Source organism: Aptenodytes patagonicus, chromosome 5, assembly GCF_965638725.1.
Source record: "Aptenodytes patagonicus chromosome 5, bAptPat1.pri.cur, whole genome shotgun sequence".
NCBI lineage: Eukaryota > Metazoa > Chordata > Aves > Sphenisciformes > Spheniscidae > Aptenodytes > Aptenodytes patagonicus.
This window is the reverse complement of record NC_134953.1, coordinates 49,178,205-49,280,450: the sequence shown is the minus strand read 5'-3', so window position 1 is coordinate 49,280,450 and position 102,246 is coordinate 49,178,205. Positions and strand designations below refer to the sequence as shown.

Sequence of the window (102,246 nt, the reverse complement as noted above, 5' to 3'; positions counted from 1 at the left end):
AGGAAACCAGACTTCATTACGTCTCATGGAACAACTTGATTTTTTTTTTTTTCTCTTCCCACTGCTAAATTGCAGGAAAATAAGCTAAAAATACACCCGATTCTTTCCTTCTGCTATTTTCCATGCAGTTAAGTGCTGTGGCTGCCACCGGCTCATTGCACAATAACCTGTGGCTGTGGAACAAGACGTGAGGAGGAGGAGGAGGAAGAGAATGAGGAGGAGGAGAGGGGCCGCGTGGCAGCAAGGCACACAGTCGCAAACCTGAGCTGCTGTGTAAGAAGGTCTCAGCACGGCTAGCTCATCACACCTTTGCCAGAGCAAAATCTCCTTGGGGGGGTCATCTGGCTTGCAAGCAACGGGGTTTTGGAGAAAGCCACCCCAAAAAGGAAGTGGACTCTAAAGGATGCATCACCAGCTGACACAAAATGTCAGCTTTTTAGGAAGGATTTGGTAACGTGTGTGCATGTTGGAAGGGTTGCTGTTGGCCAGCGGTCCCTATTCATCCTCAGAAAGCAGGTACCAGCAGGTATTTCTGCATTTCAGTGCATGCATGAATGACAAGGCACCGCTGGGGCCCTCACACAAGGCACCATGTCCCCCTCAGTCCTGGTGGCTGCCCCGTTTCTTAATGACTGACTGCGTGATCTCCTCCATTGTAACAGCTGACAAAGCTTTTCAGATCCAGTTTGTGTTGCTGAAAGAGCCATCACCCTGCTCAACTGCATGTCCCCCTCATCTTGGGGACACAGGGGTTGATGCCTCTTGCCTTGAGGCTGGGTGTTTGGCAGAAAGGAGGGGACGGGATGGGAAAACAGCTCGTCACTTGGCTACTGCCATAGGCAGCTGCCCTTTTTCATTTAAATGCAAGACTTACAACTGGGGTCCTGGTTGCTTGGGGCTGTGGAGCCTCTTAATGTGCTGTCCTCTGTAGGAGCAAATCTAGCCCCAGTGGAAGTGTATGATTTGGGGAGCTTTGCCCCAGAGAGGACATCTGATGTCACCAGGAGGTGCTGTTCCTCCTCCAGGGAGCGATGAGAGAGTCTGTGCAAAGACCAGAAGTGAAGGAGAGGCCAGGGCGGAGCAAAGGGAGGCACGTGGCCATCAGAGATGGCTGGAAGAAGAGAGAGCGGGGTTTAAAGACATGAGGGAGTGGGGTTTAAAAACACAACAAGGGAAATCAAAGATAACGAGGAGGAAGGCTCAGGATGAGCTGACTGTCCCCAGGAGGAGTACACCCCCTTCAGCTTTTGGGCATCTCCATCCCAGCCCTGACCCCCTGGACACGGTGCAAAGGTCAGCACTGGAGGCAGCCCTGCCCAGAGCCCTGCCTGCATACCCTTGCACATCCCCAGCCACTCCGGCACAGGCAGCCAGAAGGACCGAGGGCTTGCCAGGGCCTTGCTTGCTTCCAGCAGCAACACAAAACCAAAGCACCTCAGCTTATTTCAATCAGGGCTTGGTACATATGGCTCCGATTGCCTGTGACAGGAAGGGCACCCCAGCCATAGTGAGGAGGGAGGGCTGTGCAATGCACCCAGCCACCCCTGGGCTGGCGGGGGCAGGTTGCTGTCGCTAGGTTCTCCCTGCTCACCCAGTTGCCAGGGCAGCACCAGGCACCCCATGTTAGGGGCTTTTCCTTCCATTTTCTCAGCCCATCGGTCCTCTCCAGGGCCCTCGACGTGCTCAGGTCAGCCCTGCAGGAGGAAATTTGGGATTTCGTTGCTTTCTGTAGCCTTGGCATTGCCCCCTGGGGTCCAGCAGCACCCTGGCCCCCGACCCACTGCAAGCACTTGTGTTTTTCAGTCCTTTCCAATCTTTCCGCTTGCTCAGTCATGACTCACCTTCTCCACCACTTGCAAGTGAGCCGCATGGTGAAGGAAAGAGAAATAGCTACTAGCGCAGCTTTGGCCTTTTCAAACCCTGTGCTGAGCTGTGAAACAGCCAAGGGGCTCCTTGAGGGACCATCTTGCCCCTGTCTGATGGGGGGAGAGGCTTGAAATGTCCCCAGAACTGGTCCATCGGAAATGCAGCCTGGATTTTGTTAGCTGCCATTTGTGTTTGCTTGTACTGCTCTTGGAAACCACCTGACTTTTTCAGGGCCATTATATTTGGTCAGTTGAAACTGTCTTAAAAAAGGGGGAAAAAATACCCATAAAGTATATACCAAAAAAACCTGAATAGTGGAAAAGGTAGCAGTGGGAAGAAGAAAAACCCTGTAATCCTCTTTCCCCAAAGACTATAAAAAGCAGTATTTCCTCCCAGTAAACCACGCTGCAGGCCCTGAGAAAGTGACCACAGGGCAGGCTGGTCCTGTTGCAGATGTGGCCACCAGCTGTGGCCACTGCAGACCTTCGTGGCTCAGTGGTTCCATACCTAGCACCACAGGAGACCTGGCCGGCTGGAGACCACTGGGAATTGGGAATTGCAACAGGGAAAGACTCCTAGGGGGAGAAGTCTCACGCTGTCCCTCCTCATGCCACTGGCATGATAGCCTTCCAGCATGGGGGATGGTGGGACTTTCAAACCTAGCCCAGATGCTCCAGGTGCTCCTGGTCCAGAGGGGATGCCCAGGTATGGCTGGTGACACACAGGGCTGTGGCTGCAGCAGGCTCCACAGGACAGGCTGCTTCATCGAATGCTGCAAATCTCATTTTCCAGAGCACCAGAAACACTCATTTGGCCAACTGGGCAGAGTAGAGCAGCTGTGGGCGTCTTTCCTAACCCACGAGGGCCCTGTGGATGTCTCCTGCCTTGGTGACACGGGATGTTTGTGGGATTTGGGGCTGTCCACAGGAGGGGATTCAGCTGGTACTATGGCATCAGCTTGCCCTGGTCCCTGTCATGCTTCATGCCGGTGGTGCACTGAAGCGGAGATGGGTGCCTTGGACTCACCACCATCTGATGGGGAGGCTGGAGCTGGCTGCGTGGGCACCGTGGGCTACCACCCACCTTGTGCAGGGCTTTTTGGTGTTTCCCAGTCCATATGTACAAAGCTTATCTGGTTGCTTAAAAAAACCAATTCCTCAAATCTTTAAGCAAATTTTTTAATTGTCTTTGGTTTTAACTCTCTTGCCAGGATGCCACTTGGCATGTCTCTCTGGCTCTGGCATGAGCCACCCTCTGCTCCCTGTCCCCAGGGAGGTGGTGTGTGAACACTCTCTCTCTCTCTCTCTCTCTCTCTCTCTCTCTCTCACACACTTTCCCTACCTTTAAGGTGGGTTAACTACAAAGTGATTGGCAATGGACCAGTTTGTGGCATAAGCAGTGGAAGACCATCTGCAAAAGTGTCCTCACAGCTGGTGGCACAGCAAAAGCTGCCTGGGTGGCAGCCTTGAACAGGGAGAGCATTGGAGGGCTGTGTGTGTGTGTCCCTAACCCAAAACCCAAAGCAGGTCTCCCACTGGGCTGGGACAGTGCTGGGAGGGGGCTGGGAGAACCTATAGTTTGGATCAGAGGAGGGTATGTGGGACCAAGGGTGCTGGGAGCAGCCGAACCACCTCCCTCCCCCAGTCTAGCCCCCCCCTTGGGTGAAGCAAGGAGGCAAAAGAGGTGGAGGATGAGAAGATTATTTATTTTTCATAGATTTTTATAAAAAATAATTATCAAATACAAAAAAATAAAAATAGCAGCAGCCTCCGTTGTGAATAAAACCCTAAAGGGGACAAAAACCGCTCAGTGTCGCTGTAGAAGAACAATATTTTGGTACATAGAAGCTATCTGTTCATGAGAAGTACAAATCTCTATCAGCCAAGCCAGCACCTCTGGCCTCCCCTGGTTCCCCTATCCATAGGGCATGGCCCCTTCCCTGCGTACACTGGTGAGCAGGGACGAGCCATTGCTAAGACCAGGATTTTCATGCCAAAAAGGTAAAAATTTGGCATCTAAACACATAGGCATCTAGATAACGCTGACACCAGGCAGGGAATGGTTTTGCATCGCAAGATGCCGGGACTTGAAATTCTCCCATCTCCCTCTGCATGTCACCCTCATCCCACATCCCCACCACCCCCACTGGCTGGGGGCTGCCATACCCCCCCCGCTCCTGCTGTGCCAAGACCCCTGAATTTCCCCTTTCCTGCACTGGTGGAGCAGGACAGGCGGCCCAAGTTGCACCTTCTGGGGGTCATCGGGGCCAGAAGAGTCTCAAAGTGCTTTTTTAAAAATTTCCTTGTTTTGGGTTTTTTTTTTTTTTATTGAAAAATGGATTGCTCTCAAAAAATTGCAGCTCTCTGCCAAACTGACAGTGCATTTGGGTGAAAACCCTGGGTGTTGTCACCTGTGCATGATGGGAACGGAAATGTCAGTGTGTCCCTGCTGCAAGAGGAGAAGGGGCCCATCGTCCCATCCCTGCCTAGGCCAGGGCAGGCAGGAGGTGACCCACCATGGGGCGATGGGCACACTTGGGATTGGGAAAGGGCTTGGAGAAGGACAAGGCATCTCCTGCATGGACGCTGGTGGGATGTCCAGGTGCCTCTGCCCCTACTCCTGTCCTCCGGCCAAACATAACTTTAGGAGATGCCTGACAAAAAGGGTGGGAGGGGAGCTAGCGAAAGCCAAAGGATGCCTTGAAAATCCCCGGTCTCTCCACACTGTGTCACCCTCTCTCCATCACTCTTGTGCTGAAGAAACCCGGCTTGGAGTCTGGCTCTGCCGGCACAGACCATGCGGCGAGGACACAGCCGGGCAGCCTTGGGTTTCTTGGTCCCAGCCTGGGGCTGCACCAGGGCACACCGGGGTGTCCATGCTCCTACTCTGTGGTCCCTCTCTGCTCTCCTCTTTCTATCCCTTTTCTCTACCTCTTTGCAGCACAAAACCATCAGCGATAACCCCAGCTGAAGCCAGGCACCTTCCCTACTCGCTGCCTGGGGGTAGGTCCAGGCTGCCAAGTTGAACTTCTGGGAATCAATTATGGGGGGCAAAGTTTCTAGCTGGCCTTCTTTGGGGCTAGAAGTGAATCTGAAGATTTTCACTTAGCACCTACAGGAGCAAGAGACTCATGAAAGTCAGCAACTGTATGTCCACTGTGATGGGCTCGGCCACAGAGATAGTAATAAGGAAAATCTCAATGGGAAAAGATGATGCTCAAAGTCTCCTGACAGGTTGTTCGGGTCCTGTCTCTCTTTGCATTACAGGGTGTGGTTTCCTCCAAGAACTGCTGACAACACTGCCGAAGCTCATGTTTGGAAAGGAGACGTGGGGAAAGAAAAGAAGGACCACCTCATCATCCTTCATTCAGAGCATCACACAGCTACTCTGGGTTGCCCACTACATCTCTCGTCTAGTTGGGTGCACAGTGGCCAGGGGGAGCGAGGCAGAGAGGGACCATTGCATGTCTTTGCTCCTACTGACCATGCAGCAGTATCCATGGACACGTAACCCTTCCCAGAGGGCTCTGAAATAACGGGTGACATACAGGCATCTGTAGTGCCCTTCGGGGCAGCAGTGCTCACCGAATCTGCCATGCTTGCCGGGGTGATGCAAGGGCACAGCAGCATTTCTTCTCAACCCCAAAATCCTGACCCAGGACCCTAAGCAAAGCAAGGCAAAGCACTGGCAAATCCCAAGGGCAAAACTTGGTGCCTGCAAGATGCCAAGAGCACCTTGAGGTCGCAGCCTCCATGCCGCCTGCCTGGGGAGCTCTCTCCTGGCATGGCCTGGGTGTTTGGCTTCTCTCTCTGTCCTCCTTCCAGCTCCCCCTCAGCAAGGAAGAGGAAATTACCTGCTCCTCCCGCCCCAACCTGTGCTTTTCCCAATGGTTTGTACTTCACAGCAGCTTGGGTATGTGACAAAGGATATCCTTTCTCAGCTTCATCAAGAGCAAAGAAAATATAATATATATTTATATATATTATATATATGTATATATATATAATTAAGTTTAAATATTTGCAGAGAGATCACAACTACCTCAACCTTGCTAAAAGAAGCCTGTACAGCAGAGGGGGGTGAATAGTGACAAAATCCAGAGCAAAGACAGACACCTAGACACCAGACCAGGACAAACGTCCGTGGCAGCACCTGGGCTCTTGGTGTGGAGCCCAGCCCAGCGCATGGCCGAGGCGGTGCCGGACCCCTGGCTCAGACCCTCGAGCGTGCACTGGGCCCCCATGTCCCGGCTGGGTTTGGGAGGGAGCAGCGATGGGGAGGGGACTGCCACGTGCCTGCCCTCCTGCGCTGCAGCCCTCTGGCTGCTCCGTGGCCTCGACCCATCCCCTCCATGCGCAGTCACCATACCTCTGCCTGGCTCTTCCTTACGCCTCCTGCCCACTTGCACCCCGCCGCTCCCCAGCGGCCCCTGTTGCTGCCCCTTCACTCCTCCGGTGCTCGCCTGACCAAGAGAGGCCCTTCATGGTGCCACTACTGGTTCTCCTCAGCCGCCGGGTCACGGCATGTGCATTCGTCCTGGTCACAGTCAGCAGCAAACGGGATCACCTCGGGGGACCAAAGGGAGATGTAAGCCTCTGCTTTGAGATCCCTGGCTCCTGGCACCCCTATGCCCCTGCAAGCCCTCTCCACCACAGTACAGACAGACACTTTGGGCTGTGCTCTGATGTTGTTGGCACTGTGGAGACTGCCAGGCTCCACGCTCACTGAGAAATGGGCTCTGATACAACTGTCCCCAGCTGAGTTTTATTCTTAGCATTTTCCTTTTGTTAACATGTGTTTCAAATTTTGCAGCCAAGGGTCAGCTTGAGTCTTGTGCCCCAAATGTCAAACCTTGGGGAGAAGTCTCCCCTGGTGGGTGTGAGACATTTGGACTAGGGTTGGCAGTGGTGAGGCACCTCTAGATTTCAGTTTTACTTTGGCCCCTGTTAGAAAGCCCTCCTTGTCCATGTCTGAGTCTATGGACCTGTCCTTCAAGTTACTCCTGGCTCTTTCAGGCTCAGCAAAGCATGAAGGTAGCATAGCCTCATCTTCTGCACCTCTTGGAGAAACTCAGCCAACCTCCCAGCTGCAAAGGCTGGCCTCCACACTACCTGACATAGGAGCCAGGGTAGATGCATACAGTTCTTGTGCACTATGGAGTAAGAAAACCCAGGCAGGCTGGAGGCTATGTGAGCAGTAACAGCCTTCAGTGGAGCAGGCAGTGGGTCTGTCTAGGGCCACCCACAAGCTGTGCTGCTTTGAGACATCCCATGAAGGTAGAGAGGCTCATTGCACATTGCTTTCTCTACAACAACTGTATATGGCCAAGCAAGCTTATGTCACCTCACCTTTATTAGGCAGCAGAGCAAGGTGGGAGGGCACCAGCAGAGCATCTGGCTCCTGGTTGACAGCTGCCCAGTCGCGGGCCATAGGAGCTGAGAAAACAGTTTCCTCCAGAGGTTTTATACACACCAGGCTCAGAGCCAGGAGTTTTTCTTACTGTGGAAGCACATTTGATTCTTCACAGCCTGGGCCAGTGAGAGGCCAGAGTGTTTTTTTGGTGTTTAAACCCCATATTCCTGCCTCTGCCTTAACAGAGACCTGCTGGAGGCTTGTGCCGCAGGAGATCTGGGACCTGTGGGGGATGCGAGTTGGGGCTGGGTCTCCTGAGGGCCATGGGACTGAATCACCCCACCTTCCACTGCGAACCCATCCTTTATTTTGGCCAGAGATCCAGATGTCTCAGACCTCCTGAGAGCCATGCCTTGCTCCGAGATGTCATGATATCGCTGTGGAGGTTTCAATCATCACTTGGGTGTAAAGCCTTTTCTCTCCTATCTCAACTGGATCTTCCCAGGATTTTATTTTTCCTTTTCTCTGTGTGTGTATGCGTGATGAAAGGAAAAATGATTCAAGCTCCACAACAAAGATGAGAAGATCCAAATTCACATATTTTTGCAGTGAGAAATTATCTCATGCCCTATGATTTGTTTTGCTGTTGGATATGCTTAGGAAGGATGGGCTGTGAGTGCTGGATAGCAAGTTAGGTGGGAGGGGAGGTTGTGATGGGAGACAAAAAAGGGTCTATGCAACGCCAGTGCCAAGTTGCTCCCTCTACACTATTGGGAAGGAAAGACAGCCCATAGCAGATGCCAATGGACCATACCAAAAATCCCCTGAGATTGCTCAATTATATGACAAGGTGACTTTTGACTCACCATGTCTAGCACTACATCCTATGGAAGTAATTTCCCAAAACGAGAGGGAATCCCGTGAATCTCAGTGGGAGCTGGGCTGAGCTTTCAGTCCTGCTGGCCCGAGTCCAAACCCCGCTGTTAATCAGTGGGATGATGTCTATGACTTCAGCTGGCTTTGGTTTAAAATCATGGGTTTGTTCTCCGTTCGTGGGAGAATTGCATTGCAGGCTCGGTTCCATGGCCAGCAAAGCCGAAGAGCATGGCTAGCAGTAACCACTTAATCCTAAATCCTGGCCAGTGCCACAGAAGATGCTCACTTACCTTCCTGGAGGACAGTGTGGAGGAGCAGCAGTCACCCCCGTCATACTGGCAGTATGCCCGGTTGTTGATGGTGTCGCACCAGCCGTCTGCTTGGAAAGGCTAGGCAGAGAAACAAGTCTTTGCTGAAAGGTTTATTCAAAAGCAGAGATCCCAGGTCCTCAGCAAGGCCCCTGTGCACCTCCAGTAAGGGCCAAGGCCCAGTTCCACCATACACAATCCCCTCTTCAAAGCCAAAGGGCACCAGAAGACTGGTTTCCTGGCTGGTGTGTATGGAGTAGTGGGTGCTTGGAGGGCAGCAGATGTAGCTCGAGGATCAGGGAATTGTGTCAGGGAGCGAGAAAACAAATCCACATCGCTAGAGAGGGCCCCAACCTGAATGCCACAAATTGCCATTCCCACCTCACTCAGTGCTTCTCCACGGTGTCCATTGCCACCCAACTAGGATTCAGTTCACCACCTCATCTGCTCGTCCACCTTCTCACACCACTCTCACATGTCTCCATTGTAATCCAGCTCTCCGCATGTTCACAGCTGGGGCAGGGCTCTGTAAGAAGTTGACCCAACTCTTCTCTTCAACACCCCTCCTCCCAAAGAGCTTGGCTCTGAAGTTGAGCTTGGTTACCTGGCTTGGGCAGCTAAGTACAGAGGCTGTTACAAGGATCAATAGACCATCCTGCTAGAGGATCAATCTCAGAACGGCAGGTGCTTTATCTCCCTTGAACTACGAGAAAGGTTCAGCAAGGTCAGGAGTCTCCCAGAAGTACTTGCACTCAAGCCAAGCCAAGCATTGGCAAGCACTGGTTGCAAGGACTATGCCTTTTCAAGAATGTTCTTGCTCTGGCTCTGACCCTGAGGAACATGTCCCCAAATTCCACTAGACTTTCCAATGGAGGCTCTAGCCCTGTCCACAGCACATGGCTCCACCAAACATTGCCAGGTTGGACTACAAGGCTACTTATCTGATGGCCAGCTGGGACAAACAGAAGGGATCTTCATTAAGCACTAGCTCCCTGCAGGCAAAACCCAATTCTGGATTGAGCAGAGAGGGCAGCAGCCTACTGATGACCAGAAATATTGGCAACATGGCCACCTTCCAGCTTCAGTCTTGGCCATCTTCCTCCTCATTTCTCTTCTTCGTGGCCCAAATCTCACACTCTGTAAGGAAATTGTATGGTTGAATGGTGGGGGATTTTGCATTGCCAAAATAATGGTGGCTCATCTCTGCAAGGCACAGCCCAGTACCCTTTGCTGCGCAGTTGGGTCTGTCTGGACAATTGCGGATTTGCAGAGCCCAGATTGCCTTGCTGCAGCTCAGATAAATGCTCCGTCATTAACAAGCCTTCTTTACTTTCAGCTCGAACATGGAAACAGAAAGCTATCGCAGCAGAATAGCTTTCTGTCCAGAAATGTCAAATGGCACAAGCAGCCATTCAGAAATCCATTTTATTGTTATTTAGTTACATGAGTCATCTGATCAGAGAAGAGAAACAAGCAACTGGGGCTGAGAAGAAGCCAACTAGGGCTGAGAAACAATGCTGTGTGACTGGTGCAACCAAACAACGTGCATGTGAAGCACTTGCAATGAACTGTCAGGAACGATCTGCAGCCGAGGTTCATTTATCACAGATATACATCAGCACTGCCAAGCAACGACTGAATGTGCTAACAGAACGGAGAGGCCATTCATTAACCAAGTGATTAGTAATGAAATGATTCTCCCACTCCAGGCTCTGTGATGGTAGCTACTGGCCCAGCTACCATGGCCAACCTCCAGGAGGACTGCTGTCATCAGAAAGGGCTCTTGGTGGAAACCTGGCCACCCTTGGCTCACGGAAGGAGCCAACCTGTTTCACTAGATCTGGTGGCCCCAAACGGCAACTGGGCTTCAGAAAATACCCGGACCCAGCCTTTGACAGACACTTGCCCATAGCACCCTTAAACCGAACGACAGCCAGCTGAAAAACGTCACCACATCGCAATAGCCCTGCATCCACTGCGCCAAAGCCAACACGCGGGACTGGTGATAATGCCAAAAATTCACACAAAAAAGCCGTGCCAAAACCAGGGAACTGATGTGGCTTTTTGTCATCATGACTCATAAGGAACAGAAATGGGCTCAACGCAGGCTAATGTCACTTAAGAAAGTAGCAGCAGGGATTATGGCAAACCAACGAGTCTGTCTGTGCTATCAGTACCACAGTCCCCAGGCCAAATCCAGGCAGCCACAGAGAGATTGCATCTGCCTGGAGGATCTCGCAAGAGAAGAAGAAAGAGTGCACCTTCCTACAGCTGGGAAATTGAGGCACAGACTAGTTAGGTAGCTCACTCAAAAACAAGAAGGGATTTGGCTCCCATCATTGCTGTCGCAAACCACGTCCAGAGGAGACCAGGATGCAATTTCACCAAGACGATAGGGTTAACACTCCTCTTCCATTGAAAAGCATCAGTGGCTCTTAAATGATGGTAATCAAAGAAGGTCTCTGAGCCACGAAGCAGCTTTGAGCACCAGGAGGGCCAGGGCAGGGATGCTGGGGCTGGCCAGTGCAGGGATGCAGGCAGGGGACCGGCCAGGGCCGCTGGCAGGGAAGAGCTCTTCTGAGTGTGATTTGCTTTTGCAGCCTTCCACACAGTGGAGTTTTGCTTTGAGCTTTGCTCCATATGTCATGACTCACTGGCAAAACAACACCCGCCGCTTCGGTAGTTTCCATAGAATTATGGGGGGGTTTGCCCATCCGACTGCACAGGTCTGAAACGGTTTCAAGATCTTGTGTGCAAGGTGGTGGGAGGACAGAGACAGGGACAAGACAGGGAAGGAGACGCTCTCAGTTTCTCTCTACACCTGTTAGGGCCAATTGCCCCCTCCCCTCAACCCGCCGGAGCCTGTACCCCACCCTAAACAAATACAGGCTTCTATGGCAACACTTGTTGGGGAAACTTAACAACTCATGCTCCAAATTACATTGGAAAAACATATGAGGGGAAAGTAAAAAATGACTAATGGGATTTGAGGCTCAAGAGAGCCAGGTGCAGGGTTCGGGGACTGCTGTCCCTGCTCCTCGCCCAGCGCCTAGAGAACACAGTGAATCCTGTTGCTTTGCCTTGTCAAGGATTCCCAGCTGGTTTCATCTTTGCAAGCAGAAAGAGCAAAGGAAGGTGCTGGTGGGTCACCCTTGAGGGCACAGGCGCCCTCATACTTGCATTGGTCTCATTTTGGTCTTGCAAGAGTCACGGCAAGGAAGGACACAGGCAACGCAATGTATTAAGAGCAGTTGATGTGGGAGAGGAAAACCCATACAGACTCTGTTCAGCCTGTGCTTGAGCCATGTGGCTCTACAGAAAGGAATGCCAATGGTGGGAGAAGGGAGGTTTGTCCATGTTGGTGACTTGTAGAAACACCCAATGATGTTTTAAGATGCTGGCAGGAAAAAAAACCCAGACCAATGGCCAACCGTGCCATGTGAAGGCAATGGGTGTGATCCAGCAAAATGGCGAGCTCGGTTTCATTCACCAGAATATGCATTCTCCAGCATGGGGGCAAAAAGGGCCAGTTCAATTGGCTCAGATAAACTGGGAAAAAATGAATAAGGTAATTGCTGCAACCATTCCGTGCCGCATTAAGTGATAGGGAGCTGCTCGGCTAGGCAGCATGCCACCAAGGCAGCTAGCGAGCTGGGCTGTGTCAGCGAATCTCCCCACTCGAGCCATCCGTCTTCCTTGTTTATTCAGACAGGAGCTTCAGCGGGGCATGTGTTAGCACGTGGAGGTGCAGCATCTGGCACCGCTGGGCCAGAGGCCTGTGCTGCTGGCATAAAAATAGTAACTGCGAATCAAGTGCTTGGCAATTTAAATAGGCTAAAAAAACACATGCTCTCAAAGCTGGGAATAGGCACGAATGAAAAGAGAAAAAATTAAGTTAAAAAAAAAAAAGAGGGAAGAACATTGCAGGCAAAGGAGGGTTGTGAGAGAGGACTAGTTAGATCCCACCCCATCCTGGGCAGAAGCACCTCAGAGGGCTCAGCAGTGCTGTTTCTCTTAAGGCTGCCAGGAGATGCCGTGCAAGGAGCAGCACCTGTGCATAGCGTTTTTCCACCGTCCCTGCAGAGTCCCTGGGGCCAGGGCCAAGCTGGCTGACTCCCTCCTGGGAGCGGGTGTCCTGCCCGGCGGCGAAACCCCAGTGCCATCCAGGAGGCGGGCAGGGTCCAGACACTTTTTTTGAAATCCACCTTATATATGTAGGTTGCTTCACTGTGAAAGACCATGAAAGGGTGCAAAAGAGTGAGGGAAAGACAGAGCACGAAGAATAAATCACAAATGCCATCAGTATTGTACATATTTTGCTGCTGTGTTATGGGTGCTTGATGAACATTATTTTCCAGGAATGCAGGTTTTGCTCTGGTCGAGCAGACCTGAAGGCCCAGTACCTTGCTTTTGGCAATGACCCATTCCAGGTGCTTTGGAGGAAGGTGGAAAAAATGAAAAAAAATACTCAGTGTGCACCTGGCCAATTGTGTAACCGAAGAGCTGAAAGGCCCTCCTGTGCTGCCACTGGGATGGAAAGTGCTTGTGATTTCAATCTGCCCATAGCTAAAGAAAGCCCAGATCCTAGTTTCAGGGGATTAAGTCCAGCCTTAATAAGCAAAACATTTCCCCCTAGCCTTCGGGAGGCTGCACAGGTCCTGGGCTTTGCAACTGTGCTGACGCCATCCGAAGGGGGTTTGCTTTCATGCCGCTTCTAAGTCAGCACAGATTTTGCTATCCTTTTGTCTTTCCCTTTGGGCATTGACCTCGGACCCTTTGCATGCTGAGATGACCTCGTGTGACCCTGCAGCTGAGGAAGTGCAGGTGTCTTCGTCCTTCTCAGCTGTCACTCTCAAAGCAGCCCCAGGGGAACAGGGGAACCATCATTTCAGCAGGGGAGACAGGCAGGGACCAGCCCTGGAAAAGCTGCCGTGCTGTCAGACCCATGCGTCGTGCATTAGCTTCACCACTGTTAACTCTGCTCTTGCGATGGATGAGTCATTAGCGATGAAAAGATCAGTCGGAGGAGACAGAAGGGAGATGGCATGGCAGGGAGACAGGGACAGGACTGGGTGATAAATTTCTGCTGGAAAAACGTATCCCCTCGCTGTGCATATGGTCTTCCAGGAGCCACCACCTTGCAGGGTCTTCAAGAGCAAGCCCCCAAAGGCATCAGCATGAGCTCAGCACCAGAAACGAGAAAGCAGCAGTAGCCAGGGCCTCACCTAGCACAGCCGGAAACCCCTGCCCATTTTGTGGCAGAGGGATGTCAGCCCAAACCAGGGCTCACAGAACCACGGGTCATGTATCTTAAGCTGCCCCAGGACTGGAGACCACTGCAGCTTCAGGGGTCTAAGACGTGCAAGAGAAGCCGTGTCCCAGGCAAAAGCCACTGCATGTGGCAGTAGGGAGCAGGCAGGGGTGCATGGGGAAAGGAAAGCACGAAGAGACTGCAGCAGCCCTTGGCCAGGGACAGGCAGAGGGCAGCTTCTCCCCGCCAGCTGCCTTTCCTTCCTTCCCTTCCTTCCTTTCCACCTCAGCCACTAGCCAAGATGTTTTAGAAAGCTCTGGGAGGTCCACAGGAAGACTTGAAGAGTACTCAAAGCCTTGTTAAAAGTCTGGTTCACTTAAAGCTTCTATGCATCCACCACCCCAGCTTGGGTCCCTGGAAATTCCCTCTCCCATCCCTGTCCGCATCCCTCCAACATTGCTCCAAACCACTGTTTCCCTACAGAAAACTGGGGCTGGTGTCAGTCCCTTCTGCCACAGACATGGCACGAGCTAGTTAAAGCAATGCTATAGCACAGTGTACTCAGGACACATCCCTTTCCTTGTACACTCACACACTCATGCTGGTGAGGCAGAGAGCCCGGCCATTCTTGGCTCCCCCTGCTTGCCCAGGGAAGTTGACTGGGAATGCAGACTGTGGGAGGAAACGACAATGTTCATTGTTTGGATTAAATATTTTTCTTGGCCCTCTCTCTGTTGCAGTGTGTCTTTTTTTTTTTTTTTTTTTTTTCTTCTCCCCCCCCTCAACATCCCAAGCACATTCACTTTCCCTCTCTCCTTCCTGAGGCTCTCCGGCACGCAAGGAAGAAATCAGCTCTAAAAGCACACAGAGAGGGGCAGGGAGGGAACAGGGCTAGCTTCTGCATAAAAACCTTTTTGGGATGCTTCGCTGCCCTGAGCCATTCTAAGCAGCAAGCGAGCACTACCTGGCCCATCTCAGCGAGGGAGGCAGGGCGAGCACTGCTCAGAGGAAGAGAGCTCTAGAAATTTGGCAAGAGGCACCTGGGACAAAGCAGCCTGAAGAAAAGAGAAACAAATTCCTACAAACCCAACACTTCATCCACCATTTTAATGTCTCCTAGTTTGTGTCCCCGGAGCTGTTCCTGTGCTCCTTTTGAACCATGGCGGCTGTCCCCTCGAGACACATGCCTGCAGGATGGCTTGCTAGGAGACATTGTGGACCTGCCCCATCATCTCAGACACGCTAGAAAACAAAATGGAGAAATGCCAGTTGTTTCCGAGCTTGCTGGTGTTCCTGAACCACTCAGTCATCAGCTCAGCATGCAGACTGCTTTCATCACATCTCAGGTGTTCAGGAACATCTGCTCCAGCTCCAACATCCTTCTCCCCAGGCCTCACTAAGAAAACAGAGGCTTGTTGCTTGAGAAAGTACTCCGCAAACAAGGAATGTTTCAAGGAAGGGGTGACAGGCTGGAAAGCGGCATCCTGCTGTCTAGTTTCAGCCTATGTGCCATCACTTGTACTGCCATGCCCAAGGCAAGCAACAGCGCAGCTCCCAGCAGCCTTGGTATGCAGCTCTAGGTGTTCTTCAGGACAAAGGGGGTCCTTTGGACATGGGTTTCCTGCAAACATCTGGGCCCTGTTTGAATCAGTCAGGATGGAGTTTGGACAGGATCAGAGTCTGAAGGAGGATGAAAAACAGAGGTTAGATTGCTGCTTGGTCTTCAGCCTGAATGCTGCTATAGATGGCCATACTAGGAGAGCAGGTCCTTGCATTCATGGTGTCTGAAAGTGCTTCTGTGTCCCAGGTCAGGATTTGGTTTGGACACACTTCTGCTGCAGAAGTGAGCATGTGGCACTTTGGGCTACTGAATGGGGTTGTGTTTCTTCTCCCCTGTCCTGCTCTGTGCCTTGTTCCTCAGGGACCCCATGTCTCAGCAGACAGCAATCTGGAAAGGGCTTTGCACAGTCCATGGGGACAAGGGTAAAGAAAGGGGTCCCCAGCAATGACCATTCCCAGGGCTGCTGCTGCACACACGAGAGAAGCCAGGACTTCCTATGCCATGAGCATGGGCCTGCAATCCTGCCCTCAGCAGCTCGCCTGCTGCCATGGATTAGATCTCCTGCCAAGCCGTTTGTGCAAAATATGTTGCAGGATAGAACGGGTTATGGAAAACAAGCCCTGAAAACCACAAGGGCCTCCTGACCCACTTGTATCTGGTTTCTGCCAAGTTCTTGTTACAGATCTTAAACAGAAAGGAAAACAATGTGCAAGGGATGAAGGGGAATGAATATTCGTGTTGGAAGAGCAGTCGGCTGGGCTACGCTTGGGGATGTTTGTTTATTATCAGAAGCAACTCATTGATTTTTATTTCAGTGGGTGCTTTCAGTGGCTTTCCACTCCCTCTCTCTGTGTCACCAGCTGTATGACTGTGACCGCCGGGAGAGGGGAAAGTGGGATGTGGACAGGGATGGAGGGATGGCACCTGAGCTAGAGAGGGCAGAGAAGTAGCCATAGGTTGGGGCATCCCAAGTGCAGGCCAGCCTGCAGAGCCATGGGTTGGGGGAGCTGAGGCTGCTTCCACCTCTTTGGGTCTCCACGACCACTGACGTAGTGCCTGGATGCTATAGTCCTACCCATGCCAAAAGGCTCCCATCTTTTGGGGCTGTGTAAGCCTGTCCCTGCAGGCAGGAGAGCTGCACCTGTCCTTGCACCGTGCTGGTGTGTGATAATTTTGTTTCCCTCTGTTTGCTTTGTCTCTTAAGAAAGTGAGGTTTCTACAAGTGAGGTTCCATGTGTGCATGGAACAGAGATCTTCTCACAGTTTAGGAAAAGTACGCCTCAACTGAGATTTTTGGAAGAGGAATAAATTTCTTTGGACTCATCCCCTGAAAGGCTATATCTCATGCTAAGCAGCCCATGCTGCTCATGCCAAAAGCAGCATGAAAATGTACCCCGCAGGTATGTAGAGAGCTCCCCATCTTGCCTTCCACCACCCCAGCATGAAGGGCTTTTCCCTCACAGGTCAGGGGCCAGGTCTAATCCAGAAGTGACCACTACCTGCAGTCCATGCTCCTTATACTCCCCCACTATTGACACTTGCTGTGTGGTCCTTTCAGTATTTGTTTGTGGGCCTGATGTCCACTAATTTGTTTAATCCCTTTTTGAACTTAAAGCTACTACTCACCCCTGCAGCCTCACATGGCAGCCAGTTTCAGAGTTCAGTGCTTACTGTGTCCAAAGTACTTTCCTTCACCTGTTTGAAACAACCCCCTTGCCAGTCTCAGTGAGTGCTCCCCAGTTCTGCATTCATCTTATCCAGCACCTCTGTGACTTGGCAAACCTTCAGCAGCCTTCTGCTCTCCAAACTGAAGTCCCAGCTGTTTTAGGGTCTCCTTGAAGGGTAGCTGTGGCATCCCCTTAATCATTTTGATTGCTTTTACCCAATTCTGTTGCATCCTCTCAAGATATGGAGGCCAACGTGCCTCTTGCCTGCTTACAAGAACAGCAGTCACATCCAGTAGGATCCTCTCCACATTTTCAAAGCCAGACGGCAGATAGAGGAAGAGTGCAGACCAGATAAAGGTGTCATGAAATGCTCCCATGGGGACAGGAAATGAGATAAAGATGTGAGCATCACAAGAGGGTGACTTTAAATTCTGTCCATGCTGAGATACTTAGTTGCTCTAGAGAGTCTCCTTGGAGAAGTTGGGGTGCCTGTAGTCCTCATTGCCTTAAGCCCCAGGAGAGCAGAAGAAGATCTCTTTCCCGGAGCGGAGCATGCCACCAGCATCACGTTTCTGCCTGGTGTCCTGCACTGAGCTTTGCCATGGTACAAAATCAGAGCTCCCAGCTCTGGGAGGAGGGACAATCAAGGGGCCCCAGCCCCATCAATGGTGAGGAGCTGAGGCAGCTGCCTGCAGCTGGACCCCAGCTGCAGCGCTTTACCCAGGGAACAAGTCGCACCCGGTCTCTTGTCTCATTAAAGCACAGCGGGACCCCGATTTTAGATGAGACTTCCCACTGTCCCTATTGCATATGCCTTCAGAGGGGTTAATTCTGGCTGACAAATGCTGGACACAAGCCACAGGCGTGCCGAGCGAGGGTTTTGTGCATGCTGGTGGGAAGAGCCAAGGATCGGGGTCCTTGACTACCTGTTGGATCGAGAGACTGGAGATCAACTTGCAACCACAAACACACTTCAATCCCTATCTCATCATTTCCATTGTAATACCTCAGGAAAACCACAGAACAGGGAATGGATTAGTGTTTTATGATCATGATAACATGACCAACAGCACACGCAAGGGCAGTGAGACCTCATCCTCATGCAGGGAAGACCTGAGAAATTCCCAGCAGCTCATGCTCACAACAGCTTTCTGGTATGGCCCATCTTCACCCAGGGCGTGAAGCAGAGAACTCAAGCCAAAGTCTCTGTATGTTCCCCCAGCATGCAGGCAGGGCTGCTCAGAGCAAAGCACAGCAAAGCCAGCCTCAACCAGAGAAGGCACCAAGTCACATCAGGAAGGAACTGCTACACTACAAGGCAGACCACAGCTGTAGTAGCTCTTGTCCAACTCCTACCATACCAGTATGAAGCTCTGCCTACCGGTGGTCTGTCCAAAGTATGCTGCCTTAAATCCCTTGCAATTAACCCTTTGCTACCTGCACACAATGATGAAACACAGCTAGAGGTGGGGGCAAGATCAGCACGTTGCACAACGTTGGGAGATAGAGGGGTGCAGAGCTGGCGAGTTGCATGGACTAGGAGATGCTCTATAGCAGCCAATGTTGGACACACTCATGCATGGACTGTTTTGGACCGTGGCAGGAACAGTCCAAGGGAGCAGCCTGGATCACTGTACATGCTGTCTCCTCCTCAGAAGTCAATAAAACTTGTTCTTGGGCACAGGAGAAGGATAGCTGAGAGCTGGTCACCTCGGGGTGGCTTGGGAGAACCTACCCCAGATGCTACAAACACCTCCTTCCCAGCAGCTGAGCACCAGGACCACAACCGCCTCGTCCCAAACCACGGCGTGGAGGAAGGGTTTCTCTCCTCCTCCACTCCCATTTCCACCCAGCCCAAAGCCCCCTCCTCTCCCTCCCCCCACCAGTGCTGCCATCTGTTTTTCTACTGATGGCAGGGGATGAGATGTTCCGCTGGCCCTCAAGAGGCAAAGCACGCTCAGCACTAACTTGTATTCCTGACTGGCTCCTGGAGGGGTTTGCATCCCTCCCTCCCTCACTGAGCTACGTGCCTCAGCACTCTGGGGATGGGGAACTTGGCAAGGCGAGAGACCGGGAGGCAGATGGATGACCAGATTAATGGAAAGAGAAGGGAGGTGGGGAGAGGAGTGAGAGGTATGAGCAGGCAGGCTGATCCGCCGCCAGTAGATAAAGATGAGTGAGAATCCGTCTAATGCTATTGCGTGGTGTCCTGAACTTTTCAATGCGAGGCAGAGCTCCAGCTGAGTCTGGGGAGGTTGAGGCTTGGCTACTGCTGCCATGCCCTGGCCCAAAGTGACTCCACCAGGAAGAGACAATATGAGCAGCCAGGTGGCCTGGATTTCTCTTACATAGGGTTGTTCCCCTCACTGAGGCATCCAGATGAGAAAGCTTCCTCATTCAACACACGCTCAGCAGTCAATGGAGAGACAACAGCATCTCCGAGGGGTGACTCGGACCTGAGGTCACCTGGACAGTCCACTGGAACAGCATTTCACTGCACAGTGGAGAGCAAAGGCTGGGATCCAAAAGGAGGTGCCTCCAGTAAGGGGTTACTGAGAAATGAGGTGGAACCTGGGACTAAGGCTCACATGGACATGGGAAGTCAAGCTGAACCATGTCAGACCCAGCAGGGGCAGAACATTTCTCATGCACGAAGGGGAGAACAAGAAAAGGAGATGTGGTGGTGGGGCACCATGCAGCAAGGATGGATCACAGGTTATGTTCCACCTCTACCCAACTCTTGCTGTCTAATGTCTCCACATCCCACAAGAGATTGTGTCCCAAGTGAAACAGCCTTCAAGAACTGCAATGCTTTTGGATGGAGGCAGGAGAGGAATAGGAATGAGGGTGGAAGCCAGCACAGATAAGGTCAAAACAATACTCAGGGCATTTTCTGTGGTCAAACGAGTGGACTGGTAACACCTCCCTTCTTCCCAGTGCCAAGCAGCAGCTCCCAAGCAATACTTTGAATGAGACGCTTTCGGTAAGAGTTACTCTTTATGGCAAGACAATGACTACTACAAAACACATGTGAAAAAATGTTATCTAGGAAGACTTGGCTTATCAGTCCAACCTTAACAACCTACAGAATCGTAGAAGAAAACCCAATGAAAAGAATAATCAAAGACACATATGTGAGGAGAAGAACAGGGAGGAGGCAGCTGTGAGCTGTATCAAAAAGGAGACCATAAGGGTGAGAGAAACTATCTGAGGATGAATCTTCATTAGTATTACAGTGAGTGACTGTGACCTTAAAAATAGGCCTACACTGACGAAATTGCTAACGAGGAAGAAGGCATTGTTCCACAGAGGAGGATCAGGATATCTCACAAATAGTTAGATGACCCGAAGGACTAGAGAGAAACAGGATGACATTCACTCATATGAAATTGAAGGGCAAGCTCTTGTACTGATGGTAAAACATCTGCTATTAGCTTGGAACTCATCAGTTGGAAACAAAGGAGGTAGAGAAAGATCTGGGTGTACTTGCTGACCTCAGGATATCTCTGAGCTGCCAGACAGATGCAACTGCAGAAATAACAGATATAGTCCTGGGTCCTATCAAAAGAGACATTTCCAGCACAAGGAAGCTTTGTGCAGGGCTTTGGTGAGACCTCAGCTGGAAGAGCATGTACTGCTTGGTTATTCCTGATGAAAGATTAATTGAAAGCAGAAAAGGCATTAAAAAGTCTACAAGGGTGATGAAGAGCATGGACTCTCCATCTTCTAGTAGGACACTGCAAGATTTTGGCTTGCTTAACCTCCTGTATGCTAAGACTGCTATCTAGGATTGCTTTCTAAGAGTAAAAGGGGATGACAACCATCCAGGAACAGAAAGAGGTGATGTTGGCTGTGAGCACGTTTGGGTGGCTGACGAGAAGACAGTGACTGTTACTGTGAGATGCGGGGACTTCAGGTAGTTAGTCCCTATCTCACACACGCACAAAAATAAACCGGCATTTTTCATCATCCCCTACGGGACCTGTTGCTGAAGACACAGACCCAAGGTGAGGTACAGGAACCATAGAGGAGGAAGGGATGGGGTTGGTCTGGTGTACCTGAGCCTAAGGGAGCATCCTCACACCTGTGTTGGCTTTCTCTCACCTGGGCTGCACAGGAAGGGAAGAAGGAGCACCTCACACCTCATCTGTTTCTTTTTTGGAAGGACCAACTCCCAGAGAGCACAAGGAGTAGTTCTCCCTTGCTAGCAGCAGAACCACAGACAGGATCACCACAACAATCTGGACTGCTCTTCCACATAAGCCCACCCACTTCAAATACATTGCGTCAAAGCTGAGCTGAAAGATGTGGTTTAGAAAGACCTGGAGCTCCCAAAATGCCAGAGGATCCATCACTAAGCTCTGGTATTCAACCATCAAACACCTCTCTAGCACACAGCACCTCACTGCCCTATACTTGCAGCCCGTGCCTTGCAGTAGAGACACACAACACAGCCACTGAGTTTGGGAAATAACTGCTGCACCTCCCGTTGACCATAACGTTTTCTTCCTGGGGATGTGCCCCCTGCAACATCGCCCTTTCTCCCACACTTCAGTCGACAAAGAGCTGAGCTAGGCAGAATCAGTGAGCAAAAGCAATCATTTGCATTGAAATGAGTACATAAAAAAAAAAAAAAAAAAAAATCAGCAAAACCCAAAGCTATTTTTGGTGTGCAAACTTCATTTACATTTTCCTTTTTGGTAAAAATCCCAAATTTTCAGCATACAACATTCCAAAATACCCCCCCTTTTTCCTTTTATCCTCAGTCGTATTAACAACTAGTGCTTGACAAAGACTGCCTATTTTTAATTTCCTTTGCCAACTGACTCCAGGCTGCCTATGATTTTCTCCTACCTGGTCATTATTCAAAGCGAAATGAGCAGCTAACCTATTTCTGCAAGGAATTCTTTGTCTGCAGATTCTTCAGGAGCTGTTTGTTTTGCATGTACGAGGCTGGAAATCCTAGTTGTTTTGGTTGGATGTGTGAGTCACGCAGGGCTTTTCTGGATCCACATTACTCTAGAACTGCGGTTCTGGTTAAGGAAATATTCAGGCTTGGAGTCAGCATAGGCTTTTTGGGGATACCCCTTGCCAGTGAAATCCTTTTGCTAGAACATTCTTCCAGGGCTGGCCAAGAAGCAGCAGGCAAGGAAGGAAATGGGTTATTCTTCAGCTCTTGTTCCCCAGCATCGCCCTGGCTGCGGGAGACCATAACAAGGATGCTTGCTCTGGTCTCTCTACTCAGCCAGCAAGCCCTGGCCCAGCTTAGAGCAAACATAAAGTCAAAGCCATCTGGTTTTGTGCTGGAGGGAGTCTTCATTGCCAGGAGCTCTCCTGCAAGGAGTAAGTGGCTCGTGCTGGGGGCAGGGGTGGCTTACCTCGCATGACTGGATGCAGTGAATGACGGAGGGGTCTGGATACCACCGCAGCCTGCCCGTGCACACAATATGCTGAGGAGGGAAGGAGAAAAGAGCTGTTAGGCAAGGCAACAGAGGGAGGGCAACAACCACCAATGCTCTCTGGAGGTAGAGCATTGCTTATTGTGGTGTGGAACAGCAGTAGCACCCCCAGGACCCTCCCTACACCTCTGCCCAGCAAGAAACCCTTTGAAACCCATCAAACTCAAGGCAGCTGCACCTGGTTCACCAACAAACCAGGGTACACTGTTCAAGGCAGAGGCTAGACAGACACACACACACACGTGTCTACATAGGTGTACATAGATACACAACTGAGAGGACAAAAGGGAGATGGCAGGGACCACCAGAGAAGGGGGTTTGGCTGGCAGTGCCACCTCATGGGGGCTGAATTGGCCACAAGCTGCTGCTGGGAGGAAGCCACCCAGGGCCACGACAGGCTGAGTCTGCCATCACCTCTCTGCGTGATACTGGATTCACCAGCTTCTCACTTATATAGGATGGGGGGCTCAGCCAGTCATCACTTGGTGCCTGCATCAATTTGTTCATTCACCCCTGCTCAGGCTCCGAGAACCGGGTCCCAGGAGGACTCACATCCTCGGACCTGGCCTGAAGCAGATACATCAGACTCACGTTCACTCACAGGGCTGACGTTATCACTGATATTTATGAGGCACAAACTCAGCTGTTGCAGCCAACTGGACACAGGAGCAAGATGTGAAGGGCTCGGTTTCATTGTGCTGGAACGCATTGTCCCGCTCATTCAGCAGGGGTTTGTGGGGAGCACTCATGATTACACAAGGGGAAGAAAAGCTCCACCACACATGTAATTTCCTCCTTGTAAAGCTCAGGCAGACTTTGAAATCTGAGGCCCCATAAAATGACGGCTGGCCTGTGAAAGTGTCCTAGGATGCCCTTCACAGCGTGGGAGTTGCACAGAGGGGCACATACATTTTCTCCTAGCCTCCCATTTGAAATGAGCAGTAGCGGGCAGACCGGCCCCAGCATTCCCGGGTGGCACAGCAGCTGGGGATGGGGCAGCTCTGCCCATGCAGACCTGCTGCAGGTCCTTCTGCTGCATGTTTGGTCAAGACTGTGATGGGGCTGGGGCAGGATGAGGTCCTGGCCATCCTCAGCCAGTGCATGGAAGGCAGATGTGGAGGGAGCCACCATCAGATGGGGCAGAGGCTGGGGAGGGTGGCTGAGCTAGCCAATTCCTGCTCAGCCCGGAGGATGTTTGCATCCTAACCCTACTGGTGTGTTTCATATGTGGTTGTTGTGCAACTTGAATGGCATTTTAGCATATTCATAGTGGTATACTCGTATTCCAGGCTGGGAAATAAGGGCAGAGGGACAAACCTGCTCAGCTGTGGGATGCAATGAATCAGAGCTGAAAGCAAAACAGGACCATGGCCTCTCCAAGTGGCTTCTGCAGCTGCCTGTGTGGTTCGCCCCATCCTCTCCATCACCTTGGGAACACGACAGCTCCCAGGAATGGCAAGCTGTTGGAGGCTTGGAGGAGCAAAGAGGGGAGCAGAGGCAGGAGCCAGGGCAGAGAGGAAAACAAGACGGTCCAGGGAGAGAGTTCCTGGCAAGGGGGAGCGCCGCTTCTTAAAATAACGCCTCCCCTCCCTTCTCCTCCTCCTCTCTGCAAAATGCCTCCCCTTGCATGAGAGCCCGTAGCGGCAGTGAAAGGGAAGCTGAATGCCACTGACTCGACGGGCCAAACCATCAGATCCCTCAAAGGCGAGGACTCCTTCCAAGGCTCGTGCTTAACCATCCCACACGCCCCGGGCATCCTCAGCCCCCGGCAGCGATCCGTCGTGGGTCTGATTCAAGGCGACATACAGTAGTATCCACAGGCATGACGCTGGGCCTCCTGCGGGTTCCCAGGAGGAGGAAAAAGCATTTGGATGGAAGTGCTGGCTCCTAGGAAGATTGTTTGCTTTTCTTTGTTCCACCTCCTTCCTTATGTATCTCATTTTTATTTTAAGAAATATTACCCCGGCAGAGCTGCTTTTTGGGAAAGTTGTGCCGTGAGGTTCCAAACTATTTGAGCTGTTTTGCCTACAAAATGAGTAAGAGATGGAGAGGGAAAAACTCCCCCGTTCCAGCAGCAGAGGCAACCGGCCGGCCAGTGGGTCATGGCAGCCGGAGACACCTTTCAGCTGACAGTGCCCTGCCTCCTCCCTGGCAGGGAGATGCCTGCCTGCGGTTGCATCTCTGCAACCAGGTAACCAGGGACCCAGGCTCATGCCGTGCCAGGGGCAGCTTTTGCTCTCCCAGCACACTGGCTGACAATAACAGCAGCTTAACAGGTTTAGGCACGCGGCACATCCTGAAAAATCAGCGGGATTCCTGCATTTAGCTTCATTCGTTGTGGTATCCTGCAAGTCCTTGAAAGCTGGCTTGGGAGCTGATAACTTATGGTGAACTTTGGTACAGGAGAGCGGCAGGCTGTGCAGTAGCGTCTGCAGGGGAGGGAAGAGGAGGAAGAAGTGGTAGGAGGGAGGACCACCTCGGCACTGCAACCTTGTTATGGGGGGCAGCAGGTACCTCCAGAGCATGTGGTCTGGGCAGCTCCTTGGAGAGGACCAGCCAGCCCCGAGCTCACTTATGCTGCTTGTCTTTCCAAGTCTTACCCTTCTTCACCCAAGGCAAAGGGATTTTGGTTAAAAAACACCAGATAGAGGAGGGGGGCTCCTCTCTATGCTGCCAGCAAACCCCCTGCTAGAAGAATCCACCTCCCTGTTTACCTGGACTCTGGTGGGCTGCAGATGGTGATCCATAGTCTCAGCAGTTACGTTTTCGGGCAGTATGACGGGGTCACTGGGAGGTATGATACAGGAAGGTATACACACAGCACCTGCAGGAGGAGAGAGAGCCTTGAAGACTTCATCAGGAACCAGGCAATGATGTTTTAGAAGAGGGCACCAGACCCAAATGTGTAGGCTCCTCACTGAGGGTAGAGGTGGATATAGGGAAGACCCTTTTCGTCCCAAACTGGGATGACAATTCCTTCCCCAAATCCTGAATTATGCAACAGCCTACAAGAGTTGTGGCCAATTCCCTTCTCCCAGATAAGAAGAAAATCGAACATGCCCTAAGAGACAGATTCAAGCCCTGATGGCAGGACATGGGATCCAGCATGAAAATAAGTCTGGCCTAGATGCTATGGGATGTTTGTTGACATGTTAGTAAGCATCTTTCACAGTTTTTCTACCACGCTAAATTCCCACTGCCTTCCTATGACATAGGAAGAAAAAAAAGCTGCAAAAACCATCTTGGAAAACCAGGTGGATCCCAGCCCTAACCCCAGCCACACATCAGGTCTGTCCAAACCTTAATCTTAGCAGGCCCTGCCCTTAGACTCGCCTCAGCCTGTTTTGATCAGACCCAGATGACTGGTATGTTTGCTTCAGCGTGATACGGGCTTTGCTCAAGCACGTCCTGTCCAGCAGGATGCCAGATAAGATGCAACAACTGTCACTGAGCATTGCAGCTTTTCCTGAAAGCACAAAGTGACCAAGTCCTGGCGAAAGAAATGGATGATGTGGTCCCTCATCTGGTGAAAGTGCCCTGTTACACATGATTGTCACTGCGGTTTTTAATCTAGGATTTGCCACGTTAACCCTGCAAACATCAGAAGCAGTAACAAGTAGACAGACCTTGCATGGATGGAGGATTAGAGATTAGGAAAATTACTGCAAAGGGCTGGGTTTGCCCTAGAGACGAGTCCCTGCTCCTTCTGAAGAGAGAGATGCTTACACTGGAGCCAGCTTTAGCTTTGAGTCTTGCCCATGAGTACAACCAGGGCATGCACAAGGCTAAAGCCACCCCTGGCTCTGTGTTTAGAAAGAGGATGGAAGAAAAAACAGGGTTGTTTTTTTTCATAGATTTAGTGGGGATTGGTACAAGAAGAAGAGTCATCATGACCTTTAGCTCTCTGGGAGGGCTGAGTCAACATAAGATTCAGTTTTCTGTTGGGCTTTCGTCTGCCCTCACCTATACCATGCCCCTGCTCGCACTTGTACTCCACGAAATTCAGCTCCGGGGGCGGCGGGCAGGTGCCCTGTAAGTTCTCACACAGTTTGAACTCCTCTGTCCATAAGCCCTCCTTGGTGCAGACGATGGGAACCTGCAAAGCAGAGGGAGAGCAGCCAGCATTACTACTGGCAGAGGCAGGGCTCACCCTGCCTGGCCACTGCCCAGCTCTGGGGGGAGCAAAATGCAAGGAACCCCCTCCTGCCAGTGAAGTCCAGAGAGAAGTTCTCCGGGGCAGCTGGGTTGCAGCCATCTGGTCCAGCCTATGCGTGCTTTGCACTACTGACCAGAAAGCAAATTGTTTTCCAGCTGCTGCTGGATCCCACCAGAGGGAAATCGGCTGCACTTCTTTTGACAAGACCCCTCCAGCAGGTTAGATGCAAAACCTAGGTGGAAGAGCCTGGCAGGCAGCAGCCTCCATCCCCCGGCAAACCCCTTAGTTAGCAAGCCTGCTGCAGCAAGGTTGCCCATCATCCCAGGTGAATACATTCACAGCAGCTCCCCAAACCCACTGGAAACCCTCTACTTTTGCTTTCAGACCCTTTTCACTCAAGACAAGCAGGCTTGCTTAGGACCACTGCTTTTTGGAAGGGTCACCAGGGAGCAGGAGAGCATCCCCAGGCAGTGGTGCACCCTGTGCCATGGCTGGTATCCAGCAAGAAAAGCTTTAGGTTTGCAGGGCAACTGCTGTTTAGTGGTACAAGGGCATTTGGCCCTGGAGATGGCCAAGCTGCCACGGGGCTCCTCTACACAGTGGGGCACAGGGAGCCCTGCTGTTTTCAGGTGCTCTGAAGCACAACGCTTGGCCAATCTCTGCCTCCCCCCCACGTCACTCACCTGTTGTCCCTGTGGCTCGCAGTTGAGGATGCACTGGCTGTCCAGCTCAAAGCCCTGGGTGCAGTTGTACATGCCCTCGAAGACAGGAGGGGGTGGCTCACACACCACAGGGACACAGTGCCCCTCTTCCCACTGCCCGCTCTCCAGGCACTGGACCTTCAGGAACTTCCTGGGGAAACATAGATGATAGACTGGGCTGCAGTGCCCCAAACAAACCCCACCTTGGCTGTACCATGCATCCCACAAAGACCGGAACAGCCTAGAGGCATCTCTCCTGGAACACAACCGAGCTCCCTGCGTGGGGCTTTCCTATGCCATCCCACTCCTCATCACGGGCAGGTCCTCCTGAAGGGACAGCCCGCACTCAACCAGGAACTTTTCTTCCCATTGCTGGGGTGATCGCACTGATTTAGGAGCGCTAGATGCTTTTTCCTTGCGCTCATCACCCCATTGGTCTCCCCCTCCTGTGGTGCTACTAAACCGTTCTTCTCTACCCCGCAACTCCTGCGGGGTCCTGGGCTGCTTTGTCCCATCGCCAGTAGCTACATACTTTGCTGGATGGAGTGAGCCTCCACCAGTAAATCCTGCTGGCCTGCACCCAGCTACTCCTGAGGCTCTTCTTTGTACTCCAGCCAGGTCTGTCAATCCCACTCTTGCTGAGGGGCTGTCATACTGCAGCAGACCAATACCATCCTGTGCTGCTAAAACAGCCCAGGTGCAAACCACTTGCCAAAAAAATGATGAAAAAGAAAGGAAGAAAAAGTCCAGGAGCAGAGCCCACCCACTTTTCAGTCTCCTGTCCTTGGCAGCGATAGAGACACCACATCTTTTACATAGATGCATCAAAACCCCATGAGGCATCAGGCTGGCTGGGGACTGCTCTCCCAGAAGAGGACATGTCACTGTGACCCTAGACTTTGACACACAGGTTTTGACAGCCTTGATGGGCTTTACCTGAGCTAGTGCCAATTGCTCCGTCCTTAATAAGACTTTTCCCTCACCCCCATCCTTCTTTACTAGACACCCTGCTCCAGCTGCTTGCCCCTGCCCTCTCCCACCACCAGTGCCAGCAGGCAGGGCTCCAGGTGCTGCATTATGGAGTTTACAGCATCCCACAGGTACACAGAGGGGTGGTTAACTGGGTTAGAGAAACCCCTGGGGGGAGGCACTAAATTGCCCTTTGTTCTGAGTGGCAGCAGACATTGCGTGGGGCCAGCGGGGTGGCCCCAACACACAGTGCAGGGTCATGCAGCCCAGGGCAGCCAGGGGACCCCATCTGCACCCCACTGCCAGACCTGGGGCAGGAGTTGGTGGCCATCCCCATCACATTTCTGCTGGGAACTCCTGGACAGGAAATTTGAGAGCTTTTTGAAACATTTTCCTCTTTTTAAATATTTGCAGCTCTTAGAGATTCCCATTCTCCCTTCAGAAATCAGGGATCTGTTTTTCCTAAAGGCTGTATAAGGGCGACAGTGTGTTCCTGCTGTGGTGAATTCAGGCTCCAGCAGGTAACGTGGAGGCAGGTAGGGGAGGGGATGGGACATGGCAGGTCCCCTGGCACAGAGCTCTGCACAAATCTTCCCACCAGTCCACGCCGGGAGCATGGGTGGCTGCAGTGTGAGCACCTGAGCAGCAAGTGGTGCTGCAAAGTCACCCCGAGAGCAGTAGCCTTGAATTGACTGAAGGGACCTGAAACTATGTACTATTTTGGAAGGGTGATGAAGAACAGCAACTCTGGATCTCATTGTGGGCATCTGTGGTTTCAGCCTACCCCTAATTTAACTTTCTTGGCTGCTCACCCTTTCTACAGGGATGACAGTCACTGCCTTTTGAAGATGTCCCCATCAGACCTTGCCTCCTCCCATGTCTGTTTGAATGCTTTGCCCACTTTAAAGGTGAACGAAGGTGCATGCCGGGAGGTACTGATCCATGTTGGATGTCCAGGTCCTCAAGCAGCATTTTCCCCTTCTTGAATTGCCTGGCACGCAGGGTGCGATCCAGCTGTACGACTTGCAAGGGGTAAATCTCTGGGGGTTAAGCTGATGGCATTACAGCGATAGAAGCAAACTGGTAATGCAAAGCCTCACTGCAACAGCAATGCCTCAGGCACTGAGCAAACTCCTTTACAAACCAGGAGCATCCCAGCCACACACTACTTCTAACTTCCCCATCAGTTATAACTGATGCAGCCACTGCACCTCCCTGTTGCTCCTCCAAACCATGGCAGATGCCCTTTGTCCAGGAGCCACAGGAAGACCTGGGGAGAGGGGCTGAGCATGGGGAGGACACGCCATGGGAGCTGCAGTTTGCACAGGTGCACGCTGTGGTTTAGAGCCCCATCGTCTTCCTAGAGCTCCTCATCTTGATGTGGTGCTGGAGTGACCCTAGCGGGGGTCGGCACCATGCACCATGCACAGCCTCTCCCACCTCTTCCCAGACCTGCACCCTCCTTAGACCTGGGGAGAGAAACCACCTTGCTCTGGAGGCTCACCCCACCGCCAGCACCCGTGCTGAGGAACTTCAAACAGGGCTAGCCTGGGCTGACCCCAGGGTAGAAGGTGGCATGTGGACCACTGCCGCACATATGAAGTGAGCAGTTTATGTTAAGGCACGGAGAAAGGAAGGGAAGGGAGAGGCTTTTAAAAAAAAAAAAAAAAAACACAACACAAAAAAAACCCCACAACCTCATAGCAGCTTGAAATTTCCAGACCCCCCAACTTCTTCTGATCTGGGTTAGCGGCATTTCTTGAGGATTAACAAGGAAGCCAGGAAAATCAGAGTCAAAGCTTCCCCCTCCAACTGGGCAAGCAGATGCCTAATGGGTAGAGGAGGCAGGGGAAACATCTGAGGGCAGTGAGGGCTGCATCTGACATGAAGGCATGAGTGCTCGCCCGGCTCTGGGAGCTGAGCATGCAGGAGCCTGGCTGGGATCCAGCCGCGTACTGGGGCAGCCAGCTTGGGGGAAACTGGGCCTGCTGTACAGAAATGGTGATAAATGAGCCTAAAGCCTCATCTCCCATGGCAGGAGACTGACGGCTTCAAAAAGAATAGGAGGGCAGCAGGGAGATTTGCTGGTAAATTGAAAGAGAGCAACATCAGCTTTGCAGGACCTCTGCTGCTGTGCTCCAAACAGCCTGGGCAACCTGGGCTGTAAATCTTCATCAGAGACCTTGGAGGTGGAAGTGACACAGGATTCCTGTTGACAGCCTGTGTTTTCTTTACCTGGATGCTTGGCTCCCTCAGCTGCGCTTTTTATCTGGAAGGGGCCAGATGTGGGCAGAAGCAGAGAGTGCCCCATGCCTTTGCACCCACCACAAATGTACAGTGGCCCAGTGCCCCGCTAAACTCCAGTGCTGCTGGGTTAGGCTGCCCTGCTTTGCCTGCTGCAATCTTTCTGATATGTTTCCAGCCCCAAGTCTGCTAACTCCTTCCAGTCCATTTTCTCTTCCACATTATCCCGCCTCCTCTCCCTCTTTCATGGTCTCCATAGTCTTTGAACAGGCAGAGGAGCCAACATCTCCATGGAAGCTCATCAGGGAGCTAGGCTGTCTTGTGGCTCCCTTGATCTCTGGTCAAAATGCAGGCTGAGAATTTCAAAGCTGCCTGAAAAGACCCGGGTGCCCGGTTCTTCTTTGCTTCATTCCCTCAAGCTAGCAGAAGGGGCTCAACCCCTCACAAAAGTAGCTTTGGAGATCCAAAAAAACCCTCTTCTCTCCAAGGAATCATCCTGCATTGGGCAAGCGAAACAACTGTTCTGCAGGGTCTGACCTTTTTGGTCCCCAGACTGACAGCATCCCCCCAGCATTCGAGTGCTCTTCTAAAGGATGTCCTGGATATTCCTGTTGGAGAGCTGCTTCAGATGGCACTTTGTAGTGGAAGCAACAGCAGGGACCACTGATGGGGGTGATGCCCATTTTCCCCAAAGTATCTGACCTCTGACTTTCAGGCCAGGTCTTTTCAATGCTGCAGCCCTGGATGATACCAAACATTGCTCCTTGGCAGTTCATTGCTCTACGCGATCCAGGTGGGTGGGTTGGTGCTGCCATTGGACAGATGCTGCCCAAAACTAGAGACCTCCCATCACAAAGCACGAATGCATGTGTTAAGTTCCCCCTGTTACTGTTATTTTGGGGTTAGATGTGAAATAGCTTGGCAGCTGAAAACCAGGCTGTTATGTGGGCTCTTCAGGCTGAAAACAGATTTCCTTTAGGAAGAGTCAAAGAAGATTTACCCTTCATGTCAGCATTGTCAGTCAGATGATCCTGCCAGCAGAAAGGCAGCAAATCTCTGTCAGGATCTTGATTACACAATCAACACTTCCTCGAGGATCTCTTGTTGACAAGTAGTGATTTCTGAAGGACCTTTCCTCACTCAGGTTAATAGATAAAAGCATCTTCTCTGAGACAACAGATTTCTTTATCCCCTTTCTCTTCCACTTATGCTATGGGAAATGAATTTCAACTAAGATTGTGGGAGCCTTCTAAGTAACCTTACTGCCTCTGCAGCAAAATTCAACTAAGGAAACAGAAGTGAGGGAATCATATGAGCATCTCTGTCCAAGAGCATCTCATCTTGGATAGACAGCTGGATCCCAGCCACAGCTCAGGCCTGCATAAGGTGGGCACTGTAGCCCTACCACATGAGGAGCAAAGCCCCAGGGGTTGGGTCCCCAGTCCAGCTGTAGCAGCCATGGTGTTTTATGAGGTGCATGAGAGAGGAATGCACTGCAGAAGGCAGATCAAAAAAGCAGCTAGTCAGGAGGTGATGCTGAACCCTGGCTGGGTTGGGTTCCTGCTCACTCACATTACAGCTTAACTGTCCCTGTCCATGGGGGATCCAGAGCCATCCCTGAAGGAAGGTGCCTACAAGCAGCCCTTGAAGGAAATGACCAAGCTTCTTATAACAGCACTGCGAAAAGATGAGCATGTCTTTCACATAGTAGCAGAGTGGGCTGATCCCTTGGGAACCCACAGACACCCAAAGATGCCTCTACACCTTCCCTCGAGAACAGTCTGAGCCCCATAGTGGTTGGCGAGGCCAGCTGGGGGTAACACCCCTTCCATCGTTCCCCTCTAAAAAGGCACAATCGCTAGAGCTAGAAGAATAATTCGAAGGGAGCCTGACTATATTTCCAAGGTTGGGCTAGTTAGCTGGCATGGGGAGTCTTCAGTGTCATCTGTGGATCATGCCTGACTTTTGTCCAATATCTAGTACACAGAGTCTTGCTTTCTTATGCCCATCAACACCTGTATGACACTAAATCTTTTAGCAAGGCTGTTGCTTGTTGGGTTGATGGACAACAGGGAGACAATAGATCAAGAACTCAGTTTGCTGAACCCAGAAAGAACCCAGAAAGACTTCAGAAGACCCCAAAACTTGATGTCCAAGTCATCAGCTGAGACCCTGCTCCCTCACCAGCACATCAGCATCCTGCATCCCACTAGTCCTGGCCCCTTCCAGAGCTCTCTATCACCTTCTCCAACAACTTGCTTTCTCTGAAACTGGCCTGAACAAAGAAAGCAACCTCTCACTCTGGCAGCTCCCATCCTCTGCCTGCCAGGGCTGAAACACCAGAAGGATTTCCAGCAATCCAGCAATTGACTAGCCTGCTTATGGCTAGTAGCTGCTACTCACTACACATGCCAAGGGGTTTGTGCTCATGCTGAGTATATATACAGAGCTCCAGATGAGATGGTACACCAGCATTTACTCTTCCAAGGAAAGGCTTTTGCTTTGAATCAGGTGACTCACATAGCAGTTAATCTGCATGATAAGGAAACAATGAAGTTTCTGCTTCTGTTAATGTGTTGTGTTTTTTTTGCTTACCATAATAGGATTGTACTCTACCATCAAACATGTTAGACGAATTAGTAGTAATGATAATAGCAGATGTGACAATGCTATGTCAATGTGCATTGCTATGAAAATGTAAACCACTTTGCATGATTTTCCTTGACTTGTCTCACAGGCTGTTCAGACCCATAGAGAAGTTACACACACATCAGAGGAGCCTCAGGAACTCCCAGAGGGCAACCTTCTCACCAGCAGTTGCTGCAGCATGACTGAGATGGTCTAACTTTGCAAGCTGCATTGATCTGATTGCACGTCCTGTGCCTGAAATGCCACAGGCACGCAAGCTGCTCCACAGTTTGCAAAGCAGTCCATGTGATTGTAGCCATAATCATAATTTGCTTAGCTCCCCTTGGCCCAAGAAATGCTCCTAACACTGCAAAAAGCTGTTTACAGAAACCACTTCCTTCATTACAAGGCAAGAAATTTGGCAACTGCTTCCCAGTGCACAACAACCCTACCCCAGAGCAAAGTAGAGATGAAGTCTGCATCCAATTAAAACTGGAAGGGGGCATTAAAAAATTAGCACATAATTACCTGATTTGGGCTAGCATCAAGACTCTGGGGAGGACCCGGCCAGTGCCAAGGAATCTTTAGTGACCGTACCCAACAGGGACTGCAGCTGGAGGCATCACAGACAAAATGCTGCTTTACGCCCCAGCATCACAATATTGGCTGAGCACAGGGCTAGTGAATCACCAGGAATTTTTCCCCGAAGCATCGGGAAAAATCTTCTCCAATTGAAACGCCAATGCTTGAGATTAAATTTAGCCAAGACGTGCAGGGGGTAAAATGTTAACCCTGACAAAAGGCAGTCATTCATTCTTACAACCCCCAGGTGCCTTTATCTATTTTTTATCACTCTTAGGAAAGACAGCAGCTCCAGGAATCTTCCAGCATCTTATTACATCTAACTACCTGAGAGCCCACAAACACTTCTGTACATGCTTAATTTTCAGCAACCAACAAGTACGTTGAGGTGCACGGGAAAATTCGCATGCTTTAGGTTAAGGCATTTAATGTACACATGCATGCAACAGCAGCTTGCATCTTGTTCCCACCTCCTTTCACCTAAGCCAGGGGAATGCCTCTCGTATCTCAAGAAATCTGCATGACCAGAGCAAGCTGCTCTGCCTTGTACCTATCAAATCAGCTCTTCGAGACTGCCAACATACCATCACCTCTCTTTGCTCACATTGGGAGAAGAGGAGGAAGGAAATGATGATAACAGATCTGCCACAGACTTACTTCTTGAGCTTGCCCGCGGTGTTCTCAGCCACATGGTATCCAGGCTTGCACTTGTAGTGACAGACTGAGCCCACGTCGTGGTTCCCCTGCAGGCACCGCAGGACCAGGAGCTTGGCATTGGCCACCACGGGAGGCATGTCACACTCCAGCTTGCAGTAGGCTTCAGGGAGCGACCAGAGACCATCCTCCAGGCAGGTCAGCCACTGGTTTGTTCCTGACCCCAAAAGAGAAGCAGTGTGTTTGGGTTACAGCTGACCCGGGAATGGGGTCCTGCTGAGCGAAGCTCAGAGCAACCAGCAAAAGTCCTCTTGTTAGAGTGGCTACTGATGCCAATGGAGGCAACAAATACGAAGACCATGGACTCTGTTGCATGGTTGTTCAGGCTGGGGCAGAAACCAAACTCCTTGAATGCAGACAGAAACGGGGAAGGGACAACTTTAGGGAATGGAGAAAGGATCTCGGTTCTGCAAATCTCCCCCAGACTTTCCCTTCAATTTCCCCTCTCTGGTGATGCCTCAGAATAGCCTTCAGTGGGCTGGGGGCTTTTGTGTATGACAGCTATCTGTCATGTTTAGCTCAGCCCATCTCCATTCTCCTCAGGTGCTTTTTGCAGCTTGTCCTTACCTTCCCTTACAAGCTGTCATACCCTGTGCTACACGTGCACTGCAAGTTGGAAAGTGCCAGCAGGACAGATGTGGGAGACTTAACTGGTGTGACTGGGAATTCAAACCACCCGTTACAAAAGGCTTGTGTTGAGTATTACAGCCCAACTTTCTGTTGTCCCTCTAGAGCAAAGGAGGTTTGGTAGACCCAGCTAATGGGTGGCTGAAACTGCACAGCTCTGGGTGCCTGCAGTAAGTGTCCAGGACTGCATCACCCACATGGCATGGATGATGGATGGTTCACTGGGAACTGCTGAGCAAGAAAAAAAAGCTGGACTGGAGAGAATGGGACTCTTCCTACCGAGAGGTTTGGATCAGCAGGTTCCTGGTGCAGCCAGACTGCTCCATGCTCCCTTCAAGCATTGCTTTCTTTTTACAGGACCGCTGCTCTGCCTACAGCTGCTCTTGGACCAGGGACAAGACCATGCCTCCGTGCAGTGCCTGCATTCCCAGTGGCCCAGCACTGCCGAGGGTCACCCCCTGCCTCCGAGTGCCGTGCAGCCGTATCATCCTTTCCTTGCCTATTCTTAGCATTTATTAGCCTCGAGAGTCTGCCCGTAAGGATGCAAGCCTTCAGGGAGAAAAAGCATCAGGCACGTCCCTGCATCGACAGCTCAGCCGAGTCAGCTGGACCTCTGCGGGTTTACCCACGTGGCTCAACAGCCTTGGCTGAGCACCACCAGCCGTCATGTCAGCTGCTGGAAGTCACCCAGGGTGCTCCATCAAGGGGACGCCTTCCCACCAAGGGAGCTCATGGCAAACCTCCCGTTGACTTCAGCAGGAACAAGAGGCAGCTGTGAGTGAAAGATCAGATTAAAGCCCTGCCCTCAGCTGACCCACCCAAGGCAACAGGCATCGGTTTGTGCAGAATTTGGGCTGTCGAGTTGTCATTCGCACGCTACCCTTTGATCAGCTCACACTGGGGATCTGCCGGCATCCCCCCCTCGTGAAATGAGACCTTAATTCCCTGCAGTTTTTGCTCCTTAGATTTAACTTAAAAAAAAAATTTTCATACGTTTCAGCTATAAATGTCTCCATAAAATAGGGCACCCATTAAAATGATTTGTTGTATGTGATTGTTCAGAGCAAAGGCACTGGTGGAAACTCACATAAAGTCCCAATGCTTGAAGCTGTCAAGGCAATTACCCCCGAAATCCCATCCAGCTCAGCCTGGTATAGACAGGAACAGTAGCTCTCTTTCTCCAACTTGGCTTAAAAACATTCCTGTGGCTATTGACGGAGTCGGCAGAATGAAAGCCAGGCCATGGCATGTCTGGGGGACTGCTGTGTGTCTGGGTGGTGAACATCTCCCAGACTGCTCTGCAGCTGTGGGCATCAGTCTCTACGGCTTTATACAGCCCCAGGACTCCTGAACCACACACTTTCCCACAGCCACCAGGCACCGAGCCACTTTTGGCTCTCTAAAGTCCTCTCTGTCTGTCTGCCTGCACACTTCTTGCCTCCCTTGTCCCCATAATGCTGGAGGCTGCCAGCCCTCACCAGTTAGCAGGAGAAGACATCCCTACACCCTGAGGTGGATGGATAAGGGCTGCCAGCCAGGGGATGGGAGTCAGAGGAAATTACCCCCATACTATGGTGTCCTCGCTCAAGAGGAATGGATGACACCATTTTGGGAGGTCTCTCAAGAGCCCACCTGGCTGGAAGAAGCAAGGATAACCGGGAAATTTGAAGTTGCAATGCTCTGTTTGAACAGCTTGGGACAGGCATGAAAAGGTGGCACCAAACAGGGAGAGTTAAATCCCTCAGCACTCCAGACTGTACCTTGAAGCTTGGCTGGGTCGATGCAGGAGAAGGAGCATCTCTGCAGATAGGTGGTCCCCTTGGGGCAGGAGAACTCGGCATAGTACACATGGGACTGGTCAGGGACACCGCAGTCGACAGGGTCACAAGTCACAGATCTGTCCCACCGCCCCGAGCTGCATGTCAGCACCACCTCCTGCTGTGGAGAAAGCAAGGCTCCATCAGACCCCTGCAAGTGAGCTTTAATCTATGGGTTTGCCACCACAGCAGAAAGGGCTGACCCAGGTTTCAGGACAAGGAGATCACTCCTCCACTTTTCCTCCCCCAATGTGCCCTTTCTCCCCACTCTGGACACAAAGTCACAAAGCCCCTACCTGTTCATGGGGTGGTGTTTGGGGTGTGAAAGCAGTAAATGGCCCTTGGGGTAACACACAAGCCACCTGCACAAAAGACCTTCTAATGCTTGGTCTGTAACTGCTTGCCTCCAGAAAACGCTAACTGCATGCACACTGTCTGGCAGTGCCAGAGCACATTAAGGGAAAAAGGAAAATCCCTTCAAGATACACTACAACTTCCTGAACTACAAGTTATTCCCAGCTCTGTGCACTGCAATTTTCTCCCCTACAAGATCAAGTCTTACTTCAGCCATTGACAGGCAGCTCTCCTGTTGATTGTTTTTCCCTAAATGGGGAAAAACAGATTCTTTCATGCCTCACCCCACAGACCCCACTGAAATCAGAAGTTCATATAACCTCATTTACAAATCTTAATTACACAGCCCCTCTTACACAGCTGGGGGACTGCATGAGAACCTAACCCCCAGTGGTCCCACCACTAAACATGATCAACACGTGCCACAGACTTCATCAAAACAGAGTGGTGGATGACAGTGTGCCACGAGCAACCTGATCTAGTGAAAGATGTCCCAAGCCATGGCAGGGGGGTTGCACTAGATGATCTTTTAAAGGTCACTTCCAACCCAAACTGTTCTATGATTTCCGCTCCCAGACTGCTAACCCCAGCCCAGCAGTCCTCAGGCAGGGACTGCAAACCGAAGAGGTGTCTTTCAACTGTTCCTGATGTCCCTTCACTGGCTGAGTACAACTATGCTGCTTGTACAGTCAAATGTGTAACCTGTCCTCCCAGCCAACACATTTGATTGAACATGGACACGGTGGCTCTGAAAGACGTCACTAAATTTGAGTCTGGTACTCTTGGGTGTACAGTAGGATCATGGTGTAGCTGAACCAGGTGGAGAGGATGCTCGGGGGAGAGCTGTGTGCATTTTCACCAAAATACCTCAAGATGTGTACAGTCACACAGCCAAACCAGTAACATCACTTGGGGGCTCAAGGCAGGGCACCTGCAAGCTGCCATCTGCTGTGACAGTCATATAGCAAAGCTCTGTCCAGAAGTTTCCCATCTCGCTGCTAAATGCATGAAAACCATCACCTGAGGCAGATTTATTTTGTATGGTTTCATTTCAGAGGAGAACAGGAACATTTTGGTTTCCCTGGGCATGCCTTGGCCCACAGAGCCATGCGGCCATGTAATTAATAAACCCCCTGGTGATGAGGGGCTGAGCAGTGCACCCCCAGCTGCCCCACTGCACTTTCCAGTACCCACCTCTCCTTCAGCAAATACCAATGGCTGCAGCACAGGAAACCTGCCTGCCAGACATCACGAGGACTTGCAACTCTCCAAGGGAATGAGAGGTCCATCCTGCTGAGATGGCCTGACTTACCTCCATCTGTCTCCACCCCTTGCAAGTTCATGCTCTTGCTCAGGTTGGCATGGGGACCAGCTCAGCCCCAAAGACTCCTGTTCCCCCTCCAGGAACAGCCTAAGGACGGGACACACTGTGCCCACAACCCTGCCAAGGGGACTGCCCAGACCCAAGGCAGCTCAGCTCCCAAGGACACATCAGTTCCAGGTCTCCTCAGTCAACAGCTAAGAGCCATGCTGGCTTGTGGCTTTTACGAGGCATCCACCAGCCCTCTGGAAAGCAGGACAAACTCTTTCATGGTGACCTCTGTGCTGCCCCGCTGGCGTGGGCAGCGTTATGGCAACACAACACAAAGGAAGAAAAGTTCTCGGCGCTGTCGGCTGCCTCTAAATATAGTCACTCTGCAATGACTTCATTTTTTCCTGAGCCACTAACTTCAGCTTTAAGAGAGAAAATGTCCCAGGGGTGTTTAACCCTGCCAGCAATGCCCATCTGGAGAACAGAAATGTCTACCTCTTCCTCTGCGGGAGTGCATCACCCTGACTTAAGACAACCCCTGCAGCAGCTTTTTGCCCAGCAGAGCCGTGGTCTGCAGGCAGCTAGGAGGACTGCAGCAAGGGAAGGAGAGTAGTCCCCAGAGCAGGACCACCAACACTGAGGTCCAGCACCAGAGCCTCCACTGGGCTGAGGTTCATTGGAAGAGCAGTGAGGAGGTTGGGGCTGGAGGAATGAGGTGTCCTGGGGTCACTCCAACCACCTCAGGGTGGTTAAACCTTTCTTAACTAGCACTTGGTCCAACGGGCCGTGAGGTCACCCCCACCCTGAGGTCCACTCACCTGCATGGAGCCCAGGCTCTTCCCATTGCTGGAGCGGAGGACGAAGCCTTTTTCGCAGGCAATGGTGCACACCATGTGCCTTGGGCTGTTGGAGGTGCAGTTCAGGGTGGCAGTGTGAGCAAGCAGTGGCCGCATGCAGCTTCCTGATACTGCACAGGCACCGTGGACACAGCTATGGAGGAGAAGAGGGAAGGGATCAGCAAGCGGGTCCCAGGGCTTCTGCAGCAAGGAGGGGCTCTCCCTGGGTGGCACCTGCAGAGATGCACACCTATCCTTCAGTCCCAGCTTCTTCCAGGCTTGAAGTCTCCTGATGATGTTGCCAGGAGGGTACTTTTTCCCAGCTCTGCCTTGGCTGGACCTTGGCCCAACCCTAGCCCACACCTTCCCACAGACCATCATGTCCTTCCAAGCTGATGAAATGAGGCACGGCCCAACAACACTCCTTCCAAAACCCATGCTCTCTAGCAGGGCTACTCCAGCTCCTCTGCCCCGGGGTGCACAGGCTGCATTGCACAGAGCCTGCACACAGCCTGGCACCGAGAGGCTGGTGGTGCTCAGTGTAGGTGGACCAAGGGAGCAAGAGGAAGGAGATCATGGGAAGAGGGCAGGCAGGTGACATATCCAGCATGGCCACAACTCTCACGGCCAAAGTGGGAAAGTTTATATCAAATGGTCCTATCAAGCAGCACTCCTGAATGCACAAGGAATAAACAACGGTCATTGTAGCACCTTCCTGAGAGCGCTGCAGCTTCTCCAGCAGCAGAGCAGTCTCTACCACATGAGAATGTCTCATCTCCAACATGCTTAAATCATACTGGACACCAGGGAACTTGTGGCAAGAGACCTCCTGAAACTGTGCTCTGCGGTGCCATAGGGAGTACACTTTTAGACTCACATGTGATCGCAGCCATTCACATGTGTCCTCCTGTACATACTCTGCTCACACATTGTCTCAGACACAAGTGTGTGGGGACAGGCAGTGGACAGCAAGAGATTTGCACTTTCCAAAGGCAACAAAGCCCAGACAGTAACATTGGGTGTTTCTCCTTCCTGGTCTTTTGAATCCACACCTCAATTTCAGTCGGCCTTAGTGCAGAATAAGACAAGATTTGCAGCAATAGATAGTCAGGAAAAAAAAAGATGAAGAGGCCTTTCTAAAGCCTGTGCTGTTAGAAGAGCGACAGGTATGTCAAACTCTGTATTAGACATCAGAGAATCCACAGAGGATTCTCCAACTGCAAGGAAATGTTTAGCTAGAGAAGGAACCTCTGCAGATACTAGGGAACCATCCATGAGATGTTCTTCAAACTACACACGGTGCCCCCCAGACCTGGCAGCAGAGTTGCCCAAGCTTCCTGTCCACACAGCCTGTGGTGGAAGGGAGAAGCTGAACATGCTGCAGCTGTCTCCTCTACCCCACTCTGGTCACCTTCCCGCTCTGCTTTGATAGTCTTCAGCAGCTCTGCTCTTCCCACAGGCTCAGGCAGCATTTCAAGCCCGTGCGTGTTGACATCGGGCTCTTTGGGATCAAGATCATCTCAACACACACCTGTCCAGCTCTAAAGACTCAGCTGAGGCCACCAAGGTGAGAAGCAGCTAGAAGGAGGAATTACCCTCCCCTGTGCACCACCTTAAGTTACAAGAGGTCCCAGTACAGCTCGCAATGTGTCACCCATCCCTGGGAAATAAACAGCCCCCTCCTCACTGCAGCAGCTTCCTGCCAAGGACCAGCCATTTGGTACTGATTAATTAAGCATCACAAATAGTCACACAGTGAAGAGGAGTGCCGACCAGGGGGTTATGGTCTCCATCAGTGAAATGCAGCCAGTAGATTAATTACCTGGGACAGAATGGGGCCGAGACACAGGGTTGACACAAGAGCTCCCACAAGAAAATGCCCTGGTTATCTGGCGGTCAGGCTTTATCTTTTATCAAGTGGTACCAGTGCAAAAAAATGACAGCAGCCCTCCTGAAGCAGGGGCAGAGGTACTGCAGCTTCAGGTGATAACTGGGGAGAGAAGGGAGGGAGGTATATCCAAACGCCTGCCCTCTGCTCCCTGCTTTGCACAGGGCTGCTGAGAGTTTTTGTGCACTGCATTTCACCCTTTGCCCCTTGCATTTGCTCAGCCTCTCCAGTCAAGGATGCATAGCTAGAAATCCCACAAGTGACAACCAAAAAAAAACCAAAAAAACCCACCCCTAGTGCTGACATGGATGTTAAGGGAACGCAATGTGCTGTTGACTCTGGACAAGTCCACCAAGCCAAAGACACAGTGGAAACCTGCAGGCCACAGCCTTGAAAGAGCCGGTGGGCACAGGAGGGGACCACAAAGGAGAACAAGAAGAAAGGGGCTGTTTTTTCAATGCAGACCTGTTTATGAAGTGAGAAACGGTTTCAGGGCAGCTGCTGCAAATTCTTTCACTAGCTTATATTTCCATTTGCTTCCTTTTTAAAGAATTTGTTTTATGAGCACAGCGTTTGTCAGGTCATTAGCTTCTGAGGGCATCTGGTACCAATTGTAGCCCTCTCTCCTCCCCTCCCGTAGTCACCTTCTCCAGGCAGTTGCTTTGTTCCCTGCCTGTGCCCCCAGCACACGCACATACACATGCTCCCATCTCCAGCTCCACCTCCCTATGACAGAGCTGCTGTCCTAAACCTCCTTGCGTGCGTGTCTCTGCACACACATATGTGAAAGCAGATGAGCTTCTCCTTCCAGCCTTGCTCTTGCCTCCCAGCCCCTTTCCTCACCAGTCATGGACATGTAGGGAGCTGCAGCTGGTGCTGCAGCATCCCTCCTACCATGATGCTACATCAACACACCACAGCAAGAAAGTCCTTACCCCTGGGCACATGGGGATTATCCAGCCAAGCAACAGCCCACACGTTGGAAAGCAGGGCTAGGAGATGAGTGGTGGGTTCACCAAGCAGCTGTAGGCTACAGGGCAGCTGGGTGGCCACGGCAGGACCCCAAGACACCTAACTTCATCTGCTCATGAAGTTCTGTTGAATTAGAGAGCGCGCGCTCATCGCAGCGCTCGTTCGGAGGGTGGTGGCACCTCTGGAGACATCCAGCTGGGCCAAGTGCTTGGCTGGAGCAGCTCTGCTGGTGCTGGTGGAGCAATGGCACATTGTCTGGGGCAGCCTCGGCAATCGGGACAATGCTGCTATTAAATAACAAGTAACAAAGCACTAATCCTTTTCAGCACTTCTGGACACATTTTGGTTTTCCACCAGTTCAGAAACATGACCGCAATGCTGGTATAAAGTAGATCAAGAGATCAGCAAGTTTCTTACTGTATTATTATATATGCAAAATATTATATAGATTAGTTATACATAAGGGATTGATAATTATAGGTCATAACATCAAAATCTTTCTTTTTATATACACCACACATATACACTCATGCACACATTCTATATGTGCATACAGATATATTTTAGAAATAATTAGCTTTCTCTTTGCCCCAAAAGATTACTAACTTATCACCATTTTCTCTATGACTAACAACACCCCTATCCCACAAATGCCCACTAGGTTTTATTTTGGAAATGATCTGAGACCTATCGACTCAAGTTCTGAGAAGTTGTTCTCATCCTACATGTAGCTTTGAAGTCTGGTGCTGCTATTCCAGACCTGAAGAGGGGCTCGTGTCACTGAAAGCCATCTGATTTTCTCAAATATATCAGTAAGCTAAAAAAATATATATCGTCTCTACCTACAAACTTTGCCTTGATTGCTTCCTTTATCATTATCAGCATCATCATGACTACCACTGCAATACTCTGGGCCTTGAGCCTGATGCTGTACAAGTGCAGGACAAAAAGAAAAAAAAAAGCCATGTGGCCTGGCCCCATCGTGATCTACATGCCTTACCAGGGTTTGGGTAACATGATGGAATAAATCATTGCTCCCAGCCGCTGGAACACCCTAACGAAGGCTGGACGAGGAAATGGTATAGTTAGCCCAGTTCTGATCTCAGCATGAAGGAGCTCTTTCTCCTTTTGATGATAAATGAAATTCCTGTATTGCAGCTGCAAACTCCTGACATTCAGCCATTTCTGATTCAGGCCGTATAAGATGTGGGACAAGCCAATATTCCCCCCCCCCCCCCATATGAAACATCAAAAAAAATTTCCATTTTTATTCCAGCATCTTTTGAAGCTCAAACTAACGATTTGTCAACAACATCTTCACAAAATACCAAGGTTTTTCTCCTAACTTATTCCACATCAGCACCAGCCTGCATGATTTTCTGGGCTCTCCTATAACTCATACATCAAAGAAAGTTTCAGATCTAGAAATTTGTGAATTCTGCCTAACAATGGCCCTAACTGATAAGAGCTTTGTTCTGAAATGGCACCAATTCTATAAACCACAGCAAAACTTTTCCTTTGGGATCCTTCATCTTTCTATAATAAAAGCAGGAGGCAACTGACAGCAATGGAACACATTGAGCCAGTGGTGACAACGCTGGTAGAGAGACATAATTTTGTTGTGACAAAACCCAAATTCTGAAAAGCTGAAATTTTCCATTTTACAGCAATTATTTCACGGAACCCAGAAAATACTGATGGATTTACCCAAACCAAACACAGTGCAGCTGCCTAAAGTATAATAAATCATCCATAAATTGCTGTAGTATCTACCCAAGCTTTCAACACAAAGATTGCTGCTAAAACAGGCCTTATCACCAAGCTCCAACTCTAACAGAGGAAAATTATTATAAAGAAGTTCATCTCATGGTGCAAATTTTTTGGGGAGGGGGGTTATAGGGGATGTTGATGTAAAGGTAAAGGCTTCAGCCAAATCTCCTGAAGTTAAAAGTAGTCACTGCATGTACTCTGGTGGAGTCTGGATTGTAGCACTGAACATCAGTGAGATAAAAGATGTTTACCCCAATGTGGTCTAGCAAAAGAAAATAGCTAGGAAATGAGAAAAGGTGTTTTGGAAATACTTGGGAATTTCTCCCTTCAGGCATGTTTCTTGTGAAGGGGAAAGGTCTCACTTTTCCAGTAAATCTGATGGCAACCATCCTTGTGGGAGCAGGCTACATGTACAGACCCAACGGTGGTGATGCTTCTTGATTACGATCTTCATTGAGGTTGCCACCTCAAGAAAAGATATTTGCTTCTGTGCATGACTCCCAAAGAAACTTGGCAAAAAAATAACATCCCTGTGAGTCATCCACTGTCATCTACCTCACAGATAGAGAAAAGGCACCAGTAAGATGTCAAATGACCTGTTGGCCCCTCTGTAGCCATAGTAGCAAAGACAGAAAAAGAAGCAAGAGCAGATCAATCTTAATATTTTTCCAGATGGTTCCTTTCCATGTTTTTTTGTTGCTTGCTACACCAAAATAGATTTATAGAAGCGCAGAAAGTGAGGCTGAAGGGGATGTCAAATTTGGCCTAGTCAGCTTCCCAACCTGAGGCAGGACAGACTGTACCTTCATCACTCCTGAGAGGAGTTGGCCTGACTCCTTCCTGAAGGCAGATGGCTCACCTGCCCATCGTGACAGCAGCATGCAGGTAGGATTTATCTGCCAGTATTCCTCAAGGGTGCATATTCAGCTATCCCAAAGATCACCTTTATCCCCATCCGATCCCCACAGCAACATGCTGCACCTTATTTCTGCCACTTCCTCTCTCGTCCAGAGGAATTAACTTCTGATCCACATCCACCACCAAGAAGGACGTAGAAACAGTGGAGGGATTTCAAAAGGGAGCTGCAAGCAGAAGCCACAGCTAGACTGCAAGACTTATGCTATGAGATTTAAGACGGGAAAAATATTTATCATGACAGAGAGGAGACAGCGAGAGGATCTGATCACTGTACAGACACATACACACAGAAGAGAAGTCTGCTGGCAGGAGGCATTTAGACCTTTCTGACAAGGATAGAGTGAAAGCAACAACTTTCATCCTGAAACCAGAGGCAAATTCTCAGCAGAGAGGGTTACTGGATATAAGAATAACTCAGCAGGGGATATGGTGGACTCATCACCTCCTGCAGCCTGTAACATGAGATAAGAGAGCCTGCTGAAGGACACGTTTAATCCAGTTTCTGTGAAAAATGCTAGTACCCGTATGTGACATTAGGGAAGGCAGGGCAGAATGGGGTCAGGCGGGCTGCAGCAGTACACCGAGGGCTCTGCAGGCAAACCTCGGGGTCTCCCAGTGCTTGTTCCCTTCTTCACTGGACACGGGAAAGACACAATGTCCATACTGGTAAGAGAATAGAGGAATTGAGATCAAGCTCCAGGGTTTCACCGGGAGCTGTGCTGTGGTCAGGAAGGAAACGTGCCTTGCACCACACAACTACTCTGTGTTGTAATTCACCTTCCCTCGATGTATTAGGGGTTAGCCATGCTTGGAGCAAGACTGGGTGGCCCTTTCCATGAGGTAACACCAAGCATCCTGTTTCTAAGCTTTTCATCTGCTATGTTTGACTCAAAATCAAATTGGTGTTGGGAGATTTTTTTTTCTAGGTGAGACTGGCTAGTCTCAGGAAAAGGCAGAAGATGCTTTGAGCAACCTAAAAAAAAAAAGCCCATATAAAGCATTAAATTGAAGAAGCTGGCTAGGCTGCAGAGAGCAAATGGAATGGGGCAGCCCATGAAAATGGTCCTTGCACCTCCAAGGGTTTTCCTTGCCACCTTGCAGCTGGACAGTGAAGCCACCGGTTGAAGTGAATGATCAAGTCTTACAGTAGAGCCTTGGCCACCACTGCCCACCAGCCTGTCAGGGACCCATAAGAGAAACACCACAGGTCAACAGGCTTTGCTGCCGGAGGAGAGGCACCTTGAGAGGTCTCAAGGGCAGAGCCAAAGGTGGAGGTGAGCCCATGCCCCAGGAAAAGTGGTGATCAGGACCCTGGGCTTGGTTCTTGAGAGGTTTTTTCCTCCAGGCCAAGGAGAGAGGGTGCGCATGGTGCAGTATAGACACAACCTGCTCTGATGGGCCTCATGCTGCACCCAGGAGGCTGCGTTTGCCTGGGAGAGGCAGGAAACAGATGTCCAGGCAATATGTGCTGTCCTCATGGCTGACAACTCAATGCCAGCTGTGCTGTGCATGCAAGAAGAGCCTAAGCAGACACCAGCTGGGAGGACAGAGTGGGGATGGAGATACATCTTGACCTGAACATGTCTCAGCCCATCAGGGGTGACCTTGAGAATCCCAACATAAGCGTCCATCCACTTTGTCCATGGTCCCTGACCATGGGGCACACCAGGACAGAGGGAAGGAAAGGAAACACCAGCATCTCTAGCCAGGGTCCCCACAAATTTTCACACCAGCACAGATGCAGTTCATAAATTGACCCTGCATAAATTTGGCGATAGGAAGAGAGAAAACAAATCAAATAAAACCTGCTTGGGAAATGGCCCTCTTCTCTTTGCTGAATAAAGTTTAGCAATTGAAAATACATAAACAACCCCCTCCTCCATCTGATTTTCTCTCCCTGACACCTGCTTTCCATATAAAAGGAATCCAAACCAGACACCCCTTGATGCATTAAACCCACTTTTGGGGGAGCAGAGGAGGGCACTCACACAGGAAATAAAAACACAATGCAGACTGCATTTTGTAGTACCTTTCCTGTTAACTTGCCAAGGCATTTCCCAGCATATGCTAACATAAAACACACTAAAAATAAAACCAAGCTAAAAATAAACATAATGGAGGAAATAAACAATGTTCCTCTGGTTCAGTATATAGCCTGTACCAAGGAAAACAGGAGGGACTGTGGCTCAGTTTTAAAATACAAAGAAAAGGATGAAAGCTGGAAAGTTTGAGTTTCCTCAGTGGAAACTTGCTAGAAGTCTGATTTCTGCTTGACCTCATAAGGTTGTGATTGGGTACAGAAAGCAAATAAAAACCCTGAGCTGCTGGCAGAGACAGTAGAGAGGGGTTCCTGGTGCTGGTAGCGAGGTACGAGGGGAGGAATACCACACTGCTTTGGTCTACAAGTGCTCTTCCAACCTTCAGTGCCTCAAGCAGGTCCAAAAGCAGAAGGCAACTCTTTTTTCAAAACAAGGATGTACTTTTCTACTGTCAAACACCTGCTGCATCCTGACCTGGAGATGGCTGCATTTCATCAGCAAAAACATGATCTCTTTGTTTTCCCCAGCCTGCAAAGCACTTTGAGATCCTTCAAGATGAAAGATGCTACAGAAATACCAAGCCATCATATATTTATTATTTTGGCAACGAGCATTTCTAGACTGAAGTCAGGAAACGTAATTTCTTTGTTGCTTTTTTTACTGTCCCTTTCCTGAGTTATTTTAGGAAAGCACTCACATGCACATACTAGGTATATGAGGCTGGGTGCGTGCGAATGGTCAATTCAATTCTTTACAGGAATAACACAGATCTTCTGTGATCTTTTACAGTCGAATATCTCTAAACCTCCTAGGATTTTATATTCCTGGATATTTATAGGGGATTTTTTCCCCAGACTCCACCTGCCTTACACAAAATGGATTATTAGCCCTTAAAAACAAAAAAACCTGCTGTTTTGGAGATGAAATAGATTTTAAAAATATAATAAGGGGGGGATACTTGGACGTTTTCTGACTTAACAGAGGCAGATCATTTACTATTAGTGAGACTACTGGAGACTGTAAGCCTAACCCTGCTCTAAATATTCAAGCCTTTTGTCCAGAAAAGCAATACTATAACTAGCATTTCCTACTCTGAAAACTCTGGGGATCTGATTTACTCTGAGTGTCTGCTAAGGGCACGTGTGTAACCTGCAATTCAGCACACTGCAGCTAAGCCAAGGCCACGGGAAGCCTGCAGGACTACAGCGAGAGGAGGAAGAGAAGATGCAAGGATCCTGCTGGGTCCTGCCATGCCCACGTGAAGGGGACAGCACACAGCTCTGTGTGCTTTGGTGATATGGGAATTGGCTTGTGCTTCAGCTATAATGACACTTTTAAGAGAAAAACCATCTACTTTCCTCTCTATTTGTCCCTACATGAGCTTCTCCCCATCTATAGGTGATGCTCAGCTGCATCCAGTCAGTCTATTCCTCCTTCCAGTCACTTCTGAGGGGGAAGGGGAAGCTCTCAAGCAATGAGAGTGCGAAATTATTTTAAAGGATGAGAAAATGTAATTGAAAAACCACATCAGTTGGCTGGGGTCTTAGAAGCATGTGTGTACATAGCTATAACTGCTACCAGGAGGAAAAGGACTGCATTTCAGGTGGACACTGATCCTTTAATGTAAGGCTGAGAATAATATTTGTATGCTGACTCACTAAGATTTATGTTTCTGTATAAATCACACATGCACTTAAAAAAAAAAGAAAGTAAAAAGCAACTGCAGGATATTCATGGCTTCCAGAACTCTACATAAATCAATTGTATCATGATCCCACAAGCTTTTAGACAAACACATGCACTCTCGTTCATTATTGGGGATGTTTGTCCATCCAGGGCCATCAACAGAAGAAAAACGACAGTAGCAGCGATGCAATGACCCTAGCCAAGGCCCTTCACTCTTAACACCCCCACAGCCCCAGCAAAGCTTGGACCCAAAAATCAGTATTCCCAGTGGTGCAGTTTGAGTAACTGGCTGAACCAGAGCCCTGGATCTGCACGCTTGTAACTTCAGGGAGCCCGAGATCTGAAAGCAAAGCCAGACTTGGCAGGTCTGGCTGTTGTCAGCCCCACTACCCCTCTAGGACAGAGCTGAGCATCATCCTTTTGTTCCTCCGTGGGCCTGCACCTCTGCTCGGCACGCTCTTTCTGCCTTGTTTATTTAGTCTATCTTGGACAACGGTCCTTCCCCATCCCTTTGCCAGCATGACCCTCTCAGAGAACAGTGCCTGTTCCGCAAACGCCGCCTCTCATTTGCTGCTTTATGAAGACAGGCAGACGCCTGCGAGTGCCAGACATCAATAAATTAAAGTGCCATTGCTACTATTATTATCATCGACATGTTACAACGGGGGCGGAGTGAGACTTGGTGAGGAGCCTGGGATGGACAGGGAGCCAGCGCGTAGAGGAGGAGGAGATGGAGAGCTGCTACTGGGGAAGCTTCATCCCCACCTCCTGCAATGTGGGGAAGACTGGGATGGATGGAGACTGAGCTTATAAAGCACATGTGGAAGAAGCCTACATTTCAGCTTCAGCAGCAACCCTCAGCAATAACTCCTTAGCAGAGGGAGCTTGGTTTTCCCACCAGGGAACAGTCCTTTAATGCAGTTTTGTGCAGATGCACAGGTCACATACAAAATCTATTTTCCTGCTTTCCCCCCCCACAGTGAGGTAAGCAAATCAAGTCTCATTACACTGGATTTTCCAACAGCACCTCAAAAGCCACCTGAAAATAGTCACAAAACACTCAGTGAGTAGATAAAAACTCCAGAACTGAAACACAAAGCCCCAGAGGAGAGAGGTACTCTGGGTGCCCGTCAGGAAGTGCCCCGAGGAGACCATACCTGTAGCGCTGGTGGCCATGTCCCTCCTCATGTTGTAGAAGGCAGGTGGTGGGGTCAGAGCCAAGCTGAGCTGATGTCCGCAAGGCCACGGCTGCGATACCCACAAGTGGGGAGGAGAAGTTGAGCAGCACTGAAGCAGCCCAGTGGGATGGGTCCTCCTGGCCATGGGTCACGTTGATGACAAGCGGGTTGTGCTGGCATGACAGCTCATACATCCCTGCAAGATGGGGCAAAGAAAGAAGCTGCTAGCTTAGCTCCAGAGATATTTTCTCTGCTTTTGATTTACCTCTTCTGCTCCCCCACACATCCCAACAGACCAATTTGGGAAGCAGAAGATGCTGCAAGGGGGGACAGGGGACACCAGCACCCAACTCAGTGAGAGATTGCAGCAATGGCAGGGGGTCCTGATGTCCCTGCCAGGACAGCATGGAGTGGTGCCACAGCCCATAGGATGCTCACCCAAAGAGTGGTTCAGCCCATCTACATCACTCAGCTGGACGGTCACCCTTGGCTTGCGCTGGTTGCTTGGGACAGTGCCGTCAGAGGCCAGGAAGACCAGAAGGGAAGTGGGCACCACAGGTCTCTCAAAGCACACCTGGGCAGGAGGGCAAGAGAGACCCTGAGAGCATGCATACCAAATACAGCCTTTCTGATCCCATATATGCAAGAGGGAGAGAAAGAGGGAGCACAGGGAAAGAGTGGGAGCAGAGTTAGGGGGTCAAAGACTGCAGGTATGCAGGGCAGCAAATGGGTGGGGGGAGAGAGAGGAGGGAAGGAAGTGTGCAGGAACACAGTCATTTCCCTCCTAATTCCCCTTCTCCCTTTCACTAGTCTTCCCCACGCATATCAGTCCTGCCTTGCCATAAATTTATGGCATCTTCCCAGCTTCCACATTCGCTGCTCTTAAAATTGAGCAACACCTGATGGAGACCTGGATAACCCCTTTTCTGCCCTCTCTTCCCCAGGCTCCAACTTCCACCCCGCATGGTGCCAGTGGGGTAAGTGAGGCACCCAGAGAGCACAGCTACCAGCCCTGCCACCAAAATATTTCCATTAAAAAAAACCCCAAAGAACAGCCCCGGTACCCGGAATGAATACAAACTGTCCATCAGCCAACACGCAGAAAGATTTGTGGGAAGAAGTCCTGCCTGCTAGGAGAGCCGACAGCTCCCCACTTGTCTACAGCCCCGAAGGCTACAGGAGGCAGCCGGGAAACTCACGGCATCAATCATGGCAGGGCAGATGTTCTTTGGAAGTAAGAGGATAGAAATGTTTTTCTCCCCCACCCTGGTGCCCCCCACCCAGTGCTGAGATGTGTTTTGATCAAGACCCACCCTATGGGGTTTTTGTTGAATGCCGGCATGGAGGGAGCCCAGAAACACGAGGCAAAGGTGTATTTTGGAGGAGGACAAGTCCTGGCTGGCCAGGCACAGCCCAAGGAGCAGACTGTGGGATCAGAGGGGACAGCAACCACCAGATTCGCGACGGCAGCCCAGCCTCGGGGTGGTTTGTGCCACGCCAGGCATTGCTCATGCACCAGAGCGGGAGAAAACCTTGGGCTTCATCCCAGAGCTCCCATCCTGCAGGGAGGTGCTCAGCAGCAAACACCCCATGAGCAAGTCCCCAACACTGCCTACACGCTCCCTTGGCCAGGGCTTGCTCTCACACAGGGCTGGCCCTGCTGCAAGGAGTGGACCAGGAGGCTGAAGCTGCCCTCCCTTTTTTTTTTTATATCCCTGCTGTCTCCCCACCTGAGCTCAGAAACTGGTGAGAAAAGAAAGCAAGAAGGGAGGAAAGACCAAGAAGAGCCAGCAGTGCTCAGAGCCTGCTCCAAGGAGCCCCTCAGGACAGAGCTGCAGCTGGGAAGCCCCAAGGAGCCTGCTGATTTTAACCCAGCCACCTGCTGCCCACTCCTCCAAGTGTGGTTCCTCAGAGGAGGAGAGATGGTTGGAGAAGTCAGGTGAGGCTTTCCCTGGACTACGCAGCTTAAGATGGAGGGTTTAGTCTTTCCCTTCCTACAGTGCATCTACTTGGAGGTGAAGAACACTGGCCCCAAGTTAGACCAATAGCAGCTGACTTGACTAACATCCCAATTATTATTATTATTTTTAATATGTATTATGTGTCTGGCCACAGCAGGCTCTCTCCCCCTTTCTGTTTAATTTCCTGCATATTACACATCCTGACTTGCTTACAAGCAATTTTGATTTCTCTCTTCATCAGATGTGTTAGAAACTAAGAACAAAGCATGTCCGGAGATCTGCAAACCATAACTATTCCCATCTGCAGACAGACCCAAGGTGTGTGGTAGATGCTTTGCTAGGTGACCCACTCCTGCCTCCAGCCCCAGCCCACTTACAGCATGACCCAACCTTTCCCTTGCTCATTGGTGCCACCTCTTGAGAAACACCATAGGAAGCAATTCCTACCACCCAATGAGTTTTGTGGTGTGGTTCTAACTCGGGTGACACAGGTGCAACAGCTTTAAAATGGCCATGGGAGTTGGTGGCCACGAAACACTATACACATGTGGGTACACATGTCCATGAACAGCACTGCTCCTGTCCAGGCAGGCGGGTGTGCTAGGCATATTGTCAACAAGAAGCTGTCTTTCCTAACTCAATATGTTACCAATCAGGCAAACTCTATTAAAAAAAGGAAAAAAAGAAAAAAGAAAAAAGGCATATTTATTACTAGTCCATAAATAATTTTATGGGCGGAAAATAATAGCACTCCTAGAGAGAGCAAGGAGAACCAGTAATGAAAGTCTTTAATATAAACATCCATAGAGGAAGAGAACTGACCACAAGCTCCAATAAAACTGAAACACGCTTTAACCCCTGGTGAGAAGTGGAAAGCAAGCTTTCATCTAGGTAGGGCAGAGGGGGAGACTGCTGCTTTCTCACTAGCAAAGGAAGAAAGGAGGCACATTTGTCATGGGCAGAGACTGAAGCTGGAAAGTAGGTTGTGAGCACAAAGACAAGGAAGAAAAGGAAAAAAAAAACACCCCAAAACCAAAAAAAAAAAAACCCAGTTAAAGGAAGTTCTTTGGAAAGACAGAGGGCCTCAGAAGCAATAGCCATCCTTATTGACTAAGGTTTGATGATTCACCAAGTTGTCTGAGCATCTTGGGAAGAGGTCCTCTCTAGACAACCTCAAGCAAAGCAGGGCAAGGTGCCCCTCAAACTGCAGAGGAAGCAGCACGCCAGAGCCCAGCTTTCCAGTAACACCAGGCAACAGCCACGAAACCTCTAAATTGTGTCTGTGGTCAGAAAATCAATGCTGTAAAAATCACGTTGGCCTAACCCTCAGCTCTCATCTGTCCTGCTCCTCTGCCTGCCAGGACAGAGAAGTTTGACCCTCCAAGTGCCCTCCCAAAGGTAGTCCCCAGCTGTGGAGACAGCCCCCAAGCCCCCATTGGGCTGCAGGACCAGCATCTTGGGCACAGAAGTGCCTCCTTTGGTCTGGAGTCACCGGGGTACAGGAGGACCTGCATGCCACAGCTGATTGCTGTGGGCTCAGGGTGCTCAGCAGCAACCTGGAGGGCTCAGGACCCCTCAGGATGGCAGAGTATATCCAGCTACCCTCTGTTGCTCTTCACAGCCATGGGGAACAAAGGCAACTAGGACTCTAAACACAGCTTGTGCCCACCCTTTGTGGGTGTAACTGCACAGCTTGACTGAGGGGAATAGTCAGGAGCAAGTTGTTTGTCAGCCTCAACACATTTCTGTGGGCTTCTGGTTTTGGGCACAGCCCTTCTCCTGGCAATCTGCCCCAGGATGGGTTTGCTGTTCACAGTGGGAATGGTGCAACTACACAAGACCCAGCCGCAGGCATTTGGGGTTTGCAAAGAGTTCAGTAGGGTATGAAGTCCTATCTGAGCAGTTTTTAAGACTGCTGTAGCTCCTACAGGACAGAAAAGCATGGGTCTTTGTCACCAAAGTGCTGGGGCAAAGACAAGCAAATCCTTCTGTGCCTGACCACACATCCTCACTTACCTTGAGCCAAACACCCTCATCACCCAAGGTCATCCTCTCCTCATCTGCATCCTGAGCATTGTCTCGGCTGGGAGTGCAGGGAAACCAAGCAGACAGGGAAAGGTCCTTCGGCACATTGTGAAGGTGGGATTTACATACCTGAAAGGAGAGATTTATTTCAACCCAGAAAGAAGCAAGGAAAGTGAGAGAAAGAAACAGCACCTACAAAACCTCAAGGAAGACTCAACAAATGTTGAGAATGATCCCAAGTTGGTTCCTAGCATGAAGACAATTAGGATGTGTGTTCCTAAGCAGGAGTGACATCTCACCACCCACACATGTGCACAGAAGGCCTTTGCCATTTTGAGGTGCTGTAAATATGCTGTTTAAGCACCCCATGGTGTCTGTGGAGCTGAGTAAGAAATAATGAGCCAAACCGTGAGATGGTAGGTAAGACCACAGCCTCCTGATTTTGGCTGGGCTGATGATATCTGAAGGTGTGATTCATTTGCCTGAATACCAGTCTTCTGCACCATTCAGTGCCCTGTGGTATCCCAGACATCCCCATAAGCCTGGCAGACAAAACCTGGGAGGTGTGTGTCATTCTAGAGGAGCAGACACCTGAGCCCAAGGCATCTCATTAGACATGTACAGATGTAATCATGCTGTAGGTCTCAAGAAGATTGTTCCTTATATCAGGTCAATAGAAACTCATGTATAATGGCTAAATATGACCTCTCTACATATTTCTTGCCCTTCTTCAGCTTGCTAGGAAAGAGCATACACACACCACACTAACACCGATCAGGCAAAATCCCATCCTAGACCTCCAGGCCCTGCTCCAAAGCCCATATGAAAGACGGGAATTCTCCCATTGATTGTTCCTTGGCATCAGATCAGAGAGTTTGAGAGCAGCACAGATGCTGATGTATGCATGATTTTATCCTTTCAGGCCCTGACTTTATAAGGTATTAGACTTACGGGATTTTTTTTTTTGAACCGACAGTGGGACTACTCACATGCTCAAAGTTGTGCATTTAGCTGGTGGGACAGGGGTGGTCACTGTTTAGCAAACTGCATGGTCAGGGGATGTGCTCCCTGCCTTGATGAAACACCCCTCCATGTACTGCAGTTCTGGGGCTTAGGGACTACTGAAAGAGGGGTGTGAGAAATGCCCAGGTCTTCTACTGGCTCCCCGCATGGGAATATAGTAATCAATGAACACTTCCAGAGCTGCTCTGAAGATTTTGGTTTTGCCTCATTACACCCTTGCAGCAGTGACTTCCCCAGCTTTACTGCATGGGCTTTGCTAGAAAAGTCTTATCTTTGGCCATACCTTCACTCACCTTCACAACAGGCTCTCCAGTGACCAAGGAGGCAGGGCAGGACTTTGCATCGTGATGGGAGGCATAGGCTTTCACTGCCCACAGATCCACGTATCCATCGGGTGTGTAGGGACCACAGTCCAGGACACTGCTTGTCTTCTCAAACGGCTCACACACACCGTCCCCATCGTGCACATAGCACAGGCTTGGTTCCCCTGCAAGGAGATCAGTGATGACCCATTTACAAACCAGGCTCCAGGCACATACATCTCCTTCTGTCCCAGGAGGTGTGCTGGCTGTTTAGCCCTGGGATTTCTCACCACAAGGGCCTGACAAGCTCTATGGATCACTCCAGCTGCAGATCCGTGTTTTGTTGCGATGAGGTGCATCACCCCCTGCTCTGAGGAGCAGTGTGAATAATGTACAGTTTTGACTCCTGCCTCAAAAGGATGTCTCAATCCATTTGGACTCACCGACACAGTTGAAGCCTTTTTCCTTTTTACACTTCCTAGAACAGCCATCTCCATCCAGCAAGTCCCCATCATCGCATTCCTCCTCCAGGCTCCTAAGAGGACAACAGCCAGACGTGTTAACACCACTCTTGACTCAATACTCCTGTGCTTCTGCCCAATCATGAGTGAGGACCCCATATCTTGGTTCCATTTCCACAAAAGCAGGGAGAAGAGGAAGAACCACATGTGGAGTAAGGTAGAGGAGATAAAACACCATATCTTGCCAGGGGCTAAAGAGAGGTTGAAAACACAGCATATGAGAGAAGGCATGACCATACTGGGACTTTCTTATAAGACCTGAGGCAAGAACTATGGGAGAAAATGGAGCTATATACAACGGAGGGAGTAGAGAACCAAGCATCAGGAAGACTTGCTGCTGGAGAAAGCAAGTGTTGGAGAAGGTGGGAGGTTCTGAGAAGGGGCTGGAGAAGGGGAAGCAGGAGAAGGGAGAGAGAAAAGGTTAGCCCAAGAGGAGACAAGAATCAGCCCCCAGCTAACATGCATGGCATCTCATGCAGTTTCCTTGAAAAGGTTCTGTCCCCATACTGCAGAAAACAGATCTGATGGGAAAAGCTGGCAGAAATGCCTCAATTCGTACCTGTTCCTTTGTGCACAGAGTTACATATCCCAAAACACAAGGAGCAAAAAAACCTTCAGACATACACCTTATGATGCTCACCAACCTCCACCTTCACCTAACACGAAAGATCCACTGTGTCCCATCTTCCCACCTTTGGCTTACTGTTCCACACATGGTACAAAGGAAAAAACTTTCACAGGCAAAGCTTCCTGCATGGCCTTCCCCACAACAGCTCAGGAACAAGAAAGCCTGCCAAAAATCTCAGCTGCTATCTGCCCATTCCTGCTCCTCTCACTTTTCTGTCGACTTTGACAAGGGAGCCTAATGTGGTCATTCGCTCTCTCTGGACCAAGTCTTCATCTAGTATGAATTGATGCTAAAACCATACCAGATTACACCACTTTAGCAGCTAGCCCTGCTGTAAGTCTCTTTGCCTTGTTGGGTCTTGTACGATACCACAATCCCTCCTGCACTTGCTTCAATTGTCCACTTCCCTTATACTGTTAAGAAAGCTGTTTTCAAAGGAAAGTGATTCTGAGTAACCTGGAAGTTGAAGTCTGAAAAAGCTAAAATATGGAAAGTTGACATAATTATCCCCAGACGGAGCAGGTGAACCACTGGAGTCTCTCAATGTAGAGGTGGTGCATCTCTCATCATTTGGGGTCTCTAAGCAGAGACCAGACAGCTCTCTAAAGACACCACGCCGTGTGGGACTGCGCTTGCTGCAGAACCTAATCCTGCAGGGCCACCACCGTGTGCCCTGTGCAAAAGGTTATATTGGCCAGTCCCAAGGGCAGATCCCTTTGGGGTCAGACTCTGCGACAGATCGCTGAGATGGGCCAGAATCCAAGCACTGCAGTCAAACATAGAGGATGTTCAGGTTGGACCACTCATCCAGACCCTGCTTCTCAGAAAGACTGTCTACATCTCCTATGCACACGGCATGTTACATAACACAAGCTCTATAGTCCAGTCTGTTGGAGAAGTTCAGTGCAGCATCTTCAGTCAAGTACCCATGGGTGGAGGACCAACCTGGTGCTTCCCTTCAGGGCAGGATGACCTGACAAGCTTAAAGAACCTCAGCGGAGAGCTTGAGTTTCTTGACTTACGTGGTCACCTTCCCATCCCCACAGTAGGGTGCTCCATGGACATGGACAAGCAGTGGGGAGGCTTCTCCTGAGGTTGTCCCAGAAACTGCCTGCACCTGGTAGTGGTACACCTGCCCAGGCGTAACTTCCCTGCAGGAACAGAGAGGACTTGAAGAAAGAGCAGGAGGGAACAGCCCATACATCTGCAACAGATTTGCTCACCACAGCTATAGAAATCATGTGTGTGTGTGCGTGTCAATGCAGTATCACAGTTTGACATATGTCTTTGTACTCTAAACTGCCAGAGGCAGAGACTGTGGGAAGTGGGTCTCTGCCAGGTCATGCAGAGGGGCCTGCTGCTTATTTCCCTAGGGTCTGAGCATCATGAGGGAGAAGTGGCATTAACTCAAACAATCATTTTACTGGTTGTGTTGATGGGGAAAATGTTTCCGGGTTTAATAAGCTCCTTCTAGTTAGCCTGGGCTCATGGGCAAGGGTTGTGCTAGCATGGTGGGTCTGCAACAAGCTTCCTCAATGCTGAATAGGGAATCTGCTCATGGCATTGAACATAGTAATTCCCGGAGGGTGGGGTGGGAGGGTGGGTGGGTGGATGGAACAGAAAAAAAACACAAGCAAAACTATCCAGGGATTCAAAGGCAGGATCTGAGGAGGTCATCAAAACCGTCCCAGCCACCCACTCAGCCTGTGATGGAGCAGCCTCGTCACTCACGTGTCGATGAACTGGCGGTGTGCCTGTGCTGGCGCGGCGGGGGATCCGTTTGCAAATGGCGGGTCACGGAGGACTCTGTACTGGATCAGCTTGCAGGTGGCGCAGAGTGAGCTGTGGGGCATGGAGGTCAGCAGGGCCGTGTCTATCTCCATCCTCTCGTCAAAGGTGTAGATTTTGACTCCGGACACCTTTTTAGGTATGTTGAGCTTCACGGTAAAGGGGACATCACAGAAGGTGTCCAGGGGGCCCAGATGGATGGACTCCCCCTGCTCTGTCAGGACTTCAATGTCAGACAGCACCTTGGGAGAGCCCGTGGAGAGGTACGTGGTCCAAAGGGTGAGGGAATCAGGGTAGACGGGGTGAAGGAAGCGCAGCTCCAGGATGCAGCCATCTGGCTGGGGGCACGGCACTGTCATGTTCATGTGGTACAGGTGGAGCTCCGGACTCCAGGCCTGCAGGCTGGGCTCACAGGGCTGATCCACATCCGGGGGCCCTGGGCAGGAGGGATGAGGAGGAGGCTGATGAGAACCAGGGGACAGCTGACCTCACAGGGGACCCAGAGGGGTGATCCTCTCTGCAGTACCCTGTAGGTGCTTATGCATCTCTATGCTATAGCTGCACACCCATGAGGTTTTGCACCAATTTACAGGCATGTGCCAGAGCTGGTGGCATCTGCTCTAACATCCTAGAATGCAATAACCACCACTAGTCTCCCAGCTCCTGGGTATGCATACAAGCACAAGGCTTGGCAGATCTGGTGTCTCACAGCCCTCTAAAACTGGATCAATGGTATCCACACTGCAGCTGGTCACAGTGCCAAGCTCTAGAGACAGCCTGGACACAGCTGGGGGACATGAAGCTTGCTCTGTAGTCTCATGGGCACAGAAGACTTGCCAAGGGCACCTGAATGCTGAGTCCCTGTGGCTCCATAGGTTTGGACATAGGCTAAGCAGAGCAGAGACCAAAAGTTTTACACAGTCATGTGCTGGAACAGGTCACAGGCAGGAAGGGACCAGGTCCAAAGCAAGCCAGGGAAGCAGCTCTGGAAGGCTGTTCTTCCACCAGAAGCTCCAGGACAGTGCCCAGGCTGACCTCAGATCCCCAGCCTGCCTCCCCTGGATTAGAGCTCAGCAAGAGAAATGTAGCGTTGGGCTTTCAGTCTCAGAAAGCATCACTGGAATTCATCATCCTGTTGTAGGAATTCCCTTGTCTTCATTAACCACTGCAAGCATTTCTTAGGGCCCAGCACCAATTCAAAGCCTGCATCCATTTAATATTAGTCTTCTAAAAACCATAAAATCCGTCTTTTTCACCAGCGCAAACATGCACTTGTGATAACTGCAGGTCATGCAGGAGAAAACAATGTCCCATAATTCCAGAAGCAGTTTTAATTTGCCAGTGAATCAGACAGGCAGGGGAAACAGAAACCACTGACAATAAATGAGCTAAGCTTTGATTTGTTTGGTATCACTGAATAAGCACAAATTTGATTATTTTTTTAAGTTTATTTCCCCCCCTCCCACCTTGCAATGCTATCAAGAGATACTTAAAGAGTTTTAGACACAGAATCTCAGCTACATCCTGACACTTCTGTTCTCAAAGCACGGGCTACATCCCAAAAGGTGTAATGATGTCCAAACTGCATTTTCTCTGCAATCACCCTGGCACATTTTCAGTCAACCTCAGTGGCTCAAACATGCAGATGCACAGAACTAACAGATCCTCTGGCTCCACGTGGTTCAAAAGCAGCACGTGTACTACATACAGCTCATGGGATCATTTCACCTGGTCTCCTGCCTCCTCTGCCCTGCCCTTGGAGAAATTGAAGCAGTATGAAAAGCCCAACAGCTCCTATGGCAGCTGCATGATCCTGAAAGCCACCACCATGCCCACAAGGTAGGTCTCTAAACCAACATCTGGATCTCAGCAAAAGAGAAGTTGTGACACCCTGCTGTTCACCTTGCCAGCGGGGAATTGCATCCAACCCAGATCGCCCAGCACTTGGTACAGACTCAGTGGGACCGAGCAAGGAGCTCCTCTTGCTCCCTTTGGACAAGGCTGCATCAAAGCCTGTGAATGCCCCTGAGGTTTTGGATGAGGTCCCGAGATGTATGTTGTAAGACTTATTTCAATGAAGTACCCCTCCCTTTTGATGAGTATCTCATTAGCACCTTCCTGGGCAATGATTGGGGTTAATATCGGTGTGTCAGTTTGTTTGTCCAAAGCCAGCTGGCAGTTACCAGGTATCTCCTGGGCACCTAGAATTCCTTCCAGCACTAAAGAGCCTCCCCAAAGGGGAGACATCTGACTCTCTAGAAGAAAAAAAAAAGCTTCTTTTTCTTTTCCCAACAAGATCTCATCTCTGTCTGGGAGATTCACAGCCCGGGGAAGAGAGGAGGTGTTTACCTTCTGCTTCTTCTGGGGTCCAGTAGCCAGAGGAATCACAGACCCGAGGGGAAGAGGCCTCATGCACATACTGACGGAAGGTGCCGTCCTCCGCACAGTCATCACAGATTGTGTCCTGCTCCCTGCAAACAGAAGACAAAGGCATTGGCATGTCTAATCACGACTGGTTAATTTTCCATCCACGTTTGTCCAAGCAGAACCAGATGGGAAATTGGAAAAGCAAAGCTAAGCTCTCGGGAAGCCCCTGGGCATATCATCCTGCTTGGAATAAGCTCTGTCAGACGGGAGAATAAAAGTGACCGTGGGACAAGCCATGTTTAATCCCTGCTCTTCTACTGGCTCTCTGGGTAGTCTTGGATGAGCCATTGAATCGCCTGTTCCCTACCCACGAAGCAGAGCTAACAGACTTCGTGCTTCCCGTGTCAATGCCTCTGCAGTTGGGTGGGTGCGCTTGGGTCTATCTCCACTAAACCCCAGAGTCAGGTTTTTGGCTTTTGTCACTGCTGCAATACAAGACAGTCACAATAACATCAATTAAAGAGGGTACCACTGTGCTTTCCAGGAAAGAAAAATGACACTTTTCTGTGATAAAGACCAGCCTCAGGCCCTTTCCTTGGCAAGTTCATCACAGGGTATGCAGAACCCCCACAGTGGACCAGCTCCTGAGCCGGTTATGAGCGAGAGCCGGGGATGGATCTGAAGACCCAGTACCTGTCTCCTAGACCCATTTTCCTGCTCCCAAACCACTCCGTTCCCCACCAAAGCAGTTTGTTTGGATGACTCAAGGCCACTCAGCACTCAGGGGCTCTCGTGCCTACGGGGATAACAGGTACACAGTCTCATTACCCCTGGGATGAAAGGCCCATCGTGGAGATCATCAGTTCTTTGAAAAAGGCAGTAAACACTGACCCAGGGTTGTCCCAGCTGCCCTCAAACACCGCTTTTCTTTGAATTGCAAAAGCTTTGTGAAGTAGCTTTAAAACAATTTCAAGAGCTCTTTAACATATGCTTATGGTCCCATAATAAAAGCATAGACCTAAAACCTGGTGGAAACCAAAACGTTGTAGTAATAGGGGCTGCTGAATAGAGGCATTGGTGGCATATCCAGGTCTGGGTGACTCCCCAACATTGGGGAGAAGGAAGACAGCCACCTGGCACTCAGGACCATGCACTGCTCACCAGGCAAACAACTCTGGTTCCTCAGCACTGTTTCTCTGGCTTGAAAAGTTTCCTGACTTACCCCCAGTTACTTACATCACCAGTCTGTGACAGCACTGGAAACAAAACTCAGTTCTTGCGGTTCGAGCTCCCTGCCTTAACCACAAGGCTGCATTTCCTCCTGGTAAATGGCTATTTTATACAATAAGTGCTAAATGAAGCTCATTTTTCATTCCATGATTGCACTCTGGGGTTTAAGAATTGGCATTGCCTCCTGACACTCTTTGGCTTCCCCTCCCGGCACCCCGACAGCAGAAGGCTTGCAGGAGAGCCCACATGCCAGCAGAGCCATCACAGCAGCCCAGCTCTTGTGTCTGAGGGCTCTGCTGGAGACAACCAAGGGGTAAGGGGGTTGGGGGGTGGGGGGTGGTCTGCACCATAGAGGGTCCCTTGTCCCTTCTAGCAGGCTCCTGTGCAAGACCAAGACCATCGCAACAGCAGATCCCTTACCTCTCGTGGATGACACCGCTGATGGGAGGCAGCCAGTAGATGCTGAGGGAGTCCTGAGTCTGCCCCGTGACCATGGGAGGGATCGGGATGGGTGCGGGCTTCTTGCTCTGACCCCAGCGCTGGTACACCAGGTCCAGGTAGCAATGCATCCGGGCCACTTGGTTGGGGGTGAAGGTGTTGGTGCAGTCATCGTCTGGGGGAAGAGAGGCCAGACTGAGGGTGGCAGAGATTGGCCAACAGGGCATGGCAACGTGCACCCTTCCTGATCTCCAAACTCTGTTTTGGAGACCTCAAGGGAGACCTGGGAGACACCAGCATGTGGTGGCTATCCTGCCAGGACTCTCTGCTGTCGTGTGTCCCCAAAGCCACAAGATGGCACTGCCTCAGCAGCTCCACATCCCTGCACTTGCTGAACACCAGCTCTAATGCCTGGGCAGTGCCACCATCCTCATGGGACTTGCAGTGGGTCAACAGGGGGTGACAGAATTGCTCTTCAGGCTTTGGTCCTCCTGGGCTGCCAGGATGAACACCAGCCCTCTGTGGCATGCCTTTGGAAACCAAGCCAAAAGGGCTCAACTCAAAGGTCCAAAATAGTAGTAGTAGTAATAATAATAATAATGTTGCTTCAGGACTGGAGAACAAAGGCACGCCACCATGCAAACAAGAACAGCCTTGATGCATGACCAATGACAGACTGGCAGGGAGGGAGAGATGGAAACAGCCTGCAGCAAGAAAGGGGCTAAGAAGCTACTGCAAGCACAGGCTGCAGCCTGCCACATCCCAACGCATGAGGAGGGACCACATCAGTTAGGGAACGAAGGAAGGGACTATCGATGGAGGTGGAAGGAAGAGAAACCCAAGTTTCTAGGGAAGATGACCCCTTACAGTTTCTAATGATGATTACTCATTACCTGATGATTACTCATTACCTGTGTAACTCATGTAGTTGTTGAAGGGTGTTCCTGTGAAATGTGTCTGGCCGCAGGTGTCATTGGTAGGGTCTGGATCCCGACAGAGTTTACTCTTTGGGGTGGGGGCAGTGTCAGCACAGAGGTCTCCCGTCTCCATAGACGGAGTTGTCTCCCTGCAGGGATCGTCACAAGATTCCCGCTCGCTCACTCCCTTAAAGACATGGTATAGCCCCAGGACATGTCCCACTTCGTGGATCATGGTGTTCGTGTGGCCATGCATACCGTAATAAGCAGGGTTGAGGACAACTCCACCTAGAATTGCAAGTACAGAGAACATTATTCGGACAAAGAGACAGCTGCCGTTACTCACCTGTGCTAGGTAAAACTCCTCTCATTGTGCTTCCAGGTCACAAATGAGGTGCCAGATGAAGACCTGAAGATGGACATATTCACCCTCTTGTAGGATGGGAAGAGGGCCCCTTTGTCCTCTTGGAGTGGAATGGGCTGGGTAGTTTTTCTTCCCTTTCTGATCACACCACTCCCCCCAACATCTTCAATCATTTCATCTACCATTTCCCTCTGTGTCTTTTCACATGTTTATAATTCAGTGTCTGCTTTGGTTCACACTTACAACTCTAAGTGAGGTTTGGAGCCAGGGCACCAAACCAAGACATGCTGTAAGTTTATAGGGATAATCTTTTTAACCAGAAGACCTTCCCTAGCCTAGACAGGTGGCTAAAGCATGCCAGCTCCCATGGCAGGTGTGGACAGCGAGGTGCCTAATAAAGTCCTGACACACTTGGCTGTGCCAACTAGAAGCCACCTTCAGCACAAGTCCTTATGAAGATTCAAATGCACTGCCTCTGGCCCCTACTGAGAAAACATCAATGATCTACTGCTTCAACGTCCAAACCAGACCCTAAGGAGTAAACTAAAACTCTCATGAGGTGCTGTTGCAATCCACTAAGCTTCTACCACAAACCCGACCTGAATTCACGGTGTATTTTAGAGTGGGATTTTCCAAAACGCAGTTTCTGAAGATCCCTTCCTCCCCTTCAGAGGGGTTTGCATGTGGGCAAGGTGCACCAAGTGAACAAGGCGAGAACCCCCCACCCATCACAGTCCTACTCCTCTTCACTGGGGCACCCCAGCCCCTTGACTCAAGGGGGCACAAAGGGGCAGTTCATCTCCAAGCCAGTTTCGTGCAGGTTCAACTGTCAAAGATGCTGGAGCATGGGTACAAACTAAGTCCCCCAGAAACTGCCCAGAGCTGCACCTCATACTGACAGCAACAGCATAGAGCTGGATACGGACCCATGCTGATCCTGCCCTAAGCTGCCCCTTGGCTGCAGGACAAGGTGCTTTTCCCCTCCTGCCCACCTGCCTACAATCGGAAGAGCAAGGATCTATGATGCTGAGGAAAGCCAGGCGCAGCAGAGCCTTCCTTTTGCTCACTGCCAGCATCTCCAACTCCTGAGCTGGGATGCACACCTTGTACTGACCACTCTGTACCACACCTGCTGGGAAACTGTCTACAGAGGATGCTCAAGAACAACACTTACCTCTCTTCTCTGGCCTCCTTTTATTTCTTTATTTTGCCCAAACGAACGTCTCTTTGGAAACTCTTCTTTTTTCTCCCTGCTTTGAGACTTTTCATTAGCATTTTCCTCCCCCTTCCTCTTCTCATTTCCTTGCTCCATCCACTTTTCCATGCTGCCTTATGGTGGAGGAACAAGGGCTGGCGAATATCAGCAAGACGAGGGGACAAAAAGCAGACCCTAGCACGTGCCCAGGCTGATTCCAGGCAATACCCTCCATGGTATGGGAGGCTGTTTTTACCCAACTACTTTTAACCCAGACAGCTTGGATGGCAGTGTGGTGAATAGTTGGCTCTGGCACAGGTTGCTCCCTCCTTTACAGGGCCCTGGAGGATTTACTGTGCCAGCTACCTCACAGCAGAGCCTCTGCTACTGCATCTCTGCTGCTGATTGCTGCCCCTGCCAGCAAAGTTAAAATTGGCAGAGAGCCACCATGTGATCCTGCCTCCAGTCACAGCATAGACTGCTTGAAATCTGCTCCTGGATCAGCTCCGTGCACTACTGGACTACCTCATGTCCTCAAGCACAGGGCATTCCTTCCAAGAGAGGGCTTTCTTTAGATCAGTGTCCCTGGCAGGACACCAGCAGGTCTGTGACTCCTCTGGTGGAGCCATGCTGGGTGAACATTGGGTTGGGGCTGGAAAGGGGCCTTCAGAGATGCCCTGAGCAATTCTCTTGAGCCCAACAGGCTTGCAAGAGGGTGAAGAAATAAGGGTGGCATCTTCTATGGAGCATCCTGCATGTGTGGCTCATGGAAGGGCTGAGAGACACCACTGACCTGTCAAGTGGCACCATTTCTTACCTAAAATTCGTGTTTGTTGTTCTTCCTCCCCACAGTGTGGATCTTATGCCCAGGGCAGCTTGGCTTAAGGCAAAGGATGGGTCACAAAGTAGCTGCATTCCCTTTCTCCCCAGCTGTAAAACACCAGAGCAGAGGACCTTGCATCCCATCAGTCAGCTCTTGACCCTTTAGTTGACTGGAGATGGGCCGCAAGAAGGCACAGAGATTGAAAAATCCTTTTGGGACCTTCATGTTGTGTCCTGTCAATCATTAGGTTTTTGCAAGCCATCCCCCTCTCAGTTACCAGGCTGGTAAACGCTATAGATAGCAAAGGGCATCCCACTGATGGAGAGCCCAGTGGGCACAAAAAAAAAGCTACTTCTTTGTAGCTGAGAGAAGAGAGAACAGAAAGAAAAGGCATCTCTGCAGCCAGATCCAAGCCTGAGCAAGGCAGGGGGCTGCCTGCCCAGAGGTCTGAAAGGAGGAATGCACACGCAGAAAGAAAATATTGTTCATAAACAAATAAATGACATGTGAAAGCCCTGCATGCATCCTGCGGCACTAACCACAAGAAACGGGTTTGAGCACCAGGGGCACGGGAGGCCCAATGACCAAGCAGCCCTCCTCCCAGCAGAAATCCAACGCTCTTCCCATGCAGGAAAATAAATGGGATTCTAGTACAGGGAGGGAGAAAACTGTCACAGGGGAGGGATGCCAAGGCTGGGATACCCTGTCCCTCCCTTCCTCTCTGCTGGCTTCCCCTATCCCATTCCTCCCCCACACCCCACAAGGATGATCATATTTTTAGTACTTTTTTTTTTTTACAGCTAATTAGATAGCAGAATTAGAAACAGCATGAGAACTCTGCCTGCCTTCTGGAATGTCCCTGTGCCTCCCTTCCCTGTCCCCACAGCTCCCTGATGAGCTGGGAGAACTCCCAGCTTTGGACCAGGAAGTTGTGTTTCCCCTCTGCAGGGTCCTGGCTGTGAAGGCAAGATGTGGAAGCATTTGTACATCCAAACAAGATCAGCCTCCCCTCTTCCTCCTCTGCAGATCAGGCTTTCCTTCTCACCTCTGCCTCCTCCTACCCTGGGAGATGGGCTAAATTGGGCTTTAAGTGAACGCTCCCTCTCATTCCTGAGGACCAGCCCAAGGAGGTCCCCAAGGTCAGCATTTACACAACCAAGCTTAAAACATCAATGACATGTCCCTGTGACATCAAGGGGGTCCAGCACTCTAAGGCAGGTGAACCAGAGTCTTTTTTGGACTTGCTTACCCAACCAAGACCAGGCAGCTAGAAATCTTCAGGTCTGGCCTCACAACATCCTCTCCCTCCAGACCAGACTCACCAGCTACAGCTGCAGAGCTGGTAATATCCCCAAGGTCAAGCCTCAACTCTGCTCAAGGAACAAAAGGTGCCCAACCCATCAGTACAGTGAATGATTAGCACTGGTGTGGACCCCACTTCATCTTCACTCACACACCCCTTGGAAGCTGCCAGTCCCAGGACGTTGCCCTGCTCTAGCCATGATCAACAGCAATGCTGAAGGACTCTCGTTCAAACCAGCCCCCAAGAAACCAACCTGTTCCTGGGTCAGGGCTGTTGTAGAGAACGCATGCTCAAGCAAGCATGGGATCTTTAAACAGCAAACCACAAAGCTGAACCTGTATCACAAGGCCAGTCTTCCCCAAACACTGAGTCACTGCAATTAATGGAACAAACGCATGACGGTTAGTCAGACAGGAAGATGGCCATTGCTTAAGGTACCTTTGATGGAACGGCTGGCCCTCCTTCAGGATCCACTGACCTCAGCCAGATATATGAGCTGGCCTCAGCTTATATAACTGCAGAAAGTATTTATAACATCAAATATTCACAATTCCCTTGCCTTTCGACATGTTTATGCAAATACAGTTCACATGCAGCTACACATGAAGTTTAAAGCGTCTGCATTATTACATTACTAGGGTTTTTGAGGCAAGGCTCTCTACTGCGGAAAGCTAAGTTTTTTACAGGACAGGAGTTCGTCAACTCCTTCTGTTTTGTAGTTAAAAAGATTTACTTCTAAGTTCTCAGAAAATTCATTCCAGACTCCAAGTGAGAACTCTGAATTTGAAAGGAACTCACTGTGATTATGGTGGAAAGACTGAGACAGACAGTATGGTTAGAGGGAGTGGTGCAAGCAGACCTGAGATCTTCTACCTCTGCTGCTAGCTGGCTGTAAGTTGCCTCTGTCTAGGAGCTCCACAGCATACACCAGTTCACCCTCCCCAAGTCAGTAATTATCTCTTGTGCTTCAATGAATGCAGTTGCTGTTGATTGGTATTACTACTGGTCTATAATGGTAAACCTTCCCTAAGCCTTCAGGAAGGCTGCCTGAAATTCAAATTTACTCAAGAAAATAATCTGGAGGAGAGCAATAGATCTGTAAGTCATCAGCATAGGAATGGTCACTTAATTTCTGGTAGCCCAAAACAAGCATAGGTGAAAAGAAGGGGATGAAAAACAAAAGTTCACTGAAGACTTCCAGAAGGTGAAGACACCAACAGGAAGGTGAGGAGGACCCTCTTGAAAGACAGTCAAAGGTCATGAAAGAATGGTTTCTAAGGAGTTCAGATGGCAGATTAAAAAACATCTAGAGAAGAACTGATGGAGAACAATTTGGAAACAGTATGTTTAGTGAGCTTTGGGATGAGAGGAAGTGTTAAAATAGAAGGGAAGGCAGTTGGAGAAAAAAAGGCTCATGGTACTTCTCTTGAAAACATCTAAGAAAGTCCAGTTCAGAGAGACAAACAGAACAAAATCTGACCAAGAGTCTCTGGAGCCAAGAGGCAGGTTAGCTTTTTGGAGAAGTCAAGTCAAACTCAAGGGACCAATTTGATTCAGGAGGAGAACCAAAGCATGAGAGGGTCTGTACATGTGTAGGGAAAAATCAGTGTGGCATTTCTGCTCCATGGGAGCAGACAGTGGCGTGGGGGGAGCAGGGCCTGTGTGCTGACCTTAATATTTTAAGGTCAGGATAGACAGGAGATTAGCAAGATTCAGTGCAAGGGAAGGAGTCTGTCCTATTGGAGACAGACCCCTCTCTTGTGTAAAGACCTGTCTCCACCCCGGTCACCGTTAGGTCCTTAAAGCTCAGGAATTTTTTTCAAACTACTATTCACTCCTCCCAAGGTTTTTCTTGCTCTTTCCTCACTGCTTTACCTTTACATCTACTCAGATTCTCCAGTAGCCTCTTGTGAGAAGTTTTGTCAAAAGCCATATATTCATGACCTACTCAGTCCTAAGTTTCTTCTGTGCTGGACAATAATATACGTTGTGCGTGGTACAAAACACTTGATGATGTGGTGGAGCCTACTGTTTACAGAGAACAGAGTCCACCACCTGCCCTCCTGAGCTCATTAAATCTAAAACAGGACAGCCTTGAACCAAAGTCTTCAAGTCAGTGCCAGAGCCTCAAAGAAGTTCAGATCCAGCTTCATACTTCACAGCTCTGGCACCAGAGCCAAGACAACACCCCTTTTCCCCTGAACCTCTGCGGTAAAACCCTGATCCAACATTTCCAGATGGTGCCACCTCTTGTGTCCCTGGCTGAACACAAACTCTGAGACCACAGCTAAATGCAAGCTTTTGATGAAACCAGTCAACCTGATTACCCCTCCATACAACTCCTTGCGAGCCATTGGGAGGGGTCTGAAGAGAACACGTGTGTCTGAAGCATGTGCTGTAGTAAGATGATTGTCAAGCTGAGCCTTGGAAGTGATTTCTGGAAGCTGAAGGAATAAATTTCATGGAGATTTGCCTTCCTCAACAGGCAATTTTTTCAATACGCTATTGAAAAAAACAGTCCTGAAACTCACCGAGGGAGGGGAAATTGGCAAAAGAGAACTTTAAAACAGGTCTTTAACAGCAGCATAAAACTTAAGGGTTGAATATCACGCACTTGTAAAAGCAGAAGGTCTAGGTCTGCTGTGCAGGTGTCAGGAGTAATTATTTCCAGTTACTTATTGAGAAACACTTTAGATGTTTTGACTGCAAAGCGTAAAGGGCTTTGCCAGAAAACTCTGACATTGAAGATGTGGAGGGAGAGGCAGGAAAGAGAGAAACAGCAGAAATAGGAGAAAACACACAATACATTTACATTCTAGTGAAGCAGTTGCCGTTTTGACTGTTTTGTAGCCTGCCAGGGCTGATGACCTTAAGGGTCTGCCTTGAATTCACTGAAGCCAAGGAGAACCTTGCCTCCAGCAGATAGTAAGCCAAGTTATAAAAACATGGTTTAATTTGATAGTCATCCTCACATTTGCAGCTGGATTCGGAAGTGGCCAGTGCTCACTGCCTGCTCAGCTCTACAGTTGCTCAAATCTGGAGTCTTGGCTCTGAAATCACTGACACTCCTGGTTTATCTGTTTGTCATTACGTGCTGCAAAAGAGAAGTTCACCGTTTCCACAATCCTGGAAGATAGACCTGGAAGGTCCCAGAGAAGCCAAATGCGAGTCTAAACCCTTCTCCAGTGCCTTGCACTGATGGTGAACCTGCAGCTGTCCCCAAGCTCTCTGTCTCACTGCCTTCACCATTAAAATTTTCTCATAACAACATGGAATTCCCTTGTCAGGGTGTAACCCCACTACCTTATCCACATGGACACAGGAAAGGAGCTGCTTGTTCCCTTACAGCAGCAGCTATTGGTACACCCAAAGCCTGTTATCATGACCTTCTTATTAAACATCCTCAATGTTGAGCCAAATCATGGCTGCCACTTTTTGCCAAGTCAACCGAGAGAGAGGAAAACCAACAACCCTGAGACCCCATGAGTGCGGTAGCTTTCTTACCCAGGTGACTAAGGGCCTCTTTATCCCATGGCCAAGTGGCAGCACCAGCCAACTCTTCCCTCACTGAACTGGCAAAGTAAACGTTGAGGAAGTGGGTGCTGTTCAGCTGCAGTGCCTCCTTCAGCTCCTTCACACTCATGTACGCCCTGCAAGGACAAGGGAGAGGAGATAGTCAGCATAGACTTCAATGGAGCAAAGAGGAAAAGCAGGAGCCACCCATAGATATCTTGGAAAGGGTGCAGCAGACCTGGAGACCCCATCGTCAACTCTCTGAAACCAACAGCGTTTGGTAAAGCATGGCAAAATTCAGCAAGTTTCAACAGCATGTTCCATGACACTACTAATTCTGCTCTGTAAGGTGCAAGTTCTGCTAGTGAGGGGTTTGGGTGGGAGGCAGTCATGCAAATTTGAAGAAATTTTGCTAATTACAGTAGCTTTGTTGATGAGTTCTACTCTTAGAGAAGGTTTTCCAACAACAGGGACAGAAGAGACACCAGAGAATAGGATAAAAGGAGACAAAATGGGAGGAGAAATAATGAGAGAAGAAAGGAAATGCAGAGGTCAGTCCTGCTAGGGAAAAGAGAAGGGGGTTGGCATCAGAAAAGTAGAATTTGGGGGGGGGGGGGAAGTAAGTTTTCTGCAAGGTGTGAGGAGAGAAAAAGCAATCCAGAACTCCAGTTGGTTCCAACAAGCGTTTTCAGGGTCGTCCCTGATACAGGTCAGGGCAGGAATGGACATCAAACCTTATTCTTGGGAGCAGAAAGGGTTTGCCCACTGGGGCCAAGAAGTCTCTTCTCCAGCTTCTCTAGTCTATCTGGAGAAGCTCACGACCATGGCCCTCCACTCTATCCTTTTTCCCAGGACAACCAGTATGCCAGAGGAGGCAGCGCATGGCAAGAACAAGGGGTCCCTGCAGAGCACAAGCACATAACACATCAAGAAACATGCTACCTTCACCCCCATCCCTGTGTATTGTATAAGGAAGAGCATGAGCAAAAGGCATCTCAGAATTTGCTCCAAGAAATCTCTCTTCCAGCTCTGCTCAAAACAGACCTTGGAGAATAGTGCTGCCTGGGTCCTCCCAGCACTGAGCCAACAGCTGGGCCCTCTTCACATGAGCCTGCCTCTCTGCACGTGATCTGAACCCTCTCTGAGAGGAAGTCTGGGATGTTTGCAGGAGCCAGGGTAGGGAAGCACAGGAGCTCCCAAAAATAAGCTTAATGGAGAGAGGGGGACATCTCTGGAGACAGATCCATTGAAGGGCATGTTTAGTGGGGAAAGCCTCCTGACAACACTGCTGACTGTCTCTCCTCCCATCTCCAGAGCTGTCAATAAAGAGTTGCAGGAACAGAAAAAACACTGGAATGGGGATATCAAGACATCCATTTCTAAAGGGCATGGGAAAGTAATGCGCTGGGAGAGGTGGGTAGGCAATAGGCATTGCAGCAGAGCAGTAACACCCATGGGTATGTCTGGGTGTCGACAAAATGATCCTCACAACGTGGCACATCTCTCAGCACTTGGAGAAAAAAAAACAAAACAAACAAAAACACAGCAGCCAGGAAATTTACATTTCACTCTCCCCTCCGCGTGGTTGTTTCTGCACAGGTCAGAGGTCTATATTGCATTCACCAGTACATCAGCAGTCCCAGCGTTGATCTTTAGTGAGTTCATGTCCTCAGCTGGGTAAAACGATTAGGATCTAACTTAACAACAATAATAATTCCAATAATAATAGCAGTGGGATTGTAGGGCCTTGGGCTCTGCTGCAAATGCCAGATACTCTTAAATCAAGTACTACCATTTCCACCATCAGTGCCATTAACCTCATGGGCTGAAACAGCATTAGGACAGGTAGCCCTAGAAGATATTGTCTCTAAGTCTCTAAGACTTGTCTCTAAGTCTTCAAAATCTGAGGACCCTGACCCACGGTTTGTGAAGCCATTAATTTGAGAGATTCTAGGCAGGGAAAAACTCATGGAAAGGCTTCAAATACATCACTGTGGAATGATGATGGAAATGCACCATTGTGGAAATATGTCATAAGCACGACTAAACCTGCAGCATAACGCCAACAGCAACATTAAGGTGGTGGAAAGCATTTCACTTATTCCCATGCTTCCAGGAGCAATTGGCATCTTTGAGCTGCACGGAGTGATTATGAAGGGAATGCAATAATTTCTTTACACTGGACTAGCTTATGAAGGTACACCAGCTATATTTGAACAAGCAGTTTCTGTAAAAGTGGTGTCCATTAGCGCATTCCTCATCGCATTGAATTACAGAAGGAAGGACAAAAAGCTGAGCATGGGCTAAGGGAAAAAAGGCATGTTCTAATCCGAGATGTGAAGTGAGAAGGGAAACCAACGAGAGATGTGCAAATACACTGTTTGAGATGGCAAGATCCCTAGTCAAGTTCTTATACCAACAGACTTGTTTAGAGAGGTTGCTACAGCAAATGGAAGACAAGGAGGAAAAACTGAAAAAATAGAGGAACAGGATTCTAGAAGTAGACTAGAACAGGATGGCATGTGGAGCAGAGGTAAACCCAAGAGTGGCCACTTCCCTGGATCTGAAATAGCAGAGACTTGGGTCAGCCATTGATGACTTGGGAGGTTTCAGATAATCAGGATCTGCTGACTACGTCTCCCCTACCAGTCAGCCCCAATAGGCCATCCTGGGCTGGAGACATCTCACCCACCTTCCCAGCAACAAAGCAGCTCCAAAACATCAGTCACTTCAGAAAATCTTGGCTGGACTATATGGCAGCATTTAATGGTGATATGAGATGACCAGCTTGTCTTCACCAGGCCCCGAGATCTCCCACCACAAAGCAGCATTCCCAGAACACTTTCCCCAGCCACATCAGCTTGCAGAGAGAAAACTCTCCCAACCGGAAACAGCAAATTAGGAGAACATGATCTCTTCTCTGTGATGTCTTGCCTGAGCATCCCAGACACGCACCATGCTGACGCCATCCCTTCAACCCAACCAAGACGGGAGCAGGCTGGGAGGAATAGATAGGGAGAAGAATAAATAAACCTGAAGGACATATTTGTGGCATGACTTGGAATGAAAAGAAGCAAAAATTTCATAGAAATAGAGTGTAAAGGAAGGGGAAGGGGGAGAGAAAAAGTCTCCTTCATGCACCAGAGCTGCTCGGGGGACACAGACTTAAAAATAACATTGATTCCTGACCTATGATATCTTGGAAAAATAGCCCCAAACCCTTCCAGGCTGTCCAAATTCCGAGAGCTGATGTCAGCCCTATTCAGAGGGATATTCCTGCCGCCCCTCTTCTGGAGACATGATGTTTTTCTGGCTGTCGCCTGCCGTTCCCTTGACACTAGCAACATTTTTTGTCAACCCTTAATTATAAATAACTGTAATTTCCTCCATTGAGAGATTTGGATAGTTCAGGGCTGTGTCAGGGGTAGAGGGAGCCGTTCCAGCACTGAGAGATGCTCGGATGGAGCAGGAGAGGAAAGGACCTGATTTCACCCACTACAGCATGGAAAGCACAAATATCCTCCTGCTGGCATCCCCAAAGACACAACCAAGACCAAAACAACTCTAGAATGGGCAACTCCAATTCCTCTCAATCCACATTTCCCACTGGCATCCTTAGCTTAGACAAGGAGCATGTAACTGGCGTCTTTGCCTGTCGCTTACTGCCAAGGTCATGCTCTCCCTCTTCTTCAGCACTTCTGTGATTTTCCCAGGGGGAAAGCAGAGCAGCCTTTGGTCTCCACAAACAGCCTAGATGACAGCCCTCTCCTCTGCTCCCCAAATAGCTTCTCAACGCCTACAAGACCAGAGTATTCCAAACTAGATGGTATTTACAGCAGGGTGGGCATTGCAAGCCAACACGCAAACACAAGGCAGGCCAGAAGGACACATGAAGGCATAGCTACCAGCTAAGCAGCACAAAAAAAAAAAAAAAAACAGACCAACCCCAAAGAATAGGGCAGAGGATAGAAGAGAGATAGAGGAGGGCCATCAGGTTTTCCAGATTCAAAGCAAATGTTTTTCCAAGAGCATCCAAAACTCATTGGTGAGCAGCTAGCTGCATGGTAATACCACCTTGACCTGGGGAATATTTGCAACCCTGGGAGAGTGGAGCTTGCAAGAAGAGTAGAGGCAACAGGAGAGAGAGATTAGGGATGGGAGGGCTATGGACTGCCATTATTAGAAATGAGCATGGGCATTAACACCATCTGAAATGACGGTATTTGAGGGAACGAGTCCAGATATGAGGGCCTCCCTCATGATGGTGCTGACCTGTGATACTGTTGACTTAAAGTTCTGCTGAATGACACCAGCTGACAATCTGACTCTAAGGCAGGCCTAGGTACGACACTGCATACATACTGTTTTACTTGTGGGACTCATGGTTGACAGAAAGCAAGATGGGGAAGAAGCCTGGACCTTGTATTGCTCTACAGCAGCACAGCGGAGCCTCACTGATGCTTGTGTGGTCCTGGTGCTGGGTCAGGAGCACATGGCTCTGTATAGGACTTAATGATGTGCTGTCATTGTGTGACATTGCAAGCTATCGAAAAAAGGAAAGGAAGATGAAGTGCAACAGCTTCAGTGACTGTGTCACCATAGAATAGTGGAATCAGAGACTCATAACTGCAGATGGAGAGGACGTCCCTCCACAGGTCATCTAGTCTGACTCCCTTGTTCAAAACAGGTCTAATTAAATCAGGCTGCTCAAGGCCATGTCCAGCTGAGACCTGAACAGCTCTGAAGACAGAAGTTTCATAATTTCTCTTGGCAACCTATTCCAGTATTTAACCACCCTCATGGTAAAAAAATTCCTAATGTCTAATCCAAATTTCTCCTGTTCAAACTTGTGTCCACTGCTTCCTGTCCTATCATCATGCATCTCTTCTCAGGGTCCTGCTCCATATTCTCTGTGTCACCCCATCACATCAAATGGGAAAGCCATCAAATGACTACAGCTTTGCATGGAAAACTATTACTACACTAGACCTTACTACACCAAGGTCTAAAGACCCAAAGCTTCCTTTCTGATCAGTTGAAAAATCACGCTCCACCCATGATCCCAGGCCTCCCTGGAGAACCCTCACATCCCTTTCTCATGTTTTTCCTTGGACAATTTTGTCCTAGCCCATGGGGCAGACAGCATCTTTGTACTCGTGGATGTAAGTCAAGCTCTGGGCTGGCTTGGTTAAAGAAGACGACTTGACATACTCTGGAGAGACAGAGCTGTTGCTGCTTTTCCAGGCAGCAATTTCTGGCAGCAACAACAGGACCACTGCTGGTGCACAGGTGGGAGAGAGGAGAGGATCTGCTAATCTATGGGGCAGTAGAATGAACAATCAAGCTGTAACACAAGCCTGATGTGGTTTAAGGTGGGAAAAGAGGAGCAAGAGTGGCGCTTTCTAGTGACAGCCATACCATAAACAGGAAGTCTTGGGGCCATGAAAGTGGCCATTACCACTGAAAGGCAAAAGATGGCACTTCTGAATGAAAAGCAAGGCCAGCACGTACCCCATGCAGTACCATAAATCAAACTGAATTCTCTGGGTACTGCAAAGGATGCAGTGTGTAATGCCACAGGAATTCCACCGAAATTCAAAAATAGGAGTCTTTTCCCTGTAGACATTTCAGAGGAGATGTGGGAGTGGGGTTGGGTGGAAGTTGTCCAAGTGCCCTCCGTGGACAGCTGGAAAATACTTGAGACCCAGCCAGCTCCAGCTAACCATACAGCCTAATGAAGTCACAGGGCATTCCTGGCTCTGCTTTCATGTCCTTCACCCATGGCAAGGAAATTCCTCTTCCTACTCCCCCCAGGCAGGGATGCTCCCTTTTTCCCCAAACCTCTGCTTGACAAATGAAGAATGCCTCAGACTTCCCAGGAACGAGCACCAGCCTGCCACTAATATTTTTGCTGTGCTGACAACACATTCCCTCAAGACTGCAAAGGGTTAACACAACACACAGCAACCTTGCTTCTGAGACACCAGCCAAAAGCCCGAGAGCCACAACTCATTCCATGAAGACAGGTGCTGAATCAAGCAGCATGAATATTTTTGGAGAGCAGACTCTCTAAACTCTCCATATCATCAGTAGAGAGGTGCTCCTCCAGATGGTGAACAAAGTGGACATCTTCTGATTCACCCCTGCCAAAGGACTCCTCTCCATGGTGACTCTTTAGGGGGTCTCTGCTTGCATACATGAATCCTCTTGCTAGAATTTGTGAACCCTCATCCCTATTCCCAGCACATGAATTTCCAGCTGATGCTCAGCCTTGCCTCCCTTCTGCCCTGCCGCAGGCAGACAAAGCCCACTACCACAATGTAAACAGGACATGGTGCCATCCTGGCACAGCACACAAGCCAAGATGGGTTACCTGGTCTGCCTCAAGACTAGACTGATAGTGGCTCTTGTAACTGCAGCTGCCTTACACTCTGGGTTTACCTGCCCTGAAATTTCTGGCATTAATGCAGCTGGGGGTATGCTGTATTTTTAGGCAAAAGCTTAAGTCCTTCTGTACTTGTTAAGACTACTTGCAGCCCCATGAACATGATCTAGGAGCTACGACTCCGGTCCAGCACTATGCTGGTATGCCACAAACATCATTGCCAGCATCATGACAACTTGACAAGACAGCAACATCCAAATGACTCATCTGGACAGGCTTTGGTAACACAGCCAGATGCAAAACACATGCAAGAGGTGAAGGGAAGGCTGAGGAACAGCCAGACATTCCCCTGGGATCACAGGAGGCACAACACTGCTGGAATAATACCCTCTGTAGTCCCTAGGAGGGTCTTATCAGCTTCACTGGGTGTTGGACTCCAGTCAAAGAGCATTTGGGAACACAAGGGATGAGGGCATCACACACCTCTTGGACATGCCTGGAAAAACCCACCTCTGAGGCACTGACAGCATGAGTAGAACAGCCTAGGAAGCAGCCATCACTGGCAGCACCGCTTAAGAGACGGTTTAAAATTTTTACGAGTGGCTGGCTGAGTATCAAGATGTCAAAGAGGGTGACAGGGCAAAACACTCCTATGTGACGGCCTTTAGGATCAGGAGTTTCCCTTATGCATGAGAAATTCCTGTTGGATTCAGAGATAACCCTCAATCTCCATGTGGGAGGTGGATTTGGCTTTGGGACTGAAGCAGTAGATGCTGCAGGGTCAGAGAGTTGCACTGACAAAGCTGCAGACGGGATCAAAAAGACAAGTTGTGGTTTGAGGCTGTGACCCTTCCATATAGATTTACTGGGGAAAGGGACCAAGAAGGCTGCAAATCACTAGCACACAGCAGGCAAGCTCCCAGTTACATCAGATGGTAGTGTGCAACTTCTTGAGGTCAGATTTGGGCAAGACAGACAATAACATTAGTGTTAAACCAGAAAGCCCTACAGGGTATTTTGCCCTGAGATAGGCTGAAGAATAAGTGCTGCTAACAATGGCACAGCCTAGCTATTCCTAGAAGTGTTTGCTAAAAAGTTATTCACTAAATCATCACTGCACCAGCCAAAGGCAATGCTATTTTAGACCTGGTTTTGGTAAGCAGTGTAGAAATTATGGAAGAGCTGATGAGAGAAGGAAAACTTGGCCTGAAGTAATAATGAGCTGATTCAGATTAACTTAAATGGAGGGATAAAGGCAGGTCTTGAACTAAGAATGGAAAAACAGGACTGACTAGCAAACACTGCTGCATCCGAGATGCTGGGGAGAGTGGGGTGAAATGGGAATTCCCTGAAATCAAGCTGACTCCAGTGAAAACAAAAAATAAAAGGCCCTTTTAGAAATAAGAGGAGCAGCAGAAGGAAGGAGCAGATCTGCTAAGTAGGGAAGATGGAGCTGAAGCTCAGCATAATTGAGGTGCATCCCTGGACAAAATTAACATATGGTCTCCACCTTTATTCAGGATTGTGAGGCAGAATTAGAATTCTCTTCCAGCGGGGTACAGCAAGATTAAGAGCACGGTACTGGAGCAGAGCTCAAGATAGAGGAAAAAAAGGTGGCAGCAGTTGGATGGGGGCTGAAGTGCCATTTGGGCAGGGTGGGAGGGAAGATGAAATGCTGGGGAGGTGGCAGCGAGTCCCAGCTCTGAAAGGGGCAGGATGTAGGGATACAGAACAAGGGGCAAAAAAAACAGGAGGCGAAGTGCAGAAATAGAAATATTCTTAGATAAACAAAAAATCAGTGGAGGCAATAGCCTCCTCCACTACAAATAGCCAATTTGTAGCAGGAGCCTGAGGAAATGCCACCCTGAATCCAGAAGGACTGACCACAGGGCATATGACTGGAGAACAACTAATATGATACATGCAGTGCTGTCTACAGGAGTGAACAAAGATCATAATGAGACAGGCTGATCTGGTTGTCCTTTCTCTGACAGACCTTAAATCCACCTGCAAATTTCAGCAGACTTTCAGGTATAAAAGTCTCCATGTTATTACTTTCACCCTCCTACCCCATCGTTGAAAAAAAATAAAGGAAATGCTTAAACAGAGGGGCTGATGTAGATGTGATCACCTGAAGGTCAGTGAAGAACATGCAACGCCCTCTCTGGGCAAACTCTGAATACACTGCCAGGGATGCCAAATTTTTAACCAGCTGCCTACACAGATAGATCCCAGGCCCTGTCAGTGTGAATGCAGGCAAGGGCATGCTGCACTTGCTGGTCTTTCTCTTGGGAAGCAACAGTTGGGCATCAAGGACTCATCTTTGCCTCTGGCACCATGCCAGGGCACCTAACTTTAGGAAACCCACATCAATTCCTCCCCACCAGCCTGCTCAGAGACTGTTGGCTTTTCTGCCACATGCTGGTTTCCTCTCTGGATCTTGTTATAACTCTGTTGACAGCTTATGTGCAGGGTGAGAGAGCAGGGACCAGTTTTAAGGCTGGTTGCACGTGACACACTGGTACTCATGTTTTGGGGGTTGAACTGAGGATAGTCCCCCACTAATTTGTGTTGAATACATAAGCATAAACTTTGGGAGACATTTACACCCAGCCATGCTCTTGCAGTACGGTGGGCACCCTCAGGACACTCATGTGCACCCACTAGTAGATCTTCTGACCTCCCATTCCAACACTGTCTTCAGATACAGCCTCCTTTGTGGCTTCTCGCTGGAGGCTTTGCCAAATTTGAGGCTTCTCTTGGAGGATGCTAAAGCATCTGCATCATCAGCCCCCAGGATTTCTGACCAGCACTGCAGGAGTGGGGTGTTCCCTCTACTGCTGCTTTGAAGGGACAGGGATGTTCAGCGGCTCTTCCTTCAGCACAAATTAATCACACATGCATCAGATGCTTGGATCATTGAAAAACACTGGTTTCATGATGTTTGCACCCTTAGGCCAAGGTTGGCTTATCACCTCACTCAGCTGCTAGCTGCCATGCACATGATGGGCACGATGGCCTGTCTGAGGGCCTCTTGGGATGGCTCTGCTGGGAATTTCAGTACATCTCCATGTGCCTGTATGGGTTTCCTGGCTATAACTGAGGTACTACCAACCCTATGACATCTTAGGAGGAGGTGAGGTTTTTGAGAACCACTCATTTGAACCCAGGCACCAGCATTTTGTCCAATTTGCATTTCAGTTTCCAAAAAAAAAAAAATCCAATAGTTGTGGCTACCTGATAGACCTATAGTCTCTCCTGAGCTCCCAGAGTCATCAATCCTGCACTGCCGAAAGCACCAGGACCAGCCATCAACAATCCCAAAGGGTCCTGGTGCCTGACACAGAAGACATTACATTATGAACCCAGGAGAAAGTCCCATGTTTGCTCTAGGGATAGATGTCTACACTCTCCCTGAGGGACAGGAACCCACATGTTCCCCTTTGCCTGCCTCAAATTAAATCCTTTAAGAAGGAGGAGACCAGTTCACCACATTGCCTCCTCCATTCTCAGCCCAAATACCATCCAACATCACCACGTTGCTGGATGGGAAGGGGCATCTTTCTGCAGTGGCCTCATGGAGGAGGCATCTAGACATGGCCCCATAGCACAGACATCATCCCCCAGCAAGAAAGGGCTTGGAGAGGTGACAGGGCAGTGGGAAGAGGAGTGCTGGGTCAAGATCAGGCATGCACAGCAGAGAAATCCAAGGCTGCAGTGAAGCTGATTGAAGGAGGCATGAAGGGAGACAAACAAGGGAAGTGTGGCCTCTGGCTCGGCAGGGACCTGACCTCTCCTCCAAGGGGGCACAGCAGCTTTCATCTGACATGGGCAGCCAGCCCACATCCTGAAAGTTGTTGCTGTCTGGCAGAGACAGCAAGTGGCAAAGCCCTAATGGGAAAACACAGCTGGGCTACAAAGCTCCCTCCTGTGCTTCTCTGCCGAGCCAAGATGGGGGAGTCGGGGCTAGGACCCCTTTCTCCTGTGCTGCGGTTCCCCCATCCTTGGTGCTTCCCCTGAAAACTGGAGGCTGTCCTCAGAGGAGATGACAGCCACACCAGTGGGTCCCAGCCCTGTGGGTCACCACCTGAGGTGGACCTTCCAGAGCTATTATCCTCCATCACCAGTGCTCAGCAGGGACATGCAGGGTCTCTCTGCTCTGCAGTACATTTTAGGACTGGCACAGCTCTCACCTCCCACCAGCAATGTTGTGGTGGGGACGCCCACTCTTTCCACCCCTTCTCCCCGACACTGTCAAGCCCCTGGTCACCAGCTTTCCATCTCTTGAGCTACTTCTCACCCAGAGACAACCTGCAGGGATCCCCTGCAGTCCCACCACATTCACACCCCTGCAGCCTGCTTTACGGTCCACCACAACACCAGCAGTCCCAAAGGGCTTCCTTCCCAGGACAGAGAGACAAGGACCTCATCTTTGCAAGGTCATGTTCCCAACAGCTTTCCTCATACAATCTCAGAAGTGTGACACACCTGTACAATTCAACGTAGAAAACCCTGTGCCTCCAAGAACAGACCCACAAATTCAGCATTTCTTACAGCACTTCAGTCCTAAAGCATCATTTGGTTCTGCCAAACCACCAAAGCCTGTACACACTTGGAAGTTAATAAAAAAATATGTCAAATGTTTCCCAAAAAGCTCCCACAGGAGGCTGGCTTTGAGCTTGTGCTAGTGCTACCGATTCATCCCACGAACCTTCCTTTTTACCCCCTCAGGGAGGACAAATCCATGCAAGTCCCATAAACTTCCTGGCTTATGTGACAATTCTTGTGTTGCTTAAGCATAATGGGCCATCAGCTTTCCCCTGGGATAAATTTGTCCTGGCAATCTGCGTTTTAGTGCTCTACATCTTGGGGGAGTTGATAGCATTTGGGGTTTATTTTAATGGGAGTCGGTAGCCATGATCAATTGTAGAAGCTCTATTTCCACGGAAATGGGTATTTAATAGATTTTTGAAAATGGTGGTTATTGACCCAATGGGCCTTAATGGCTTAAAAACCATCTGATTGTAGTACATAAGAGTAAATGCATATGATTTTCAAATGCATACTGGAATAGGTAGTAAAAACCTTTTTAAATTGCAGGGACCTGGTCAATAGGGAGTTTCCATTTGCTTGTTTGGCCTTTCTATTTCTATCAGAGTGAATCATGGCCATCTCTTCCTCAGAGAGGCTTACCATTTCCTCATGGGTGAGATCATCTTAAAACATGCGACCCATCTGAGACCCATCAAGGCACAGGGATGTCTTTCATTAGACTGGGCAGCAATGCAGAGTCAGGCTTTAAGAGCGGCTGGGCTCCCAGCTGCTCTCATGGTGGGAGCAGAGGACACATGGACCATCTCTCATCCTCTGTGGACCATGCACCCCCATTGCCCCCAGGGAGACCTCCTTGGAAGCTGAAAAGCCACGTGTGCCTCAGACTCCTGGGTTTAAACTCAACCCACGGTCTCCTAGCTGACAGTGAAATTCCCAGGCAGAAATCTTGGTTTATCTGGGGTTAACCCATACCAAAAACATCAATAGGAGTGAACTCCAGAGGAATGTACTAGTTACTAAGAAGTAATGCTGGAAGCAATAAACAGCCTAAACCCTGATATTTATTTCATGGTGTCTGCAAGCACTGACTGAAGCCCCCTCCAACTAAGGCATGTATTTAGGTTTATCACCCCCACCAGCTCTCCAAGGTCTACAAATGCTCAGCACAGGCTGCAGGTACTCCCCACCTTTGCCCATCACAGGGGCAGCTCCCCTCTTCTGCTTGCCTTTTTCATGAGCCTGCAGGAACACAGATGCCCAAGATTTTTATCTGTTTGAAACCAGCTTGTGTGTTCAGCCATTGCAAAGAGGAGATCCAAAGCCATGCGTGTGCAGGACAGCAAGGCTGGGTACGTGTCACCATCATAGAATAAGCCAGACAAAAAACAAGGACCTGAAAACTCCCAAATTTCAAAGAGACATCTGTCCTCCTGCTCCCTCTTACCTTCCCCTTCAAAAACCCAATGAAGCAGGAATTAGAGAGTTCAGAGCCACAGCCTGTTGCTTCTCCTCCTCATCGGTGGAATAAGCAAAGGTGTCTCCCACTGCCATCCCCAAGTAGGTCCATAACACAGCATCCCACCTGCTTGCAGCAACACTCACCTCCACCCCCTGAACCCCAAGAGCACGCAAGGAAGGAGCAATGCTGCTGGCCAATTGCAGACTCTGGGTGTAAACCCCAAGGCTTGTGCATGCCTCGGTCATAGGACCCTGCTGGGTTGGACTTTCCGCCCACGCACAGCACTGACCCCTCACTCTCAGCGGGCATGAAAAAGGCTCAGACCACCACGGAAGCCTCTGAAAACACATCTTCATTGCCCCAGGGCACATGCCTGGCCATCTGCGAGAACACAGACCTAACAGCATACCTAGCAAGTCAGGAAGGTACTGCACAACTATGGGGGTTGTAAGGAGGAAAGAGGAGCTGTCATCATGAGACATTATCCCTGAAAACAGGGAAACAGCAGTGGCTGGGGGTAGCTAATTGGAAGAATTCAAAAGAAGCAGAGTTAAGGATCCAGTTTTGAACCATTTAGGGAAAGGAAGGGAGCCCTGCCAGGGAGAAAGGCAGCGAAGCAGCAGCTTGGGGAAGGAGGGGAGCCCAGCATTGCCCTGGGTGGCCGGGCTCCAAAGCCCAGCACAGGCAGCATCCTGGCTCCAGCACACACCAACATGCTTTGGAGAGACTTGCTATCCACCGCGCTGGGTAAGCGCTTGCCTTCTTTTGACAATGTTGATGCTGGCTGGCGAGATACTGGAGTTATACAGAACATGTGTGAGAGGGCGAGCAAGAAGTGCCAGGGGAAATGGAGGAATATATTTGCAGCCCCTTGTGGTTTTGCAAGGCAGAACTCAAGAGTGGCAAGTTATTCTAGAGCAGGCTCCAAGCTAAACAAAGCCAGGTGTGGTTTACTTTCTGCATGGATTGTTTGTTTCAAAGCAAAACAAAACACATCCCAGGCCAGGACTAAGTCTTACAGTACTTTTTCCCTGTCTAAGGTTGCACAGATAAGCTCTGTCCCACCTAACCCACAAGGGTAGTTCTGTAAATCAGCTTTCTCTTATTTTTTGCCTGCAGCAAAAATACAAAGCAACATTCCAGGTTTAAGGAGGTCTTAAGGTCTCTGCAAATAAGTCAGTGTCCCCAGGAGCCTGAATTTCACTGCCAATTGTTATAGTGCAGTTCACGATCTGCTGAGGGAAGGCAGAGGGGATAACACGGGTGGGTGCAATGCTCCTGGTCTTCCCCAGTACTGCATGGACTTCATGTGGCTGAGTGGAGTCTCAGGGCCAGGAGGCTCAGCAAAGCACTCCAGACAAAGGGGGACTGCATAAATGAGAGCATTTTTTGCCTTGCATTTAGCCAGGACCGAGCAGCTTCATCTCCTTTCAATTAAATGCTTCTCTTCCCCATCCAGGGACTAGGAGGCAGGAGGCCAGAGCCTCAGCATCAATGGCAGCACCTCATTGCTGCACGACTAGGGGGCAAGATGTCTAAGACTTCTGTGCCTCAGTTTCCCCAGCTGAAGAGCTGGGATTACCCTTGCCCGCAGCACAGGTAGGTGTTTGCAAACATCTTAGAAAATATGATCTTTGCTGTGTGGGGTTTTCAAAGAAGCTTAGAGAAGTTAGGCACCCACATCCCACTGCTGTTCAATGGAAAGCAAGTGTCCAACTTTTCACCAGGTGCCATCTCTTTTCCCACCCATCTCCCACAGCATCCTCCTCCGTAAGACAGATCTCAGAGAGCTGGTGGGAAAGAGAGAGTGCTGTGGACTGGATGAGCATGGTGAAGATGACCCTACAGCACGTGTGCCAGCAAGGATGTGCCACACTATTGCCTAAAGCCTGTCTCCAGCCAAAGATCTGGGACTGATGCACATCACCACCAGCACCATCTTCAGCATCAGGTCTCAGGAGACAGAGCGTGTATGGAGCTCTGTGCTAGGACCAGTTGAGGCTAGAAAGAAACATGGACTGACAGGTAGCAGGAGGCAGCTCGGTCCCCTCCTGAAAGGAGGCATGGCTGGTGCAGAGGGGCCAGACCACAAACTGGTTTCTGCATGGATAGGGGAGGCTGAGTCCCTAGCTTGAGGTCATCTGCAAAAACTGTTCTGGTGACCACCAGGTGACAAGCAAAAGTCAGTCTCTCTTCTTCATCCAAGCCTCCCTGACTAGTAGGGCAGCAGAAAAGGAAGCACAGACACTGCAAGGCTGGGGAAGGATTTTTGATGATGCTCAGATGAGCCCACAGCAGGCTGCAATGCACATGCCCATCCATCAGTGGAGCAGTATGGCCGTGCAGCAGAAGTCAATGAAAGGGTGGCAGAAGACCAGGGTGCCACCCTTCCAGTCTCTGGCCTGCTTCATCTGTTCAGACTGAAAGCTCCTGGGCACTGGCAGAAGGAGGACCCTTTAACAGGGCTGACAACAGTGGACAAGTTTGCTGAGCAGAGATGCTCCCGGGGCATTAAGCTAACAGCTCCTAGTTCCTCTGCAAGGGGAACCACACAGCCCTGTGATCAATAAACCCCCCTCAGGTGCTCTTCACCATGATGGTAATGTCCAGTCTTGCTAAAAGATCCAAAAACTTTGCTACATTCACCCTAAACTTCTCACCAAAGGGCAAAAACCTGAAGCCTTGATATTGGTCAGGAAAGGGATTGAGACAGAGAAAAAGAGGAAAAGAAATCTATTCAAGCCAAACATCTCCCCCCTACTTTTTATATATATATATATATTTTTTTTTAAAAGGGAAAAAACCAAGTCCCAAGCCTCCAACTTATTTTTAGGTCCAGGCAATTGGGTGTCCCAGCCAGAGTGCGGTGTGTGCAAGCCAGCATTCTAAAAATGCCTTCCTCGCAGATATAAAAAGGACGCGATATAATTTATTGGGGAAGTTTTGTAATGTAACAATCATACATTAACCACAAACAAAAAAAAAAATCTGAGGCTGCCTCTGGTCCCCAGCACAGCCTTTGGCAGGCAACAGTCACAAAGGCTCAGCATCCTCGCCCTCCCCAAAGCCTCTCAGCAAAGTCCTCTGCCTTGCACCATCTCAGCAGGTTTGGGCTCCACTGGACCCGTTCCTTCTCACCCCATCACCCTCTGCAAAGGGGCAATTTGATTTCCTAAGGAACAGTGGCAACTGGGCCAAGGAAAACTAAAAGCAGTATGTTCGCTTAACTACTCCAATGGCCACAGCTCAGCCTGCCAACCCAAATGCAGATTAGATCATCCCAGAGACCCCATCAACACTGAGCTGACAGTGTCCCACCAGACGGCTGCCGAACTCCTTGCCACCCTGCCGTTTCAGTTCCTGGAGTCTCGCCAGCCTGGCCATTCTCTGCCCATGGGCAAGGGTACGGTCAGATCAGCAGGAGCCCTGGGGAGGGCTGAACATCAGGACAAAGAGTGACACACACACCCCCAGCCGTCGGACACATGCTGTTCCTTCACAATTGCCATCCCGATACAATCAGCCCCCCTTAAGTGAGCCCCCAGGACTGTGGTGTTTGCTAGAACAATAGCTCACATCTGGGACAGCTGTTTTCCCCGAAAGCACCCAGGCTGCCTACAGCCGCTGGGCAGGGGTCCTCTCCCCTTGCTCACATGCAGATTGTGTTCTCCCTCTCCCACAGAGACGTGGTCACCCCTGGGGGGACCTGACAGGTTCCTCGAGGAACATGCTGCCTGGCAGCTCCACATTCGCAGGAAGGCTTGCGGGAGTGAGGGAGACTCATCCTCCAGCAGAGGCTTATTGGAAGTTAACCCCTGAGCCTTCTACCTTGGGAAGAAGAGGAGGGCATTGCTTTAGATTTTATTTCCTACTTTTAGCACCCCAAAATGCATGAAAGACAATTTGGGCACATCAGCAGTATGCTGCAGCTTGCTATACAGATCAAGCTGCTTTGGGTAGTGCCAAAGCCAGGGGCTGGGAACCAGCCCTTGGACCTGGAGAAGTGTCCAACACCCTCATACTCCTCTTCCAGCCCTGCTCCTCTAATCCCTGAGGTAACACAACAGAGCTCTGGTCCCACCAGGAGCCACCATGATATGGAGCCCTCTGCTCTTGAGCAGTGTCCCCAAGACCTTGCACGGTCCCTTGGACAGCTGCACCTTGGTGCCACCTCGCCCCTGGAAAGAAGTCACTCCCACAGTCCCACTGGCCTGATGCCATGTTGGAGGGACTGAGTCAGACCCTGGTCTTGCCACATGTGCCTTAGAGAGCGTGCCTCCATGCTGGAGCCCCCATCACCACCTCCTCTGCCACTCCCAACGTTCTCCTCGTGAATCTCTCAACATTTGATGTTACAGCCCACAGCTACCCTTGCCTTTTATCTGTCAGCCCACGCTGGAGAGGTTGTAATCTCCCTCTCTCATACCTTTGTGATAACAAAAGCCCCAAAGAGGCCTTTGGGGTGCCCAACTTGTAGCCTCATTTATGATAAAGTTTGGGAGATACAAAAGACACAAGGACAGACAAGTGCGTCACATGGAAGCAAAGGAGCAGCCTTCACAGCAAACAAGGAACCAGAAAGAAGAAATAGGAAGACTAAGCAAACAAAATATATCCTGCAGGGACAGCAGAGGCAGCAGCCAGAGGTGTGCAGTTCCCCAGTGGCATAAATGTAAACACACTGCAGAGTCCACTAAGTCACACCAACCAAGCCCACAATGCATGCGTTTTCTCACCACCCTGAGTCCTCCCTCTTGGGAGCAAAATGCCACTGTTGGGCTCACCTTTGGCACAATGCACCAGACACTTACTAAGGGGTAGTAACATACCAAATACTCTCCAATGTACTTTGAGAAGGTCAAAAGCAAGTTTGAGGTCTTCACCCCCAAGCTAGGGCTCTGGGTGAGCCAAGTCACCCAGAGGCACGTTCACATGGATATAGCCTCCAAGTCCCATCACGAACAAGCAGCTTGGTAGACATCCTGCCCACCTGATATAACAGGCTCTACCAAGAACAATCCCTTCTATCTTTGCCAAGTTTTGAAATCAGTAATCAATGGGAAAGCTCAGAGAGAGTGGGCTTTCCTACAAGGAATGAATAAGGTTTTTGATGAGCTCAAATGCAACCACTCTCATGAAACTTTAAAGCATCCACCAAGAAACCATCACACTCCAGCAAAAAGCCCTGTTTATTACTACACCTCCCCAGTCCCAGCAGGTCTACTAGGGAGGAGAAGCAACAAGCTCAGAAGCCAGTGCACCCATCGCTACCACCTTTGGTGTCCTCAAATCACCCATCTCCTCACCACCACACTTACAAGCCCTGAGACCTGAGTCCAGCACTTGAGGCTTGGTCCTTTGGGAGCACCAGACCAATATTTGAGTATGGGCCAGTAGGACTCCAAGAGGCGCCAGAGGAAGCTAAAAAGCAGCCAGAGCTCAGGTCCTGAGCAGGGGTACCTCCTAACCACGCTTTCTTCATGGGAGCATCAGGCAACCAAATAGTCTCTTCCACTCCACACTTCACAAGCAGCGAGTTCAATAGTTTGCAGATAACACACCCTCTCCATCCATCCTTCAAGTGACCGACCACCACAAGCAGCAAATGAAGGTGTCTGCAGGCATCTATCATCTCCAGCTGAATCTATGCTCTGCAACAATGTTGGTAACCTCAGGTTGCTCCCAAGGCTTATAATTTTGAAATAACATTGCATGTACCTGCCCTCTTTCACTATGAGAAAGATCTGCTAAGGTTTTCTGTAGCAAGGGAGGGTAAAGGGGAAGCAAGCAGCTAACCTGAATGTTGCCTTACCATCTCGTTCGCATTAAGGTCTGGGTGGGTCAGCTGTTGCCCCAAGATGCCATTCTTGCCTCATGTGCTCTCATTTTTACACCTTATATGTTATCAGTCCAACCATATGCAGCTGAACATCTCCTGACAATGGGCTGCTCAAGTGCCATAGAATAGCTCAGAGTGATTTGTTCATCCTTGGGGGTTGTCCACGAGAGACATTCAGTGAGGTTAATCTGGATCAGCTTTTGAAGACACCACTTAAACAGTGGGAGGCTCCCAAGCAGCCTTAACCTAATTAAGCATCCTTCCCTTAGGAAGGAAGGCCAGCTTAGCTTGCATTAAAGCCCATCTAGTGTCCTGTTAATCAGGTACACTCTAATATCACAGCTGTGGTCATCCCAGTGGACACCACCAAGAGGCTGGAGACGCCTCATCATTTTTCACCTCCTTTTTGTCACTTTGGCTATTTCTGCCGTTACTTCAGGCAGTGAGATGAAAGGCCCAGCAGCTCTGCCCTTATCCACTTTGTTCAACAGACTCCCCTTCAGTTTTTCTTTTCACATTAACTGTGTCACACACCAGACTCTCATTGACTAACTGCCCAAGGGGGACCCTCGCTGAGTGTTAATTGCTGTTAATGAGCTGTTGCTGCTTTCTTTCTAAGAGCACCAATTACAACAGCACTCAGGCACTGCAAGAAGATGCGTGTCTGCAGCAAATCAAGGCAAATTTTACTCCAGACCCCGGCATTGCACTGCCAGCAACTCCTGGAAAATGCTTTAAATCAGGATGAGACTGGGTGAAGGATGACAGCAGGCAGCTCTCCTGCCATTGTCTGTCCCCTTGTTCTTCATATGGTGCGTCAGGGTGAATGAGAAGTCCCTGACTTGCTTCCTATGGCTCCTGTTGTGGTGCCTTGCAGGGATGTCTACACTCAGCTGTTCACCTGAGCTCTCGCTCAAGTATCCCTCCAGCCACAAGCACACAGTCCCACCAGTGGGTTTTACACACGGGTGGTAGCCCAGCTGGCTCAGAGCACAGTGGGACTTGTGTTGTCCCATGCGCTACAAGAGGAGGTGCAGGAAGGACTCAGCAAGATGGCTTGATGGTCTGGCATTGTGCACAGCAACACTGCCATCATTTCAACATCATCCCCTATCCCAGAGCTGGGGGCAGCTCCTACCTCGGCTACAGCTGGGTCCATCCCCACCAGAGCTTTATAATACTTCTTTCCAAACCTCATTTCCCTCCCCTGCTAAGCATGGGTGAGGGTATATGCTAGCACCAAGTGTGGCCCTGGAAGTATACTGAGATGTCCACCAGCTAAGAAGCACTAGAGTTACTGCTATTCCTAAGGCTTCTCCCTCTGATTGGCCTTTCTCAAAGCTGCAGCCCAAGGAAAGGAGATTTTACATGAGGGACGTGCTAAGATGGTAAAAGCTTTTGCATGAGTGCTTAAGGTCATGCAAGTCAAGACAAGGTATCGAGATCCTTCACCAAAATAGACTGAATCTGTCTACAATGCTAGTAAGAAATTGCCCAGTGTTTCACTCTTTCTCATTTGGATCATTTTTGGCCATACTAAGAAACATTCACATCCAAACCACTCTTTGTGAGAGCCTTTGTGGGGGTAAAAGCAATATGAAATGAAATACAGCAGAGCTGATTTACTCCATGAAAAAAGATCCCAAGATTTTTGTCTTGTCACCTTGATCTGAAAGGAGATTTAGAGAGCACCACCTGCAGCAGGGTCTCCCTCTCCCCCAGCTCTCCCAAAGCCACAGCTCTCTCCTGGCCTCTGGCACATGGTTCTCCAGCAGGTGTAAAAAGCGCAGGCATCTTGGCGGAGCAGCAGCCAGCTCGCTTGCTTGCTCTCCTCCAGTTACAGACCAAGAGCTGTTGTTCACACCAAAGCACCTGGCTCCTATTGTGCCGCCTTTCCACAGTTTGTTAAATTTTATTTCGCGTCATTTCTCCCATTTTGGCTTCCACCCTAAAAATCCTTCTGTAAGTTCCCCAGCTGCCCCGCTTCTCATAAATGTTTATTTAAGTATAATACCTTACAACCAAACCCAGAGGTCCTCGCTCAGCAGGAGCTCTGCCTGAACAAAACCCCTTGGGCTAAGGTCACCTGCTTGTGTATCTTGGGATTCATCCACCAACTTTGGGGGAAAAACACCAACCTGGCCATGCCCTTGGGTGAGCTCAAGCTTACCTTGGTTTTTCCCAAACCCGTGCTACCAATTTCCCAGTGGTTTTCCCACAAACATATATATTCTTCCCCAGGAGCCAGGGTATCCTCAGCAGGGATGAGCCCAGGGAGGGTGGGTGTCCACCAGCATCTCTGAAGAAGCCGGCGAAAGGCAGCTCAGAAGAGCTCAGCAGCAGCAGGATTCAAGTCATGCCCCCACACTTCCCAAATGCCGGGCACAACGGATTTTGTTTTTCAGAGCTTAGCCTACAAACAATCAATCTTGTCTTCTGGGCAGGCCAATGAGGTCTGCGGAAAGAAAATTGCGAAAGATTTGTTATTTCCCTAGTGTTCCCATTTTCCCATTCCTTTCCCACAGAAGCAAGGTTTTTGTTTTGCTTTGTTTTGTTTTTTTTCTTTCCCAACTTTCAGGGGAAAATCCTGACAGATGGAAGCCTTGATTCATACCAGCAAAAATTTGGCCTTTTTTAATTTAAGGTGGAGCCTTTCTTGTCTGAGGATGAAAACAATTCTCTAACTGCACACAGAGGGCAAGGACCGAGCCTTTGCCCTGCTGAAGCAAAGGCCGAGTGGCATTGGATGCTCATGGCCACCATGAATGGAGAGTCATCGTGCAGGCAGGAGAGCTGTTGTGCAGGCAGGAGAGCCGCTCATCTCCCCCACACTCAGGAAAGCACTGCCCGTGCTCACTCACAGGGATGGGAAACAAGGGGACAGGCAGGCACAGGGTGGCAGTGGTGGCTGTCACCAAAGAGACTTCCAGGGGTGGGAAAACATCTTCTGAGGGGGTGCTCAGGCAGAGGCAGGGTGTGCTGCTCCGCAGCTGGAGGGATACATTGGAAGAAAGGCTCCCCATCCTCCTCCCATGTTTTCTCAGATGACTGAAGGACTTGTGAGAAAGACTCAGGAAGGGAGGAAGGGAAGTGCTACTCCTCTCCCATTGCCACCACCCAAGCAGAGATGCCTGCTTCCCTCCTCCCTCCGTGTCCCACCTGGGAAGCAGCAGAGAGAAGAAGCAGGCTTGGGAAAAAAGGATTTATGGCCACAGCCTACCTGCTCCCATAGCCCAGGGAAAAAAGTAAAGGAGAAAGAAGAAGATCAAAGGAGCAACGTGTCCCTAAAACCATCCCTTGCAGTTTTTCTCCCCAGATGCTGCCATCTGCACTGCACCACTCCCACTTTGGTGGTCACCTCTGCCCATCGCCGGGAGCCGGCAGCAGGGAATGAGCAATTTTCTCTGACACTGAGACAGAAACAGCTTAAAAAAAAAAAAAAAAGAAAAAGCCATGACTTTTTTTTCCCTTCCCTGCCTCCAGCCAGAAAGCACATTTGGCAGAGTCTTGACCGCTGGAAGCCATCAGCAGGGCTGCCGGCACTTCAGAGGCTCCGGGGAGGAGGGCAGGCACGCGCAAGCCACCGACCACGCCGAGGACACTGTCCCCGCTGCCCTGGGGTCCCCCATCATGTGTGTGTGGGGGGGTCCCCCGCTCCATCCCATGCCAGCTGCTGCCTCCAAAGGGACCCGGGGAGAGCAGGGGTCCCCTAACACCACGCACTGATGCTCCACAGAGCAATGTGGGTTTTGCAGGGCATTTTGCACCTGCAGCATGTGGTAAAGGCATGCATCCTCCTCTGGCACTGAGCAGCCACCCCATGCCTTTGCCTAAAGAGGGGGATTTGCTCCCCAACCACCATTTGGCTTTGAGGTACAGGGTTTGATCAGCCCCTGCCTGTGCTCAGCCAAGGGCATCTCCCCACGGGCATCACTGCCCGGGGCAAGATTCGGGGAAGCTCACGCATGTCAACCCACACCTTTCCAAATCCTACCGCTCACACTTAGCAGTGTTGCCTCCTTCCCTCCACCCCAGCACTCAGGCAAAGGCATTTAGAATACAAATTAAGAAATCAGGCTTTTAGACACTTCCAGGGAAAGTGGGGAAGGGTCAGCAATCCCCCCGCTGCATCCCATGCAGGAGGGTCAGGGGACACCACACCCTTTGCACAGGACCCCTCTGCCCACCCCGGGGTGCCCATGTTCCTGCTGGCATGTCACCAGAGACCGGCAGCTCTGCACTGGGAATCCCCCAGGGCGGAGTCCCCAGTCACCCCCCGCTCATTTTGTCAGGGAAAAACACTTAATGGCAGGGCATCACAGACAGGTGCCATCCCGTGCCGTGGGATTTATCTGCCCTCGATGACACAGCATGCCTGTCCCCACAGGAAAACACCCCTCCACCTTCCCACACTGGAAAACAGCCGGTCAGAAGCAACATCCAGGCGCAGAGCAGGTGTCAGGGAGAGGGTGTATCCCATCCCCCAACATGCCACCCCCTCCCCATAAGTCCCGCACCTACCGCTGGGGCGAATCGGGGTCGAAGCACGTCCTGGCCACGTCAGTGGCCCGCGGGTCGCAGCAGTCACCGTCATCGAAGTCATCCAACATGTTGTTACACTCCATATGGCAGACACCATCGCGGCGCTTCCAGGAGAAGCAGCGGCCGGGCCGGCGGCAGTCCCCACCATCGTAGCCAGTCAGGGGATGCTCGCACTCGGGGTCGCAGCGCTCGTTGCCCACCTTGCTGGGCTCGCAGCCCAGGAGGACAGCGCGGCGGCGCAGTGAGGAGTTGCGTACCTCCAGCAAGCTGAGCTGCCAGGAGATGTTGTAGGGTCGGAAAGCTTCGCTCAGCGCCCGGTGTTGCCGCCAAACCTGCTCCCGGCTGACGGTTGGCCGCCCACCGCCGTCCTCCACCAGGTTCACTACCCGATACCGCACCGCCTTCCCGCTCCGCAGCGGCCAGTGCTGGTTGTAGTGGGAGACCAGCTCCACGTTATCACAGGCAGTCTGCCCACAGGCAGGGGGGCCCAGTGGCCACAGGATGGGGGATGGCGGGGACGGTAGCACCCGCTGCCGGGGGAAGGCGCCCTCCCGAAAAGGCACCCAGTGCTCCTCTGGGATGGCGAAGCCAGCAGCCAGAGCCAGTCCTGCCACCCCCCCAGCCACCCCCTCTAGGAAGGGACGCTGGAGATGGGGTTGGGACAGGGCGCCCTGCCACAGGGCCAGCCCAGCCAAGTGTCCCCGGAAAGCATGCGCGGTCCCCCAGGCATCCCCCCCCAGCAGTAGGGTGCGGCAGGAGGCCATGAAGGTGCTGTGCAGGGCGCCCCCCTGCCCACCGGCACGGCCCACCCGTGCCCCATCCACATAGAGGGCCATCCACTGCCCATCGTAGCTGGCGGCCAGGTGGGTCCACGCCTCGGGGCGGTAGCGGTGGTAGGCGGTCACCTCGGTGGCAGTGGCCGCCCGGTCCGTGCGGAGGGAGAAGAAGAAGCGGGCATCCTTCTTGCCGCCGAGCTGCAGGGCACGGATGCCCAGTGCCCAGCCCTTATCGCTGGCCGTGTGCGAGCAGTTGTCGAAGACACCTGCAGCGGGGACGGGAATGGGGATGGAGATGGAGAGAGAGGAGAGCTGGTGAGGGCCAGAGAGCATCGCCGCTCCTCCCCGGAGCACAAGCTGGGTCCTCGGTGGTGGGACAGCTCTTGGCAGGGCTGTGGGGAGTCTCCCGCTGCCACTGCCACGGGTAAATGAAGGTGGCCAGAGGCTGGGCAATGGGTGCTGCACCAGGGGGGACACCCCAGTCCCCATCCAAAATCATTTGGATAAGCAGGTGGAGTAGCCAGGAGGGATGGCAGAGCCAGAGAGGCGGGATGGAGAGGGGAGGAAGAGCATGGATGGGAGGAGAGGCCGAAAAGTGAGGTGTTTCTGAGCTGCTCTCCATAGGAGCGCTCTTGCGGGACAGGATTAGAGGCTAAGCTTTTTATCTGCGGGACAAAGCTTTTAAGAATTAGAGCACAGCAACCCAAAGCAAAACAGCCTCCTCTGGAGACTGCTTCCCCAACAGCTTCCAGGCAGATTTACAGCTCGCCTTTATGCTCCAGTTTTCCTCCCAGTCATGCATCCAGCGTGGGTGGGTGAGGATCGGAGGGGGAGACATAGGGATGCGCTGCCTCCAGCTGGGCGGGTGCACACCTCAGCCCTCAAAGCTCTCCCAATCATAAATCCATCCCCAGGAATAGCTTTGGGCTCAGCCTCTCCCTCTGTGCCCAAGCAAGTTGCAAACCTGTGTTTTGGGCTGGGCAAGGCCTGGAGCTTTGCTGACTTTCCCCGAAACTCAGGCTGCTGAGTGCCCATGGTCGAGAACCAGAGGCTTGCAGGCACTGAATGCCCTTGGGAATCAATGGCCATAAGGCACTTAAATACCGGCAAAGGGAAATGGGCCCGCTGCTTGAAATAAATGCTTCTGGGCTCCTAAATCACCACAGCCGGGACATTCACATGGGTCATCAGCTGGGGCGAGCAAGCTCGAAGGTACGCTTTGAGCCCTACCAGTGGCATCTCTGGGAGCCCCCCTCTCTCCCGTTCACTGCCCCAGCAAATCACTTCCAGATGCGACGGTGCCCCAATGCTGCTGAAACCTGCTGCCGTGCTCAGAGGCCCTTTTCATGTTCTTGCTGCAGTATTTCTTATGCTCCAGCCTGCTTTTCCCTGCCGCATGGGTTTTCCAGTCCCTCACCGTGCCACTCCCATTGCATGCACTGCCTACCCAACTCTGTGGTGTCAAGGCATCATGGGCCAAAACAAGGCACTCCTGCCCTGTCCCGCTACCTCGCCTCTCCCTGGGGATGCTCAGTATGACACTCTGGGGAAACTGTACCTACCTCCAAGATTGCAAAGAGGCCAGTGGAGAGAGACAGAGGCGCAGAGGAGCAGGAGCTCCAGGAGGAGCAGGACCTCCTGGCTTTCATCCAGGGGATGTGACTGAAGCCAGGTTACCATGACACCATGTCTCCCCCGCCAGCCCTCGTAAACACATCGTCTATGCTGCCGGCAAAGGTCACAGTCAAGCCCCGCTGCACCCCAGGAAGATGCGCCCTTCACTCCATCCATCCCTTTCACCAAGGGCAAGATGGGTGGTGGCCTCTTGGCTCTCCCATGGTCGTAACCACCCAGGGCACAGATCCCTGCCACCGCTCACTACAAAGGCAGCCACGTATAAATGGGCAGATGGGCTTTGGCCAACTCTTGTTTTCTGGTGGATTGTGAAAGGGAAGCAGAAAGACCAGAGGAAGCTGAGACAGGGAGAAGCCAAAAAGCAGGTGGCAGGCAAAGGAGCCTTGCAGGCATGAGAAGACAAAGCTGGAGAGTACTTCTGGGCTGGGTGCTGGCTGAAAGGTGCTTAGACCTGCACACTTCAAAGCCATCTTCTAGTATTTGGTCCTCACTGGGGTCAAGGAGGCAGGGCTTGGTATCTCCTCTCTTAAGAAAACTCATGCATTTCACCTTGTAATGATTTAAAGCACCCCAAATTTGATTAAACACTAAGGCAAAACTGGGGCAAACAGCATCAGGGGTGGAACAGCCTTCTGGGGTGAGTGTGAGCTAGTGTCCTCACAAACCCATGCTGGAGCCAAGCCTGGAAGTGCCTGACAAGTTCAAAACTGGCCAAAAGAACCTTAAGCGAGCCTAAAACCACGTCTGGAGACTTCCTCAAAGGGATGCAAGTAAGGCCAAGGACAGGTCTACAACAGGGGCTGGAAACCCACTAAGGCAGCAGCTGGTGCTTCCTAGACATGGCCAGGGATGCCATCTCCAGTGCAGCCACAGAGCATGCAGGCAGAGCAGCACGTCCCGCAGCCGGGAGCCGCTGCAGAACGGCGAAGCAGAGCCGTCCAGCACCAGCTCCTGACATCTCCAGAGGGCTTCCACAAGAAATCATCAGGGTACCAGTTTTTGGACCCTGGAAGGCCCTAGGATTTGCCAAGGAATTTGGTATTTTGTCCTGGGGTGACCCACCAGAAAGGGAAAGAGCTGTTTGCAGAGGAGGTACAAGCCGATCGGCCTCAGCACTCGTAAGTGCAACTCTGCCTCTAATCAATCAGGTGGGAAAGGGGAGCTCTAACCTGGTTTGAGATGTTCATCAGTGCTTAGGGTGATAACTTTGGGGTTTAAACAAGAGTTGTTGGCAACAGTGCAAAAAAATGAAGAGAAAGGTGTCTGCCAGGAAAGTTGTCTAATGGAGAAAAAGCCTCCAAAGAGATGAAGTGCACCACTTGGTAAGGACCACACTCAAAGCAGCATCTTTTCCCGCTGGGGCCAGGAGCTTTGCAGCACAAGGAATAGTTCAGACACGCTTTGAGATTCAGGTACCAGGGGGAAATGAGCTGCTAAAGCTCTGGAGGGTCTGACAAAGGCCAGGAGCCCCTAGCTGTGCCGTGAAAGCAGCCAGCCCGAGAGGGTGGTCACCCCTCGGGGTGAGCAGTGGTGAGCAGCTCAGGGACCCGAGCAGGACACCTGGGTTTAGACACAGCAGGAGTTTGGGACTGCCTCTGGTGAGGGATCTTCTGACCCAACAAAACCATCTTTGATCTGAGTAAAAATAAACCTCAGCCTGGCGCAAGGGGAAATCCCCTTGGGGTTTACCAGAAGCAGAGCAGGTGTGGATGGAGGTGAGACAAAAAAGGCGGAAAAAGAAATGACATCACATGAAAGGACTCTCATCTGCTGCCCAAAATGAGAAGGACCACTCTCCTTCCCTGGCAGTGTCCGTGGCAGGGTGCTGGGGTTATACCCCAACATAAATCCCCCAAGGGGCTAAGAGGGACAAACAGCCCCAGCCAGGGTGGCCCTAAGGCAAATGTGACATCTACGGGAACAAAGCCCCAATTCCTGAGCTTTCAATCCAGTCACACCAGCCAACAGGACAGCTTGCTTTGCCCAGACAGAGCTACTCAGCCTGGCCTTATTTCCCAGGCAATGATGCTGAGAGATGCTCAGCTCTGCCCTGCTTTCCTCCCGCCTTCCCTCACACACGGACACCTGGAGCATCTCCAGCTCCTCCATAGCTTTGGACCACCTCAGGGCTCAGTCCCCTCTCTACTGACAGGGCAGGAGCAGCAGATCTGAGGCAGACTCGACACCTGCCAAAGGGCTGGCAGCTGCCTGCATCACCTGCTCACATGAAACACCAGCAGCGCTGGCCTGACCCCCTTCACCACCCGCACCCAGGCCCCGCAGTCCCAGCTGCAGGGAGAGGGTGGGAAGCGGACGGTGACTCAGACAGCGGGAGGTGCCTGGGGCTGACTCAAACCCTGGAGCACGGAGGCCAGGGGATATTACCCGAGTGAGTGCCAGCGCTCATGGGCGGCGCTTTCAGCACTAACAACTGTCCCACCCTTTGCAAGGAAATTAAAAAAGAAAGAAAAAAAAAATTTAAAAAAACCCCACTGGCTAGCTGGGAAAAGTAAAACCCAACACCTGCAGGCCAGACCTCCAGATGCAAACAGCTGTGCTGCTGATGCGATGGCTAGGAAGTGTGCTCCGTGCATCCCGAGCCGCTGCCTGCCGGAGGGGAGGCAGCAGGGACCCCGGTGGGAAGGTGGACGGTGAGGTGAATGCTAGGTAGTTTCCTTGTACATGGCTGCTTTTCCCCTCTGCCACCCAGTCTCTAGCCCATCCCTCCTACCTCTTCTGCAGCAAAGATGCGGCTATCGCTCCGATGAGCTGGGGAGATAAATTAATGAAAGGGGCCAGGCAGTGAGCAAAGCAGAGGGGGGTTCAGTGGAGGGACCGCAAGTGGAGGGAATGTTAGGATATAGAGAGGGTTTTCCCAGCCAGTGAGCTTGGCTGGGGCAGCACAGAAACACAGCAGGCCCTGCGCTCTCCCGAGAGGAACCCCAGACATACCATGGGAGCGGTACATTTTGGCACTGCCACTCATTCCCAGCCCTGCCTGGCATCACTGCCCTGCCCTGCCATGCTTGCACCCTGCCACGCTTGCACCCTGCCACAAGCACCCGTCTTGGCACGGCCGCATGAAGCACCACTGCCAGAGGTGACATCTGCCCCACTCTCTGCCCATGTGCCAGTCCCCTCTGTCTCCCCAGGCTCTCCATCACCTGCCTGTTCCTTAGTTTGGTGGGGCGAAGGGGTAACTCCCGGTAGAAAAACCATCTGGAGCGGCCCTCTGCCCCGGGGAGCCGCTCTGCAGAGCCCTCGGGGCCGGGAGCCCGGGACGGGGATGCCGGGGCCGGGGCCGTGCGTGCGGCGCGGCTGCCACCGTGCGGCCGCCCGCCCCGGGGACCCGCCAGGAGCCCGGCCAGGGCGGGCGGGGAGCGCGGGGAGCAGCGGCCGCTTAGCACGGCGGGGAGCCCCGGAAAGTCCCCGGCGTGCCCGCGGCCCCGGGGAAGGAGGAATGAGGGGTTGGGGGGGGTCGGGCGGAGCGTGTCCCCCAAAGGGACCTTCCAGCTCCCGGCGGGAGGAGTGGGAGAAACTAGATAGGAGCCGGGGGGGCGGGCTGGAAGGACGGGGCGAGGGGGGCAAAGAGAGGGGATGTTTTAGGGTTTGGTCTCACGGGAAGGAGGAATATTTCAAGCCTAGGGTGCTGAGGACACGGGTGAGGGCGCGGGGTGTCACCTGCCACAGCGGAGAAGGCAGGCGAGCCCTCCCCGGGGGTTTTGGGGGGGGTCGGGTCCCCATCCCTCCCTGCCTGCCCGCCGGCGGGACGGCGTTTACCTGCGATGATGGCCGGGTTGCTCTGTCCGCCCTCCGCCTTCACCCACACCTCCAGGGTGAACTCCTCCCGCGGGATGTCGGGCAGCGCCTCCGGCCGCGCCGCCAGCTGCTCCCGGCCGCCGGAGAAGTACAGGGCGGGCAGCGGCCGCTCCCGGGCGGGGTTCGGCACCTGCGGCTCCCGGCCCCGCAGCCTCTCCCTCCGGACCTGGCCGTCCGCCTCGCCCCCCGGCTCCTCTCCACCTCCCCCGGCTCCCCGCGGTCTCCGGCCCCGCGGCCGCCCGGAGCCCGGCGGGGCTACAGCGCCGAGCACCCCGTGCGCGCCAGGACCCTGCGGGTACAGCCCGTAGGGGTGATGCGGGGAGGCGGCACGGCGGCTCGGCGCCTCCATCCCGCAACCGGAGGCCGGCGGGGGGTCGAGGGGCCGGGGGTCCCCGCGGGCCAGGCTGACGGCCGCCAGCAGCAGCGCGGCCAGGGGGGCCCCGCCGCGCAGCATCCTCCTTGGGGACGAAGGCAGGGGAGACGGCCCCGGGGGAGGGGGGCGCTCAGGGGGGCGGCGGGCGACAGCGCCGGGGCATCCTTCCCCGGCCCCCGCCGCAGCCGCTGCCCCCAACTTTTCCCCGGCACCGCTCTCCTCCCTTCTGCTCCTGCGGGAGGAGGAGGAAGAGGAGGAGGAGGAGAAGAAGGGCGAGAGCACTGCGGCGGGGACCCCCCTTCTGCCTGCAGCCGGGGTTCCCGGGGCACGGCGGCCCCTGCGCGGCTCTCTGCGCTGCCCGGCTCTGCCTACGGGAGCGGGGGATGCGTTAGACGCCCTTATCTAGAAAGCCCCGAGGCGCTCCGCTCCCCCCCCACCAAGGAGGGGTGTGGAGGGGGGGGCTGCCTTATTTAAAGATGATTATGTCCAATCTAATAAACCCCGAGCGGAGCATCGCCCTCCCTTCCCTCCGCCCTCCCGGGCGCTGCCCAAGATGCTGGCGGGGAGGGGATGCGGAGGGGACCCACCGCCCTCCGGAGCTTTGGGACAGCACCGGCAGCACCTGCCCTGTCCCGGGCTGCTCTTGGCTTGGCCCCACTCGCTGCCTCTCTCATTCCTCTGCTTGGCAGTCCAGCACTTGGTTTCTTTTCCTTTCTTTTTTTTAATTGTTTTTTTTTTTCTTTCTAAGTTGAAACATGCCCGCGTTTTTTCTTGTAGCTCAGGGTGTGATATCTGCCTGCCCACCTCACTTCCATTCTCCATCTCCATCACCTAGGGGGGAAGGAAGGAGAAAGGAGGGGACATCCCCCCTCAGCCCTCCCCCGGCAAGGGGAGAGATGGTCTCGGGCTCAATGTGTGGGAAGAGACCCAGGGTCCCCCCTCAGCCAGAGATTTTGCTGCTTTTTCTCTCTTTTATGGTTTTTTTCCTTCCCTGAACAACAACCCCATCTGTTTGACACGTGCAGAAAGGTGGGCTGGAGGCGTCTTATCTGGACAAGAGAGAAAGAGCCACATCCAAAAGCCAAAAAAAACCCCATCAATGCACCAAGGGAGCAGGCAGCGGTGGGAGACACATCTCACGCACCACCCTGCACAGGCACTGCCAGGCAGGAGCTGCTCAAAGCATAAGGGTGAGAAAACAAGCCCCTAAAGTTTTTTCTTGGTTCCCAAGACGCCGTCGCACCAGCACGTGGCGCAGAAGACTAGGAAAACTTCAGCACGGAGAGATTTTTTTTTCTTTTTTTTTTTTTTTTCTTCACTCCCAAACACTATCTGTGGCGGTCAGTCTGAAGCAGGGTTGCCAGCGAAAGCTGGGAGGCCCCTTCCAGGGTACAGGCTTTCAAACCAGCGAGGCAGGAGGGAAGGGATTTAAGAACAAACAGCAGGAGCTGGCTGCGCGGGGTTGGGGTTGGGTTTTTTTGTCTTCGCAAGGTGGGAGGGTGATGGGAGGAGGGGGGGGGCTGGTGCTTTAGTGGGGGGGAGATAGAAAAAAATAGTACTGGAAAAACTTGAGGGTTAGGAGGGGTGAGCACAGTGCTTCGCCAACCCCTCAGGAAGGAGAAAGGTAGGTATAAGCACGTGGAGAGGTAAGGGCATGGCGAGGCTGGGCTGGAGGTGTGTGGAGAGGAAGGGAGGACACGCAGAGGGTCAACAAGACCAGGCAGAGCGTGGATGGCTCATGCAAAGGAGCTCGAGCAGCTCCCAAGGACCTTTGGGGCATGAACCACACCCAAGCACAACATGAACACCCATCGCTCATGGGGAGGTGGTGAGAAGAGGTCTGCAGCTCTCCTGCCTGCACCGAATGCACCGGTGCCCGTCCACCAGCAGTGGGGACATGGAGATAACCCAGCGCAGCGCTTGGCACTAGTGAGGTGGCCCAGCAAGAGTGTTGTCCTGGGGCCAATGCCAGCAAGCATTGCTTATAGTGCGTATTCATTCAGGAATGAACCGAGCTCCTGATAGCCCTGTCTACCAGGGCCTGATAAGAAAAGATCCCACGGGACAGCTTAGTTTGAATGGTGGTGACCTTATTAAGCCATTATTAATCATCTTGCCACACAACACCCTGCCCTACTCGGTCATCAGACCGGGTACTCCAAAGAAGCAAGACCGCAAGACCCTCAGCAGTGTGTGCTGCCATCTGAGAGGTTCGGCAGCTCTGCCTCCTTGGGGACAGCCTGGCTGGGATTAATCCAGCATTGGAGCAATAAAACCCTCCAAAAATGCACCCAAGCGAGGTCTCTATATATAGGCTCTGGCCTAGGCTAAGCCACTCGCTTGACAAAATGACACCCGGGAGCAAATAGCTTTGCTGTCTGTTGGGCTGGTGCGGAGCAGGAGCTGCAAAGGAGGAGTGAAAGCCCACCAAGGAGCCCACTTTTTTGGGAGGAGATGGGCGACAGCAGAGAAAGGCTCCTTGCCATGCCAAGCCCCTGGCTTCCCCTGCCATGCCTGCCCGAGCCCGAGCCTGAGCCTGGCCAGATTTAAGGAACCACCAGAGCAGGCAGCCGAGCACGTGAATCATTACCCCGCACTGGCTCCAGCACACTCTCCATCCACACGCAGGCAGGTTCCCCTCACAGCCGCTGCCAAGGTGGGGCCCGGAGGATGCTGGGGAGGATGGGGAGGGGAGGATCGTGGGGGCATCTCACCAGGCTGGGTCAGCATCTGGG

The 102,246-nt window shown here is 51.0% G+C and overlaps 1 protein-coding gene across 1 annotated transcript; it reads right to left on the bottom strand.

Moving 5' to 3' along the window:
• Positions 1 to 6,357: 6,357 nt before the first annotated feature.
• On the bottom strand, positions 6,358 to 99,592 carry PAPPA2 (pappalysin 2). The gene is made up of 22 exons (XM_076339645.1): positions 99,100 to 99,592; positions 92,888 to 93,950; positions 70,121 to 70,266; positions 62,926 to 63,219; positions 61,997 to 62,189; positions 60,329 to 60,450; positions 57,923 to 58,415; positions 57,214 to 57,342; positions 55,486 to 55,577; positions 55,034 to 55,227; positions 53,709 to 53,846; positions 50,170 to 50,305; positions 49,711 to 49,927; positions 39,263 to 39,434; positions 36,722 to 36,899; positions 34,278 to 34,491; positions 27,180 to 27,348; positions 26,304 to 26,436; positions 25,055 to 25,164; positions 22,260 to 22,331; positions 8,385 to 8,483; positions 6,358 to 6,432 (listed from the first exon to the last, which is right to left on the bottom strand). Exons 1-22 carry the CDS (start codon positions 99,590 to 99,592, stop codon positions 6,358 to 6,360), a joined length of 4,932 nt encoding a protein of 1,643 aa, XP_076195760.1.
• Positions 99,593 to 102,246: the final 2,654 nt, after the last annotated feature.

Coding starts and splice junctions, on each gene's coding strand:
- PAPPA2 (XM_076339645.1), bottom strand. CDS start 99,592: ATGCTGCGCGGCGGGGCCCCCCTGGCCGCGCTGCTGCTGGCGGCCGTC. Junction 34,492..36,721: donor CGACCCAGCCAAGCTTCAAG/GTACAGTCTGGA, acceptor TTTTGGGGTCAG/GAACAAACCAGTGGCTGACC. Junction 22,332..25,054: donor TGCAGCCCACCAGAGTCCAG/GTAAACAGGGAG, acceptor TTCCCTCCTCAG/CATATTGTGTGCACGGGCAG.